Source organism: Neovison vison, chromosome 7, assembly GCF_020171115.1.
Source record: "Neovison vison isolate M4711 chromosome 7, ASM_NN_V1, whole genome shotgun sequence".
Taxonomy (NCBI): domain Eukaryota; kingdom Metazoa; phylum Chordata; class Mammalia; order Carnivora; family Mustelidae; genus Neogale; species Neogale vison.
The window spans coordinates 59,711,359-59,838,749 of record NC_058097.1 but is presented as its reverse complement, the minus strand read 5'-3'; the positions used below and the strand labels follow the sequence as shown (position 1 = coordinate 59,838,749).

Sequence of the window (127,391 nt, the reverse complement as noted above, 5' to 3'; positions counted from 1 at the left end):
CGCGGTATCTTTGCTTTTGTGTGACTGTCTATCTCCCAGTCTCTCTCCACCAGCCTTCCTGCCACTGTCTTGCCCCTATCCCAGCTCTCGATTCTCTGGGTGGGTCTCCCTATTCTGTGTCTCGTCTCCCACACTCTCCCCACTGTTGTCACCACTGTTTGTTGTTCAGGATATCCCACACTTTCACTCTTTCTCTGTTCTCCCACTCTGCTGCGCTCTGGCCTGCTTTCCCCAGTGTCTCTCTGTCTCCCTCCTCCCGTCTTTGTTCCTGACTCTCTCTCAAAGCCTTTGTCCCTCCCTTTCTCTGGGCCTGAGACAGGGGTGTGTGTGACAGCTCAGAGACATCCTGTCCCCCCCACACCCCTCCCTCACCCCCTCTGACCCGCTGCCCCCCTCCCTCCCCCTTCCAAACTTAGACCAGCTTGGACTCTGGGCTCTGGTCCCAGGACAGAGGGGACAAAATGTATTGTGAACCCCCAAGGGCCAGGCCTGATGGCAGTGAGAAAAGGGGAGCCAGGGCCCCTTCACATACCTTACTTGGGATGGGAGACCCAGAGCACCATGCTTTGTACCTTCCTCCATGGGATGGGAGTCTGGCCTCCAGGAATAAGGGAGACTGTTCTCAAAGCCCTGTTCTTTAATACCAGGTCCCCACCCCAGCTGCCTTCTCCCTCAGAACCAGGAGTCCAGGCCCCCAGCCCCTCCTCCCTTAGACCCAAGATACCAGACCGTCAGCCTCTCCTCCCTCAGATCAGGAATCCAGACCCCATCTCCTCCTCCCTCAGACCCAGGAGTCCAGCCCCCCAGTCCCTCCTCTTTCAGACCCAGGACCTCTAATAACCAGGTGATGCACTGGGGAAAAGAATTTTTTATGTTCTCAGCACCTGCCCTGAGCCTGGTTCTGGGTGGGGCTGGGTTGGGGCTTTACCCTGGATCCTCCCAGCCATCCAACAAGGGTGAGGATTTATCCCCAGTTTACAGAGCAAGAGACTGAGGTTGGGAGCTGAGACCGCCTTGCATAAGGTCAGAGTGGGAGGAGGCATCTGGCGGCCCCTGAGCCAGGTCTGAGTGACTCACAGCCCTGAGTTTTGCCCGACTTGGTTTCACTACTACTACAATCCTGCTATTAATAAAGACACAGCAACGACGATGCTACCCAGACTCTGGAAGGATCCCGGGGGAAGCTGGCGAGCACGTTGCCCCTGGGAACCCAGGCAGGGGGTGGGGTGGGTAGCAGAGAGAGAACTTCCTTTGCTCTTTGATTTTTGGGGGGTTTGCTGGTGAAAACCTCTGCAAATGTGCAGAGAAGCCCGAAGAGCCCCACAGTGCCCACCCTCCAGCATCCTGACCAGACTTCTCCTGTTGGCATTTTCCAGTGCTCGCTGTATCTGTTTCCTGGCGGGCGGAATGAAGTATTGCAAAGTCAGTTGCAGCCTACCGAAATCTTCTTGGGTGAAATGGTGTCCCAGCTGGTGCCTGCTTTCAAATACTCCAGCAAGAGAACATCCACCAATGGCCGGGGGTGGGGTTGCCGGGGGGGAAGGCAGCGACGGGAGCCATGCTCACTTGGCAAAGTGCGGACACCAGGTTCCTTTTACTCTTTATTTTTGGTTATGCTGGACGTTTTTCCTCATGAAAAGCTGACTGTTGTCAGACACACGACAGGCAGCTTGAAAGCGCATTGCCACACTGCGGTCTCCTGCTCTGTGACGGAAGGGATCTTTCCCAGCTCAGTTGCAAAGCTTTGATTGATTGCATTTTGTGGCATCGAACAGTCATTCCAGAAGTCCAGCTGGCACCCAGTCCTATTCTGTGCGCCCCAGTTTGCCCAAATAAATCCTCTGTTGATGCCGCGGTTGGGTCAGTGATGGGTGAAGACACCCAGCTTCTGGGGAGCTTTCCGTTGCTGTGCCTTTTGTACTATTTGAAAAATTTTTTTTTGTTTTTTTAATTTAAGACTTTGTGGAATCCTCCCTAAGCCGTGGACCGGTAGAACGATGGTTTCCAATTCACTGATGGGGAAACTGAGGCGGTGGTCCGCAGTCACTGAGAGGAAGAGATAGGCCTCCAGGAGGGTCTGCGGCCTCCAGGCCACTCCCTGTCCCCTGGCTGGGCAGCTGGAGGAAGGCAGACCCCCGATGTCCGACCGGAGCCGAATTCTTCCACTGGGGACTTGGGGCCGGATGTGTGTACCCAGGGGGCCTGCGGGGACCGCAGAGCAGCTGTTCAGCTAGAGCCAGAAGGTCAGGCTGTGGAGCCACCTGGGTCTGCTGGGAGGGGCGAGGGGGGACGCTGCAGGCCTCACTGCCCCACCCCAGGCCCCCTGGGAGGCTCACTGATGATCCAGGGAGCTTTGCACCTCCCCATTTAGCAGCGATGCCCCACAGGGTCACCTGGAGTGACCTGGAGAAGGCGGGTGCAGGCCGGGGACGCTCCAGTCCGGGCCCCCAAGGTGCACACACCCTCATTAAAGTTGGCCTCTAGGCCTCCAGCCCGTCCCCTCCGCCCATCCCCAAGGGCTCTTCCAGGGACTGTCCTAGTTCAGTCCCTCCTGGCCCAGCAAGTGCTCTCCCACAAGTGTCCAACTGCCCCCGTGCCTCAGTGTCCTCCTTATGAGATGGGAGCAATTGCAGGTTCTACCCAGAGCGTTCTCTGAGTGGGAGACATTTCACATTACAGTATGTGTTACATTTATAATATGTTACATATTGTATATAATAGAATAATAGATGTAACCTGCATTACCTTGTAAAATAATTATATTACATATAGTATATACCATCGTATGCATAGTAGTGTATATATCTTATATATTTTTAAATTGTTATTTTTAAAAGATTTTTAATTTTATTTATTTATGAGAGAGAGCAAGAGAGCACAAGCAGGGGGAGCAGCAGGGATAGGGAGAAGCAGGCTCCCCGCTGAGCAGGGATCCTGATGGGGGCTCGATCCCAGGGCCCCAGGATCATGACCTGAGCCGAAGGCAGATGCTTAACCCACTAAGCTACCCAGGTGTCTTGGTTATATACGTATTTTAAAGATTAGATTTTTAAAGTAATCTCTACACCCTATGTGGGGCTCAAACTCATGACCCAAAATCAGGAGCCACACACTCCACCAACTGAGCCAGCTGAGCACCCTATTATTTATATATTTTATATATTTTTCCAAATAGGTTTACTGAATAAAATATGTATGGAAAGATCACATAAAAAATTGAGTTACACTTCAAAGACCGTGAACTTGACAACTTAACCCACTTGCCCTCCCACCCCAGTGCCAGGCAAAAAAAAAAAAAAAAAAGATAATTGAAGAAGAAAAAAAAGTGATAAGATTAAATTGATTTGTTTTGTCTGGAAAGAATAAGATGACAAACTGATAAATCAAAATCTTGGCTTTTAATCGTTATTGTGGTACAGTTGACAGTCTGGTGATGAAGGCTGGGCTGTCTTCACTCCTGGTTCTGAGAGCATAATTCTGTTTTCTCTCTGGTGCCCCGTGGTACCCCTTGGCTCATACGTTCGTTGAATAAATATTACCAAATAAAATAATAGATGAGGGGCGCCTGGGTGGCTCAGTCATTAAGTGTCTGCCTTCGGCTCAGCTCATGTTCTCAAGGTCCCGGGACCGAGCCCCACATCGGGCTCCCCCCTCAGCAGGGAGCCTGCTTCTTCATAGACACAGAAAACCTTGCTGTGGAATATTTTAGCCAATGCACCCAAAGTATCCCAAATAACCTAATGAGTACCTGTCTGTCCACCACTGTCCAGCTGAAGAAAGAGAACGTTTCTACTGTAATTGGAACCTGTGTTGTCCTTACCCCAGTCCAAATCTTCCCCCTCCCTCCTTGAAGTAACCACTATCACTAAAGAGGTATTTGTTATTCATGAGAAAAATGCATTTGCTACGTACTGATAAACACATAGCTGCAATGGGGGGCTCACCATGCCTGTGGTTAAATGTTATATAAATAGTATCACATCGGTGACCTTCCGCAGCTGGCTTTTGTCCTCACCAGCTCAACCCGGTGTTTGCAAACTTCATCTGTGTGGTTAAACGGAGCTCGGGCTCTTTGCTTGGCAGGGATGTTGCATACTCTAGCCTGTGAAGCTGCCCTCTTCCAGGGATCCGGTTCTGTGGATGACGGATCCTTTATGTCTCTCCCATCCTGCGCTCTTACAAGCCGGGATGCAAAGAATATTCTCCCTCCCGTGTGCTCCCCCATGCTAAGGGGCTCACTTTGGTAGTGTCGCGCACTCTCTGAGGGGGTTCTATCCGGCATCGCCCTATTATAGTCATTCTTTTAAGTTCATAGGCCCCTCTGAGAATCTGAAGAAAGCCATAGGGACTGGCACCACCAGCCACATGTGGCTCTTAAGCCCTTGAAACGTTGCTGGTCCAAATTGAGAACTCCTGGGAGTGCAAAACAGACCGTGGCTTTCAAAGACTTAGCTCCAGAGAGAAGAAAGCTCTCTCCCTGACAACTTTTCTATTAATTCCATGACACCGTGGCTATGTTTTGCGTATATGGTCCCCTGCATTATTTGTGGATTTCATATTTGCAAACTCGTCTACCCACTAAGTTTCCTGCGGTCCTCAGATCTGAGTGGGCAGGTGTAGGGCAGTGAGAATTTGAGCCTGCTGTGTTGCGTGCGGGGACCCTCGGCCTCCTTGCTCCCCTGTCACCCTGCAAACACCTGTCACCCTCCCTCTGGTATTCTGGCTAATGCCACATTTTTCGCAGTATTGTGCCTTTTTGTTGTTGACTTCATGGTTGTAAGAGGCCCCCAAGCACAGCGGTCCCAGAATGCTGGGATGTGTCTTACACAGAAAGATCTGTGTTCTGTGAGCTTCCTTCCAGCCCGAGTTAATGGTGCTGTTGGCCTTGAGCTCAGCATGAGCGAGTCAACAGTATCTATCAGGCGAGGTGTCCTCAAACAGAACACACGCAAAACAAGGTTACGTACTGACCCATTAATGAGGATAGTGTGACAAACGCTTATAGGAACCCAACCCCGTCCTTACCCAGGGTCAATGTTTCCATTTTCACTGATTCCGCGGTCACTACAACTTCAGAGACCACAACCACCACAAAGAAGGAGACTCAAGTGTACTGAGAGACAGGAATAAGGAGGTTCCCTATGCTGAACCCAAGAAAGCATCAAAATTATTTTCACCTTTTTTCTTTTTTACTTTTGTAAAAATGGAAACGTGATTTGGCAGACAGTGTCCAGGGTGAAAGACCCTACTGGATTTCTCTAGAAGTCTAGAGACCACAGGTTAAGAACCACTGCCTCACCCATGTCCACTGGGCTGTTGGCCACGGTCCCTCACATAAGTGGCCCATAATCCCACCTTCCTCCTGGCCTCTGGTGTCTCCCTGTAGAATGTCCCACCCATCACCCCGAGAGCATCTAACACTCAGAGCCAACATGTGTCCCTTTCCTCAAGAGCCTCCCATGGCTCCCTATTACCCTTGGGAGAGAGTCCAGGCTCCCCAGCCTGGCCCCTGAGCCCTTCTGGACTGGGCGCTTGCCTCATCTTATCTGCTGCCCCGCCCTATCTCAACCGACACCCCAGTCACAGGGAAGGACTCACAGTTCCCTGGAGCACACTGGATTCTCTCTCCCTCTCCTCAGGAAATGTGTGTGGGACGCGACTGACGGATGGCCGGAGAGCGTTTGTAATGGCTCCGTAAATCCCGCGTGATTAACGATAATTATAGCTAGCATTCACTGAACTGTGTATTACCAGCTCCTGTGCTAATCCTCACAGCAGCCGGGAAAGGTAGGTCCTATTATTAGCTCCGTTTTATAGTTGAGGGAAGGGAGACGTGCAGAGATTAAATCCCTTGCTCTGTGTCCCACTAGGGGTCAAAGCTCAGCTGGACTCCGCATTTCACATGCCCACCCCCCAACCCCCGCCCCGGCCTCTCTGGTGTGGGCAGAGGAGTGCAGGCCAGGAGCTAGGGACAGACGTGTGTCAAGGTTGCCGACTTCTCTTGTTTCCATTCCAATTTAGCACACAATTCCTGGGGCCAGGACGAGAGCAAAGACAAGCAGAGGCCTGTCCTGTCTGGGATTCAAGTTAAGACAGATTGGGGGCACCCGGGTGGCTCAGTGGATTAAAGCCTCTGCCTTCGTCTCAGGTCATGATCCCGGGGTCCTGGGTTGAGCCCCGCATCGGGCCCTCTGCTCAGCAGGGAACCTGCTTCTCCCTCTCTCTCTGCCTGCTGCTCCCTCTGCTTGTGATCTCTCTCTCTCTCTCTTTCTCTCTCTCAAATAAATAAATGAAATCCTTAAAAAAAAAAAAGGTTAAAACAGATTGGTTGAATAATCCTGGAGTTTTGGAGCAGAATCGCTGGTTCTGAGGGCAGAGAGCAGGTGACGAGAGCTCCAGTCCCTGTCTTGCAAGGCCAACCTGCAGACCCTGGGATGGGATGGGTCCTTGCCCAAGGAATGGAGGAGGTGGGAAGCTATGGGGTGAAGCATCAGGGGGCTCTTTCTGGGGTGATAGAAACAGTCTGAGGTTGATCATGGTGACAGTCCCATGGCTCTGTGCCCACACCAAAGGTCATCGACTGTGCGTTTTAGTAGACGGATAGTGTGCTAGAAGACGCCCATCTCAATAAAGCTACAAAAAGAAAGTCCTGCCATCAAGTGAGGGTGCAGAGAGCGGGTCCACCCATGGATAACTGAGCCATTTTCAGCAACAATCCCGGAGTAACCTTTGGCATCACATGGTTTGGGGGAGGTGGTGGTTCTTTCTTTCTTTCTTAATACACTTCAGTTTTTAGAGCAGTTTTAGGTTCACAGCAAAACTGAGAGGCAGACACAGAAATTTCCCCTAGACCTCTGCCTCCACTCGTGCACGTCCTCCCTCCCCCAGCATCCGCGTCCCCCACCAGAGGGTACGTTTGTACCAGTCGACGACCCACACTGAAGCCATCGTCACGGAAAGTCTACAGCTTTCATTACGGGTCGCTCCTGGCGTTGCCCGTCGCGTGGGCTTGGACAGACATATAACGGTGCGTGTCTGCATTGTGGTATCACACAAAGCAGATTCACTGTCCTGAAAGTCCTCCGGGCTCCCCCATTCGTCCGCCCTCCCCTGACCCCTGCAACCACTCCCCGGTTACTGTCTCCATAGCTCTACCTTCTCCAGAATGTCCTAAAGTTGGAGACTTTTCCAGCGGCTGCTTTCACTTAGTGATGTGCGTTGAAGGCTTTTCCTTGCCTTTTCATGACCTGATGGACAGCTCATTTCTCTTTAGCACCAAATAGCATCCCACTGTCTGGATGGACCCTACTGGTCCATCCGCCTCCTGAAGCCTGAAGCACTTCTCAGTTGCTTCCCAGTATCAACACCGAATGCTGTAGACATCCATGTGCGCGCGAGATTTTTGCTTATTTGCATGAACACTAAGGGGCTCGATTGCTGGATGTCTCTCAGAGAACAAAACGATTTTTAAGAGCCATCACTTGTCATTTTTTTTCTTGATTTTTTTTTCTTTTTTAGTTTGCAAACAATCAGAAATTTGAGAGAACACCTTCTAATGTCAGAGACACCAGTTCTGATCTGGCAAAGATTTCAGGTGGGAGCTCAAACTTGTGTTTCAGTAAAAACCGTTTCATCGCATGGCAGGTGCTCTGTATCTCCGTTTCGGACTTGATCCACGAACACAAACTCCAAGGGCGACAGAAGGTCAGCACCCCAGTCTCTCATGTTCTGTCTTTAGAATCACTATGCCACCTATGTGTCCATCGAAACTACCATTTTAAACGCAGCGGAGACGTGGAGGTCCATAGAGGCTGAAGGCGCGGGTTGCATCCAAGTGAGCTTGGACAGTCTGGTGCTCGGGACCTTAGTGGGTGGCAGGGTCCGCGCAGCGAGGTGAGGCGTAAATGGGTTCTCTGCATTGCCCTCGAGTGCCGGAGAGTGCTTTGGGAAAGGATGGGGGAGCGGAGTGATAACATGTGCTAATTACATATGCGAATCTACACACACTGTTATATGTATGGGTCCGTATGTATTCTGTATGTATATACACATACGTACATGTTTAATATTCATGTATATATATATAACATATTTAAAACTCCGCGGTAATATCTGCAGCAAATGTTCAGAAGTTAGACCAATAAGCTGTTTCGCAGGGAGGGATTTCTTTTTTTAATGTATTTTTTATTTAAATTCAATTAATTAATGTATAGTGCATTACTGGCTTTAGAGGTAGGGGTCAGTGACTCAGCAGCCACATGTAACACCCAGTGCTTGTTCCCTCACGTGCCCCGCTTTATGCCCGTCCTGGTTACCCCATCCCCCCGCTCCACCCCCCAGCAACTCTGTTTGTTTCCTAGAGTTAAGAGCCTCTCATGGTTTGTCTCCGTCTCCGATTTCGTCTTGTTTCATTTTCCAGGGAGGGGTGTGTATCACTGACACTGGCTCGGATCGCTGGGGCATGACATCAGTGAAAAGTGGACCAAGCGGTTTTGTTTGGTTTTCTTGTTTTTGTTTCCCCTGCTGCTGTCCAGTCCGCCCCTCCTTGCCTGCCTCCAGGGCAAGCTGGTCCCACTGTTGCCCCTGCTGAGGGCGGTTGCCCCGGATGGAAGTTAGGAAGTGGTCGGGCACGTGGGAAAGAGGGCCCTGGGGCTCCGCTGGCAGGCGTGCAGGCTGGCGCGGCCTCCTGGGTGTGAAAGGGGGAACCTCCACACACAGCCCCCACCCCCGCCCTTGCCATCTGAAGATCCCTTTCCTGGGTGAATTTGGCCCTGGAGATTGTCCACAGAAGCAGTCCGAATGTGCTGGCTGCATTCCGTTTGTCCATCTGTCTCCTCTCTGTCCAGGTGACCCCGTCCGATAGCATCAGCTGGGTTGCATCTGGCTGCTGTTTGGGTTCAGCCGATGGGAGCCATCAGCAGGTGATCAGAAGGTGGGGGGCAGTGACAGTGACCCTGAGCAACTCATCTCACCCTTCTAAGTAAGCATCAGTTTCCCCCTCTGTCCAGTAGGGGTGGGGGCACATTACAACTTCATTTATTTGTTGGACAGTTATTTGCTGTGAATGTACTGTGTGTCGGTCACTGCACCGGGCGCTGGGGACACAGTGACGAGGCATCCAGGCACCTTTCTGTTCTAGTGTGGGGTGGTCGGCGGCCAATGTGTAAACCAAACGGATTAGCAAATGAGAAGAAAACAGTGAGGACAGTGGCCTTATCCTCACCCGAAAGATACAGAAAGAGGCTCTCAGAAGTAATTCACCAGGTGATTTAGCAAAAACAAAGTCTGTTTAAGTGCCTATGTTGTGTCAAGCAGTACTCGAAGCTCTAGGGACCCAGTGACACCCCGCCAAGATTTGCACCCCAGCGGACTGCTCGTGTGGATAGGGATGGCACTATGGGTTACATCGTGCCCCATACCAAAAAGAATCTACCGAGACCCCGGTTCCTCTGGATGTGACCTTATTCGGAAAGAGTGTCACTACAGATGGAATTAGTTAAGAGGAGGTCCTACTGGAGGAAAGTGAGTTCCCACGTGATTCTCCCACAGGAAAGGGTGGAAAGATAGCCCGCTGAGGCCACCGCTGCGTGAAGATGAAGGGGAGAGGGAAATGATGCCTATACAAGCAAACGATGGAGGGCAAACTCCCAGAAGCTAGGCAGAGGCCAGGAAGGCTTCCCCTGGTGGCTTCAGGGGGTGCGTGGCCCAGAGATCTTCCACTTCTAAGCTCCAGAACTGCGAGACGACACATCTCTGTTGCTTGAAGACCCCTGGCTCGTGATCCTTTGTTACAGAAGCCTCAGCCACTAATACAGGTGGATGAGCATATTGGAAACAGTGAAAGAAACCAACTGACTTTTGACAGCGAGCACCATGAAGGAAACAAAACAGATTACGGATTGCCCATTTTTCTGCATGACATAACAGACAAAATGTAAGCAGCTTAGAAGAGCACCCCCTGATTAGCTCACAGTTTCTGTGAGTCAGAAGCCTGGGCACGAACGACAGAATGATGGGCTTCTCTACTTCAGGGAAGACTCAGGAATTCCCATTTCCTTGCCGTTTTTGGGCGGAACACACTCAGTTTTCAGAGGCTGCCTGCATCCACTGGGGAGGGGTCCCCTCCTCCTTCAAAGCTGGGAACAGAGAATCTCCCTCTTGTTGAATCCCCCTCAAGCTCCAGAAAGCACCCTGTCCCTTTTAGGGAGTCACCTGATTATACCAGGCCCACCAAAGATAACTTCCCTAGCTTAAAATCAACCGATTTGGAATCTTTTGGAAAAAAATTGTATTGAAGTATAATTGATGTGAAGTATTATATTTGTCTCAGGTGCACAGCATAGTGACCTGACAATTCTATACATTTCACATTTCATAATGCTCATCACGAGAAATGTCACCACCTGCTGCTGCACAACACTATTACGATGTTATTGAATATAATTCCCCATGCTGTACTTTTTCCTCTCTGTGAATTTCTCTTCTAAAGATGTATTTATTTGAGAGACAGGAGGGAGTGCCTGTGCACATAAGCAGGGGGAGGAGCAAGAGGGGGAAGGAGAGAGAACCTGAACCTGACTCTGTGCTGAGCACTCCATCCCACGACCCTGAGATCATGACCTGAGCTGAAAACAGGAGTCAGCCACCTAACAGACTGAGCCACACAGATGCTCCTCATCTCTGGGACTTTTTTCTCATAACTGGGAGTTTGTACCTCTTAATCCCTTTTATCTATTTTCCCTATCCATGTAGCACCCCCTCCTCTCTGGTAACCACCAGTTTGTTCTCCGTATTTGTGAGTCTGTTTCTGTTTTGTTTGTTTTGTCTTTTACATTCTCCATATGAGTGAAATCGTATGGTCTTTATCCTTCTCTGACTTACTTCACTCAGCAGGATGTCCTCTCTCTCCATCCGAGTCATCTGACTTGGAATCCTAGTGCCGTGTGCAAAGTCCTTTCCCAGGGGCTCCTAGATAGGCTGGGGGAGGAGGTGCACGGGCACCAGCAGAGCAGGAATCTTTGGATGAGAATTCAGCCTACCACAGGGGACTGAGAGAGGTGGGGGGAGGTAGGGAGGGCCTCGCAGAGGAGGTTTGAAGGGGCAGACAGGAGAGTCACTCCAGCAGAGGAACTGCCATCCCAGGCTGTGAGAGGAGGAAGCCTGACGGGTGCTGGGGCCCCGCAGCTGACGGTGTGGCCCGTGGGCCCCAGAGCGTGGGCGCGATGGCAAAGAGCAGCTCCAGGCATTATCCTGATATTAAAAGCCTGGAGGTGGCTAGTCTGCAAAGACTCTCTTTCTCTCTCTGGCCCCCTCTCCCAGTGACCTTGGGTGGGTCACTTCCCTCTTCTGGGCGCCACACCTGGTGCCAGCAATGCCCCCTCCATCCCGGAGAGGAAAGAGCTGATGCTGGGGGAGGGGGTTGCAGAACGTGGGCAAAGCCCCCTCGATGGGAGAGGAGGGTGGCTGGGGCTCAAGCAGCTGGATGAGAGGCGGCAAATATTTACGCAGCCCGGGTCTGTGCCAGGCACAGTGCTGGGCGTGGCAAGATAAGGGGCCCGGGAGGCGCTGGGGCTTGGCCTCTGAGGCTGGATTCCAAGCCGCCCCCCAAGAGGCCAGGTGCAGGCAGTGGAAACCTCCCACTGTGGGCCTGGTGCCCAGAGGGAGCATAGCTCCAGGTGGCTGGATGCCTGGGGGCGGGTGGCTGTACCCTGGGAGCCTCAGAGCCCCCTGGAAAGGGAGGGGATCCAGCTCCCGATTCCCACTCTCAGCTCCCTGGCCCATCTGGATCAAGTCTCAGATTACCCCTTCCCAGAAACCCTCCAGGACCACCCGACTGAAGCGGCAGCACCCACCAGCAGCCCCAGCTTCTCCATGAGCAGTGTCCTCTGGCTGGCACACAGCTTTAGAACTGGTGGACTTCCGTGAGAGAAATAATGTCCTAGGGGACTGTCCCCCAAAGGACAAAGGAAACATCTTGAGTCCAAATTGATACAAATATACGATTGTATGAGTGACTAAACAAGGGAAAGGAGAGGGGACCCGGAATCTTCAAACTTGGGTCTGGATGCTTCCCCCTCCCCTCCAAGTGGGCCTTGCTCAGTGACGTGGGCACCGATTGGAAAGGGGGAGGGGTCGTCGTGGACTGGGTGATGGAGGGCGGCATCAGCGGTCAGTCACGTGGATACTTGAGCACCCCACCCCCGCCCCCACCAATGATTCTCCAAACGGAAGCCAGAGGGAGTCTGTTAAAGCAGGAGACTGGTCTCCTGTACTCAGGAGTGTGTATTTCTAAAACCATCTCAACTGATATGATGTGGGGTGTATGCCTTTCACTGTAGTAAAATTTTACCAGGGACAAGAAGCCTAAATAAATATTTGGTATCTTGTAACGATATGCGTGCTGAAGTGTTTGGGGGTGATGTGACCTAATATTTGCAAATTGCGTTGAAATGAATTTTTTTCAAAGATAGATACATGGGAACCGTCTGCAATTTCCACCCGATCTTTCTGTGAAAGTAAAACTGCTCAAAAAAGGAAAGTTTATTAAATTTTTGAAAGATGAGGATAGGATGGATAGGCCAATGGGCGGGTAAATTTCAGGATAGATGGTAGCCAGGTCCATCCGGAACAAACAGAGTAAAATGCTCGCTGCAGACTCTGGGGGCTGAGGACATGCGTTTAGTCTCCAATTCTTTCCTTTCGCACGTGTTGTGAGATTCCCAAACCTGGCTGGCTCAGTTGTGGAGCGTGGCACTCTCGATCTCGGGTCCTCAGTTTGAGCCTCATGTACAGTTTATTTAAAAAAATTTTTTTCGGGGTGCCTGGGTGGCTCAGTGGGTTAAGCCTCTGCCTTTGGCTCAGGTCATGATCCCAGGGTCCTGGGATTGAGCCCACATCGGGCTCTCTGCTCAGTGGGGAGCCTGCTTCCTCCTCTCTCTCTGCCTGCCTCTCTGCCTGCTTGTGATCTCTCTCTCTCTCTCTCTCTCTGTCAAATAAATAAATAAAATTAAAAAAAATTTTTTTCGGGGTGTGGGCAGGGATTTGTGTTTGTTTCTTTGGCCAGCGGGAGATCGGCGCCTGCGGCACTGCCCAACACGCCGTGAGGCTTAATAAATAGCTGTGGAATCAGTGTCCTCAGTCTGTTTGTCTCTGTGTCTCCAGCCAAAATGAAACCTTGTCTCTTTGTCCTCTGACGTTCTCCCGTCTAGCGTAGCGCCTTGCACAAAGCCAAGGGCTCACCAGTTTTAGGACGAATGACTGAATGAGTAACATGGGAAGAAAGAATCTCTGTTTAGGGTTAAGAGCACAGGCGCGGGAGTCACAATGCCTGGACACACAGCCACATGTGCTCCTTACCAGCCAGGAGACCTTGGGCATGTCAGCTCACGGCATCATCTTCCTCCTCCCGAAAACAGAGCCCCCACGGGGAACCTGCAGCCTCACCTGTTCCTGATGGGGCTGGAGATGGTGCAGCCACTTTGGGAAAGAGTCTGGCAGTTTCTTTAAAAGTGTATCATGAGCTTCTCACACAGCCTACCCGAGCGTCGGCCCAAGAGGGTCAAATCCATGTCCCCATGCGTGTTCACAGCAGCACCGCCGACAGCAGCCGAGAGTGGACCCCGCCCAGACGTGCACCCACAGATGAGTGGGTAAACACAGTGCAGTCTCTCTGTACAATGAAACGTTACTCAGGCCATGAAAAGGGACAAAGTGCTCCTAAAACTCAACACGGATGAGCCTTAACAGCACGTGGAGCGAAAGAAGCCAGACATGGAGGGCGACATATTGGATGATGCATTTTTAGGAACTGTCCAGTAGAGGCAAATCTGTAGAGACAGAAAGTACCTCGGTGGTTGCCGGGAGAGCCTGGGGAGCATGGATGGGAAGCGATGATTAACAGGCACAGGAGATCTTGGGAGCGGACATGTCCTAACATTTCCTTTGGTGGGGGGTAGTTGCACAGTCCTATAAAGTCACTGAAAAGCACTAAGTGCCCTTGAAATGAGTGGGTTCCATGGTATGCAAATTATATCTGACGCTGTTTGCGATGGACAAACGGAATCGGTGACAGTGTCTCTGTATTGACCTTGTTGTGAAGAGGGGGGAAGCGAATCCACGCGATCCCTGTGCAAGGCGCGGCAGGCTCAGGACTCCCGAAATGTGTGTGATGTGATTATGAGCACATGGTTGAGGTCACATAAACTAAATGCTCGGCAGAGGGCAAGCCAAGTCACAGGGTTTGATTCATAGATACCAGCTTTTTGCTTCACAATAGTAGCAACCGTTGGGGTGTTTTATCATGTCCTGGGTCTGTCCTCGCATCTAAGGCTCAGTCTTCTCGTCTGCAAGATGGGAGAACTGGGCTCTGTCCGTAGGGACCTTTTCTCACTCTAAGTCCTGTGTTTTCTCCTAGGAACGTTTTTCTCTGGATGCAGGAGATCCTCGAGGCGGAGTAAGATGGTGGGGAGGGGGGAGGTCGGGGGAAAAGCCGAGGAGGGGTGGGCCGTGGTGCCTTGGAGCTTGCCAACAGGGATACAAGTTAGGAGGGGCCTCACCCTAAGCCTTAGATGGGCCTGGCTAAGGGTGTGCGGGCTATGCTGTTGGTCCAGCCTGGGTTCAAATCCCACGTCGCCAGTTCCCAGCTATGAGATTTTGGTCAAGGGACTCCCTCTCCGAGTGTTGTCTTGCCCTTAGGAAGTGGTGAGGATATTTCCTAATCCCCAGTGGGGTGGCAAGGATTCCCTGAGGATTTCCCAGCCTGGGAAAATGATCATAACAAAGCAGCAACAGCAATGGCTCCCTCGCAGGGGCAGTTGCTATTTTCAGCCCTCTCCACGAAGGACCCCGTTGAAGACAAAGAGCTCAGTTCATGGTAGTAGGACAAATGACTTAACTTTAGCCCTGTTGTCCCTTCTGTAAATCGGGCCATGTAATCACCTCCCTCAATGAGTTTAATCAGTGAGGTTGTGCTGAAAAGGTGTCTGGCCACGGTAGGTGCTCACTAAATGGGGGCCCATATTTGGATATGGTAATAGGGAGCCATGGAAGGTTCCTGGGGAGGGAGGTAGCTCTGACATCAAGGAAGCACACCCCAGCTCCCCAGCTCCCCACGCCTGGGGCTGTTACAGGCTCTAGTTTGTGGGGGAACTGGTCTCTTTTGGAAACTTCATTTGTGCCAATATTTGATCATTGTCCATGTCCCGTGCTGGTCTGTAAGCTCCATGAGGGCTCATCCCCAGGTGGTCTCCCTCGTCACTCCGTCCCTCACTTCAAGCCCTGATGTGGGGCTAATGAAACAGACTAATGTGGATTGAGTGCTTACTACATGCCAGGCACCGGGTCAAGGCTTTGGCCAAGGTGTGTTGAATCCCTGACAGGGAACTCTGCAAACTCTGGACAGTCCGCCATCTCCCTTCCTACACCTTCAACCTCCACGTCTGGCTTCCTTCCCCGGGGCCCAGCCCCTGCCTGGTGTTTTCATCACATCAGGGAACCACCTTCCCTTCCAAAGCCTCTGTGTGCTGCCCTGGAAAACTGGGATGACCTCACCCCTCTACAGGCCTGACAGGCATGAAGACACCCAAGTGGTTGGCATCAACCTTTGCACAGGAAAAAGGGAGCCACTGAAGGCTCTGGGGGAAGGACGGATAACAACAGGAGAGGGGGGCAGTTTAAGGAAGATGGCTTGAACACATCTCTCCCTCTCCACTAAGACCTAAATAGATGAACGAGGGAAAAAAACTGTTAGAAGGTTTGCAGAAAATGAACCTTTCCACCCACCCCTGATTTCTTGTGGTTTCTCCAACATGCAGCACCAACCCACCTCATGGCCTTTGACCCTGCTCTGCCCTTCACCCCTCTTGGTTCAGGTCAAAGGTCACCCAAAGGCCCTCCCTCCCAGTCAGGCAGTGTTCTCAGTAGCCCTAATTAATACCTGGTGGTCTGTTGCAGATGGTTCATTATCTAGGGCAACCCTGTCCAAGAGAACTTCTTGCAGTGATAGGAAGTTCTCGATCTGTGCTGTCTGGGGTAGCCACCAGCCTCATGGGGCTGTTGGCCCCTGGAAACTGTGTGACTGAGAAACTGAACGTTTTTCATTATTTTTTTTTTAATGGATTTACTCATTCTAAGTCTAAATGGAAGCAGCCACGCATGGCTAAACTCGTGTGGATCTAGAATTCTGGCTCCTGGGGGGGCCATGGCTGTCTCCTCTCCAGCATCCCCAGGACCCCGCGCGGTGCCTGGTAAATGTCTGCTTAAAGCATGCACGTGGGGATCCCACAGGGGGCCACAGAGCTCCCCAAAGATGCCGGGACGGGTGGTAACCAGTGCTGTCACACTCCCGATTCTTGAGTTTCTTGCGGGCTGAGCACCTGCCTCCCGTTCCCTGATGTGGAAATCTGGACCCTTCCTGCCTGGAACACAAGCTCAGAGCCTGTTGGGACAGATCCCGGCTCACCCTAGACCCCCCTCTGGCAGCCCCCACAGACAGCCTCACTCTCTCCTGTTTCACGAACTCACATTTATTCACAGACAGACAAAAGGACAGGGATGGACCTTTGCTCACTGGGGACCCCCAGGGTCTGGCAGTTCCAAAGAGGTGATGGTGTCCAGTGTGTGTAATGGGAGACAGCCAGGCAGGGGGTCCCCCCCAGTCTGCATCTCTCTGGCCAATATTCTTTGCCTCCTTTTCCAACTCGTCCTGCCTTCTGAGGCCTGTTGGGACAAGCAATTCCTAGCCAGCGTCGGGGGTACCCGGGGGGGTGGGCAATGGGAGGGAGGGGCGGTCCAGCCCCCCCCCCCCTTAGTGTTGAGAGCTAGAAGGGGAAGGGTGGGTAGACAGGAGGCGCCTCTACTTCGACTTCCTTCCTCCATATTGCAAACCGGGAGCCAAATGGAGGGGCCAGGAGTGGTGGTGAAGGTCAGGAGGCCAGGCCTCCCAACCCCCGAAGGTGGGCCTTGCTGTCAATTTCTTCTTCCTCCATCTCGAAGGCTGAGTGGTCTTGGCTGTCGAAACAGGAGGCGCTGAGGAAGACAGGGGGAGCCGGCGGCGGCGGCGGCGACTGGGGTGGGGTCCCCGGGGAGGGTGGCTCTTCCTTGATGTGTGCAATGGGCAGCGGGAGCCCTTCCTCCTCCTGCCCAGCTGGTGGGGGTGGCGGGGGCGGCGGGGGCGACGGCGGGGCCTGGGCCTGGAGCGCCTGCAACGCGGCCGCCCTCTCCAGCTCGGCCCGGTGGCAGCGCTGGTGGCGCAGGAGACTGTAGGCGCGCGAGAAGCGGCGCGGGCAGCGCGGGCACGGGTGCGGGGCCGGGCCTCCCGCGTGCACCTGCGCGTGGCGGGCCAGGTCGGCCAGCCGCTTGAACTCCCTCTGGCAGCGCACGCACTGAAAGGGGCGCGCCCCTGAGTGGGTCACCCCGTGCTGCCGCAGGTGCGCGCGGCGCCGGAAGCCTTTGCCGCACTCGGGACACCAGAAGCGGGGCTCCCCCGCAGGGGGCCGGGCGGGGGCGGCGTCCCCTCCGTTCTGCCCGCCTTCTCCCCCCTCCGAGGCACTCCCGCACTCTGCCCCTTCGCCCCCCTCGGGCCCCTTCCCTGAGTTCCGTCCACCCGGTGCCTTGTCGTCCTTCTTGCCCGCCGGGGGCAGCGGGGCCAGGAGGCTGAGCGCGCCGTGCACACGACGGTGCTGGCGGAGGTAGGAGGCGAGGCGGAAGGCCAGGCCGCAGTCTGGGCACACGAAAGGGCGGTCGGTGGAGTGGACCAGCCGGTGGCGGGACAGCGACCAGGGCCTGGCGAAGGCCTTGAGGCAGATGGAGCACTGGTGGCGCTTGGGCCGGGGAGGGGGGCCCCCTTCACCCTCCTGTTCACCCTCGGGGCGCAGACACGGGTGTGCTTTGAGCTCGCCCTTGGTGGCGAAGGCTTCGCGACAGCGGAGGCACAGCAGCGTCCAGTCGGCTTGGAGCAGGACCTGCTTCTCCTCCTGCCGCCCGGCTGCCAGTGCCAATTCAGCCCTCAGCTCCGCCGCCCCGGCCTCGGCCTCCTCCTCCTCCGACTCCCGGGGTTCGGCGCTTGTGGGGGCAGCCAGCGTGGCCGGCTCCCCTGCCGGCCACGTCTCGGGCCACGCGGCCTCCTCCTCCGCGGCCCCCGCTGCAGCGGTGGTGGGCTGCTCTGCCCCGGCGTCCTGGGAGCCCCAGCTCGACTCCGCGGCCTCCTTGGCCGCCCTCTCGATGGCCAGCTCGACCTCGCCGCCTGCGTGCTCCTGGGCCAGGTGGCGCCGGAGCTGGGCTGGCTCCGGGAAGGTGCGGGGGCAGGCAGCGCAGCGCAGCGGCGGTTGGGGCCCGTGGCCACGCAGGTGGCGAGAGAGGTGGGCGGGCCGCCGGAAGGCCTTGGGGCACAGGGGGCAGGCGTGGGGTCGGAGGCCTGAGTGGCTCAGCCGGTGCCGGGAGAGGTAGTAGGGGAAGCGGAAGAGGCGGCCACATGTCGGGCAGGGCAGGGGCGCCCGAGGGGCTCCAGCGCCCCCCCTGCCACGGCCCCGGCCTCTACCACGGCCTCGGCCACGGCCCCGGCCCCGGCCACGGTGAGGTGGACTGCCCTGGGCAGGTGGAGGGGGCTGCGGATCCATGCCTGTAAGGAGAAAGGGGAGACAAGGAGACATTGGGGTGGATGGGGGCGTGGAGTGGGTTAGATAAAGGGAGATGTGTGGAGTGAGGCCGAGAGGCAGAGACAGAGAGAGATGGAGAGTCCATGATGGTCAGATGATTAACCAGGCAACGGAGAGAGCCAGCAAGACAGAGCAAAGGCAGAGACCCCAGGGGCAGACAGACAGACAGACAGCAGGAGAAGCCGTAAAGGCAGGATGGTGGGAGACAGCAGGAGAGAGAGATGGGGACTCCCAGCAGAGACAGAGATGGAGAGAAAACAAAGAGATTTCGGGAGAGATGGTGCAAACACCAGAGATCAGAAGAACCACAGCAGGACAGAGGTAGTGACAGACAGACAGAGAGAGGCGACAAGCCAGAGATACAGACAGAAGAGGAGACAGGGAGACAGTCAGCCAACTGCTTTTTCTCCAGGGGCCCGGCGGGAGAATTTTGGGAGGGGCTGGGAACCGGCCAGTGGTGCCCGAGTGGAGGGGGTGGAATTCAACATTGGGAAGCCCCAGAAATGCGTGTGGGTGCCCAGACCAGGGTCCAGGAGAGGCTGGGGGTAGGAGGGCTCAGACTCCTGGGCAGGGGGGAGGCTGGGGCCCCGGACTCCAGGGACTGAGAGAGATGGGAGCTGGGGTTTGGGACCCCAGGTTTGGGAGGGGACTGAGATCCACTCCTGTAGGTGTGGGGTAAGGATTCCTGGGTCCCAGGGGCAGAGAGGGTTGGGGGAGGGGGCTGGGCTCCTAAGACAAGGGGGAGGAGGGGGCTGGGGGCTCAGCTGCCCGAAGTCTCCACAGAGGAGGGGGCTGAGGGCCTGGCCGCTGGACGCCTGCCCCCCAACCCAGGCTGCTGGAGTATGGAGCCCTAGGTCCCCACGGGGGGCCGAGCTCCCCACTGGGCCCAGCTTGCGGTTCCCCGCAGGCGTGATCAGCAGAATTAGGGCCACGGGTCGAGGCCTCGCGGATTTCCGAGCCCAGACCCTGGGGCTCGGCCCTGATCGGATCGCTGGGCGCCTGTGTCTTACCTCCGCCTCCTTCGCTTCTTTCTTCCTTCCCCGCGGCCGGCCAAACGCGGACGGTGGTGGCGGGGAGGGAGGGAGGGCCCGAGCGTGGTGGGGGGTGGAGGAGGCTGGGCTCGGTGTCACTGCCTAAGCCTTCCCCCCGGAAACCCGGCCTCTCGACCGAGCCCAAAAGAGGAAAGACCGGCTGGAAGGCCGGAAGCGGGAGGACGAGGGGACCCAGGGGGCGGGGAGGGCAGTCAGCTTGGATTCCTGGGTTCTGCATGGGGAGGGGGCTGCGGGCCTGGGAGGCTGGACGCAGCTCCCCTCCCCACCCCAGCAGACACACATATTCATTCATTCCTTCAACAAATACACATTTATCAGGTCCTGTCTGTGCCAGGCACTGTGTTGGGCAAGGCGGGTGCCAGGGGAAGGAGTCGTAAATGAGGCAGTGGCAGAGGCCTCAGGCAAAGTAGGGGAGCTCTGGACTGGAACCCCTGTCCAGCCTTCACTGTCGCTTCTAGCCTCAGTGGCCCCCTCTACAACAAGCCCGGCAGATCCTAAGAGACCCACATGTATTGAGCACCCACTGTGCTCCTGAGTCCTTCTGCATGTGTTTCCCGGCATAGTTCCCTGGATCCCAAGCCGCTGGTATTTCCTGAGCACCTACTGTGGGCTAGCTCTGTCCTTGGTGCTGGAGCCTCGGCGGCAGGCTGACGGGCTGTCCGACCCTGTTTGCAGGAAGCTCACCGTCAGAGGGAGGAGGCAGTCACAGATCCGACCGCCTTCCTGGAAAACGTGCTCTAAGGCAGGAAAGACGATTGGGGGCGGGGGGAGACAGAGGACAGAGAAGGTACTGAGCTGACCTCCCTCTGGGGTAAGAGCAATCCTCAAGGTCTTCCAGGAGGCAATAGTGTTTCAGCTGAAACCTGCAGGATGAAAGCCAAGGGTTGGGGATGAGAAGGATGAGCCAAGGGAAAGGAGAGAGACGTGCTCGACACATCTCAAATGCCCGAAACCGAGCAGCCGAGGGCTTGTTGCAGAGATAGGCCTGCAGACTTAAGGTAAAGTACATGCTGAGCACTGTCAGCCAGAGCGTGGGAAACAGGACCTCTCTGAACAGGGCTGGGCTAGTGAAATTTGGAACAGCCTTAACAGCTGAACAATTCCAGGAACGGGACTGCCAGATAGATCTGCTCAGAAACATGCAAATGACATCGGTACCAGGTGAATCAGCACCAGATGATTGCACACCACTGCAAAAGACTGGAGATGAGCTAAATTCGCATCCAGAGGGAATTCGAGTGGCATCATGATTGATCTGCCCAGTGGAATGCTATGTGTCCAAAAAAAAAAAAAAAAAAAAAAAAGATGAAGTAACTTGCTGTGTAAAAAAATATGGAAGCGCTCCAAGTGATAACATGAAGGGAAGGGGGGGGATGGAAAGGAAGGTAGAAAACAGCCTGGAACCTGTTCTAACTGTCTGTGCTTATCAGTGGGTTGTGTCTGGAAGAAGAGAGAGGGAACTAGCAACATTGTCTAACTCCCAGAACTGAAACTTACGGCACTCTATCCTTTTGTACTTCTTAAATTTGAAGCCACGTGAATGCGTTCCATACTCCAGAAAGTAAAGGGACAAGAAATCAAATGGGGGGAAAGGGTAATAAAAATAAATAAAATGAAAATAAGCAGTAACTTAGTCTTGTAAGCGCTTTACAAATACTAATGCGTTTGTCTCTCCTTACCTTATGGAGTGGGTCACGCTATTCTCAGTTTAAACAGCAGCAAAGTGGGGAACGAAAACATGTCGAAGCTAGTGCATCTCAGCGAGCCTTTGCATTTCACAAAGAGATGGGAGAAACGACAGGCAAAGAGCATGACTTTTTTTTTTATTATTATTCATTTGACAGAGAGCGATCACAAGTAGGCAGAGAGGCAGGCAGAGAGAGAGAGAAGGGGGAAAGCAGGCTCCCCACTGAGCAGAAAGCCCAATGTGGGGCTCGATCCCAGGACCCTGAGATCATGACCTGAGCTGAAGGCAGAGACTTAACCCACTGAGCCACCCAGGCATCCCAAGAGCATGACTTTTAAAAGTGCCTGGGCAATAGTACTAATTTTAAAAGGATATTTATATAGGAGTGAAAGTCTAAAAATATCCATGGAAACAATAAGCACCAAATTCATGGTAGGAGTTAACTTGTAGCAGGGAAAAGCGATCAGATCCTAAAGGGGCCTACGAAGAGTGAGATACTAAACCTCTAATTTTTTTTTAAGATTTTATTTATTTATTTGACAGACAGAGATCACAGGTAGGCAGAGAGGCAGGCAGAGAGAGAGGAGGAAGCAGGCTCCCTGCTGAGCAGAGAGCCCGATGCGGGACTCAATCCTAGGACCCTAAGATCATGACCTGAGCGGAAGGCAGAGCCTTAACCCTCTGAGACACCCAGGCGCCCCTAAACCTCTAATGTTTTAAAGCTGATAGGCAGGGGCACCTGGGTGGCTCAGTGGGTTAAGCCTCTGCCTTCGGTTTGGGTCATGATCTCGGGGTGCTGGGATCGAGCCCCGCGTCGGGCTCCCTGCTCGGCGGGGAGCCTGCTTCCCTTCCTCTCTCTCTCTGCCTGACTCTCTGCCTACTTGTGATCTCTGTCTGTCAAAAAAAAAAAATCTTTAAAGCTGATAGGCAGTATATGGACATGGGGGGGCAATAATAGTGCCATTCTCAATGTCATGTGACCATCCCACTGTCTAGTTTCAGAACTTTGTCATCTTCCCCAACAGAAATCTAGGTCTGTTAAGCTGTCACTCCCCATGTCCTTCTTCTTCCAGCTCCTGACAACCAATAATCAGCTTTGCCTATGACAAACATTTCATGTCAGTTGAATCATATAATAGGTAACCTCTTATGACCAGTTTTTTTTTTAATTTATTTGTTTATTCTTTTGACACAGAGAGAGAGATCACAAGTAGGCAGAGAGGCAGGCAGAGAGAGAGGGAGAAGCAGGCGCCCTGCTGAGCAGAGAGCCTGATGTGGGGCTCGATCCCAGGACCCTGGGATCATGACCCGAGCTGAAGGCAGAGGCCTTAACCCACTGAGCCACCCAGGTGCCCCGACCAGTTTCTTTCACTTAGTGTGTTTTCCAGAATCATCTGTGTTGTGGCATGGATCCTGACATCATTCCTTTTGCTGGTTGAGTAATATTCCACTGTGCGGGTACACTACATTGTGCCCATTCATTTGTTCGTGGATATGTGGCTTCTTGATACCTCTCAGCTATTGTGAATAGCGCTGTTAGGAACATTTGTGTGTAAGTGTTTGTTTCAACAATTATTTTCAGTTCTTCTGATTATATACCTGGTGGGGTTGGGGGGTTGTTATTTCATTATCTGTATTTTAAAAGCTTAACATTTTTTTTTTCCAAAAAAGGGAAGGAAAGGAGGAAGGAAGGAAGGCAGGCAGGAAGGAAATAAGGAAAATTCAGGAATGGAATGGTGGGAAATAAAATTTCAAGCAGAGGGAAGAGCATATTGGGGGATAGGGAGGGAGATTTTGTCTTGAGGGAGACTCGAGGCCTTGGATTGGGCCATCAAAGGCGGGAGTGTCATGGAGAGAGGCCGGGAGCTGCACAAGCCGCTGTGCCGGCCTCTTAGTCCAGGCGGAATGCTGGACGCGTTCCTGGTGCACTGAGAAGCCACTGAAAAGGTTTTAAGCTGGAGAGTCACAAGATCCGATTAGTGTTTTAGAGAAATTCCTGTGGGACCCGCGTGGAGGCTGGGCCGGATGCAGGGGAGACCTAAGCTGAGAGCAGGGAGGAGGCGGGGAGCGGGCCCAGGTGAGACAGGGTGCCTGGGCAGTGCGGGACTCCGCGGGGCCGTGGGCCCGAGCAGGGGGCGGGACCTAGCGCTGATTGGCTCCGGACTGCACTCCTGGGTGCCAGTCCCCCTGCTACTGCCTCCTCATTGGCTCTCCTGCCCCCAGCGCCCCTACGGCGGCCAGCCTCTCGCACGCAGAAATCGCAGCCTGTGAACCTCCGGTGTTCCTCTCCCCCTGCCTGTAAGGCTCGATGGGTCTGGCCCCTGAAGCCTCCCTCCACTGGTGACTACCTCTCTCCTGCTTCACTCCGTTCCAGCCGCACCATCCCCCCTCTGCCCTTGGTGGACTCAGGGCCTTTGAACGTGCTCTTCCCCCTAGATTTCCATCAACTGTCCCTTCTACTCTGCTCCCCTCACTTCTTCCAGACGTCCTCAGAGACAGCTCTCCTGCCCCCCACCCCCAGCTAAAACAGCCCTCCCTTCGTCCTATAGTCCTCACTCTGCCTTAATTTTCCAACTGTACTTATCGCGAACAAGCCGGAGGCTCCTCGTGGATTACCCATTGATTGCCTACCTTCCCTCCCCTGGAATATAAGTTCCTGAGCGTGCTTAAAGGCTCAGCTGTCCGCACCCAGCCGCGCCCAGAAAAGTGGATGAGGAGTGAGTGAGGAGGGGTGAGGCTGGGGCTTCAGGAGAAGGTGACTGTCCTGAAGGGAGAAGGCTGAGGAGGTAGGGCCATGCGGAGCTCAGCTGAGCGTGCGGGTGGCTGGCTGGACAGGTCAGCGGCGAGAGTCAACTCCAGCAGACACGCGAGAGTCGTCAGTTTCAGCCCAGTAATTGGCGCCCTGGAGAGGCTGAGATCTCCCCCAGAGTGAAATCCTTCCCACCCCTTCGGAGCCTCCATGAGCACATCTATAAAATGGGGCCAGTGAGATGAGTCAGGTCTGAGATCCAGCCCTGCGCCAGGCCCTTGGGAGGCCGGCGGGAGATGGGTGAGTTCCTGTCGTTTTTGTCCCAGAAGAGAAAAGATTGGGTTGGAGGTGAGGTGGGCGGATCCTCAGCCTCGAGAGGTCCCTATTCATTAATCCCTAGCCTGCGGCCATCTCCATGACAACCCTGGCTCGCTTCCAGACCGTCTGTGCTCGGGCAGAGCAGGTCTCAAAGTGAGCGGTTCAAGCCCTGGGGCGGTGCCTGAATCGAAGGGGGCGGGTCTTGTTGCTCCAAGACAGTTTTTTTGGTTTTTGCCCCAGGGGATGAGTCTGTTTCCTGGTTCCTGGGTGGGAGAGCGGAGAGGAAGTTATCTCTAAGGTTGAGCGTCCCCAGGAGCTGACCTGGAGCCTTCAGATCAGAAACCGTGCATCTCCAGGCAAACATGTCTTCTTGTTTTCTTTCCCCCCAAATATACTTCTCCCTCCTCTAAATTCTTTTCTTGTGAAATAGAAGGCACATAGGCTAGAAGGGCACGACACAGATACACAGCTAATAAATAATTATCAAGAGATCACCAGATTAAGAAACGGGATGTTAGGGACTCCTGGGTGGCTCAGTGGGTTAAGCCTCTGCTTTCAGCTCAAGTCATGATCTCAGGGTCGTGAGATCGAGTCCCGCATCGGGCTCTCTGCTCGGCCGGGAGCCTGCTTCCCTTCTCTCTCTGCCTGCTTGTGATCTCTCTTTCTCTATGTCAAATAAATAAATAAAATATTAAAAAAAAAGAAAGAAAGAAAGAAAGAAAGAAAGAAAGAAAAGAAAGAAATGGGATGTTAGCTGCCCCAGAATCACAGAAGGCTTGGCAAACCCCATTCCAAGCTTAACCTATCCAACCTCGAGGTTTTCTTGCTTTTCTAGGTAGCACACTAGCCACAATACATCCTAAACAGTATTATAGTTTAGTTTTGCTTTTAAGCGAATCAATGTGTTGGGCTTCTTTGTAACTTTCATTCACGCGACTGGGTGTATCTACACCCCTTTATTTCACGCTGTATAGTAACCCATAGCATAATATGCCACCGTTTATATATCTGCTTTTTGTTGACAGATGTCTTAGTCTGTTCCGGCTGCTCTAACAAAACACCACAGACTGGAGGCTTATGAACAACAGAAATTTATCGCTCACGGTTCTCTGGAGGCCTGAAGTCCAAGATCAAGGCACCTGCATGCTTGTCTTCTGGGGGAGGCCCTCTTCTAGGTTTATGGCCAGTGCTTCTTGTGGTGTCCTCTCAGGGTGAGAAGGGCCAGGGGTCTCCCTGGAGCCTTTCAGAGGAGGCGCTGGTCCCAGGCACTAAGACTTAAGCACCTCCCCAAAGCTCCATCTCCAAACACTGTCACACTGGGGGTTAGGTTTTCAATATAGAAATTTCGATGGGAACACAAACATTCAGACTACAGCAATGACACATCAATTGTTCAGAGTTTGAGGCCATACAGATTGCTGCTGGGAGATCTTTAAGTGTGTCTCCTAGTGCAGGTGAAGGAGTTTCTCTAGGGTTCGTGCCCAGCAGTGGGATTATGGTATCACAGGACACACATACCTTCAGCCGTATTAGTACGTGCCAATCTCCCAGGCATCTTAAATTTAAGAAGCTCAAAATGGAATTCTTTATCCCCCTAAGCTCCTACCGAAACGTGTTCTTCCCCTTTTAATGTTTTAACACAAACTGCTACCACCTAACCAGTCCCTCCTGAGCTCTTTCAATTACACACACACACAAATACACTCACATTCCACCTTCGGAATTCATCTCGAATCCACCTGTATCTCCCCACCACTCTGTTCCAGGCTCCTAAGCATCTCTTCTGCTGCCTCCAGTTCCTTCTCGACTCAGCAGCCAGAGGAAACTCTGTAAAGTGCAGGAGTGGTCAAATCCTCCAACATTAAAATCTTGGTGTTCAATTGCCTGGAGAGCACAGTCAAATGCCTCTCTAGCCCCACCAGGCTCTGGGACCTGACCCCTCCCCCTCCCTTCACCTCTCCCTCCTTGGGGCCCATCCGCTCTCTGGTCTCTCAGCACCCTTCGGGTTTCAGATCAGATGCCGCCTGTGGAGAGATGTCCACCGGACACCTGAACTAAATGGCATGCTCACGGGGTCACTCACTTTCTTAACACCTTTCCTCCCCTCCTTCAGCATGCTCAGAAACACCTGAAATTACTTCCGTTTCTTTACTTTTCTCCACCCCACCACCCAAACACTAAAACACAAACCTAGGAGTCATTTTCTCCACTGCTGGATCCTCAGAGAGGATTACAATGCCTGACACAGAACGGCACTCGGGACAGGAATGTAATCTAGTGCCTAGAAGAAGAGGAATGGTTGACTCCGCCCAGACAGGTGACTCCTACCCTCTGGGGTGCTTACAGTGTTTAACATAGACATTTGGTCACCTAGAGGCAGGGTCTAAGATTTAGGGTCTCTCCTTAGGGGTAGAACTTTTCTTTAAGGGGACAGTTTGGCTTTTAGGGGGCCTGATGGGATTGACAGTGTCTAAAGGGCATGTCTGGTTCTAAAGGGCACATTCAGTCCACTGGAGGTGGATCTCGTGTTTAAGGGACAGAATTCCACTGAGATGAAACTTAAGCCATTTCTGATTTTAATGGTTGTGCAGTATCTAAGGGACTCAACATTTGTCAGGAGGGAGGAAAGATCTGCTTTTCTTTAGGGAGCTCATCCTAAATCAGGGAGAAATCCCCCACCTCTCTGGAGCCAAGGATCAGAAAACAGGACGGCAGTGACTGACAGGACGAGGTTTATTGGGGCCCTGTGGAGACATTAGGGAGTGGGATGAGGGGCAAGGTCGAGGCTCACAGGGGTTATCCCCTAGCCAAGCCCCCTTCCCCTTGGGGTTGAGAGGAACACAGAGACAGACAAACCAACAGAGATGGAAAGACAGGTGCTAAAGCAGAGCGGGAGAAAAGCCCCAGAGTCCACCACTTCCCACTCAAGATGAGTTCACAGGATGTGGAATGATGGGGACTGGCCGGCACTCTAGAGGGAGGGAGGAGTGTCTGCCATATTGGCCTAAGGAGGGTGGGGTACAGGCCACAGTCTAGACCAGCCCATTCCAGTGGACAGGGGTGTGTATCTGATTCAGTTCATTCTACTGGGCAGGAGGGATTTCAAACCAGCCTATTCTAGTGTTTGGGATAGGGAAGATCATTAGGGTGGATCCATTCTGCCCTGGGGGAGGGAGACCTAATTGGGGGGAGGGGTTTTCAGGGCAGGGGCATCTACCCTGGTCCTCTTTCAGCATGAGGAATGAAATGGGGTGAGTGGGGGGAAGGCAGGTTTCGGCTCTATCCATTTTTGGAGGGCACCAGTGACTGGTGGGTAGCATTTGGGGGATCCAGGGAAATTCAGGGACATGGTCCCCCCACATTCTCCAGATCAAGGTCATTGGGAATGATGGCTCTTGGGGAGAGGGGCAGTCTTCCTTGGGGGAAGGATGCCCATTTCTTATCACTAGGGTCCTCAAGATGAGAAGTACTTGCTGACACCCACATCTCATTGCTACGTCCCCACCACTCGGGAGGCCTTTCGATTTGGGGTTGCTCAGGAGTCTCTTCCTAGGTCCCGGACCTCGCAGCTGAGGAGTCTCCCCGGTTTGTTTGCTGCCTCCAGCTCATGGGACCGTGCGAGTGTCTGGTGGACCCCTATCTCCAGCCGGGGTCCCCTGACGGCAGGGCCCAGGGATCTGGACCCAGGCCCTGAGTGCGGCCCCCGAGGCGGGGCGGCAGGGTGGCTGCGGCGTCAGTCCATGCCGCGGTGCAGCTTCAGGTGCCGCGAGAGGTTGCTGAGCGTGATGAAGCCCTTGCCACAGATGTGGCAGGGGAAGGGCCTCTCGGTGCCATGCAGCAGCCGGTGGCGCTTGAGGTAGCACTCGTGGCGGAAGAACTTGCCGCACTCCAGGCACGGGAATGGCTTCTCGCCCGTGTGCACCAGCACGTGGCGCTCCAGGTCGCGCGGCGAGCGGAACAGCTTCTCGCACTCGGAGCAGCCGAAGATCTTCTTGCCCCGGCCAGAGCCAGACGCGGCCTCGCCGGACGCTGGCTCCCCTTCTGGGGCCGCGGATGCTGCCTCCGCTCCGCCGCCCTCGCCGTGGCTCGCCTGCCGGTGCTCCTCCAGGGCCGCCAGAGCCGCGTACAGGGCCCCGCAGTGGCCGCAGCCGTACGTGGCGGGGCCCGAGTGGGCCTCCAGGTGGCTGGCCAGCGCCGCGGCTGACGCGAAGAAGGTCCCGCAGTCGCACTGGTACAGGGTGTCTTCGGACGCCTCGGCCGCCGCCGCTGGGGCAGGAGCCTCCCCGCCGCCTTCCGGGAGCAGCCCCGCGAGCTCAGGCACGCCGCCCCCAGCGCGGCCCAGGAGCAGCCCGCCGTCCCAGGCCACCTGGGCATCACCCGCCTCCACCGCGCCACCGACGTCGCCGGCTGAGTCGGGCCCCGCGCTGGCCCCCGGGGCCCAGGCCTGCACGGGGGGCGCGCCTGGGCCCTGCAGGTCGTGGGTCAGCTTGTGCCGCTCCAGCAGCGCGGGGGCGTTGAAGTCGCGCTCACAGCGCGGGCACTTGAAGGGCTTCACGTCGGTGTGCGCCGCCCAGTGGGCCGCCAGCTCGCGGCCATGGTCAAAGCGCCGCGCGCAGGCTCCACACGCAAAGGGGGGCAGCGAGGCAGCGGCGGCTGCGGCGGCGGCCTCTGCCAGCCCCCAGCTGCCCGGGCCCGAACCTACCCCCTCTGGGCCCTCGCCACCACCGGCCCCCGCGCCCCCGCACACTGAGCAGGGCCCCACATTGCAGCAGACGGAGCAGGGTGCGCTCAGGGCCGGCAGGCCTGGGCCGGGTTGCAGCGGGGACGGGAGCACCCCGCGGTGCTGGCGCTTGAGGTGGCGGCCCAGGCTGGAGCGCGAGGAGAAGCGGAGCTCACAGACCAGGCAGCAGTAGGGCTTCTCACCAGTGTGGACGACCTGGGAGGGCGGGAGGGAGAGCACAGCATCAGGGCTGAGGGTCTAGCCTGCCATCCCTGCATTCCCAGAAGGACGCGGCCCAAGCTCCCTGCTGTGTCTACAAAGGCCCATCTGCTCCAACCCTCTCACTTGTCTTCTCTAATTTGGGTCATGTTGGCATTCTTTCGGTCCTTTCATTCTTCAGGACCTTTGCACATGCTGTTCCTTAAGGTGGAAGACTCTTCCTCCTGGTGTTCCGGACTAACACTCATTTTCAAGAAGCCCACCTAGGAGATTGGGACTCCCTGGGAGAGTGACCAAATACTAGGGCTCTTAGCACTAACAAACCTGGGTTCGAATCCCAGCTCTGCCTTTCACTCTCAGTGACAAGTGGACAAGTAAACATAATCTCTGGGACTCTGCTTTGCTCCTCTGTAACATGGGCACAATAAGACTACCACCTCACAGGGTTCTTGTGACGATAGGGTAAAATCATCACTAAAGAACGACCCAATTCCTAGAAATTAGAATTATGACTGACAAACTTTCTGATGTCCTCTCTGGCAGTGGATGTTGTGAAAAGGTGGAGAGGAGCTTTTATAATCCCCTAGGGTGAGAGGTGGCTTTTCAAGGTTTGCTCTTCAAACCTCTAGAGCAAACACTGTCCAAAAGAACTTTCTGCAATGATGGGAATGTTTTATATCTGCCACTGCCCAATGTTGCAGCCATCAGCGACTTATGGCTCTTGGGCACTTGAAATCTGGCCCGTGTACGGTGCAAGACTGTGCCTTTACCGACATTGGCCTTTGGGAGTCAGTCGCAGAGATAGTTTGAGCAACGAGTCCTTTCAACTGGCAGTGCCTTCCTGGAGAACTGTGAGGCTAAATCAGAGATCCCAGTGCTCTTTGCTGCCCAGCCCTGTGGCTCCAAGGGTGTGTCCAGCCTGGGGAGGCCAGCCCAGGTCCAGCCTGCGGGACTCACCTGGTGGTGCAGCAGGCCGGTGGAGTCTCGGAACCCTTTAGGGCAGGCAGAGCAGCGGTAGGGCCGCTCGCCGGTGTGCGAACGCAGGTGGTTGGCCAGGTTGAAGCTGTGTTTGAAGCCCTTGCCACAGCGTGGACACGCGTGGGGTTTGAGGGCAGTGTGCCGGGCGAAGTGACGCCGAAGGTCCGAGCGGTAGCGGAAGCTCTTGCCACACTCACTGCAGTGAAACGGAACCCGGGGAGCAGCAGCGGGAGGCGCTGGGGCTGGGGCCGGGGCAGGGACCGGGGGCACTGGCAGCGGGGTATCAGCCATGATGGCGTGGTGGGAAGGCAGTGGCGAATGGAGGCTCTCTCTGGAGCAGGGAGGAGACATGGAGGGCAGGTGGAGTCAGCGTCCCAGGAGCCCTCTCCATCAGGCTCCCAGGCCTCACACCCACCCTCTGTCCCCTGGAAACCCTTTCCACTTCCCTCCAAGCCACACCCACCATCCTGTAAGCCCCTCCCACTCTCATACAAACCCTTCTCCAGATCCTCTGGCAATCTTCCTAATCAGCACCAGGTGGCTTCTACCCTACTGGGCCGTTTTTAAGCCTCTCCCCTTCTTTTCCGATGGACTCCCCACTCCTCTCTAAACCCCGCCCACTGTTCGCCCCACCTACTCCTCCCAAAGTCCCCACACTGTTCCCAAAGCCTCTAGTATTCCTTGACAAGACCCTTCCCCTTTGAAAGGCCCTCCCACTCTTCTTCAAGAGCGAAAATCATCTTCAGATAAAGATTCACATTCCTAGGGTAGGAGAGGACAGAGATTTGGGGCCAAGTGCACTTGAGTCAACCTTTCAGGGCGACCATAACCGGTCCTGAAACCTCCTGCATTTGTCCATGTGCAAGTGCGGGAGAACGGGAGTACCCACCTCAGGGAGCGGAGGTGAGGACTACGCAAAACTGGGGCAGTGCACACCGCGCGCTCACTTAGGCTGGGCACACAGCAAGGGCTCTACAGGCAAGCTGCTCTGATTACTACTAACCACTATCTGAGCTTCCTACTTCCCACCGTCTCTTTCTTCTCCGCTAAGGTCTGCCTCCAAAATGCCACTCACTCGTTTTTCCTTGAAACCTAGCCTGGAAGGAAGCCCGGTCCTTTGCAAGACCCTCCCCTCAACCCCTTGTTCTCAGCCTTCCCCTGGGAGCCCCTCCCCCGCAAGTCACCGCACTTATATTATGAAGACTTATTATTTCCACTAAGACTCGCCAAACTGCACACCTCAATCCCATCACCTCACCATGCCTACTCCTTGACCAGCTACTCCCCTTCTACCCTAAGCTGCGCCCACCTTCGCCTAGAGATCCATTTCCCCACTCAGCCCCAAGTAGGTCCCTTCCATCCTTCAAGCCCAGCCCATTTCCATTCTAAGCCACGCCCACGCAGAAGCTCCTCCCCGTTATTGCTCCGCCCCCGCCACCACGAAGCCCCGCCTCCTTCCCACCAAGTTGCCTGCAGGGCTTCCCGCCCCCCCCCAAGTCGGCTCTGGGACTGAGGCCCCGAGTACCGGCCTTTTGTGCCCCTCCCCCTTGTCCCTAAAAGGTGCGGCCTGGGGCACCCGGGGCGGGAGCAGGTCAGGCGGGACCCACAGCCGGGCAAGTCCACCTCGCTCGTTCGCAGCCGGGGTCCTAGAGCCCTGGGGCGGCCCCAGGAGACCAGGAAAGTCAGTCGGCTTTTCTCTCTAATTACTTACACCTCCCTCTGGGCGCCGACATTTTGGGCAGCGGGGGCAGCGTCACTTCCACCCGGGGGCCCCTCGACTTCCGCCTCGGCTCGCTTCTCCCCCACACTCCTCCTTTCTCCCGCCCCCTTGGCTTTCCCCCACCCCCACCGCCCGCCCTTCCCCGTTTCCCGTCCCATTCCCTAGCACTGGAGGCCGGAGAAGCTAGGATGGCGCCATGTTGGGTGAGGGCAGGGTGGGGGTGGGGCCTAGGGTGACGCCGGCGCCATACAGACTAAGGGCAACAAGCTCCCGCTCGGCCTCTTTCCCCTCTGTGCCTGCCCTGACAGGTGTTAACGTAAATCACGGCAGACTTGATTCCCCTTTCGCAGCCTCCAAATCTTCCTGGTAGAGTTGCGTCAGGATAAAAGGAAAATCGAAGTTCGGCCACTGTGGTAGAGCTCGGAGGAAAGGGCAGGTTCCATCTTGTCCTCCCACTGGGGGGCTTTGAAGCCTATCGGGCGCCATGTTAAATACGGGAACAAGCAGCCATTTTCCCGCTCCTCATCCTTGCGGTTCCTGTCTTTGATTGGGTCACCCTGCTGGGTGCTGTGTGGGAGAAAAGACATTTCTGTGTGGTTGGGAATGTGTTGGTGGGGTTATATCCAGCTCGGGGCCAGTGAGGGCGACGGGCGCGCAGGCGCGTGTTCTCTGCGAATACGTGACCGGTCCTTAGGACCCAGCGCGTCCTCTTTGTCTCCCGCGGGCGCGGGCCCGACGGAGAGGGGTGAGGGAGGGAGGGGGCGGGGCCGTCCCCGCGCGCGCCGCCGAGGGGCAGGGCCCCCTGGCCCCCGCCCCTTCCCACGCGCCGGCCCTGTCGCCCCCGCGCGCGCACACTCGCGAGCCCAGGCGACATGCAAATGAGGTACCCGAGAGGCGGGGGTCCGGGCGGGAAGAGGGGAGCGGAGGGAGGGGAGGCCCGGGGCCGCGCGCTCCTGGAGCGCGCCCCCACACCTGCTTCCGCGCCCGCCGCAGTGCGCGCGCCGACCTCGCGCCCCGCGGAGTCGGCCCGGGCGCGCGCGCGCAGACCCCCTTCCTGGCGGCCCTCGCGGTCCTGCGGCCCGCGCGCAGCTCATTGGCCGCCGCCCCCGCAGGGCCCGCCCCGCGCGCTCGGGCCGGCGGGCGCGCGCCTGCACAAGGGTAGCGGAGGGGCAAGGGGCGAGGGCACTGTTCCAGAGACCCGGGTTCTAGTCCAGGCCCTCCCAGCGGAGCGAACCTTGTGATCGTAGAAAAGTGGTGGCCCCTCTCTGGCCTTCAGTCTGTGTGCCCGGCCCAAGGGGGTGCACTGGCACCTGCAGCCCCAGCTGTTAGCGGCGCGTCTGCCTTCCTCCTGCTCCCCTTCATGACACCCTAGCTGGGTCTCGTGGTCCCAGGCTCCGATGACATGACGGAGGTGGTGGGTCTGATGGTGGTGGTGGTGGCGATGACGGTAGTTTATTGAGTGCTTACTATTACTAACCAACACACTGCTGTATCTGTTTGACCCAGGTTGAAACTGGCCCAGAGAAGCAAAGTCACTTGTTCATTAGCGGCAGAGCTGGAGTCTGCCCCAGGTGTAAGGGACTCCATGAGGTCCCCTTATCTCCTTGGGTCCATGTCATTTCACTCCCTGGACCATTGGGGTCCTTGAGATCTGGTTTGGGTCTTGGTCCTGCTGCTTACTGGCAGAGAGGGCTTGGACAACTGACTTGGCTTTCCTGTGCCTCCGTTTCCCCCGTTGCAAAGTGGGGGTGATGTGCCATTATTCAGAGGGTTGGTGTGAAGCTTAGCCACTCACCAGGATATCTCAAGGCATTGGTGTGCACTGAGCACTCTGTGTGTTATCCTCTTGACATGTCTGTGTGAATAGGTGCAAGCACTCGTCCTGTTTTGCAAAAGGCTTAACTGAGGCTCAGAGAGATGAGCACTTTGCCCCAGAGCACACAGAGACTGAGCGGCAGACCTCGGCACTGAACTCAGAACTCTGACTTGGGAGCCCACACTTAACAGTGCTGGCACATTTCTTCATCCATGACTCGGAGCCAAACATCAGCGACCAGTCCCTTTCTTCTTCTAGTCCTGAACTCCCACTCCTCTCACTCTGCCAATCAGAAGCGGCACAAAACATCTCTGGGCCTCCATGGCTCACGTTTAGTGGGCTCTTTGCTTTGAGGATTGAAATACTGGCCCCTACCCTTAGTTGGACTCTATTCTATTCTCCCATGAAGATTTTTTTTTTCTTTTGGCTCAAGCTGACCCTGAACTTCTAGGACAAGAGTTAGGGAGGCTTAGGGCACACCTGTGTGACCTCTGTACCAACCGGTACAGAACTGCCTTGCTGTTTTACCCACCAGTGTGGCTCTAATTGTCCAGGTGAATGTCCACCATGCCCAGGTGAAGAGACACAGACCAAGGGATGGGCGAGGTGTTGGGGGACAAGGGATGCTCCAGACCCTCCCTGCATTGACGGCTGCCCCTCTCTCCTCTTAGCCCGGCTCCAGTGCCCAGACCCAAGCCCCCCACTGCTCAATGGACACCCCCAGCCCAGACCCGTTGCCTTCGCCTTTGCCGGGGGAGGAAGAGAAACCTCTGGCTTTACCTCCTCCTGTTCCCCGGGGACGCCGAGGCCGGCGTCCCGGGGGGGCCACCTCCTCGAACCGGACACTCAAGGCCACCCTCCCTCGCAAGCGGGGCCGCCCCACCAAGTCAGGGCAGGAGCCCCCGCTGGCACAGGGGGTGACAGCCCCTGTGGGCGGCGGCAGTGGCAGCGACCTCCTGTTGATTGATGATCAGGGTGTGCCCTATACGGTCTCTGAGGGGTCAGCAGCAGGTTTGCCTGGGGGCTCTGGCCCTAAGAAGGCCCCGCACTTCTGCCCTGTGTGCCTGCGGGCCTTCCCTTACCTCTCTGACCTGGAGCGCCACAGCATCTCGCACTCAGAGCTGAAGCCGCATGAGTGCAAGGATTGCGGCAAGACCTTCAAGCGGTCCAGCCACCTGCGGCGGCACTGCAACATCCATGCCGGCCTCCGGCCCTTCCGCTGCCCACTCTGCCCTCGCCGCTTCCGCGAGGCAGGCGAGCTGGCCCACCACCACCGTGTCCACTCTGGGGAACGCCCTTACCAGTGCCCTGTCTGCCGGCTGCGCTTCACGGAGGCCAACACGCTCCGGCGCCATGCCAAACGCAAGCACCCTGAAGCCATGGGGGTGCCCCTGTGTTCCCCGGACGCAGGGTCTGAACCGCCGTGGGACGACGAGGGCATTCCAGCAACGGCGGGGGCCGAGGAGGAGGTGGAGGAGCCGGAGGGGAAAGAGCTGGCTTGACCCACAGCCTGGGCCACCGCTGCCCGGGTCAGACGTAGAGCTGGGGTTTCAGCTGGTGCTGAGCCTGGGCAGGAAAGCTGGGACACCCTCATACCTGGTGGTCTTCCCGTTGTGGGAGGGGGTCGAGGGTGAGGACCTAAACTCCTGGGTCCTACTGCCTTCTGCCACCCTCCCCGGGACAGACAGGCCCCTGGGGGCAGGAACCTCGGAAATAAATCTCTGCCTACTGGCTTCTGTGTGTAATCAGTGTCGGTACCAAGGCTGGCCCTTCCTTCAGATGCCTTCCCTTCCCTTCCCTATGCCACCCTGATGGGAGTGTATGGAATTTGGGAGAACCCATGTCATGTGCCTTGTTATAATGCTTGGCGCTGAGAGCGGTCTTGGAGGAAGTCTTTGTCCCTTCTCTCGTCTCCAGCTGACCTCAAAGGGCTCCCTGTAAATATCGGCTGAGTAAAACACTGCCCCTCTGTGCAAACGTGACTTTAGGTCCTCATCCCCCATTCCAGCCAGATTCTTGGAAAGCCTGCACCCACCACCTTGCCCTATCTCTTTGTCCTGACACTTTAAGGAAATAAGGAGTTGAGGGCTGTGAGCAGACCCTACGACTTAGGTAAGGCTAGAGACGGGGCCAGGAGGGGGCGGGGCTAAGGAAGCAGGAGGCAGGGCTGGGACCGAGGGAAAGGCAGTATGTGAGGGTTGTAGGCGGAGCCTAGGGGAAGGTGCGGAGAACTAGGGTGGGGCTCGGATTGCTTTAGGGGTTGGCAGGCAGAAGGTGGGAGCGATTTAGAAGTAATGAGTCAGATTTATTAGGAGGAGAGGAGAGGTTTCAAGGGGAAACTTCAGGAGAGCAAGGTGTTACGAGAGGCGGGAGCTGAGAGATGGACATGACTTAATCAGGCCTAGGGGAGCGAAAGGGCGTACCTAAGAAGGGAGTAAGGAAGGGAAACCCCGGAGTCTGAGGGGCTTAGGGGGAAGGGGCGGGGCTGACGCGGGGGGCTTGGTGCAGCCTAAAGACCTCTGAAAGGGTGGTTTAGAAGAAAGAGCTGAGGCTGAGGAGGGAGAAGGGCAGCCCTTGAGGACCCATAGGTCTGGAAGAGCAGGAGAAGCAATCGGCGCCTGGGCGAGGAGGTTAGATATTTGAGGCAGTGGGTGGGGCTTAAGTAATTAAGCCAGAAAATGGGCGTGGTTCGGCGCATGCCGAGAGGCGTGTCTTCACCAGACGTCTGGAGCGTGTGGGCGGTGCCCTAGGAGGCGGACACTCTGGGCGCACGCGCACGTTGCTAAGCTCGGCTACCGGAAGCGGCTTAGGCTATCCCCGTCCGCGTCCCCGAGCCAGTGCGCAGGCGCAGTTCCCCTTCCCGGTCGCCGCCACCGCCCCCTCTTTCCGCTCCTCCACGCCGGCGCCTCGGAGACGGGCGCGACTTCCGCTTCCGGGCGGGCGGGCGGGCGGGCGGTGCGGGGCTGCCGGGGAGGGGGAGGGGGCGGCACTTCCGGTCGGGCCCTCGGGTCTCCCCGGAGCGGCGGCGCCTCCTCCGCCTCCTCGGCCTCCTCCCGGCGGAGACCCCTGCGCCGGTGAGTGACGGGGCGCGTGGCCCGGGGGCCGGGGGGCAACGGGGGCGGGGGGTCCCGCCCTGGCCGGCTCTGGTCCGCAGAACGTCCCCGTCCATGCCTCTCCCGCCGGGCCCTCGCCAGGGGTCCCCAGTCACTGGTCGCCCGTGAGACCTCTCCAGACATCTGCCCCATTAACGCCCCCACGCACGACAGCTGCCACAGCGCCCTCGTTTGCGGCGAGCCCCGAAACTGCTGCCAGGGCCCCCACTAATGCTTTCTCAGAGGCTCGCCTGTGCATAACCCCCGTCGTTGCCTCCTGTAGGACAGCCCCCGAACGCCCCAACACTGCCCTCCCACCCTCCGTTAGTAGCCCCCACCGGCTGCCTCCAGAGGGTTGCGCTAGTGCTGTGCTGCGGGACTGCCCGATCTCTGTGCACACACCACAGCCCCCGCGTCCTGCACCCCCCGCCCGCCCCCTCCTCGTGTAAAAATACTTTCTGTTCTGGTCTGCAGCCCAGAATGCCTTTTTGTCCTTGTGCAGCACCCCCGCCACCCGCTGTAGGTCTTGAGAATACCCCTTGCCAGCGCCCCGCGCCCCGCGCCCCCCCCTGCCCCCCAGAGAACAGCTCCCTCTAGAGTTTTGCTCTCACACCCACATCCTCTCCCCCTTCAGGTAGAAATCGCTGCCGGTTGGGCCCCAGGCTCCGTTGAAATGCTTGTGCCCCGCCTCCCTCCCCTCCCCCACCTGGGGCAGCCCCTGTCTTCAGCCCTTGATCCCACAGAACAGTGCCCCACACTGAGGCTGTCCCTCAGGCTGCACCTCTTTCGCTGGCCCTAAGGACTCTCTGCCTGCCACTTCTTGCCCAGCTCCATTTCATCTTCCTGGACACGTAGAGGAGACCCCCAGCCTCCCTGTGGCCTGACCTGTTCTACCTAGGCATTGATTGGCTGATTAATTCATACATGAATTCAGAGTTGTAGGTACAGGGCATACACAGGTGAAGGCGAGAGATACACACAGTCATTCATTTTGTGGGTTTACAGTTTGAGGAGAGGGTTAAAAAATGAGTGAATCAGAGAAATGCTGTTTTCTGGGTTCTCCCAGAGCCCAGTGGGCTGCTTCAGAGGTGAAACCTGAATTAGCAGAGGTGACTTAGCCATGTAAAGATCTGGGTGGACTGTTTCAGGGAGCCAGAATAGCAAGTGCAAAGGCCCTGAGGTGGCTGGGATCATGGTGAGTGGAAGAGCACCAGGTGAGGCCTGTGAGGTTGGAGCAGAGAAACTGAAGAGAAGGACGAGGAGAGAAAGGGTTTGATCCCACAGGGCCTTGGGGGTAAGGGCGTTGTGATCAATTATCTGGCCTTTGTCATCTCTACCAAGCCCAAATTGGTCTTCATTTGTTCATTCATTCATTTGTTCCACAAGTGTTTGATGAGGACCTCTTATACTCTGGTGCAACAGAATGGCTAGGGATGCAGTAGAGAACAAAATAGACAAAAATTCCTGCCCTTCTGGAGTGCCTATGCTAGTTCATGGGACAATTAAAAAACAAAATACCTATGTGAAGAAAATGTAGCAGACAGGGTATAGTTGCAGGGGAGAGGGCAAGAAGGCCTCCTTCAAAAGATTCCCATGGTCATCCTGTTGCTTCAAAATGCCACACACCAAAAAGTTACAGCTGTGTGTGAACCTCGTTCCTCCTGGACAACTGTGGCGAAGTGGCCAAGCAGCCAAGGGGCTGCTCTTTCCAGCTCCCCACTAAGAGTGAAGTGGTTGGGGGGGGGGGTGAGTCCTGCATTCCTCCAGTGCTCACATATCTGGACAAACCACGTTCTCTTTTCCGAGCCCTATTCATTCACTTAGTTCATGTATATTTTCAGAGATTGACATTTTTCTCGATCTTGGGAGCCCACCTTCTCCAGGGGGAGGCTGACAACAAGTCAAGCAGAATATCTGGTTTATTAGGTGATGCTGACAGGGAAAGACAGAAATGCAGCAGGCTGGGAAGAGCAGGAATGTTGGTCTGAATGATAGGATACAGGGGTCATGGAGAGCATCACCAAGGAGACAGCATTTGAACAGAGACATGGAGGAGGTGAGGGGGAGAGAGAGAGGTGTATAAATAACAATCAGAGTATTCCAGGCAGAAGGAACAGCCTGTGCAAGGGCCCTGGGGCAGGAATGTTGGCACATTGGAGGAGCAGCCAGGTGGCCGTGGAGTCTATGCAGGTCATCATAAAGACTTTGACTTTGAGTGAGATGGATGTCACTGCAGGGTCTGAGCAGGAGAGGGACAAGTTTGGCTTTAGTCCTCCTGTTTATTAAATGAGTAATAGCGGTGCTTATCTTATGAACCTGTTATGAAGTCTCAGACAAGAGCCATAAGGCACCTAGTAACAGTGCCTGTTGGTGTTCAGTAAATGCTGGTGGCTAGTTCTGGGGCCAGGTGGCATGGCAGTGGGGTGGAGTCTATTTCTAGTATAAGATGGAGTGGGGGCCTTCCCTTGTTTCGGAGAGCGAATAGTGAAGGACGGCATGCTGTCGTGGGTAACACTCTCAAACCCCATTCCTTCAGTTCCTGGCTCTGCTACAGCCTGTTACTGGGGTGACCTTAGGGGATTTGTTGACCTCTGTAGCCCTCAGTCTCTTCTTCTGTGAAACAGAGTTAATAACGGTAATCATGCTCTTGAGTTATCAGGAAGACTCACTGAGTCAACATATGTAAAGGGTTTAGAACAGCTTGGCCCACGGAAAGCACTTCACGGTCCGTGTCATTCTGTGTCACTGTTACTGTTATTAACAGGCTAGACTTTTCACAAGTCAACTCTGGTGCAACAGAATGGCCCACAGGTCCTGGTATCAGAAAGACCTGGAATCCAATATGTGCTTTCCCCTTTACTGATTGCGTGACCTTGGGGAAATGACCCCCTGCACCCCCCTGCCAGTTTCCCCACTTAGAAAGTGGCCCCAGCAGTAGTGCAGGACCACTGTGAGGCCTCGGGGTGATGCTACAGCTCAGACTAGTTGAACAGTAAACATAGCCGTTCTGATTAGGACTGCGGGGGCTCCCCCCCAACCCCCAGTCATGCCGCTCTCCACACAAAACCCTCCCATGACTCGCCGCTCCTTAGACACTAATTGAGGGCTTGGAGAGGAAACGCCTCCTGTTGCCCAGTGGAAATACGGTGAGCCTGAGTGGTTCTGCCCTCCAGTACTACTACCTGCTCCTCACAGCCGCCACTCTTGGGCATTTTTCCACTGGCCCTTGGGTCGGATGCTCCTTAGAACATCCCTGCCCTTCGAATTCCCTCTTCTGGGGACCACCCCACCATGTCACCTCCATCTCTGCTAACTGCCCCCCTCCCTTCCTCAGGGAGTTCTAGGCAGCTCAGTCTCCTCCCTTCGCTTATTCAACAGGCGTTTACGAATAGAGGCTAGCAGTTTACCTCTGGGCCCTGCTTTAGCTGCATCTTCACGAAGTTTTGGTAGGTTGTGTTTTCATTTTTACTCCCCTGGGGTTCCCTGAGATTTCTCTGTGGAACCACTGGTGACTTCGGAGGGTGTGCTTAGTTCCTACATATCGGCAAATACTTACCAAGCAACCACGCCGTGCTGGGTGATGTGCTTGGTGCTGGGGGGCCACAGCGGTGAACAAGACAGGCCAAATCCGCATCGTCTTTGGTAAACATGAGGTGAAGGAAATATACTCAGCAGGTCACGGCAGGGACAGTGCAGGAATGTGCTACAAGATGCAGTGTTAGGGAGGACAGGGTAGGCGTGACATCTGAGCAGAGGCCCAAAGCAGACAGGCACAGGTCGGAACCTTGAGATCTGGGGAACAGTCTCATCACATCGCTGCTCCATCTGTTTGAGACAGTGACCCCCTTCCCCTCCCTCCCAGCCCCTGGCATAACCTCTCATAACCTAGAGAACACCCCCAAATACGGCTCCTGCCCCCACAGCTGCACCCCACCTTTGTCCACCTTAGCAACCTAGAAAAACAACCCTGTGAGGGGAGGGGGTGGGTCGAGCCACAGGCTTGCTCTGTGACCTTGGGCAAGTCTCTTGACTTGTCTGTGCTTTTGTGTAATATCCCTATTATTGAATGGGGATAACAGTAGTTCCTATGTCATAGTCTCACAGGTTTGTGGGGATTGAGTTAGCATGTGTAGTGGGCTTGGAACACATTGGACCTATAGGAAATGCCCAGGCAACATTGCCTCTTAATAATATGTACTCTGGGGGGAGGTGAGCTGAGGCGGTGGCTTCTTTCCTAAGACACTTGGCTCCCCACCCCCTCCATTCTACCGCGTGCTGCTCTGTGCCCACCTGGACTGCCTAGCCTGGTCTCCTGGATTTAGGTGTCACCCACAGGCCTCCACGACCATTCCAGCCTTGCCTTTGTTCCTTCTGGAGATCAGATGAACTAGAGGGGGTGTGAAGGGCATGGGCAGTTGAGTCTCGTCCAAGGACACCCAGAGCTAGATGCTAAAAATATCGACCTCTTGGCGAGGGGAGTGGAGGAGACACTCACCTTTCACCTGTTGGGGGAGAGAGCCAGCTGGATGGATGGGGGCTGATGGGCCCTGGCCGTGGTAGTCGCCAAGGACCCCTTCTGTGGGCTGGGCACAGAGCCAGGCCCCCGGGGGCCAGGGATTATGGCCACGAAGCATACCACATTGGGGGCCCTTCTCTCCACTGGGTCTGCACTGATTTGGTGGAGGCGTTCCCCAGGCCCTGCGTGGCTCAGGTTCAAAATTAATCGTGGGAGCGGAGGTTCAGGTGTGAGTAGGGGATGCAGACATGGACAGCTGCCATCTGGAATGAAAAGTACGGTAGAGGAGGTGCCCAGAGAGTGACTGCCATTGCAGGAGGGTCCCTGCCCCCGCGGGGGTTGAGGACAGGAACTGCGCTCCTCGGGCGTCTGCTGTCCGGCTCTTCCCAGGTGTGTGATGGCCTGAAGGTACAGATAGTTCTGGGGACTGAAAGCTAAGTGTTTCCTTACATCCTAGGTGAGCTCCCTTGAGTCCCTGGCAGCCTCAGGGATTGCTGCCCCTTTTGGAAATGGAGAAAGTGTGGATGGGGAAGGAGTGGGCCTTGAACGCGGGTCTGCCCAGGTGCAGGGTGCATGTATTTTCCGCTGTGTCAGGCTGCCTTCCCTCTCACCGCCTGTCCTCCTGCTGTAACTTGTTTCCTCCAGGCAAACACACTCTGCGTCCCACCTTGTAGTAAAAGAACAGGCCCCCAATACTGATTTCATTCCCGTTGTCTTGGTTTGTTGGGACTTTCTGTCACCACTAGCGGCAGCGAGAGTGGTCTCTGTAGAATGCCCTCCACTTTCCCAGGGCCCGTGTGGTGCCTGGAGCTTCCGTCCGAAGGCCATGCCTGGGTGTGCTGGTTGGATGCCCCCATTAGCCTTGGGATGGAGGGATGTGCTTTGTCACCTCTCATTTGTAGATGAGGAAAGCCAGGCACAGAGGGGTTCAGACACTTGCCTGTGGTCACCCAGCTGCGGTGTGGTGGGGCTCAGAGTCGGCCTTGCATTCTGGCTCCAGAGTCCACCCTCTTTTATTATTTTATAGAATTAAAAGTTGAGGGGATTGAGGGCAGGGCTCATGTGTGTGTTTTGGAGAAGAGGATAGGGCACAGTGCTGAGGCCAGAGAGTTTGCCCGCGGTCTGTGACCAGAGGCCAGGGATGCCAGGAGAATGAGATTGGGGGTGGGGAGCTGAGGGTCTGCAGGGAGCCCTAGGGATGGGGCTGGGGAGGGGTAGAAAGAATGTGTGAAGACCTCAGAAACAAGGGGAAAATGGAAGGGATGGGAGAGGAGGAGCAAAGAGGAAACAGAAAGGAGGCGGCTGTGCAGCTGCAGAGGAGCCCACCCTGTTGGGGTGTAGGGACAGGGCAGGAGAAAGACAAGGCTGGAAGATGGAGTGTGCCCCGGCGCTTGGCCACGTTCCTCCAGCGCCAACGGCTGGGGCGCTCAGACCTGTTTGCTCAATCCCATCCTCTTCTCTGCAGGGTCTCCCGTCGCCCACCCTGCCCAAGATGGAGGCAAACTCAGCAGGCAGTGCCGCTGGGGGTGGTGGGGGCAGCGGCATAGGGGGCGAGGACGGGGTTCACTTCCAGAGCTACCCCTTCGACTTTCTGGAGTTCCTTAACCACCAGCGCTTTGAGCCCATGGAGCTCTACGGGGAGCACGCCAAGGCGGTGGCTGCGCTGCCCTGCGCCCCCGGGCCGCCGCCCCAGCCCCCGCCCCAGCCCCCTCCGCCCCAGTACGACTACCCGCCCCAGTCCACCTTCAAACCCAAGGCAGAGGCGCCGTCTTCGTCGTCATCCTCGTCGTCTTCGTCGTCCTCTTCCTCCTCTTCCTCCCAGGCCAAGAAGCCCGACCCGCCCCTGCCACCCACCTTCGGGCCCCCCCCGCCCCCCCTATTTGATGCTGCCTTCCCCGCCCCGCAGTGGGGCATCGTCGACCTCTCTGGACACCAGCACCTTTTTGGGAACCTGAAACGAGGAGGGCCCGCCTCTGGGCCGGGGGTGACACCGGGGCTCGCGTCCCCCACCGGCACGCCAGGGCCTCTTCCAGCCCCCTCCCAGACCCCACCGGGACCTGCCACGGGGGCAGCCTGCGACCCGAGCAAGGACGACAAGGGCTACTTCCGCAGGCTCAAGTACCTGATGGAGCGACGCTTCCCGTGTGGTGTGTGCCAGAAGTCCTTCAAGCAGTCCTCGCACCTGGTCCAGCACATGCTGGTGCACTCGGGGGAGCGGCCGTACGAGTGCGGCGTGTGCGGCCGCACCTACAACCACGTCTCCAGCCTCATCCGCCACCGCCGCTGCCACAAGGACGTGCCGCCCGCCGCCGGGGGCCCACCGCAGCCGGGGGCGCCGCTCCCACCGCTGGGCCTGCCCGCGCCAGTAGCCGGCGCGCCCCCCACCACCGCCCCCACCCCAGTGTCCTCCGGCCCGCCCGCGCCGCCCCCAGCCGCTGCTGCCTCTGCCGCCGGAGCTGCAACCGGGGCCGCCACCGCCGCGGAAGGGACTGGTGCCCCTGCCGGGGTGGGCGTGCCCCCTCCCGCGTCTGGGGGCGGCGAGGGCCCGTTTGCCTGCCCGCTCTGCTGGAAGGTCTTCAAGAAGCCCAGCCACCTGCACCAGCACCAGATCATCCACACCGGCGAGAAGCCCTTCTCCTGCTCCGTGTGCAGTAAGAGCTTCAACCGCAGGGAGAGCCTCAAGCGGCACGTGAAGACGCACTCGGCTGACCTCCTGCGCCTGCCGTGCGGCGTCTGCGGGAAGGCCTTCCGCGACGCCGCCTACCTGCTCAAGCACCAGGCGGCGCACGCGGGTGCGGGCGCGGCGGGGCCTCGGCCCGTGTACCCCTGCGACCTGTGCGGCAAATCCTACTCTGCGCCCCAGAGCCTGCTCCGGCACAAGGCGGCGCACGCCCCGCCTGCCGCCCCTGACGCGCCCAAGGACGCCGCGGCCTCGGTCCCGCAGCCCCCGCCGGCCTTCCCTGCGGGCCCCTACCTCCTGCCCCCTGACCCTCAGGCCACGGACAGTGAGAAGGCCGCGGCGGCCGCGGCGGCAGTGGTCTACGGCGCCGTGCCAGTCCCGCTGCTGGGGGCGCACCCGCTGCTGCTCGGCGGGGCTGGGACCAGCGGGGCGGGGGGCTCTGGCGCCAGCGTGCCTGGAAAGACCTTTTGCTGTGGCATCTGTGGGCGGGGCTTCGGGCGGCGCGAGACTCTGAAGCGCCACGAGCGCATCCACACGGGCGAGAAGCCCCACCAGTGCCCCGTGTGCGGGAAGCGCTTCCGGGAGTCCTTCCACCTGAGCAAGCACCACGTGGTGCACACCCGTGAGCGGCCCTACAAGTGTGAGCTCTGCGGCAAAGTCTTTGGCTACCCACAGAGCCTCACCCGCCACCGCCAGGTGCACCGGCTCCAGCTGCCCTGCGCCCTGGCTGGGGCTGCTGGCCTCCCGGCCACCCAGGGCACGCCAGGGGCCTGTGGGCCGGGCGCCTCGGCCACCTCTGCGGGGGCCGCCGATGCACTGAGCTACGCCTGCTCGGACTGTGGCGAGCATTTCCCCGACCTCTTCCACGTGATGAGCCACAAGGAGGCTCACATGGCAGAGAAGCCCTATGGCTGTGACGCGTGCGGCAAGACCTTCGGCTTCATTGAGAATCTCATGTGGCACAAGCTGGTCCACCAGGCAGCCCCCGAGCGCCTGCTCCCGCCAGCACCCGGCGGCCCCCAGCCCCAGGATGGCTCCGGCAGCGCCGATGCAGCCAGTGTGCTGGACAACGGCCTGGCGGGAGAGGTCGGGGCAGCTGTGGCTGCTCTGGCCGGGGTGTCCGGGGCTGACGACACCAGCGGGACAGCGGTGGCTGGGGGCAGTGGGGGGGCCAGTTCAGGCCCTGAGCGCTTCAGCTGTGCCACGTGTGGCCAGAGCTTCAAGCATTTCCTGGGCCTGGTGACTCACAAGTACGTGCACCTGGTGCGGCGGACCCTAGGCTGTGGCCTCTGCGGCCAGAGCTTCGCGGGGGCCTACGACCTGCTCCTGCACCGCCGCAGCCACCGGCAGAAGCGGGGCTTTCGTTGCCCGGTGTGTGGCAAGCGCTTCTGGGAGGCGGCCCTGCTGATGCGCCACCAGCGCTGCCACACTGAGCAGCGGCCCTACCGGTGCGGGGTGTGTGGCCGAGGCTTCCTGCGCTCCTGGTACCTGCGGCAGCATCGTGTGGTGCACACCGGCGAGCGAGCCTTCAAGTGCGGCGTCTGCGCCAAGCGCTTCGCGCAGTCCTCCAGCCTGGCGGAGCATCGGCGGCTGCATGCTGTGGCCCGGCCCCAGCGCTGCGGCGCCTGCGGCAAGACCTTCCGCTACCGCTCTAACCTGCTGGAGCACCAGCGGCTGCACCTGGGGGAGCGAGCCTACCGCTGCGAGCACTGCGGGAAGGGCTTCTTCTACTTGAGCTCGGTGCTGCGCCACCAGCGCGCCCACGAGCCCCCGCGGCCTGAGCTCCGCTGCCCGGCCTGCCTCAAGGCCTTCAAAGACCCTGGCTACTTCCGTAAGCACCTGGCGGCCCACCAGGGCGGCCGGCCCTTCCGCTGCTCCTCCTGTGGCGAGGGCTTTGCCAACACCTACGGCCTCAAGAAACACCGGCTGGCCCACAAAGCTGAGGGCCTGGGGGGTCCTGGGGCAGGGGCGGGCACCTTGGCGGGAAAGGATGCCTGACCAGGAGGGAGGGGTTCCCTTCGCGGCTCCAATCAGATGTCCCCTCCCACACTCACCCCTCCCCAGCTGCTGATCAGATTCTTACCCCTCCTCGCTGTGGCCCCGGCCATCCTTCAGGACTTCAGACAGACTAGCCTCCCTTATGGCCCATGCCCTACAGACTCAAGACTGGATCGCTCCCATCCTGAACCTGTCTGGCCCTCCTCTCACCCTGCCAGCCACTGAACTTGATTCTCCACCCAACCCCCGTTTTGTAACCTTCCTCATTCTGTCCCCCAATAAGCTTTGGTGGAGGATGTGGGTCTGAGCTGCCCCTCCCCATTCCTTTGGGATCTGGCTGGAAGGTGGAGTATGAGTGGAGCCGAGAGGGCACAAGGGGACTGGGTGCTCTTTTGGATTGTGGGGGTGGGGGCGGGGGGCAGACGCGGCTTGTACAGAGCGGAGAAAAATAAATCTTACCAACAGGGCTGCTGCAGTCCTTTCTTGCATCCCAGGGAGGGGATTAAGCACTGACAAACGGAAAGTTGAGAAATTTTGTCTCCCAGGGTTTTTGATTCCCCAAACACCCTCTCCGCCTCGTGCTCACGCTACCTGCTTTGCCTCGTTCAGCTGGGAATTGCTGAGGATTTATCATACCCAAGCTGTAGTCTGCACCTTGAGCAGAGGGAGATGAACAAGACCGGTAAGTTTTGTTCTCAGAAACCGACAGCGTACCCAGACTCCTCCCCTTCGAGATGTTTTCGGCAGTTGTTTGCTTGGCCAGCATTTCCCGAGGCCCCTGTTGTCTGGGTCCTTCATTGGACACTGGGGACACACAAACCGGACATGCTTCTTGCCCTCGAGTAAGGTGGAAGAGAAGAACCCCCGCCGCACCCGTCCCTCCAGGATAATTTGGAGGCGCTTCAAAAGCCCTTCCACAGCCCTCATTGCCATTGTTGGAGCAGCCAGCCATGTGCCCTTCGATGTGCGTTTAGTTCTCCCATCTGTCAGAAGAGGGGGCTGAGGTCCTGGAAAAGAAAGCGGCTCTGAGGACACCTGGCAGATCCGTGGGAGAACTGGGAATGTGTGGGCCCACGGTGCTGTCGGTACTGAAACTTGAAGACAGAGCTGGTTCAGGGGCACTGCCTGGGCGGGTCCGGTTTGGCCCCCACGAGGGCAGCAGCCTAGTGTGACCAACGCAGGCTAGTGCTGAAGACCCAGCATGAGACACACCTGGTGCCAGCGTCCCCAGGGGCAGCACCATAAAAAGCACATGGAATGATCACTGGGCACTGGGAGCATGGAGGAGTCACTTTCTTAGAGCTGGGGGCTTCCTGGAGGAGGAAGTGATACTCAAACAATAACAAAAGCCACAGAAGCCTGCCAGGTGACATGGGCAAAGAACTCTAGGTGGAGGATTTAGTGTATCTAACTAAACCCGATTGAGAACCTCAAAGCTGAGTGTGGCCCGAGAGGCTGAGGCATGGGATGCTGGATCCTGAAGGGCTTTGGATTCCAAATAGTGAAGCTTGGATGATGCTGGGGGCCGGAGGCCGGCAGCTGCTGGATACAGGCCACTGACAGCCTTCGTTTAGCCCATGCATTTAAAAAATAATAATAAAGTTTGACTTAGTTGCCAACATTGGGAAATCAAAAGATTTTGCATAATTAACTAATGGAACTTCTGAAAAATTTGCAAGATCTAGCAACCCAGCCTCTACTCTCCCAAAGCTGGGTAACCATTGTTGTCTTCAGACTGAGCACACACTCTACAATCTCCCACCAACTCCTGCCCCACCTCGAAGCTCAGCTCTGAGCCAAAGTGCCCGTTGGCCTGTGTCCCCTCACCGGCGCTGGGCTTTTCCCCTTGCATCAAGCCACCCAGCTCCTGTAGGCATTTATGCCTGAATCCTTTCTTAAAGCCACAAGGAGCCATGGGTCTATGAGGCTGTCATATGGAGACTGGAGATGGTGCTGCTGGGTAGTCACCCAAACGGGAGGCCGGTGTTGGCTTGGCCTACAAGAGTACTGATGATGGAAAACGTTCAGATTCCAAAGATACTGGATTGGCCCAACAGTGGGAAAGGACTGATGATAGGGATTAGATGAGTGCATGAGGGAGGCTTCAGGAACTTGCTCAGGTCTCTAGCTTGGGTGGTGTCAATGATAGGAAATGCAGGTGTTTCTTTGGAGGAAACTGACATCTGCTGGTGTTCTGACCTGCCTAAGGGATATCCTGTGGGAGGTGTTGGGTGAGCAGGAAGGTGTGCCGATCTGGAGCTCTCCCTTCCTGATAGGTGTACTGGTCACACGAGTCCCTTCATTTTGCCAAGCTTCCCTAAACCTGCTGCCACAGCTGAACCACATAACATCTCTGAGTAGAGAGCTAAAGATGAGAAAGCAGTTTTGGAGAGAGAGAGGCTGCAGTTCCCTCTTCGTGGCAAGACCACAGTGTAGACCCTGTACCTTCACCCTCCAAACACAAGACTGACAGAGAGAGACCCTTCAGAAAGTCCTTTAATAGTAGAACTGGAGGCTCCCCACCTCCAGCTCCCAGGTCCTCCTCTCGCGCCCACCACAGTGACTCAGTTCATCCCACACCCGCCATACACAGGCCAGCCCACCATGCTGCCATCTCTCAGCCCACCCTTGGGGGTAGCCTTGGGTCAGGCATTAAGCTGTTTGCTTCCGATCGGGAGTGGAGGAAATCAGAGAAATCTGAGACTACTTTGTAGCTCTGGGGGCCATGGGTTCTGAACCTAAAGACTTATGAGGGGGAGATTAGGTGGTTGTTTGCTGTCCGGAATTTTTTTGTGGCTTCAGAGTCGGTGAGTTAAGGAGGAACCACCATGGGAGCCGGGAGCAGCTTTTGGAGTCAAGATCCTTACGGTCAGGCTTACATCCTTGAGGCTTGAGTGCTCTTGGCTAGGACATGGGAACCCTCTAGCTTTGAGGTGATGGGATCCCAGAGTCTCTTTACGGAGGACCTGGTGGGCGTCTTCTGCCTGAGGGTGGGTAGGTATTCCAGGTTCAGTGCAATCCAGTGAGGTAGGCAAAAGATTCCATCCTGGCCCACCCTAGGCCCCAAGACAGTCCAGGGTTCTGTAGATGATGGGCTAGCCCAGAGACACCAGGGCAGACCCTGGTTTTGCCCCTTCCATTTAACCCTGGCTCCCTCCATAGTGCCCAGGCTCTGTGGGGACAAGCTGTGTCTTGCACGAGCGCACCCAATGAGCAGGCCGATTGGGCAGTGACATCCAGCCCACGGTCCTCATACTTAGCTGGGCATCCACAGGGTGGTGTCTCTGCCTTTCTGAGTCTCATGGAGGTGCTGTCTGGGTTTGTGGGGGTCCCAAAACTGGGTCTCCCTGTGTTCTCCCGCACTAGCTGCTCATGGCCATCTCCATTAGCTCTTGTCACTTCTCCCCCAATCTCCCCTCTCCTGCCTCCTTGTCCACCCTCCCCCTCCCCTGCAATCTGCATCCTACTCCCCGTGTCAATGCCCCCGCAGCCCTGGTCTCCCAGCCTACTGGTCGACCTCCACCTTCACCTTGGCCCCTTCCCCTTGCCCTTCTTCCAGAGTGTTTCCTGGCCCACACCCACTCCCTGGCCCCTCGGCCCCTGTGGCCTGCTGGCTGCCAGAGTCCCCCACCCCCACCCCTGGGCCCGGCCCGTGGAAGTGGGTGCGCTGGTGCTTGCGGAAGTTAGAGGAGTTGTTGAAAGTGCGATCGCACAGGGCGCAGCGGAAGGGGCGCTCCCCGGTGTGGATGCGCGCGTGGCCGCTCAGCACCGAGGACTGCGTGAAGCCCTTGCCGCAGATGCCGCAGTGGTAGGGCCGCTCGCCCGTGTGCACCCGCTCGTGGTCGCGCATGTCAGAAGAGCGGCGGAAAGGCTTGGCGCAGAACCTGCAGGCGAAAGGCTTCCCCACTGCAGCGCCCGCAGCCGCCGCCGCCATCACCACCTCCGACCTCTCCTGGGGCACCCCGGGCCTCTGTTCTCGAGCCGCAGCCACCTCCAGAGGCCTCTGAGAGGTCCTTGGCTCCACCCCGTGTCGGTGCTGGTGCCGCAGCAGAGGCGCCAGGGCCTTGAAGGCCCGGGGGCAGAGGGGGCAGCGGTAGGGCCGCTCCCCTGTGTGCAAGCTGTAGTGGGCGCGGAGGCTGGCGGGGCCCGGACAGCTGTGGCCACACACATGACACCGGCTGGGGTCCCCACCCTGCCCGCCGCCCTCCGCCCCTGTCAGGTGGCCATGTTCGTGGAACAGAAGCTCAGAGACCAGCCGGAAGGCAGCTGGGCACAAGGCACAGTGGAGGGAACCTGGCTCCGGGGGCTCAGGCACCAGCGTGGTGTCTGTCACCTTCACCACCTGGATCTCGATGAGGTCACTCGGGGGTGTGGTGGGGTGGCCATCATCAGGCACCAGGACCTGGGGGGGTGGGATGGAGAAAAAACCAGGAGCCTGTGGACTCTCCCACAGGGCCTCCCCAACATGCCCCACTTATTAAACACCCATCTCCTTTGTAGCATACGGGGCCCCTCAACTTCCAGATCCTGCCCTCCATCCTCTGGGATTCTGCAGTATCTCTCTCAAGACTTCCACTCCTATCCCAAAGCACATCACAAATGCAGCCATTTCCCTCTTCTACCCCAGTTAGAAGCCAGTTATTTCTTGGCTCGACAACTGAAAAAGCCTCCTGAACAGAACCCCTGTTTCTATGCCTGCTCTCTCCCCAAAGCAGCCTGAATGACCTTTTGAAAATGGAAATTGGATCGTCATTTTCCCACTCAAAACCCTCCCATTGGATTCAACTGCACTTAAGATCCAAAACTGTCATCATAATACCCATCATGATTTGGCTGCCGCTTTTCTCTGACCCCTGTGTAAATATAAGCCAGCACATAGCTGACTTCTCTCATCTAAATTTAGCCCCTCTTACCCCCCTGACTCCATCAGCTCACTATTTCCTTTATAGCATGTAACACAATAAATATCTTATTGACTCTCCTCTAGACTGTGAGCTCCAAGAGAATACAGTCCTTATCTGCTTGGTTCACCTCCCTACCTACTGAGTTGAAGTAGGAGCTCAGGAAATGTTTGTTGTTACTCTCCAGTCCTGAGTGGGGAAAGTTCCACTTTCATCCCTCCCCCCTAAAATCTTCCCTTAGGCATTCGGGACACGTCACTCAGACTCTTGCAGAATCACTCCAACGTGGGTCTTCCGACCGTAACTACCCACCCTTGCCGTTCAGGGTCACCTTCCCAATCTTCCACCCAAGTCCACTAGCCCCAGAATTTGAGGCCCCGCCCCTCGGGAGGTCCCGCCCCCTCATTACACAAACGCAATCTCAGATCTCTCCCTGGACTCATCTCCCGCCCAGACGTTCCACCCAACCCCCTCCTCTGGCCCCGCCCCCACCAGGCCCCGCCCTCCAGTCTCATAGGCTCCTCCTTATGCCACGCCCCTCACCCACCCCGAGAAGCACCGCCCCCAGACCCTGAGCCCTAAATACCTCTCCCGCCCAGCCCTTGTAGGCCCCGCCCCGGCCCCGCCCCCTGCCCTGAGACCTCCTCCCGCCTCGAGTTCCCGGCCGAGGCCCTTTCCCCGCCCGCACCACGTCCGGCGTCTCCGGGGATCGCGGCTCCGGGGCCGCTGAGCTCGGACTCGGGGGCTCCGGGCGCGCGGCAGCCATCTTGTACTCAGGCCCCGCCCCCATGCCCGTGGTAGCTGCAGGAGGGGGCGGGGCTCGGGCCGCCGTCAGCGGCGCTGCGCAGGCGCACACGGGCGGGCAGGGGCGTGGCTCTGCGGCGGCCGCGCCCCGCCAGCGGGAGTGGGTGGCCGGTCCCTTCCCACCTGTCCGCTGACGACGGCGGAGCTGGTATGGGGCGTGGAGGTGGCCCCGGCCAGGCCGGATTCTTCCCACCCCCCCCACCCCTCCCCCGCTCACCAGCATCCACAGGCCGTTGCCGTCTGCCGACTCCCGCCGGAGCCTCGCTCGCGTTACCCCCACACGGTCTTGTCACCGCCCCCGGGGGGCCGTGCGAAGGTGGCCGGCGTGGGGGCTTCCACCGCACAGCTCAGAGCGGTGCGCCATGGAGAGCCCACCTACGCTCGGGCCACGTGCCCGCGGTGTCGGGTGTAAAACCAGGCGGCCGTGAGAAGAGGGGTACGGGGCGCCCCTGCGGCCGCGTCGGGGGCGCTGGAGACGGCCGGGCAGCGCCGCTGGAACCTGCCGCTGTTCCTTCCCCGGGGCGCGGTAGCGCGGCCGTCCCTGGCAGCTGGCCCGGCCTGTGCTTCACCTTGGCCCCGGGACCGTCTGGGGCAGCAAGCCGCGTCCCCTTCAGCTCGCGGGGGAGCCTGCGGGCCCTTCGCCAGCTCCCCGCGCCCGTCCCCGCGTGGGATCCGCTGGCCGCAGCGGTTTGCGGCCGCCCGACCTCCAGAGCGGCCGCGGGGAGCCGGCCTGGTGCGGGCCTCCGGGGACGCGTAGCGGTTGTGTAGCGTCAGGGAAGGCTTGATTCTCCCGAGCCGCGAGCCACCGTGCTGGTACTACTGGGGGCGTCGCTATTTTTTTTAAATTAATTAATTAATTAATTAATTAGACAGAAGGGCAGGCGGAGGGAGAGCGAGAAGTAGGCGCTTCGCTGAGCAGGAGGTGTGACTCGATACCGGCACCCCGAGCTGAAGGCCGCCGCTTCGTGGGCTGAGCCACCGGCGTCCCGGGTGCACCGGGTTCCGTCTCGACTACGCAGACGGGACCTGTCCTCACCCGCCCCTACTGACACTTGCACCTATCTCCTCAGAAACGGTTTCTGTATGAAAAGGGTCCAGTAATACGAACAGCTGCCGCTAATGAGCTTAAAAGACACGACATTGCAGATACGATCCAGCCTGCGCCCCGGCACCCCTTTCCCCGCCCTCCCCTGAGGTTAGACTTTGTATCTTCTGTTCGTCGTTCCTAGGCATGTCTTCCTTATTCCCTGCGTAAATCAAGGTGATGTTGTTCTGTATGCTGTAAACTTTTTGTAATAAGGGCGCCTGGGGGCTCAGGTCATGATCCAGGGTCCTGGGACCCAGCCCTGTGCTCAACAGGGAGTCAGCTTCTCCCTCTCCCTCTGCCCTTTTCCTCTGCTCATGCTCTCTCTCTCTCTCTAGTAAATAAACAAAACCTTTAAGGAAATAATTGTTTTTCTAATCAATTAGGAGTGCCTGGCTGACTCAGAAGAGCACGTTAACTCCTGATCTTGGGCTCCTAAGTTCAAGTCCCACATTGGGTGTGGAGATAACTAAAAAAAAAAAGAAAAAAAAAAAAGAAAAAAAAAAAACCACCCAAAAAACTGAACCTTAAATTTTTCTAGTGGCACCTGGGTGGCTCAGTGGGCTAAGCCTCTGCCTTCGGCTCAGGTCATGATCTCAGGGTCCTGGGATTGAGCCCCACGTAGGGTTCTCTACTCAGCAGGGAGCCTGCTTCCCCCCCACCTCGCCTACTTGTGATCTCTTTGCCAAATAAATAAAATCTTTTAACAAAAACTTTAAAATTTTTCTAATGATATAATTTCAGTCTAACATTCTCTGTTTCCTCCTCCCCTTTTTATTTTTGTGTACATCGATACTTCTAGTCTAGTAACTGCTGATGTCAATGCCGGCATAATACCCCACTGATGATTATGTCCCATTACATGTTTTCATTCTCCTCTTGGTGAGCATTGGGTTGGCTCCAGTTTTTTATTATTGCAAACAGTACTGCCAGGAGTATTCTTGCTCATGTCTCCTCGAACCCTAAAGAGAGCTTTCTCTGTATTGTATCACTGGAAGTTGAATTGCTTGGTCAAAAACTATTTGACATCTTCAACTCCCACCTGTATTATTTAATTGCTTTTTATTTTTTTTGAAGATTTTATTTATTTATTTATTTGACAGAGAGACACAGCAAGAGAAGGACTACACATAGAGGGAGAGGGAGAAGCAGGCTTCCGACCGAGCAAGGAGCCCAATGCGGGGCTCAATTCCAGGACCCTGGGATCATGACCTGAGCTGAAATTCAGAGTTGGACGCTCAACAGCCTGAGCGCCCCTGCCACGCCCCTCTTGAGTAAATTATTTCACCACTCACCGTCTCTAGTGCTTTCACCGGCCCCGGGATTTCTACCCTTTGTGGCTCTTTCATTTCAAAAAGTGCATTTTGGGCGCCTGGGTGGCTTAGTGGGTTAAGCCGCTGCCTTCGGCTCAGGTCATGATCTCAGGGTCCTGGGATCGAGTCCCGCATCAGGCTCTCTGCTCAGCAGGGAGCCTGCTTCCTTCCCTCTCTCTGCCTGCCTCTCTGCCTACTTGTGATCTCTCTCTGTCAAATAAATAAATAAAATCTTTTTAAAAAGTGCATTTAAAATTAAATTTTATGATTGTGTTGGTGTAAAGAGGAACATAAACTAAGCTGGGTTGCATTCTTTTTTCTTGATTTCAAAATTAAAATATTTCTCATGGGCCCCCAAAAGTGTCATGAGATCTAGGCACTGTAGATACCTGCCGTGGCTAATGAGAAAGGTAGCCCTTTCTGTTTTCTCATTTGTAAAGCAAAAGTAATAGTACTTAACACCGTTAAGTGCTAGGTGCTAGGGTGATTAAGGAGCCGCTCTATGCGAAGTGTGACGTAGGCACTAGGATCAGCTGTAATGATTACTAACTTCCACTTCCACCAGCAGTGAGTGAGAGCTCCTGTTGCTTGAAGTCGTTATTAATCTTCGATAGTCCAATTTCATTTTTTGCCGATCTGGTGGGTGTGACATGGTTTTTTCATTGAGATTCCTTCTATTAAGTGAGATAATTCAGGATCTCGTATCTAGCATAGAGCTCATCCTCTGTTCTCTTTTCTTGTCGGCCGGGTCCATGTCAGCTCTGCGTCCTCAGAAGTCTTCAGCGAACGTCAGGTCAATGAACAAAGGAGTGAATGAATGAGTAGCTTAGATAACACAGGTAGAAGAATTTGGGTATGAGAGGTAGAGACAACTATTTGCAGAGGAGACCTAGTTCAGCGGAGTGACCACAAACTTTCAAGTCAGACAACCGTGGATTCGGATTCATTGATTCACTTGCTATGCAACTTTGGGCAAGATGTGTCTTCTCAGTCCTCAGCTGCTATCCACAAAGTGGCCAGCATGATGCTACTTGGTGGGACTGTACTGAGAACAGCACACGGAGAATGCTGTGGGTCCAGCATAATTCCTGGAACCAGCTGGCGCTGAACAGATGTGGACTCCTTGCCTTTTCCCCTGTCTGCCTGGGTCCCTCGTGGGCTGGCACTACATTAGCAGCCGATATTTCAGAATCTGATGCTAGAGTCTGGCTACATGACCCGCTATAAAATGGCAGAAAGAGCCCTGGATTTGGAGTCGGAAGACGTGGGATCTAGTCTTCCTTCTTTCTGTCCCTGCTGTGAGCACATCACTTAACCTTGGTGGGCTGGATCTCCTGCTTCTTAAATGAATTGGCTGTTAGGGTTACCATAGGACCCAGCAATTCCACTCCCAGGGAGGTTTCCAAGGGAAAGGAGAACATTTGTCCACACAGAAATTTGTAAACAAATGCTTACCATTTGTTTACACCATTATTCATAGTAGCCAAAGCTGGAAACAATGCAAATGTCCATCAACTCATGAACGGGTAAAAAAACATGTAATATACTTATTATGTGGAAATTAATATATGGATATTATCCATATATTATTATCCATCAGATAGATTTTTAATTTTTATTCCACAAAAAGGAATGAAGTACTGATACATACTAAAACATGAATGAACCTTGAAAACATTATGCTCGGTGAGAAAAACCAGACACAAAACCCTATACATTTTATTATTCCATTCAGGCAAGCTATCCAGAACAGGGAAATTTACAGAGACAGAAAGTAGAGGGATGCCTGGAGTGGTTCGGTTGGTTGGGCTTCATCCTTCGGTTCAGGGCATGAGCCCAGGGTCCTGGGATCGAGTCCTGCAAAGGAGTCCTTGCTCAATGTGGAGTCTGCTTCTCCCTCTGCCTGCCGCTCCCCCTGCTTGTGCGCACTGACAGATAAATGAATACAATCTTTAAAAAACTGCAGATCCGTGGTCCCTTAAGGGCCAGCGGATGGGTGGAGTGCGGTTGAGGGAAGAGAGGAGTGACAGCTAGAGGGTACAATGTTATTTTTGACGTGATGAAATGTTCTAAAATTGTGCTGATGGCCGCACGTATCTGTAAATATACTGAAAACCATCAAGTCATCAGTGAAATGGGTACATTCTATGGTATGTGAGTTATAGCTCAATGAAGCTGTTACAAAAAAGAATGTGCCGAACATGATCTTTTAGGATCAAACTGTAGCTGACATTTCAAACTGACACGCCTGTAAGGTAGGCACATGATGTTCACTGTGCAGTTCTTCCACCTTTTCTCTTTGGTTGTAAATTTCCATAATAAAGCGCGGGGTTGGGGGAGCCTGCAGATGGTGTCCATTTGTTTGTTTCTTATTGAAGTAATCTCCGCAGCAGTGTGGACCTGGAACTCCTGACCCTGAGATCGGGAGCCGCACGCTCTTCCCACCAAGCCAGCCAGGGGACCCTTGAGCCTGTGGATGATTTTTAAAATCTGATTTTTAAGAATCTCACATCAATTCCATGGAAAATTCCCATCCGACTTTAAGCTCTCTAAAGGCAGAGACGAGGGGCGCCTGGGTGGCTCCCTGGGTTAAGCCTCTGCCTTCGGCTCCAGTCATGATCTCAAGGTCTTGGGATCGAGCCTCGCATCGCTTCCTCCTCCGCCTCTGCCCCTCCCCCTGCACGTGTCCCTCTCAAATAAGTAAATAAAATCTTAAAAAAAAAAAAAAAAAAGTAAAGGTGGCGACCAGGGCGGCCTCACTTCCCGCTGCCCCTGCGGCACCCACACCGGCGTCTGGGGCGCTGCCGGTTCCCAGGAACACTCGATAAAGGAAGCCTGCGAACGAGCGAGCGAAGCCTGGTTGCGGGGGTCCGGCCGGGCGGCCGCGCTCCGGGAGCCGACGACCCTCCCTCCCTGCCGGGTCTGCGCACGAGCCCGCTGCCGGCAGTGACCAGCGTCCGCTGAGTGGGGCTGCAGCGGCGACCCCGGGTTGCGGGCCGCGCCTCACACAGCGGCGAGTGCGGCGTTTCACGGATGGAACGAGGTGCGCGCGCGCACGTGACGAGATCGAGTCCCACCAGTTGCAAGACCTGAAAGGTGACAGCGGCCGCGCCACCCCACGCTTGCAAGTGGACGTAGTATTTTCAGGAGTTTCGGGCCTGACCCGGCTCCATCCTCTCCCCGCTCTTAAGTGACTGGCAGGAGCCGACTGGGAGGGCCCCGCAGGCCTCCCCGAGGATCTGCCTCCTCCTCCCCCTGTGACCTGCCATCCTTCTGGGATCCCAGCTCCTCGCGGCGCGGGGAGGCCGGAGCGGGAAGCGGACCCTTCTTCTCGGGGCCGCGTGTTTCCGGCCGGAGCGTTTTCCCCCGAGGGCCCGGACGGCGCACCTCTTCCCCAGGGTCTCTCCCTGGAGGTCGCGGTCCCTCCTTGCCCGGGACTTCCTTACGGGCGCTCTCCCAGTGGCCGCCGCTTCCGCCCGGCGGGACCAGAGAGGCCGCCCCAGCTCGGCTCGGTTGGGCGCGAGAGGCCGACGGCCGGGACGGAGTTACTTCGAGAAAGAGCCGGCACGGTGTGAGCGGCCGAGAGGGGAGAACCATAGAGACGGTGGCGGCGGATAGAGCAGCCGGGCCGGGAGGGAAACGAGGAACAGAGAGGAGATGTTCGTGTGTAGAAGGGTGGGAGGAGAAAAAAACAAAAACAAAAACAAAAACAAACCCCAAAACAAACCCAAAACAAAAAACCAATCATAGAGAGGCCAGCGGAGGCAGGAAGGGCCGCGGTGGGCGGGGCGGAAGAAAGGGGGTGTGGGAAAGGGACCGGGCCTCCGAAGGCTGCACGGAAGCTGCGGCGGGACTGACTCCTGGCTGGAGGGTTGCGGCGTATTTTTTCGGTTTGAGCTCCCTCTCGGAGCCTCAGTTTTCCCCCTGCAAACGAGCATGGTTGCGATGCCCACCTTCCCGGGCTCGGACCTCATTCTTTCTCAGGCCCGCGTTGCAGCGCCGGTTCCCTCCCTCGGCTCCCGGCCCCCACCAGCCCGCCTGCACAGCGGATCTTTCTGAAACGCAGGCCTGACCCTGTCCTTCCGTGGCTCCCTCTCGACCCAGGACTGAAGCCCTTCGTAGAGCGGTGCCCACCAAGCCCCCGGCCCCCCTGTGACCACTTTGTACCCTGGCCCATGAGCATTTCATACCTCTGGCTGCTAGGACGGGCTCAGAGTAACCTTTTGCAGGGAATGCGGCTGGTTTTTTCCCCACTAAATTCCTCCAGAAAGCATCCTGTGACTCCTGCCTGCCTCCAGCTCCTCTTGCTGACCCCAAGCCACTAGTTTCAGAGGAATCCCAAAGCCCTCACACAGTGGTGTCCCTGCTAAGCTCAGAACCCTCCCGCGAGGTGCAGCGTATAGTCCAAGTCCCTCCAGCTAGGACCTGTTGATGTCCCCCGCCAGCACTGTCCTCGGCTGCGTGAAGGACGGTGGTTTTCTAGGCTGGGTGCGTCTTGGCTCCGTGTGTCCCATACAATGGATCCACCGCCTAGGATTCATCCACTTCTCAAGCCCTGGTGGGCATTTGGTTTCTTTCCATGTTTTCGCTCTTAGGAATAATGCTGCTCTGAACACTCAGGCTTAAGGTTTTGTATAAACCCGTGTTTTCAGTTTTGTTGAGTATCCCTCGGGAAATGGAACTGCTGGGCCACCTGGTAAATTGTCATCTTTAACTTAGGGAGGAAATACACCATTCTTTATTCCCACCAGTGATGTCTGGCGGTTCCGGTTTCCCTAAGTCCTTGTGGAGCTCTGGTGTCTTCAGGTTCACCCAACGGCCTTTCCCTTCAGGTCCCGCAGCACCTTCCACTGGGACTTGAACTCCACTTGGCCCCTGGAAGCACCCGCTTCATCCATCAGCTTTGTTTTCTTGCCTTTTGTATCACAGCTGCTTTCCAGATTCTTGGTAAGTGCGTTAAGTTGGGGGATGTAGACGGAGCAGTGTCTGACCATATTCACTGTCAGAGCCCCAGGTGCTGGGGTGAAGACTGCGCGTGTGCCTGCTTTGCCGCTTCCACAGACGGAATGTGTCTCCCCCACCCCCTCCCATCTCTGATTCATATGTTGAAACCTAATCCCCAATGTGACAGTATTAGGAGATGGGGCCTTTGGGAATTGATTAGACCATGAGGGGGGAGGCTCCATGAATGGGTTTAGTGCTCTTATAAAACGGACCCCAGAGACCTCCCTTGCCCCTTCCGTGTGGGGACAACAGAGAGAAGGTGCGGTCTGTGAATCTGGACACTGAATCCGCTGGCATCTTGACCATAGCCTTCCCAGCCTCCACAACTGTGAGAAACACATTTTTCCCCCGCTCGGGGTCTGGTGTTCTATGATGGGAGTGCAGTGGACTGGGGATGTTGTGCCAAGAGAGCGCATTGTTGAGCTTTTCCTGACCTAGGTTTCTTCAGCCCGCCAAGCCTCCTCCCTGCCATCGAGAGAGATCCTTCCACTTAAAAATGGGCCAGATGTTTCAGGAGAGAAGCTCTCTCTCTGACAAATAAAATCTTAAAAAAAAAAAAAATATATATATATATATATAAATCATATTAATTATAACTGTGTGTGTGTGTGTATAATTTATGTGAGGTTTAAAAACAAGCCAGCGGGGGCGCCTGGGTGGCTCAGTGGATTGAGCCGCTGCCTTCGGCCCAGGTCATGATCTCAGTGTCCTGGGATCGAGCCCCGCATCGGGCTCTCTGCTCAGCGGAGAGCCTGCTTCCCCTTCTCTCTCTGCCTAACTCTCTGCCTACTTGTGATCTCTCTGTCAAATAAATAAATAAAATCTTAAAAAAAAAAAATGCCAACGTCATGTTTGGGAGTTGAAGTCAATGTGGTTAGGCTTGCCCTGGGTTAATGATCAGTAGGAAGCACTTGGGGGAGCTCTTCAGGATGCTGGTTATATTACTGTGTATATAAGTAAAAATTCACTGATCTGTTACTTTGGGTAATTTACATCTGATATTTAAAAAAAAAAAACCCACCAGAGGGGCGCCTGGGTGGCTCAGTGGGTTGAGCTGCTGCCTTCGGCTCAGGTTATGATCTCAGGGTCCAGGGATCCAGTCCCGCATCAGGCTCTCTGCTCAGCAGGGAGCCTGCTTCCTCCTCTCTCTCTGCCTGCCTCTCTGCCTACTTGTGACCTCTCTCTGTCAAATAAATAAATAAAATCTTAAACAAACAAACAAAAAACCACCAGAATGATGGCGTCTATATGATAAGTGGGGAAACAGAGTCACCAAATGAGCACGGTGTCCCAGGACACTTCTCAGATTCACCTGGACAGACTTGGGGTCTGACTGTTGGGAGATTAGACTGGGACCCTGTCCTTTCTAAACGGCTTCATTAAAATCTGCAGTTTGCCATAAGCTCCTGATGGAGGCCCAGCCCGTCCGGACGGTTAGCGGGGAGTGTGGCTCCCGCCGCCTGGTTTCTCCCGGCAGCACGATCATCAGCGCGGAGCCGGCTGGCCCCAGAATGAACGCCATGTGGAGCCGCCCGGCTGCGGGGAGCTCGGGAGCTCTTTCCCCGAGGTCGCGCCCTCGTTTTAAGCATGAACTTTCCAGTTTTACGCCTTGTAACTCTCAGGGGCCCCAGCACGGTTTCCCTAAAGTGAACATAACGGGAGAAACAGCCGAGACCCAGCTCTGCGTCGCCGTCCTGGCTCAGGGATCCTGGAGACCTTGTCCTTTGAAGTTCCCGCGTCCCCTGCATAGGAGACTTTGGTGATGCTTTTGTTCTGGTTGTCATCCCTCCCGAGGTCTCCCTGGGGTGAGAGTTCAATATTTTGGTCTTTGTCGCCCCCATGAGGCCCAGGAGAGCTCCTTGCTGCAGCAGGTGTCCCTTAAAAATACAATTTGTCACCTGTGAAGGGAAGGCAGGCACAGCTGCTTCGCTCTGGTTTGCTCACTCTTTTTTCCCTGGCGGATGCCCTAAAGGAGACCCTCACGTCCGCCCAGTGGAACACAGGTTCCTGGAACCGTTCTTATGAGGGTGTGTGTTCCCCCCCGGAAGGGCTTCACGTGAACGCCCCCCTCCCTTTCCGGTCGGGGTCTTGGCCCCTTTAGGGTTCCCAGAAGACCGGGTCCCGCCGCCTCCTGAGGCCCTGGGGGCAGCGACCGGGCGGCCGCACGGACAGAAAGAGCCGTGTCCGGAGTCACGGGCCGGAAGCTGAAGGACCCCGCGCCGAGGGGGAGTGCTCTGCGGAGAGTCTGAGGCGAGGCTCCCGCGGGCTGAGCGCCCGAGGACTGGGCGCGGGCCGGACGACCGTCGGGGGCATGGGCGGGGCGGACAGCAGCGCGGCTATGCGGAGGGGGTACGCGGGGCGGGAGGGGTGCAGACGCCCGGTGTTGCTGGACAGGCTTGCGGTCTGCGGGCCGGCGGCTGCTCTGTGGCGGGGCGCGCGGAGGGGGCAGGGGGCCGGGGGTAGCCGCATCCTCCGCGCCCCGCGGCGTCGTGAAGAAAAGCACGGGGTCGTGCGGGGTCCGGGGGACGGCGGAGGGTCTCAGTGCGCACCGCTGAGCGAGTGGTGGACGCCGGAGGCAGTGCGAGCCGGGGAGCGCGGGGCGGCGGCGAAGTCGGCCAGTCCAACTTCCGGCTCGTGGGACGCCGCGTCGGCCGGCGGATTAGGGGGTAGCGGGTGGAGGGGGACGTGGGGGCGCAGGGGGGGTCCTTCGGTCACCACCCACGCAGGTCTTCTTCCTGTAGCTGCCCGCCTGGATTCAGGGATGCCCCTGGCTTACCTTTCATCAACGGAGGCTGCTCCCGCCCTCCGCGAATACCCTCCCCCGGGTTTGCTCTCCTCCTTTCCTTGGGCCTCAGGCTCCTTTCCTGCGCTGGATCCGGGGATCATTGACTTCAGGACCCTGGCCCACAGAGGGCCTGGCAGCAGGGTACCCGGCCCTGGGATACCGACCGCCGGGGCATGTATTAACTGTTAAGACCGGGTTTGCTTCGCTGTCGCAGGGCGGTGGTCGTTCCGGCCTGTCTTTCCTGTGTGGGCACCGAGAAACGGCCAGCCCCTTCTGATTTTGCTGTCGGCCCCCCTGTGGCGCCGGAACTGCTGTTTGGCAGTGGCGGCCGGGCTGCAAGGGGCGGTCCCTGGAGCTCACCGCGGGGACTGGGGCTGGGCGCCCGGAGGTAGGCCTGCCTGGGCTCTTCCCGCCTGGGTCCAGGCCCCTTGGTGGCCCCGCCTGCCCCAGCGCCCCACTGGTGGTCTCGGACCCCTCCCAGTGGCCGGGGTGCTCATGTGCAGGGAGGAGGTCCACGGGTCAGAGCGCCCGCCCTCACTGCCCCCAATGATCCCTGCATGCACCGGGAGCCACAGCATCACCCGCTCGGAGCTCTGGCCCGTGGCCCGAGCTTGCAAGCGCTGCAGCAAGGCCTTGCTTCTTTGGGGGCCCTGGCGCAGCACCTGCAGGCTGGAAGGAACTTGCTGGACGGCGGAGAGACCGCGGGAACTCTGTAGACTCTCTTGTTTTTGGTACAGATTGCAGAGGCCCTGGTCTTTTTTTTTTTTTTTTAAGATTTTATTTATTTATTTGTAAGAGAGAGAGGAGCGAGAGTGAGCACAGGCAGAGGCAGAGGGAGAAGCAGGCTCCCTGCCAAGCAGGCTCCCTGCCAAGCAAGGAGCCCGATGTGGGACTCGATCCCAGGACGCTGGGATCATGACCTGAGCTGAAGGCAGCTGCTTAACCAACTGAGCCACCCAGGCGTCCCGGAGGCTCTCGTCTTAAATGCTCTGTGACCTGAGCCCCTGTTTCCTCGGTCCTGGAAGAGGAAATGACGTAGGGTTTCCCAGCCCACTCTGGTCAGGAGTGAGAGGCCGGAGCCTCCTATTGGATTCCTGACCTGCCACAGCCCCTCTCTGTAGCCTGGGGTGCATGGCCGTGCCATGCTGTAGCTCAGTTTCCCATCTGTAGGTGGGACGGAATGAGACGTCGGAATGATAAGGGAGCTACAGGTGTGTGGTGCCACTCAAAGGCAGCACCTGCCGCTCCCCTACCTATTTTCCCAACTCATGGGGTCTGCTCAGACAGGCTCAAATCAATGTGAGGTGGGCTTTTAAGATTTTATTTGACAACAGGGATGGAGTGAGAGGATATGGTCTCTGCCACTCAGGCTGGGGGAGCGGACCAGATGCAAGCCTCTTGCCCTTTCTGAGGCTCAGGAGAGCGCCAGCCCCACTGGATTACTGAGAGGGAGAGTGAACTGAAGGCTGGGGACACTGGTAATGGGTCCTAGAGGAGGCTGGAGAGATTGCTGAGCTGGTGGGTGGGAATGCCAGCCAGCACGAGCAGTGTCCCTGCCAGCCAGGGCACAGGATTTGGGATGACTGAGGAGGAGGCCGCGGTCAGAGGAAGGGGAAGAGTGGCAAGTCGAGGAAAATACAGGAGCCTTTGCACCTAGAGCTGTGTAAGTTCAAGGTCCGGTCGGGGGCTGTGAGGTGCTGTCTGGCTCTGGGGAGCTGAGGAGGCGGGGGCAGGGAAGAATGAGACCATCCAAGGTTCTGGACTCGAGTGCATGTGGGGAGTCATGGTGACCACGTTCCAGGAGAGAAGCGGGGTTTTATGGCTGTGGGTAGGGAATGCTTCACTTTTGGATGGGGGGATTGAAATCATTCATTCATTCATTTATTCAACCAAAACTGAATTGAGCCGCTACCCTCTCCCAAGACCTTGGCTGGGTTCCGAGGATACAGCATCATCCCAGACGGACTTCTCTGCCTTTGTGGAGTGAGAAAGGCAGACAGAAGAGCGAATTGGTAAGTGAGCCAGACCACCATGGACGGCCCTACAGGATGCTGGAAGGAAACAATGAAGATGCAGAGCCAAGTGTCACCCGCTTGACCTCAGACTCAGTCAGCAAAGCTTCAGTGATGAACTACCATCTGAGTGGAGACCTGAGGGATCAGAAAGGGTCCATCCCGGTGAGGGGCTAGGGGCGATACTCCAGAGAGAGGGAACAGCAGATGGAGGCCCTGGAGGCTGGGAGAGGGGGGAGGGGCAGCACTGTGCTTGGTGGGTTTCTGGGCTTCATTCTGAGTCAGTGCGGAGGGTTTTTTTTTTTTTTTTTTAAAGATTTTATTTATTTGACAGAGATCACAAGTAGGCAGAGAGGCAGGCAGGGGGCGGGGTGGTGCAGGGAAGCAGGCTCCCTGCTGAGCAGAGAGCCGGATGTGGGGCTCGATCCCAGGACCCTGAGATCATGACCTGAGCTGAAGGCAGAGGCTTTAACCCACTGAGCCACCCAGGTGCCCCTCTGGAGGGTTTTAAGTCCACAGAGGAGACATGATTCCCTGGGTTTAAACAAATATAGGGGCTGCAGTATTTACGTAAAGAGAAAGTACCAGAGGGTGGGTGGGAGGCTGTCCCAGTAATCAGGGGGCAAAACGCAGTGTGCATAGTGGACACCAGCTGTGGCTGGGGTCCGGCAGAAGCTGGTGCTGTCCTGAGGACCCCAGGCCAATCTCATGATCTTTTCCAGCTTCTGCCACTTCACCCGTAAAACGGATCTTTTACACCAATACACTCAGCACTGCTGGGCCGCATAGTGAGGGCGCAGAGTGCTGGTCACCGTCGTCGTTTCTGGATGGGGATGGGGGTGCACTGGCTGTCGTGGATGCAGGTAGTTACAGAGTTCTGAAACTCAAGGAAGGGATCCGGGCAGCAGACTCATTGGGTTAGCTGTGTAGACCAGAGCCCCTGTTGCCCAGGGCGACACTTGGGAAGCCTGCTCTCATCTGAGGGAGGTGGGGACGAGAGAGGTGCTACAGGCATCTGGACAATACAGTGTGGAAGACAGGCCCCCACACTGAAGAATGATCCAGTTCCAAAGTACTGGTAGTGTCAGAGCTGGGAAACCCCAGTGTAGATAGATGGTGCAGTTGCCCTGCACACAAGGTGTGCCCTCTGCTCACCAGTCCCCGTCCTCCTTACTGCCCGCTGAGGACAATGCTGTCCCCTAACATCAGAATGAGCCACACTTGGGAAATGTGAAACGAAATGGGTGACATCAGTTTTAACATGATGCCTTACTTAACCCAGTATATCCAAAGTATGACCACTTGCGAACCATAATCCATCTAAAAGTCATTCACTAAAGGTCCTGCCTCTTTTCTTTCCAGAATAAGTCTTCAGAATCTGGGGGGCGTCTTACATTTACAGCATGGCTTACCTCAGGCCAGACCCTCATCAAACCTCCCTGAGCCACAGCACCATACAATGGGGGCTTTAGTTTTAGCCAAATCCCACATGTCCGGAGGTTTCTGGAAGGTTTTCGGAAGAATACTTTCTCAGCTCCAGCTTACTGCCACATCCGGAAATTGTTTTCCAAGTGTGTCTGGGATTTTGAGTTTGCGTATTTTCTGGCTTTTTGGATACTGCCTAGTAAAACACTGAAAAATAGCATATGGTCCAGACCAAACACTGAATCCTTTTCTGGCCTGCAGGCCTCCTGTTTGCAAGTGGTTGAGGGTGGGGGGAGCTGTCCCAGACCACAGGCAGCCACTAGCCACGTGTGGCCATTGAGATTTACCTGAAGAGAAAGAGCATTTAAAGCTCCGGTCCTCGGTCGCGGGGACCACACTTGGCCAGTCACCACAGACCAGTTCTTTCTGGTAGCTCATTGCGAAGCAGTTCTGATTGCCCCTACTTCTCCCGGGTCCCCAGGCTGCCAGCTCCAGTAACGCACTTTCTCTCCCTCCGCTGTGCGCTGCCCGCCACGCCACTCCCTGCTGTGGGACTGTTCCCGCGGTGGCTGCGGGACAGGCTGCCGGCGCCCCAGGCGCGGCTCCCCGCTCTGCCCCGCCTCCGCTGCAGCCACCTGCCCCCACCCCCCCCCCGCCTCCCGGAACGAAGCTGCAGGCGCGGCCGGTGGGTGGGCACGCTACAAGCCTGAACCGGAGCACTGCCTCGGTATCCCCGTGCGCACCGCGGTCTGTGCCGGGCACCTCCAAGACACGGCCGCGCGCCGCCTCGGGCCTCAGTTTCCCCATCAGCGGGACACGAGGAGGCGCACGTCCCCACCTCCACAACAACCAGCACTGTCTGGCCTTCCGCGGGCTCGGGTCCGCGTCCACCCCCCGGGGCGCGCCACGCCCGACCGACAGAACCCGCCCTTTGCACGGCTGCGCTGGGGAGCACGCGGGACGGCCCGGCCAAAAGTGGACAAACCTGGGTACACCCCTTCCTAGGGTAGCGTCGAGAGAACACAGGCAGCCTAGCCTGTGTATTAACTCACGTGTGTCGCGGCACCCGAACAGTCCCCTTCGGGGGCGGGGGCAGGGCTGGCGCTGTGCAGCCGACGCCGGTGCTCTCCTCCCGCACCCCAGGCCTGCAGGGACTCGGACCTTGCGAGCCCCCCAGCTCCGGGACCGCGGAACCCTCGTCGCGGCGTGCGTGTTTCCGCACGGTGCCCTTTTCCAGAGACGCCGCCGCCCCTCGCGCCCCCGCGCCCGCGCCCCCCGCGCCCGCGTTCCCGGCGCCGCGGGCCCGGAGCTCCCGGAAGTCTCGGTCCCGCCGCCGCCGGCACTCGCGAGGGGAAGACCGGGCCGCCCGGGACCTCGGCCCGCTCCTCCGGTCCCGAGAGGCCGCCGCATCGGGTACGGGGGCTGGGACGGAGGGAGGAGCCTGGCTCCGGGACTGCGCGAGGCCGGGCCGGGCTGGGGGAGGGGCGGGCGCCGCGGGGGTGGGAACGGAGGGAGTGCGGGGGCCCTGAGGGTGCAGCGGGAAGGGAGCGGGAGGGGGGCCCGGGCGCTGGGGTTGCCGAGGGAGGCGGAGCAGCGGAGCGGGCTGGAGGGATGGAGAAACAGAGGTGCCAGATGCTCGCAGAGGGGAGGGACGGGGCTCCCGGGGCCCCGGTGCGGGCAGCGGCGAGGGGGCCGAAGCCCCGCAGGGCACGGACGGAAGAAATGGACGATGTCGGTGGCTTGCGTCTAGGGGCAGGGGGAGGGAGGGCGCCCCTGGGAGGCGCAGGGTGTGTGGGTGCACAGAAGCGGGCAGTTGAGGCGTCCCAGGGGATGTGTGCGTGAGACCCGGACGGCGGGTCCGCTCGGCGCGGGGGAGGCTGAGACCTGGCGGTGCTAAGCGTAGGGTCGGAATAGACGAGCCCAGGCCGAAAACTAGCCCGGGGGCGTACCCAGGGAGCGGTGTCAGCGAGGCCGAGCTGTGCACTAAGACCGGGAGGCCTTCCAGGGTCGAGGCTGCTAGGCCGGCCAGGGGCCTGGGAAGACCCGTTAGGAACGAGTTAGGAAACAGACTTGGAATCTGACAGGCTGCGGCGGAGTTGGGCGAAGGAAAATGGCAGGAAAGCACCGTCTGGCCTGGTCTGGGGGCTGAGATGGAGCCGCAGGGGCCAGGCGGGCGGGGGCGGCCGGCGGGGGCCAGGCGGGCAGGGGTATGCCCGGCTCTCATGGGGCTGTCCTGGGACCCGCTTGCTGGAACCAGAGCCTGGAGTCGGTTCCTTTTTTGCAGGAGAGGTAGGTCAGCGGTACAGAGGGCCTGCCAAGCCGTGGTAATGGGGACACTTGCCCCCAGCAAGTAGCGATTTTAACTTCTCTCCCCTCCACTGCTCCCAGCTGATACCCCAGATGCTGCTGCTGCCGCCTCGGCCACCCCACCCTCGGTCCTCCTCCCCAGAGGCCATGGACCCGCCGCCCCCCAAGACTCCCCCTTTCCCCAAGACGGAAGGCCCTTCCTCCACTCCATCCTCCGCGGCAGGGCCTCGACCCCCGCGGCTGGGCCGCCACCTGCTCATCGACGCCAACGGGGTCCCCTACACGTACACGGTGCAGTTGGAGGAGGAGCCTCGGGGCCCGCCCCAGCGCGAGGCCGCGCCGGGAGAAGCGGGGCCGCGCAAGGGCTACAGCTGCCCGGAGTGCGCTCGTGTCTTTGCCAGCCCCCTGCGGCTGCAGAGCCACCGCGTGTCGCACTCGGACCTCAAGCCCTTCACGTGCGGCGCCTGCGGCAAGGCCTTCAAGCGCTCCAGCCACCTGTCGCGGCACCGCGCCACGCACCGCGCCCGTGCGGGCCCGCCGCACACCTGCCCGCTCTGCCCACGCCGCTTCCAGGACGCCGCGGAGCTGGCGCAGCACGTCCGCCTCCACTGAGTTCCCGACCGGCGGGGCCTCGCGAGCCACACACCCGCGCTGCCACACGCGCGCCCTGCCTTACCCAGGGCCCGTCTACTCGTCCGCTCAGAGGGAGAGACCCCCTTCCTTCCTTACCTTCCTGTCTCGCTGTGTGATGCCGGCCCCGTCGCTGCCCCTCCCTGGGCCGGGGAACCAGTCTCGGAACTGGGTCCCGGTCGGGCCCGGCCGCGCGAGCCCTCGCTGGCGCACAGCGTCTCGGAGCCCGGCTTTTCTGCTCCCGAGGGCTCAGCCGTCGTGTGCGCGGAAGAGCTGACCCAAGAGCACGGCACGATTTTACGAGCACTGGCTCGTTCCTGTATCTCCCCCGTTCCACCCGCAACCCTCGCCCCTTACTCAATAAACATTCCATACTCCGCCAAGGGGCTCTGATGTGCGTGTGTGTGTCGGGGGGTGCGCAGCGGCTGGGAGCGGGCAGCCGGGGCCGTCAGCCCGTGGGAACTTTCCTCTCGGCGTGTGTTTCTGGCCGGATCCGTTTCCCGAAGGCCCGGGCGCCCCGCCCCCACCTTCCTCCCCTCGCCCCTCTTCTCCGCGCCCGGGTCCGCTCTCCTGTTACCGGTGCCACCAGCTCCCGGGGGACACCCCGAGGCGCCCGTCCCGCTCCCACCTGCGACCACGGGGGTAGCCCGGGGCCGTTCCGGAATCGCCCGGACCCGAGAGGCTGCTGCACCGAGTACGGGGGCCGGGAGGCGGGCGGGAGCGGGGCGCGGGCCGCGAGAGGGGCGGGGCCGGGAGCGAGTACCTGTGCGCGGTGCGGGGAGGGGCCCGCCGCGGGGCTCGGGAGGGCACCGCCCAGAACTCGCCGAGCGGGTCTCGGAGGCCGGGCCACGAACGGGGGGGGCGGCGCCCTGGAGAGCGCTAGGACCCAGGAAGAACTTGGGGTGGAGAAGCTGGATGGGCGTGGACCAGAGAGAATCTGGAGGTAGCCGGGCTAGGAGCGGGGGGGCGGGGCGCTGGGGTGCTCAGGGAGCCTGCTGCAGGGCGGGCCAGGACCTGCGGGTCTTAGCGTGGCAGCCCGTCGGACACGGCTTGGCGAACATGGAAGGGGTAGACCAGGCTTCTGGGTGGAGTAACAGGATGGGGCGACACCCGGACCCGAGTCTGGGGCATGGGGAGTCGAGAGCGAGACCTGCAGGTCTAGGGGGTGGGGCCTGGGGAAGCCCTGAGGGTGGCCGGAGTGCAGGGGCGCCCAGGGACCTGAGGAGGGTACAGAGGAGGAGAACAGAGCGAGGTCCTGGGTGTGCCCGTGCTTGCAGTGGGTGATGGGACCAGGACCCTGGAAGCTTTACAGAAGGTCACAGAGTCCAGGGACGCACAGATTCTGAGCAGACTCCACAGAGGGTGAAGAACGGAGCTCGCGCAGCCAGCTTCCCTCCTGTGTGTAACTTCATCCTCTCTCCTGCCCAGCAGGCCTTAGCCACCCCTCCGGATGCTGGTGCTGCCGTCGTCCCCCTGCCCGCAGCCCCTGGCGCTTCCCTCCGCAGAGGCCATGGAGGCCCCGCCCTCTCGGACAGGCAGGTCTCCAGAACCCGGACCTTCCTCCTCCACAGGACTTCCGCAGACTTCCTCCTCTTCAAGGCCCAACCACTACCTGCTTATTGACACCCAGGGTGTGCCGTACACCGTGCTGGTGGACCAGGAGTCCCAGAGAGAGCCCGGCGCAGATGGGACATCCACTCAGAAAAAGTGCTACAGCTGCCCGGTGTGCTCCCGGGTCTTCGAGTACATGTCCTATCTGCAGCGGCACAGCATCACCCACTCAGAGGTGAAGCCCTTCGAGTGTGACACCTGTGGGAAGGCATTCAAGCGGGCCAGCCACCTGGCTCGGCACCACTCTATTCACCGGGCCGGCGGTGGGCGACCCCATGGCTGTCCGCTCTGCCCTCGCCGCTTCCGAGAGGCGGGGGAGCTGGCCCAGCACAGCCGGGTGCACTCAGGGGAGCGCCCATTTCAGTGCCCCCACTGCCCGCGCCGGTTTATGGAGCAGAACACGCTGCAAAAGCACACTCGGTGGAAGCATCCATGAGCCAGGCTGCGGGGCACCCCAGGTGCCACGGGGATCTGTGGGGAGCCTGGACTCCCGTTGCCCTCAGACACCTGGCCAGTGCGGAAGGCTGGGTTGCAGCCCTGGACACAGACCCACCACCTGCAAAGGCCAAGTCCTGCCTGAAGGAGGAGCCCATGAGTAGCCTTCGTGTATTGGAGACCAGCTGAAAACAAGACCTTAACATTCACAGAGTGGAGCCCCCCAGCCTCAGGCTGAGCCCTGAGCGGAGGTGTGGGGGGAAGAGTGCTCTGTGTGGAAATTCTCCAGCGTGAAAAATGTGGTTGGGAGCCGTCAAGAATCTGCACCAGCTTCCTGAGGCCCTCCATGTTGATGCTGGGGGAAGGGGCCCCAGACCTGCCTCCCAAACCCCAGCCAGACACTGGACACCCAATAAACACCTTTCCCATTTTGAGCTTGACATTTGTTTCTGGGGACAGTGGCTTGGCCCGCCTGCTGCCTGACAGGGAGACTCAGCAAGTGCCTGGCTCGGCTTTTTGGGCAGAAGAACAAATGAGCCATTTGTTCTCCCCAGAGAGGGAAGGAGCTTCCCACTGACCTCGGATAGCAGGAACAGAGCCGTGATGTCGAGCTTAGATTATGGCCAGCTGCTGGGCTGAGCATCTTGCCTGGGTCTTACCGGTGCGAAATGCTTGGCCTGCCTGGCAGGCCATCGGAAGTCTGGTCTCCTGCACTGGGGTCCGCCCTAGCATGGCTACTCACAAGGGGCATCAGCGAGGCAGAGTGTTCTTCAACCTTTTTCTTTTCCCTTAAAGCTAGGATCTATTGTATGAAACATTTTATTTGGCCACCCAGTATACATCACACAAACTATATGTTCAAAACTTGAACAATACTGAATCTCTGCTACGTGCAGTCCACTTTCCCTTCCTCCTGCCCATTCTGTTCTAGCCTACTGAATTCCCTGCCTATGAACCTGTAGTTTGCAAAACTCGGATCTAGGGCAGGTCCCTCCCCCTGGACGTTTTGACCCAGCCAGCAGTTTATCTGTATTGTGAAGCAGGTAGGAGAGGCGGGTGGTGCAGACATTTACGTTCTCTTCCTGCAAGGTTAAAGCCCTACTCTCCTAGGGCTGGCGAAAATTCCAGTAGCAACTGGAGACTGGGAGGAGAGGCAGGGAACCCAGCCAGAAGCGAATAAACACCAGCCTTCTTAATGAATTGTCCTCGCGCGTCTACTTTGTGCCAGGCACTGTGCTGGGCCTCATTCCTTCTTCCGACCTCTTTTTGGGTGGAAGAACAAATTAGCCATATTCACTCCCCAGAGAGGGAAAGAGCCTCCCGCTGTCTGACCTCAAATACCACTGCCAGCGCCCTGATCTTGAGCCTAGACTATGGCCAGGCGCTGGCCTGAGCGTTTTGCCTGCACATATCCGTCCACCCTCACAAGGAACCTAAAAAGGACCGTGACCTCCCCCACTTTACAGGTGAGTAAACTGAGGCGGGGGGGGCGGGGAGGGTAGGGAGGAGGAGCGGCCAAGACTGGGTCTAAATGTTCCCAAGCAGCTCATTATCGCTGCCACAGGGGTGGCGCTGGGGGTGTTCCAGGCCCCTGTTTTCAGGAAGGGTAACTGTAACCCCCTACTCTCCCATGGTCCTAGGAACCGTGCGTGAGGTCCGGTTGTGCTGGCAATGCACGGACGGCGGGAGATGAAAGGGCGGGTTACGGGGGTCCTTGGGGCCAGTTCCCAGGGTACCGCTGAAAAGGATTCTCTCTGTGCTTCAACTTTCCTGGTTGTCTCCTTCCCTCTCCTGGGCCCGACTCAGTGCATCTCCCCCCACTCCGGGGACCCCGGAGCCGCCAGCTCTCCAGGAATTGGGAGTTTCTTGACGTTCCCTACCCGGGCTTCGCGAAGGGCGGGGGTAGTGTGGCAAGGGGCCGTCGCGCAAGTGCAGCTCGCGCCTCGGCCGCAAACGGCGGGCCTCACCTGGGGCCGGAGGCTCCTGGAGAAACGCACCGACCGGCGGGCAGGGAAGTGCTGACGTCCCTGCCCGCTCCCACCCGCCCGCTCCCCCGCCCCAGGCTCGCCGCCTCGGCCTCCCCGCCCGCCCGCGGCGGGTGGGCGCTTCCCTGCACTCCCCGCGACACTTTGCAGACGCTCCCCGGCGCCGGGCATGGGCGCCGCCGCTGTCGGTCCCCTGGCCGGATTCCGCGCGCGGGTGGGTGAGCGCGGGGCTCTGGCCCCTCCGACCCCTGGCACCTGTGGGCGGGGGGTGGTGGCCGCATCTGCACCCGCGGCCTAGTGCATCTGCCGAAGGGACTCCTGGCCAACATCTCTCCCCCTCCCACCCGGGGGACAAAGGGCGGGGGCGGGGGCGCATCCCCACGCGTGACCTTCCCCCGCACTGCGCACGCGCCCCCTTCACCACGGGGAGGGGCCCTGCTCGCCCACACGAGTGCGGGGGAGGGGCGTGGGGAGGCGCAGCGCGTGGGCCGGACCCCCATTCTATGCCTGGAAGTTGGGGAACGGTCCCCTCCCCCCTGCGCCTCTCGTTTCTTTTGGCCGGGAGGTGATCCGTGATGAGGGTCGGCCCCATCCGGGCCAGGATGTCTTGGCTCTGTCGACCCCGCGGGGAACACACGCCTCCTTCCCTCAGTGGATTGGGGTCTGGGCCCCCAGCCTCCCCATTTCCTAGGATCCCAGGAGTTTGAAACCCCAGGTGTCCTCCCAAGGACCCAGGAATCCTGGCCCTTAGCACCACCCCCGAGTCTTAAAGAGTTGGGCCCCACCGTCCCTGGGATGTCACTCCATCTGTGGCTGCCCTTTCTGTCCAGTGCCCCTGAGGCGCCAAGCTGCCTGGGTCCACCGGAGGCCGCGCCATGAATGACCGAAACAGCCGGAGGAGGACACGTGAGGAAGCTGGGACCCTGACTCACCCTTGGACCCCCCCACCCCCCATCCCCCGGCCCTGCCCATCCCTGCCCTTTCTTCCCACGGGCTGCTGTGGTTGGGGGCTGGTCTGAGGTGGCTGGGGCCTTCCCTGGGGTGACCCCTGGCCTCTCCCCTCCAGTGAAGAAAGACGATGAGGCCTTCGAGATCTCCATCCCCTTCGATGAGACGCCCCACCTAGACCCACAGATCTTTTACAGTCTGAGCCCCTCTCGGGGAAACTTCGAGGGTGAGCTGGGGGGGAGGCTCAGAGGGACCCCAGTCAGCTGGGGTGCAGGGTCCTTAAGGCCTGGGGTGTGACCAAGGTTCCCCCGTGTCCCTAGAGTCTCCGGATGCCGCATCCCCAACCGTGGCCCTGATGAATGGTGTCAGGGCCCAGCTGCACATGGCCCTGGAGAGAAACTCATGGTTGCAGAAGCGCATTGAGGACCTGGAGGAGGAGAGGGACTTCCTGCGGTGTCAGCTGGACAAGTTTATCTCCTCAGCCCGCATGGATGCAGGTGGGGCACATGAGCAGAGTCCCTCGCCTCACTCCGGAGCCCTGACACTAGGCTGTGGCCCTTCTCCGGGATACATAACCCTTTTCTGCTTTCATTCTTTGGTGGTCCAGTGGGGATCTCTCCCTACTCCCAAAGCTGTTTCTAGGACCCCAGGATCAGCTTCCTTCCTGCTCAACTCCTGCCACTGCTGATGGGCAGAATCTTGTGGCCAGTCCCAGCCAGGGATGCTCAGGGCTTTCCTTTTTCAAATCTTAACAGCCTGTTTTGGAGAGTCCAGCTTCTGCTCCCCTCCACACAATGTTCAGCCCCTGGCTGGCTCTCCCCCGCCCAGGCCCCCATAGTCCCCTGTGATTCACCTGATAGCCTGGGCAAGGGGTCTGTTTTTTCAACATGTGTGTTACTGGGGACCCCTCTGCTCTGAACCACCTGTGGCCTGGGTTGCTGGGACCTCCCATTGTCTCGCCATGCCGATGGGAACCTACCTAGGAAGCCTCGGCTCAGGGCCTTCTGGACTTTCTCATTGAAAACCCCCACACTGGACATCCCTCCAGCCCACTGGACCCAGAGCCCGGGATTTCTCTCAGGGTCTGAATCCCCCACCTCAACCAAGGCCTTGCTTGCATCCCAGATTTTTAGAGTCTACTCTTCTGGAGGTCCCACTGAGTCCCCGCAAAACTGCTCCTCCACCATGGGAACCTAGAGTCACAGACTCTCTGAGGTGTCTGGTCCTGTCTTGGTTCTCTCAGCCCTTCCTGAAGATCTCTTGCCATAGAGCTTAGGAGTCTGAGGGGCATGAACCCACGCTCCACCTGTGATCTCCGCTCCCAAATGCTCTCAGCCTTCTTGCTAAGGACTGCAACGTCTATGCTGTATTGTCTGTTCGTCTCCTTGGGGGCTCCAGCCCCGTTGAGCCCCCCCCCCCCACTTCCTGGGGACCTGTATATGATGTGACATCTGTCCCAATCTTGCAGACAGCCTCTTGCCTCCTTCTCCCTCCTGTTCTGGAAGTTCATGTGTACGGGTCTCTCTCTCTACCTCTTTCCAGAGGACCACTGCCGGGTGAAGCCTGGGCCCAGGCGGGTTGAGGGGGACAGCCGGGGTGGGGCTGGGGGCGAGGCCTCAGATCCGGAGTCAGCGGCCTCCTCACTCAGCGGAGCATCTGAAGAAGGCAGTACCGTGGAGAGGAAGAGACAGAAGCAGAAGGGAGGTGCTGGCCGAAGGCGCTTTGGGAAGCCCAAGGCACGCGAGAGGCAGCGGGGTGAGCAAGGCGCACTCGGGATGGGAGGTCAAAGGGTCTGGGCTGGGGGCTTGCTGCGACCTTGGAGGAGGCTCTCCCTTCTCCCCTAGCCTGGTTGTCTGTCCCAGACAGACTGTCCATGTAGTCTTACTTCGCAGTCCACCCTCACCAGCCTTGCCATCTGGGTCTGAGCTTCAGGTTTCTCATCAGTAACAAGGGGAGGGGGTGAGGCTCAGGGGGGGCTGGGAACAACTCCTCTCTGGGCCTGCCTTCTCTGATTTTTGCACTTGTCTCGCTCTGTCTCCATGTATCCCACCACCTCTTGACTCCTCACCCACGTGTCCTCTGGATTTCCATGTTGTTGGTCTCTTGGCTCTTCCTGTATGGGGCTCGCTGTCCGGGCCCCAGCTCTGCCTCCCATGTCCATCTCTGTTCCTCATGTCTCCCTCTCTGCCTGCCCTGGCCTTACAGTGAAGGATGCAGATGGAGTCCTCTGCCGCTACAAGAAGATCCTGGGCACCTTCCAGAAGCTGAAGAGCATGTCTCGGGCCTTTGAGCACCACCGAGTAGATCGCAACACGGTGGCGCTGACCACGCCCATTGCGGAGCTGCTCATCGTGGCCCCAGAGAAGCTGGCGGAGGTGGGCGAGTTCGACCCCTCTAAGGAGCGTCTGCTGGAGTACTCGCGCCGCTGCTTCCTGGCCCTGGACGACGAGACCCTCAAGAAGGTGCAGGCGCTCAAGAAGAGCAAGCTGCTGCTCCCCATCACCTACCGCTTCAAGCGGTGATCCTGCCCCACCTGGCCTGGGATGCGCCCTTGGCCCCCACTTCCCTCCCTCCTGTGTCCCTCCTGGCACCGGGCAAGCGTGTGCATGAGCGGCGTGCTCCTCCAGAGGCCCTGGGGTGTTTCTGCACGTGCCTCTCCTGCTCCTGCAGATCCCCACTCCCACCCCAGGTCCCTCGTATATAGATCCGGTCCCCTCCTTGCCTCTCACGTTCCTAGCAGCCTCCCCTTTCTCTGCATCCCTTGGGGAGGGGCGTCCACTTAGCCTGGCTCCCAAGCGCCCAGGGTTAGGTTTCTGCCCTTTCCCAAACACTGGCACCCCTCCCACGCGAGCTGCACCGTCCTTCCCTCAACGGGCGCTTCCTCTGGGGGACACTGCGAGACTCTCTGCGGGGCCAGGCACTGTACATACCCCGTCTTTACCCCCAGCCCCGAGGGGAGGCTGGCCCACTCTGCCAGGAGCTCTCCACCCGCATTCCGGGCAAGAAAGAATTATTCAGAGAATTTAAATTAAAGAGAGACGATAAAATTTGGAATAAACTAGGCCCGGCTCCTTTTTGGAGGGGGTGTCCGTTGCCGCGGAGACAGTGACGGGGATCCCGGCGAGTTCCACGGAGCGGGCGGTCAGGCAGGGAGCAGGAGCTCAGGGAGACAGGGTGTAATTAGCACTCCCGGCGGCAGGGGCGGGAGGAGGGAAAGCATCTGTGCCCCAGGCAACTCGGAGAGGTAGAGCTCCGGGAAAGAGGCTAGCTCGACTTGAGGCGCGGTGGCAGGGGCCGGGACTCAGTGACCGCCGGCGGGAGCGACCGCGGCGGGGACCGGGAAAAGACACCTTCGGGCGGAGGCTTCCACGCCCGCCCGCCAGGAGGCGGTACTGCCAAATTACCGCTCTTCCGGAAGTGCCCTCTACGTCGCCTGCTCCGCCTGCGCTCGGGAGGGGAGCGAGCGCGCTTACGCTGTTGCTACAGCAACCAGGAGACGGCGGCTGTGCCTAACGGTCTGGAATCCAGTACCTTTCCCGGAGTGAGGGAAAGTCTCGCGCATGCGTGCTGGGGCCTCTGGCACCCGTTCGCCTCCCGAGCGGTGAGAAACCTCGCCTCAGACCGACCTCTACGCAGGCGCAGAAGCCCAACTCGCTCTCCTCCTTTTCCACTCTGCGCAGGCGCACAAAGCCGCGCTGGCAACCTCCGCAGCGGCCGCGCGCACCCTTCACCCCGCTGCCTGCTTTTGTCTCGCGCAACCTTCTTAGGCCCTCTGCGAAATCGGCCCTTCTTTTCCTCTGCTCTCCTCACCCGGAGGGGCAGGGGCAGAGAGCCGGGACCCCGCCCTTTTTCCGTATCCCTTCTCCTGACCAACCTCGTCTCTGTCCTCCCTCCCTTTTCGGTTCCCGAAGCCGGAAGGAGCCGAAGCGCCGACGGAAAAAACCGAAGCTGTCTCCCGTGAGTGAGGCCTTCCCGAAGCGGTGGCGGAAGGAGCCGAAGTTCACCGGCTGGGGAGGAGTGAGTGCAGTGTCCGGAGAGAGCCGAAGCTTGGCATCGGGTTTAATCCTCGCGTCCGAGAGCCAGCGCTGGAAACCTTCAGAAAGCGCAGAAGTGCGGGACGTTTAGGATTGTCGGAAGTAGCCGATTGCTTGGATAGGGCCGGCAGCGAAGAGCGGGTCGAATCTGCGGGAGCAGCGAGAGACGGGGACGGTTTGAATTGTCGGAAGAAGCCGAACCCTTGGGGGGGGGGCGCTGGGCGCAGAGGAACGCGCGGACCTACGGAAACACCCGAACGTTGAAGAGCTAGTTTCCGAAAAGTTACGATAGCCTGGGAAGCCGGTGAAATCCTCGCTTCGGGTGTTTTCGGAAGCTGCCGAAGCCGCCGCTAGCGATTCCTTCTACGGCCCGGAAATAGCCGACGCTATTTGGAGCCAGGCTCTGGGGGGGAGGGGCGGTTCGCGGGCGGGAGGGCGGGGAGAGGGGCGGAGCCGGGGCGGGGCGGGGCGGGCGTCCCGGGCTTGATTAGGTAGGAGGCGGCGGAGCGCCGGCGGCGGCCGGAAGTAGCCGAAGCGAGCGGCGGAAGTAGCCGAAGCGGCCGGAGCGGGCGGGCGGCAAGGCGAGGCCAGAGCTGCACAGGCCCTTACGCGGCCGCCTCAGCATGTCGGACTTCGACGAGTTCGAGCGGCAGCTCAACGAGAATAAGCAAGGTAAGGGCGCCGGGGGCGGCGGGCGGCGGGCGGCGTGGCTTCTGGCCTCTCCGTGTCCCGCGCCATTTTACTCCTCTCTTTCCCCCTCCTTTCAGGGCCGCGCGGCGCCCCCCCCCCACCGCTCCGCGGCGCGCGCCTCGTTCACGTGACTACCCGGCGTACCGCCGCGCGCGAGAGGGGAAGGGAGGGGAGGGGGCGGCGGGCGCGGGTCCCGGACGCATGCGCGGCGCGCTCCGTTCTGCGCCCCACGTGGTCCGCGGCGGAGGCGGCGCGGACCCGCGGGCTGGCTGGGTGTTTCCTCGCGTATTCGCCACTCTCTTTTCTTTCTTTCCTTTTTAAAATACTCTGAAAAGAGGGTTTCTGTGTATCCATTCCGTGGTGCTTCCTTTCTTTCCCGCTGCCCCGGCACTTCCGCTTCCGGCCGGGCCCGCGGCCCGGGTCTCCACGCCCCCTTTGTCCCAAAATGGCGGTTGAGAGCCCCCTTCACGTGGGCGCGGCGGAGCCCCTGCCCCCCCCGCTCCGAGGCAGCGGGCTGCGGCGGTGTCCCTCAGGGGGGAGGACACGCGTGCGTCCTCGGGGCGCGGCGCCCGCGGCGTGGATTGTTGGCTGCTCGTTTGGTCCCCGTGGTGGGGCGCGTGGACGCGGTCTTTGCCGTGTTGTGCCGCGCCGTGTGGGACGAGGGGCGTGGGGATTGCGGGGTGTCAGCACCAGGGCAGGCGGTGCACGCTGCTGCGGTCCGTGTGCGGGGCCGGGCGGCCGGGAAGAGGCCTTGCTCTGGAGCGTCCGTGCGCTGGCCGCCGTGCTTCCCGAGACCCCTGTGTGGGTGTCGCGGCCCTGCGTTTGCGGCATCGAGGAGGGCCATAGTGCTAGGTGATCTGGGCGCGCGCCCTGCGCTGGGCTGTTTGCTGAGCCCGTGGGTGTCTTCGGAGTGCGCCTCCGAGAGAGCGCGCGAGGCGGAGCCGATGTGTTTGCTCTGCGCGGGGAGGCAGGCTCGGGGTTCAGCACTTCCGCGGACCTCAGCTGGTCCGGGGCAGAGCCCGGGTCACGCGGGGAACACGGAGAGGCGCGCGTGCCGTGGGGTTCGGTATACGCTAAGGGCTTGATAAGCGGCGTGGTTTTTGTGAAACTGTCCTTTGTGCGCTGTCGCATTCCAAAGCGGAGAGGCCCGTCTTCGTGGAGTTGGCGCCGGCGCCGAGAGGTGCTTTGCAAGTGTCGTCGGGCCGCATCCTCACCGCGGGGGCCCACGGGACCTTTGTTTCAAGGAGGTTTGGCTGTGTTTGCGTGATTTCCCATCGTCAGGAGGCAGAAAGGCTGCAGTCCTCTCTGCGTTTGCCAGTGGGAGGCCGGGCTGCCGGCCGGGACTGCTGGAGCCCCTTCTGGCTTCACTGCGGCACTGGGGGGCCAGCCCTGAGCCCCAACCTGAGTGCGGTTGGTGGAACTGGTTGTGTGGGGAGGCGGGAAGCTCTGTGCACGTGTCGCTCTGCCTGCAGATCCTCCCCTCTGGGGGCCAGCCTCTAGCTTCAGCCCATGCTTGGGGCACGTGTGTCTCCGGAGAGTGAATTTCCTCGTCTGGTGGCACGGGCATCTCTGCTTCCTCTGCCGTCCCTCTGGCTGTGTGTTCATCTCAGAGCCTCGCCTTAGGGAGAGTTCTTGGGGCTCAGAGCCTGCTCATCTTACCAGTGTGGAGCCAGAGGCCCGCAGCTCCAGGCCGCAGCTGCTGCATGTCTGGTGCCTGCCGGTCTGTCTGTTCCTGCTTCACCCCAACCGTGGTTAGGGCCAGTTCAGCTTTCGTTTTCCTAACTTGATAGGGATACTAGCGTCATTACTGGCAGCTTCAGGCAGACCCTTGAGGGTTTTGCGTATCCTGAGTTAAGAAGTGTGTCCAGGTGCCTAACCATACTTGATAACGTTACAGGGTGCACTTTCCGGGCACACGTTGTCTTGGTTTTGCCATGGGCGAGTCATGGGCTTTTCTGTGCCTTGGTCTCTTTATGTTATTTGGGTTTAAATGTTTTTTCTGCACAGGAAGGGCTGAGGGCAAGTGGGGCTACTCAGTATAGATGGGTTTTAGGAGCATTCTTTTGTCTGCTGCTCCGGTTTTTCCTTTTCTGAGATGCTTGTTTATCTTGAGTTTTAGTCGTTCTGGAATTGAGTTTTATTTATAGAAAGTTCACACATGAAGTCTCAGAAAACATAGAAGATGAGGTAGTAACAAGGGGGCTAAAGTCCACCACCTTGTCCTTACTGCATCTCACTGCTTTTGTCCATGGATGTGTGGTAGTGGAGGAGTTGGGGGGGTCTTCGAACCAAAGAATAAGGAAACGCACTGGGACTCCGTGCTGGTGGGTTGGTCCGCACCTCCTTCCTGGGGTGAGAGGTCTTTGAGCGGAGGCTTCTTTGTTTTTATGGGCCTGGCTGTGCTCCATTCTGAGTTGTCACCCCAAGGCCATTGAGGGGGTTGAGGGAGCCAACTGGGGGCTGGACCCCAGTCCCTGGCTTTGGGGGAGTGTGGGCAGGATGGGGTGGTTTGGGATACCAGCCTGTGAGGACGGGGGCTAGGGCACGCTCCTCCCCCAGCTCCTGAGGTGGGACCAGGTACCTCCTCTGTAGCCCAGGATCAGAAAGGGGCACATCCCTACAGGAGGGCATCCTGCATTCTTCACCTGGTTGGGAAGGGACCGTCAGGTGTCCTGGCTTCCTGGGGATGTCAGATCCTGCCTGGCAGCTGACCCCGGGGCCTGATGGTGGGGCTGTGGGTGCCAGCTGGTTGAGGAGGTCTTTCCTGAGGGGTCGCCAGTTTCCTTCATTCAGGAAAACATCATTGGGTCTCTTGATTCCCCAGCCTCTAGCCCTGCCCCTCTCAGGGACGACCCTGGGGTCAGGCCCCTCAGCCCTCGAGGGGGACCAGGAGCCAGCCTCCTCTGTCTTCTCTGGCTCCCCAGCTCCTCCTGAGCAGCCTCAGGTATCTTACACCCCGGGGGCGTTTCCAGGCCCTGTCCCCTCAGGTAACCAGCTCCCGTGCCCTTGGTCCCCCAGGGTCCCTGGACTGGCTTGTGGACCCAGGAAGCCTGTTATCTGCCCTCTTCCACTGAGTCCCTTCCCCTTGGGGGTGGCCTCCCTGGGGCTCGGGGCTTAGCCACCAGTGAGTGGGTGGGCTGGGCGGTGTCCTCCCTCAGCTCATTCTCCTCCCCCTCCCCCTGGCCCAGAGCGGGACAAGGAGAACCGGCACCGGAAGCGTAGCCACAGCCGCTCTCGGAGCCGGGACCGCAAGCGCCGGAGCCGGAGTCGGGACCGGCGCAACCGGGACCAGCGGAGCGCCTCCCGGGACAGGCGGCGACGAAGGTACCAGGGCTTGGGGACCCCTGGCTCGGCACAGGTGGGGTGGGCTGGCCTGGGAATGGGGTGTCGGTGCGCTCAAACCTTGTGTTCCTGGGATTCTGGCTTTTCTCTGTACCTGAGGGAGGGGTCTGTTCCTTGCCTGAGTTCTAGGTTTTTTTTTTCCTGTTTCTGGAGTTTTTTCAGTTTCTGGTGTGTTGGCGGGGACAGTAGGTTCTTGATCTTGGAGTTGAGTGTGGAGTCAGGGCACTTGATTCTTTCTTCCTTTGTGACCCTGTCCCAGTCTCTGTCACTCAGGGCTGGTTTCTTTTTCTCACTGTCTGTCTGGTTCTGTGTGGGATCGTCTGCTGGGTCCTGAGCTTTGCCTCCTGGGAAGAGGTGGTTCTTGAAGTGCGGCAGCATCTCTGACCCATGCCTGTTCTCTGTTCTTCTAACGCTTCTTCTTCGTAGACTGCTCTCTCTGTTTTCTGTCCCTTTAGGTGAGGAAGGGTGGGGTAGGTGGAAGTTTTCCTGCCTCCTTCCACCTCAGTTTCTCCAAGTAGAAAGTGGTCCATGTGGCCTTTTTGCCCTTCCTCAGTCCCTCTTTCCTGGGGTGGGGGAGTTTGGGGGGTATGGCAGGGCCAAGGGGGCCTGGTGGCCCCAGCCCTGGGGCTCTGAGCCCTTGGGGAGGTGTGGCGTGTGGGGAAGACGAGGGTCCCCAGTCACCCTTCCCCATACCTTTCCCTCCCACCCCCAGCAAACCTTTGACCAGAGGCGCTAAAGAGGAGCACGGTGGATTGATGTGAGCTTCTCTTCCTGCCCCTTCCACCCCGATGTCCACTCCCTTTGCCCCCTCCCCTGCCCCTGTGCACCCTTCCCTGTCCTCAGTCAGCCCCAGCCCAAGTACTGGGGACGAGATTCCACTGCCCTTGAAACCGGCACCCTCCCCCAGGCCTGGGTGCGGCCCTGACCCAGATCCTCTCCCTCCTGGAGAGCGCTGCACTCCTGGTGGGGAGCTGAGGGGAGCCTGGGGTGCTCACAGTCCCACCTTTGGTCAGACTGAGGTTGTCCTGCCCCGCTCTCCCCTCCCCCCTTCCCAGTCGCTCCCCCCGCCACGAGAAGAAGAAGAAGGTCCGTAAATACTGGGATGTCCCGCCACCTGGCTTTGAGCACATCACCCCCATGCAGTACAAGGCCATGCAAGGTACCACATCTCAGTAGGTGATGGGCTGAGTGTGCTGGGTGCCTGAGGGGCAGACTCTGATCTGGTGGTAGGGGCCGGGCGGGGGGCCAGGGTAAGTTTTGTGTCCTGGGCCTCCTGGTTTCTGCCTTTCAGACCACCACAGAGGAGATACTGGGAGACTCCCTTGGCGGAGTGGGGTTGAGCCTCCCATCGGGCTGGTCCTTGGGGAGCTGCCCTCCTGTGGCTCTCGGGGTGTACAGTGGGTGGTTCCTGAACCGAGTCAGGGGTGTAGAGGATAATCCTGTTCTACCTTTCTTGAAGCTGCGGGTCAGATTCCAGCCACTGCCCTTCTCCCCACCATGACACCTGATGGCCTGGCTGTGACCCCGACGCCCGTGCCCGTGGTCGGGAGCCAGATGACCAGACAGGCCCGGCGCCTCTACGTGGGCAACATCCCTTTTGGCATCACTGAGGTACTGCCCGTCCCCTGCCTTTTCCCTGCCCCTACCCTCTCCCCAATCCTCCCTCCCATTCCTCCCCTTCCCTCCCTTCCCTCCCTTCCCTCCCTCAACCTGCACGGGTCAGACTCTGCTCCTGCAAGGCCCCCCGGCCCCCTCCCAGACGGACCGATGGAGTTGAGCCAGCCAGGGGCCGGGCTGGGGGTGGCCCTCTCCCTCCCTCCCTCTTCCCCTCTCCCGTCTCCCCTTTCCCAACCTCCTCCAACAACCCAGGGATCAAGCACACACATAACGAACCTACGAAAATCCATGAATCCGTATCGAGAGAGACAGAGAGGGAGACTCGCACGCGCGCGCAGGCTGACACACAGACACACACACACAGACGCACGCTCCCCTCAGATTTCTCTGACACACTTCTGGTTTTCTGCCGCCTGTTCCCCGTCCTTTCCCTACGTCCCTCCCGTGGTCGCTGCTCTTTTGTTTTTGATGGCCCTGACCTCCCCAACCTTCCCCACCTCACCTCTCCCCTCCCCTCTCCCCAACCCCTTCCCGTGGCACCCCGAGAATCCCGAGATCAAAGAGTTGTTTCCATTTCTCTTTAAAGTGAAATATTGTGGGGCTGAGATCCCTCGTAGCAACAAAAAGTTTGCTACCGTCGTCGAAGGCAAGTAAGGTCCATTCTGACTTTCTCAACCTGCACTTTGCTACGTTTGATAAAGCAGCCCCCGGACTCCAGGGCCAGATCCCGCCACATCACTCTTTTCTCCTCCCCTCCCACCCACCCCGCCTCACCCCACCTTCCTTCCCTCCACCCTCCCTGTCCCTTTGCTCCTCTTTCTCTCTGACTTGGTGTTCCGTGTTTCTGCCTGCTCTTTCTTTGCTGCTTTCTTACCACTTTCCTCTTATTGCCATTCAATCTACTCATTTTGTATTTGATCCTTTTTTCTTTTTTTCCTGTTGTCCCTGTTTCCATGTGTTTTTCTTGAACGACGTCTCTTCTCTGGGGCCCCCGTGGCCCTCCCCACAATTCTGGCCCTTGGCTGTCTTTCGCTACTGCCTCCTTCCTTCCCTATTTTCTCTCATTTTTCCTGCCTTTGTTCCTACTATTGATCTCTTTGCCCCCATCCCTATTCCACTGTTCCCTCCCTTCTTCCACCCTTCCCTGGCCCCTCCCTTCCCCTCACCCCCAAACCCCTCTGTGTCTCCCTCTCTCACCCTCCCCTCCTCTCTCCACCTCCCTCCCCCCGCCCCCCCCTGTCTCCTATTCCCTCTGCAGGAGGCCATGATGGACTTCTTCAATGCCCAGATGCGCCTTGGGGGGCTGACCCAGGCCCCTGGCAACCCTGTCTTGGCTGTGCAGATTAACCAAGACAAGAACTTTGCCTTCTTGGAGGTGAGCCGGGTGCATGGTGGGGTCAGGAAAGTGTGTGTTCCTCCCGGGAGCGCCACCTCTCAAGCAGCCCCTGTCTCCTCGGGCTGTTGTCCACTGGGCTCCCTGACCCTCACCACCTGCTACTCTTTCAGTTCCGCTCAGTGGATGAGACCACCCAGGCTATGGCGTTTGATGGCATCATCTTCCAGGGCCAGTCGCTGAAGATCCGCAGGCCTCACGACTACCAGCCCCTGCCTGGCATGTCAGAGAATCCCTCTGTCTATGTGCCTGGTGAGTTGGGGCTTTGTCCCTCCCTTCTGTCTCTGGCCCAGCTGGAGATACTTGGGAAATGGTGTGAGTGCTTCTCACCCATTTCCCCAAACCTCTGGAGCTGGGCGTTCTCGCTTGGGTTTGCACAGTGGCTGTGGGACGTGTTGAGGGAGGTGAAGGGTTTGAAGCCTGACTGTCATTCTCGTTCTGGGACTTTGGCAGTCAGCGTGAGTATAAGCTGTCAGGCTCCCAGTTTGGGGACGGCAGGTGGATAGTTGTTTATTTTTCTGGTCTTGGGGTTTCTCTTAACTTGAGCTTTGGGCCATTTCTCATAGCTGTGTCGAGTAATATTCTGGGTCAGCGGAGAGCATAGCAGACCTGGGCTCGGAGAGTTTTTCTTGCAAAGGGTCAGACAGTAGATACCTTTGGTTTTGTGGGCCGTGCCATCTGGGTCCCAGTTGTCCTGTTTTGATGTGGCAGCCCACACGCAGCCTTCTGATGCCTGAGTGAATGGGGACAGCCTTGTCCTTTATGGGTACTGGCTTTCCCAATTCCTGTATTATCCCATGTCGTATAGTAGCCCTTAGAAAACCTTGCAGGTTGTGCAAAAATGGCCTGCCTGCCTGGCTAAACCTGCAGGCTAGTCACCGACCCTTGTGGTGAGGTGGGTGTGGCCCTGCTGGGGTGCAGGGACCAAAGTGGGCTTGGAGGAGCCAGTGCTGTAGTGGAGCTGGGGGGGTCCTGGGGTTCAGGCCCTTGGAATTCTTCCGGGAGAGGTGAGTGAGCACCAGTGCTCTGGGCTTGGCGGGGAGGAAGTAGTGGTACATGGGATTCCGCGGGCTGAGGCTTTGGCCTGAAGGACACCTTTTAGAAACCAAGCCCACTTCTGGCAAAGCAGGGGATGTGGAGGCGCAGAGAGGTTGGCACATCAGGACTGGGTGCTGGTTTGCTGGCTCATTGCTGGTGTCTTCTGCCGTAATCACTTGGTAGGTTCCGTGGAATTCCAGGGTTCCGCATGACTGCAGTGTCCTACGCACTGACGTGCTTTAAGCACACGGCGCGGTGACATTCTGTGTGGGTTGGCATCTGTGGGACCATGTCCTAGATGAAGCCATGGAACCTTCTTTTGTGCAGAGTAAACTTTTTAGAGATTTTCTTTTAGAGTGTGTGGGGGGGAGCAGAAAACCTGAAGCAAACTGTGCTCTGAGTGCAGAGCCTGTTGCCGGCTCAGTCCCACGACGGCTAGCTCGTGACCTGAGCTGAAAGCAAGAGTCAAGCAGCCAACTGACGAGGTTCCCCAGGCGCCCCTTTGCTAAGGGGAATTTAGTGCGTTCCAGTTACGGTGGATGGTGTAAGGAGCCTGTTCATTTGCTGAAGCTTACTGTCAGGTGCTTTCCCAAGTGGGCTCTGTGCCTCACTTTATTTTTGTGACAGCCTGTAGTACAAGGTTAGTGAGCGACAGCTGGGGGGCCAGATGCAGCTTACTGCCTTTTTTTTCTAAATAGGCTCCACGTCCAGCGCGGGGCTCGAACTGCGAACCCGAGCACGAGGCACATGGTCCAGCGACTAAGCCAGGCACCCCCTACCTTGTTCTGAAGTAAAGATTAGTTAGTAGAGCCCAGCCCGTTGCCTGTCTCTTGCCTGTTTCGGGGGCAGTGGTGGCCAGTTTGAAGGACAGAGACCCTGTGAGCCCCAAACAAAAAGTTCACTGCTCAGCGCTTTAGTGATCAGCCTGCTGGCACGTGTGGACACCGGGTTCCCATTTCACTCGGAAGAAAAGCATGGCAAGGCCACCATTAGACCCGGGGACAGCCGCTTGGGATGGTCTTCACAGAGTCATGGGCCCCTTTCTAGAGGGGCTGTTGGTGTGATGAAGCTGCTGAAAGATTGCTTACTGTTCTCGCTTTGGGATTTGTCCGCCCAGAGAGCCTGAGGGTCTACAGTCCCAGTGCCCAGGCGGGCATGCTCAGTTCTGGGAGCGTGGCCGGAAGTGGCAGTAGGTGGGATCTGGTCTCTAGGTTAATAAGCGTTTTCTGGTTGGTGTTTCTCTGTAGTAAAGCTTGTGTTCTGATCTCTAATTTTCACTTAAAAAAACAGTTTTGTTATATAAAGAGCTTAACGGGGAAAAATCACGTGATGAAATTCAGCTGACATTCTTGGTGGGGAGAGGAACAAATCAGGAACCCAGAAAGCAACTTCTTGACCTTGATGGAAGCATGTTGAACTAAGACTAAGCTCATATCCACTGGAGTCGTGAAACCTTAAACATTCGTTCCCACTGAAGCCAGGCCTAGTTATTCGGGAGTGACAGTGGGATCCTGGTCCTCCTCTTAAGACCAGAGGGAAACCTCGATGGGGAGAACGGGGAGTGCGGGAGGTGCTTTGGAGGCAGGAAAGCCGAATAGCCATTCAGGGTGTGAATTCAGCTCAGCCCTGACTACCCGCCCCTGCCAAGCCAGGCTCCCTGCTCAGTGCAGGGCCAAGTCCTACTCTCTCAGCGGAGGTCTCAGCCAGGTCCAGTGGTGTGTGCACGGTAGGAGGAAGTGACATTCCAGGTACAAGAGATTGCTCAGCTGGTCTGCGCTGGGTGGCCCTCCAGAGAGAGGATGATAGGCGTGCGCCGGGTGGCTCTCCGGGGACCATAGGTTTGAGGTCAGCGAGGAGCCTGCCCGTTGTATTGGGAGAGGAGGTTGCCCAGGGGCTTGATGTTTGGGCACCGGGGCTGGTTTGTATCCCCCTTTTCTGTTTGTATGACCTTGTGTGGGTTGTTGTCCTGGCTTCAAAACTGTCTCGCCCTCAGCGTCACTGTGGTCCTCCCCTCTCTCTGGTGCCAGCCTGGCCTCAGGCTCCCGTTTCGGGTGCACACTCCCCGTGGGTGGTTTGTGTTCTCTGTCGCAGGCAGGACTGTTCTTGTTCCATAGATGAGAACGGTGAGGCCCAGGGGAGCCTCACTTGGGGCTGCGCCCCAGGTTGGAACCCAGGGAGCCCAACCCTGGTGCCCTCAGCACCATATCCTTCCCTGGGGTGCATGACCAGCGGGTATGAGCCTGCCGAGGTGCATGTGGCGCTGCTCCTCCCCTTCTGGCACGACTGGACGTGCGCCCCAGCCTCGTCTGCTGGTGCTCAGAGTGATGGTGCCTCAGCGCGGCAAGAACTGCCTGTGGAGTCATAGGTCACAGGGGCTCTAGGGATGGCTTTTCCTGCGTGTGTGGATCCTGGGTAGAGCTTCCTTTCTCAGCCTTAGTTTGTGCTGTCTTACCATGGGTGAGGCCCTGGGGGGCACTGAGGCAGTGGATCCAGGGAGTCTGTCTGTAGTGTCTGGCCTGGGGCCTCTGCTCATCCTGCCTTGGACACATGGGGCCTCCATGGTCTGCATCCCCACGGCCCCACCCTGACATGGCTCGGCTTTGGTTTTGGAAGTGGCTGGGGTGGTGGTAGGAGAGGAGGGGGCACCCTTCTTCGAGTCCAGTGACTCAGTGTCTGGTGCTTTCTCCCATCCTCTATCTCACCTGTTCCTCCCTACAACAGGAGGAGATGGGGAGGGCGGGCGGTGTGGACTGCTGAGGTGGGCGAGGCCATGCTGCCATTGGAAAGTCTGGGGCTGGTTGGGCTGGGTGGCTGAGGTTTTTCTCTAACACAGAGCCCAGACAGCCAGCTGGGGCTTGGGTCGCTCACAGCTCATAGGAAGCCTCCAGGAATTGAAGCTGGTGGGACCAAAGGGTTGAGGCACCTGGGAGGCACTTGTGTCTGAATCCAAAGTTGAGTGGAGATGGCATGATGGGGGTGGACACATAGTGGTCATTAAAAGTGCTTTGTGGACACAAGCCCCCTGTGATATCCTCGCTGGTCTCTGTGGTCACGGTGCTGTGTGAATCAGGCATGTCTTTGCCCTCCCGGACCTGAAGCCTCAGGCCTTTCTGATTTCACACACAACAGGACAGAGAATGACTTATTTGTAGTTGCAAAAGGTACAGGACCATAGAGGAAAGGGCCACGAGTCCCAACTGGAGAGCTGATGTAAACATCATGTGGGAGGAAAGGGCTTGGAGTTGGGGTCTGGCTGATTGGGGAGGGGCGGGAAGTTGTCATCCTGATTCCTCAAAGGGAGGAGGGTGCGAGCCCACACGAGCTGCTATAGTTGGCAGGTTTGGGTGTGAGTTTGTGTCTTTGTGGCTGCTGAGTGGGGACTTTTGCTGCTGTGTACGCTGGTCTGTCACAGTGTGTCGTGCGGAAAGCTGCTAGTGTGAGTCTTGATCTGGGGGGTTTGCGAGACAATATTTGCTGGGCCTCTGTGGCTGGGGCAGGAGAGTGGATGGTGGAACGCTGGCCTGTTGCTGCACAGCAGGCATAACGGGCCTATCCCTGTGCGCTCGCCCCGGGGCTCTTGGGGAGAGACCTCGTACTGGAAACCAAAGCCTGTCTACTCCCCTTTTTCCCCAGGAGTTGTGTCCACGGTGGTCCCAGACTCTGCCCACAAGCTGTTCATCGGGGGCTTACCCAATTACCTGAACGATGACCAGGTAGACCCCTTGCCTCTTCCTGGCTTCTCCCCTCCCAGTCTTTGCCCAAACCAGCCCTCATGGAGTTGCGGCCCCGCCGCAGGTGAAAGAGCTGCTGACCTCGTTCGGGCCTCTCAAGGCCTTCAACCTGGTTAAGGACAGTGCTACGGGGCTCTCCAAGGGCTATGCCTTCTGTGAGTACGTGGACATCAACGTTACAGATCAGGTGAGCCCCGGGTCCCTGGCCCTGCTGCCTCCACCTTTGTCTCACCCTGCTCTGCGTCCACACTGAGGGCTTTCCTCGGGGTGGGAGGGAGGAGGCCAGCCTGCAGCAGGGCCCTGCCGGGGGACTCGGCCCCTTTCCCTCGGTTCCAGCTCTTTCCAGGCTCTCCCCACCAATGCCCAGCTCTGGGCTATTGGGGCTTGGAGGGAGGTGTCAGGCGCCTGGCCCCTGACCCACACCTCTTCACTGCACCCCCTCGCCCCATCCTCCGTACACAGGCCATCGCGGGGCTGAATGGGATGCAGCTGGGGGATAAGAAACTGCTCGTCCAGAGGGCAAGTGTGGGAGCCAAGAATGCCACGCTGGTGAGCCCCCCGGCACGTCATCTTCCATTGGCTAGAGGGACACCTGGGGGTGGGGAGGAATGGGAGGGGCTGGGAGCAGGTCCCTGTAAGTTGTGGCTCTGGCTTTCTTGGGCCGCACTGACAGTGGACACATGGGCCTTCAGGGGCAGGGTGTGGGGTTTTCTCTGGGTAGGCCTCTGGGGGTGCTGTGTGGCCCTGGCCATGACGGTCCTTCCCTGCCCCGCCTGTTTCCCCACAGAGCACTATCAACCAGACCCCTGTGACCCTGCAAGTGCCGGGCCTCATGAGCTCCCAGGTGCAGATGGGCGGCCACCCAACTGAGGTGCTGTGCCTCATGAACATGGTGCTGCCCGAGGAGCTGCTGGACGACGAGGAGTATGAGGAGATTGTGGAGGACGTGCGGGACGAGTGCAGCAAGTACGGGCTCGTCAAGTCCATTGAGATCCCCCGGCCTGTGGATGGTGTCGAAGTGCCCGGCTGTGGAAAGGTGTGCATGGGTGCCTGCGCCCCACCCCCTGCCCCTTGTCCACAAGTGTACAATACTGCTGCACCCCAGATGGGTGTGGGGCCCCCCAGAGCGTGGCCCTGCAACTGCTGGACTTGGCTGTGCCCCTTACGCAGGTGGTTTGGTTTTGTCTGTGCAATGGGGAGAAAAGTGCTAAAAATAGTCACGATAGCAGCAGATCCACTTATATCTCCTGCTGGCCAGGTGCTCACTAAGCTTATCTTTGTGGCCCCTCTGGATCCTTACAGCATTCAGGCCACAGGGTCAGAGTTCGAATTCTTGCAGTCTGGTTTCCCAGGCCATTGAGTCATGTCGCTTCTGGCACTGTGCCAGGTTGTAAGCACTTCAAACCCTTCTGGGGCAGAGGGTGGGGGTGGGACTTAGGTCATCTAACCATTCAGCTAGTGATTCAGGCCTTTAAGCAGGGAAGTCCTGGGGCCTGCCTTGTCAGAGACCACATGTGTGCTACCTCAGGTAGCATCTGGGAAGGGAGAATTACTCTGATGCTCTTAGACAAGAAGGTAAGGTCAGAAGGTGGTGTTAGTAGGCCCACATGACACCAGATCATCCCAGCAGGCAGGTAGGGTCCTGAGCAGGGAGTCCAGTGAATGTAGATGCTCTGGGGTAGGAGCCCGGTGTATGTGGGGACAGCGGCAAGGCACTGTCTAAGCAGAGAGTGGTGGGAGGGGAGGTCTGAGGTTGGGAGCTTGGGCCCAGTACAGCAGGTCTTGTCAGCCTCTGTGGGTCCTAGAAAAATGTTGGGTGTTCCCTGGAGTGAGAGGGAAGCCTTTGGGAGGTGTGGAGTGTGGTCGTTGCCTGACATGAAGAGAGGTCCCGTAACCAGGTAAATGCGGTCAGGGATGCTAGGCAGGTGCTTACGCTCCAGCCCCGAGCGGTGGGTTCTGCAGGCGGGAACGCGGAGGGGGCAGAGGTGCTAGAGGTGTGCTTTCTTGAGCTTCATGAGCTGACAGCTTGTGGTCAGCCAGTTGGAAGATGGTGACCCTGAGAGAAAGTCGCAGCCAGAGGGTAGAGTGAAGTCTGTGGATTTGAGGCCCGGTACCTGTAAACACCCCGATCCTGGTGGTTGACTGGGGTGTGCTGGAGTCAGGGGAATAGGAGTCGAGTAAGCTGCTCTGACTCCTGGCTTCGGTGACTGGGTGGAAATGGCAGGTGAGAAGCAAGGGAGATGAGCAGGTTTGGGGGTGGGGGTCAGTGTTGGGGAACAGTGTTGGCGGGCAGTCTGAGGTCCTGAGACACCTCGGCAGAGATGTATGAAGCAGTGAGCTGGACAGAACTGTGTTGCGGGCATGAGGTCTGATAGAAACGGAGGCGTCTTCAACGCACTGTTCCCTGTTCTGGTGTCTGCTGCATGAGCTTGCCCAGGGAGCAGTGGAGTGAGTGTCAGGGGCCAAGGGACAGGATTGGGAGCAGTGTTGGGGGAATGATGGGCAGCATTTCCCCCCCCCCTTCTCCTGCCCAGTCCTCACTGGTATGGTGTGGTGGAAGCCCCCATTCCTGGCATGTTAGTTACACTCTGTGCTGTCATGGGTGTTGGGATGGAGCCTGGCTCCTGAGGGACTGAGTCAGTATTTGTGGGAAGGATGAACGGGAAGACCTGCCTGGTGTCTGGGATTATCTTTTGTTTTTAGACTTGTCATTCTTTTCAAGTGTACAAGTAAGTACAAGTAATGTAGTGACCTAGTACTGTGGGTCACTTCCGTTCTGTTATAGTATTTATATATCCTAGTGCCTCATCACCCAGCTTCAATTTAACCGTAGCTTGTCATTCTTTATTTCTGTATTTAGCTTCCCAACTTTTTTTCCTGAAATAGTTTAAAGCATATTTCCTATATTTTACCTGCAGTAGTCAAGTATATTTCTCTAATATCTGACCTACAGATAACTTGGTGCCTGCTAAGTCTTGCTTTGAGGCCTGTGCCATGTTTGTTTGGATGTGTAGCCCCATTCCTGGCCTCCTCCTGGTAGATGGGGGCTCCTCCTGCATGGCAGCACTAATACCCCCTCCTGTGGACAGCTGAAAACATCTCCAGATGTTGCAAAATATTGCTTGGGGGACACATTTGTGCTGGTTGAGAACTATTGCTTTAAACTTTCAACAGTTAACTTCTAAATAATCATAATGAAACTACAGTATCATTATTACAGTAACAAAATTATTCTTGGGATTTACTTAAATTTGTGTTCAGATTTCCCTGTCTCATGTGTCTTTATAAAAACTCGGTTTAAGCATCCAAACAAGGGTCCATGCAATTTTATTCAGAATGTTCTTAAAACTTAACAGTTGCACATAATGCTCTGTTATTTGGCAAGGCATTTTGTTGACGCATGGGGGCATTTGTCTTAAAGAAGTCCCGTGTTGTGAATTAGGTCGGTATTATCTTCCCCCTAGCTCACTCCCTTGTAAACTGGTGGTTACAACAAATGAGAAACTTCACAAGGTCATTTTTTTTTAAATTAAGATTTTATTTATTTGAGAGAGAGAGAGCATGAGAGGTGAGAAATTCAAAGGGAGAAGTGGACTCCCCATGGAGCTGGTAGCCTGATGAGGGACTCGATCCTGGGACTCCAGGATCATGACCTGAGTCAAAGGGAGTGGCCCAACCAATGGAGCCACCCAGGAGCATCACCCCTCTGTCCCCTGGGTTTTTTTTTTTTAAACAACTTTATCTGTCTTCTGGGGAGAACACGGCCCTTGGGGAAAGCCCAGCAAGGTGTGTGGCACAGGGGAGACACTGAACACAGGTGCCCCTCTTTCCTTGGGGAGCTTGCTGCTGTTCCATGTGGCTCTTGTTCCAGTCACTTTCACATGCCTCCACATGGCTCTGCTCTGTACACTGTTGTTCTTTGACCCTGCGGTTCTAGGGGACATTTGGGTCAATTCTCCCAGACCTGCAGCAAGGCTCTCTCCCTCCCTCCCTCCCCTGCAGATTTCTGGGGAGATGGTGGCTGGTTGCTGTGGCTGAGCTGGTTTATCCTTGGGGGCTGAGACCACCTTGCCTTCACAACCTGTCTTTTATTCTCGCAGATCTTCGTGGAGTTCACCTCTGTGTTTGACTGCCAGAAAGCCATGCAGGGCCTGACGGGGCGCAAGTTCGCCAACAGAGTGGTTGTCACAAAATACTGTGACCCCGACTCTTATCACCGCCGGGACTTCTGGTAGAGGTGGAGGGGGAGGGTGGGGGCAGGGCTGGTTGGGGGCTTCTCCCCCTCCCACCCCCCCTCTTTTCCCCCTCTGAAGAAGATGGGCAGAGGAGTGACAGCCGAACGACAGCCGGCAGCAACTGGAATGGCAGCAGTTGGGGGTGGGGTGGGGTGGGGTGGGGGTAGGGGTGGGGAGGGCAATGGGGGAAGTGCGCGCAAAGGCCCATACAGACACATGCACCCACAGACAGAGGGAAGGGGTCGGGGTGGGGAGGGGGTGCACAGCAGGGCGGGGTAGGTCCCCCACAGCCCCTCCCTAGAACAGCCTCTCTTCTCCTTTCTCCCCTCTTCCTCCCTTTCCCCACTGTAGAAACATAGTGTGTTTATATTTTATGGCCAAACTATTTTGAATTTCGTTGTCCGCCCGGTGCCCTGCCTTCTCCCTTTCCAGGACCACAGCTCCCGTCCTCCTGGCCTCTGGTCCCCGAGCCCTCCCTGGTTTCTTACGTAGTTGACTCTCCTCTTTAGTCTCCCTGACCTGCGCCCCAGCCCCGTGGCCCCGTCCCTCTTCTCTCTGTGGCAGTTTCATATTTGCTAAGACGAATTTGCTCATTAAACATTTTGTTGTATTTTACTTTACGGAGCTGCTCTGTGTCCGGTGTGTGTAACCCCCACCGCCCCCCCCCCACTCCCGTTCCGCGCGCCCCGACGGCTCTGACCTCCGGCCCGGGCGTCCTTGGCGCGCCCCACCGGGCACACCCCGCCAGCGTGGCCGCCAGCTCGGCTCGCGGGGGGGGGGGGGCGGGCGTGGCTGCGCGGAGGCCGTGGTGGTGGTGGTGGTGGGGCTGCCGGCCGCTTCCTCCTGCCCTAGGAGAGAGGGGGAATTCTCTCGAACGTCGCGGGGTGCTGGGGGCGGAGTGGCCGCGCGGGCTGGCGACGACGCGATCCCTTCCCCGCCTGCCTCAGCCGCGCTTGCCGGCCCGCCCCGCTGAGGCCTGCATTTGTACTTGTCCGCGCCTGTCCCTCGGGACCTCACGGCGGCGCCCGCGCGCCGGAAGTGACGCTGCAGGGCGAGTGGGGCTGCGGAAGCGGCGGCTGCGCAGGCTCGCTACGGGCGGGGCCCCGGGTACGGTGCGGAGGGCGGGGCGCACAGCCACTTCCGCTTCCGGTCCGTCGCTGCCTTCGGTTGCTTCCCGTCCGCTCCGCGGCTCCCCTCCCCCCCGCCCGGCTCTCTGCGCCCCTCCCGGGCGCCGGGGCGGCGGGGCCGTCGGCGTGCGGCCTTTCCGTGCGTCCGCGCGTGCGCCCGAGTGTGCCTCCGCGTCCGCCGCCCGCAGCCAGGCGCGCGCCCCGCGACACCGAGGCCGAGCGGGGGCAGGGGGCTGCCCGCCATGACCCCCCGGAGCCCGGCGTGAGGGGCCGAGGTGAGCGCGGGCCGGGGGCGCGGCGGGCCGGGCTGCTCGGGCGTCCGTCGCGTGTGATCCCCCCGGCTCAGCCCCGCGGCCTTTGTGTGTGTGAGGCCGGCCGGCCGGCCGGCCGGCATCGGGCGCCCGCTGGCCTGCGCCCGGGCCTCGGTGCTGCGGGGGTCCGTGCGCCTGTCTGTGTCCGGTGTCGGCGCGCGGTGGTCGGGGTGGCGGCTGTGCGCCTCTTGCTTTCTGCCTCTCTCTCCCCCGGGCTTCCGCGTCTGCAGTTGCCGGGGACTCCGGGCATCCTCTTCCCCCGTTTCTCATTCATTGCCGTCCCTGCGCACGTCCCCGCGAGCCCGGGGTCCTCTGCGCGCGCGCGCGCCTCGGTCTGGGACGTGCCCCCTCGCGCAGGTTTTCGGGTCTCCGGTGCGGTGGTCCCGAGCCCGGCTCTGCAGTCAGGCCCACTGCGTGCCGGCCGGTAGTGTTCCTCGGGTGGCTTCTCACGGCAGGGCCGTGCGTGTTCACGGAGGTGGTACGGGGAACGCCCGGCGCCGGCTGGCGCTGCTGTCAGCTGCTGGCCGCTCCAGATTCCGTTATTGCCCCCAGATTTCCCCTTCCACGCTGTGTGCCGTCAGGCCTCTGAACACCCCTCGCGGAGTTTTGCCCTGTCGTTGTCCTCGGTTTAACCAGATCCTTGTGTTTGAGGCCGTTTATTTTGAAAAGCTTGGTCCCATTTTAAGCGATATTGGGAGTTTTAGCTTTGGTGCCCCATCCACTATTCTGTAGGGCACTTTGGTACAATTTCACAGCGTTCGAGCGGGGCGTCTTCTGGGACCACCCTTTGGGAAATGCTCTTCGGGTCTGATAATAATGGGCGGCAGCCTCAAGGAGCTCCTCCTCTCTGTGGGGCAGGGCCCCACGCACTGTAGCACTGTATGTACCCATCTTATTTGATCCCGAACCTGCCGGGTAGGAATTCTTTCCTTCCTGTCAGAGTCTTGCAAACTCAGAAGGAGGTTGCCTTGTTGGTAGCTCTTGGCCAGGATTTGGGCCCCAGTTTCACATGTTCTCTGTTCTGTCTTGGTTTTTCCTCTGTAAGTCTGTAGCGTCAGGTTGTTGTCTCTTCGTTCAGGGTCTCAGTCTTTCCTCTTTGTCGTATGCCTCACTGTCTGCCCTGTTTCTGTCTGTCTCCTGTGACTTCTGCTCACCATGTCTCTGGGTAGCTCCTCTGCCCGGGTTTCTCTGTGCCTCTTTCTCCCCTCATTTGTCTTGTTCCCGTCCCTCTGTGTCCATCCCACCAGCTCTTCCTCTCAGTGTGTCTGGCTGGCCTGCTTGGCCCCCTGATTGGGTCTTTCCTGCTGTTCATGTGTGTCTCCAAGTGCCCTGCTTTCCAGCCTGAGTTCAGAGCTGGGGCCCGCTGCCAGTCGCAGTACTTAGGTATGTTGTGGAGGGCTCATTGGTGTGGCTGTGGACTGTGGCGGTCCGAGTTTCCTCTGGAGCCAGGGCAGGGGAGTGGCTCTTGCTGTGCCTCAGTGTCCTCGCCTGTGAGGTGCTGTGAATCATGGAGTTGGGAGCATTTAATGAGTCACTGTGTGTGAACCACGGGGAAGAGTGCCTGGCACAGGGTAAGGGCTGTGTGGCTGCTTGCTGTGATCATCCCCGTCTGCCTGGTTCCTGTCCTCTTTTTTCTTCCAGTCACCTTACTCTCAGCACAGGTTGGTTTAAAAGTGTAGGTTTGGGCGTCCTAGCCAGAGGTGCAGTCTGTGCTGCTGTGCGTGGTGTGCGACCTTGGTGGAAGTGCTTAGCCTCCACGAGCGCCCGTCTTCTCATCAGTTAGAATGTTCTTGGTGGCGTTGGGTGGGATAATGAGCATCTCTTGGTCAGCGAGCCCCTGGCACACGGCTGGGACCCAGGCAGCCGCTACTCGTCCTTATCTCTTCTTCCCTGAGCCTCCAGCTCCCTCACCCTTGGGACACCTTGTCCCCCTAGCATTGCCTGCCTCTTGCCTGTCTGTTCCCTTTAGGTCTCCCTGTGTATCCTTGTTTCTGTCTCAGATTCTGCCCTCTCCACTCCTGCTCCAGAGGTCTCTCCTATTCTCCCTCCTTCCCTTCCTTCCGGTGGTTTATTGAATGGCTCTTCTGGGGGCAGCTGCTCTGATAGGAAAATTCATGTCCATACAGATGTGGTTTTTGTCCCCATGGGGCTCATGGGCCGGCCTTAGCTACAAGGGCAGACAGACAAGTATAAAATCACGAGGGTGCCTCAGTCGGGAAACAGTGACCACGGTGTTTGGGTGTGTAAAATCTGGGAAGCTTCAACAGAGTTCTCAGGGTGAGTGGGCGTGATCTGGGTGGTGGGGGAGAGGAAGAGCAAGGTGACCATCTCGTGACCGCCCATGTTCATAGCGCACTTCCCATGCAGCGAGTTTTCTCAGCTCCCAGGGTTACAGAACGAACCCCACTTCTTCAAGGAGAAAACTGAGGTGCAGGAGTCCCTGGCTCCCCGAGCAAGGCAGCCGGCTGGGACACGCTGCACTGTGTTGCCCCCCAGCCTGTGGTTCCCCCACTTCACACTCTGCCTCCCTGCCTCACTGAGCTGGGCCCCCAAGCAGGAAGGAGCTGGGCATGTTTGAGGAACTGAAAGATGGACCGGGTGACTAAGATGGGGTTTAACGAGGGCCAGAGCCGTCTAGGCCCCAGGGGCAGTGAGGAGCCCCACAAGGGTGTGGGTGCAGGCCGTGCAGCCCCAGGTTCCGCTTGTGTTTCCAAAGGGCCTTTCCTTCTCAGATGTGGTGACCCACCAGCTCCTGCCGCTGTCTTCTTTCTTGAGTCCTCCATCTCGCCATACCCCAGGGGGCTTGCCGCCCTCGCCACTGCCTGCCACCATGTCGACCTCGTCACTGCGGCGGCAGATGAAGAACATAGTCCACAACTACTCAGAGGCCGAGATCAAGGTTCGAGAAGCCACGAGCAACGACCCCTGGGGCCCATCCAGCTCCCTGATGTCTGAGATCGCTGACCTCACCTACAATGTCGTTGCCTTCTCCGAGATCATGAGCATGATTTGGAAGCGGCTCAATGACCACGGCAAGAACTGGAGGCATGTCTACAAGGTCAGTTCCTGGGCCTGCAGTGGGCCCTCCTGGGCATGCAACTGCGTGGGCGGGCGTTGGGCTCAGGCAGGGGCGCCACCCGGCCCACCTCCCCCGTGCTATGGAGGAGCTGGCATTTTTGGTCTTTATGTGCAATCTCTCTCCCTTCGTCCCTCCTTTCTTTTAACTAAGGTAACAAGCATGTGGTTTGGAGAATGGTAAGTCTTAGGACTCCAACTTCTTTTTGAAACCGTGGTACGTTTGTGAGATCTCTCCATGGAGAAGGCCGAAGCGGGTACCTCGTGTTTGTCCCTCTGTGTGTCTGGAGCCCAGTTCCCTCTCTGAGGCAGCTGGTATCCCCAGGCGTGTGTGTGGATGTCTTTGGGCCCGGGGGAACTCGGGGGCCGTGGAGCTCTCCTGTGTCTGCAGTGGTGACGTGGCCACATGAGAACGCAGAGCTGCCTGTGAGAACTGGTGAATCTTATCACGGGTGAACTGCGGCGCGGTTTTGAAAAGGAAGGTGAGGCTGTGTTTTAGAGATCATTCCCCGTCAAAGTGTAGACCTGTCAGTTTTTTTTCCTTCTTTCCTTTGTTTCTTTTGTCCTTTCTCCCATCCTTCTTTCCTTGCCTTTTTTAACAACTGCCCGCTGCCTGGTGCTGAATTTTGAGCGGTCTGTGATGTTTTGCTTTTGTTAACAAGACTGCCGCGAGCAGCCTCGCGCGTTCGCCGTTGTCTAGAACGGGGATTTCTGGGACGAGGGGCACACGCACGTGTCATTTTGATAAACGTGGACAGAGTGCTCTCCACAGGAACCCTTTTGCTGGTCCCTAGTGAGGCGTACACGTGTCCTCATCCGGTGAGCAGACAAGACCGCAAGCTGTGGTCGAAGGGAATGTGACTTTGGGCAATGCTCAGTGAGCAGTTTTTCCGTTTTCTTGCCTGCGGCCTGGCGTCCTCCCCTTGGGTCAAGAAGTCACAGTGGGGGGGTGGCGCCTGGGTGGCTCATTTGGTTAAGCAGCTGCCTTCGGCTCAGGTCATGGTCCCAGCATCCTGGGATCGAGTCCCATATCAGGCTCCTTGCTCCACTGGGAGCCTGCTTCTCCCGCTGACTCTGCCTGCCACTCTGTCTGCCTGTGCTCGCTCTCGCTCTCTCTCTCTGACAAATAAATTAATAAAATCTTTAAAAAAAAAAAAAAAGAAGTCGTCACAGTGGGCACAGGTTGGGGCCAGTGGCCAGGTCCCACTCCTGGCTGTGTGGCTCAGAGCAGCCTGTGAACTAACTGGCGTGTGAGGGTCCGACTGCTGGCGAGGAGCTGGAGGGAGGGTCAGCAGTGGTGGCCAGTCCTCCTGCTGCTGTTTCTTCAGTGAGGGTCAAGCTGAGGGTCTGCTCGGTGTGTGGCCGTGGACGAGGCAGATGAAGCCGCTTGCTCCATGGACTCCAGCTGGGGCCTGGGCTGGCCTGGCTCTCGGTGGCTCCCACATTTCTGAGACCTGGAAATGTTTTGGCTTTTTTTCACGCCCATCCCGACAGCCCTGGTTCGGGTCCTCATTCTTGTGGATTCTCTGCTGGGTCTGTTCTGTGGCTGTTCGTTGTGAAGGACTGGGTGGCGGTGGTCTAGGGAAAAGGTGAGGGGCCTGGGTGAGCCTTCGTGTGGTGGTGAAGGGAGGGGATGGGACCTGGAGGGCCTCCTGAAACTTTGAGAGAAGCTTGGTGGGGCTCGTGGACTGTGTTGGGGGAGGTGAGTCCTCATGGGCCTGGACACACTCACAGCTGGAGATATACTGCTGTGGGCACAGAACCCCCGTGAAATGTCCCCACTTTTTTTGTCCCCACTTTGTAGGTGGGGACACGGAGGCATGAGGAGGCTCGGGGCCACCGAGGGGCAAGGGGTGGGAGAGGAGCCCCAGAGCCCGCTCTTCTACTTGGCCATGTTTCCTCCTTGCTCTGAGGAATCAGGATCTCACGGTCTTTTTCTTAAACCAGAGGTGAACACATGACGGCCCCAGGGCTTCCCCCAGTAGGTGAAGCTCTGCGGCAGGGCCAGGCCTGTGCCTGTGCGCCGGCCCCCCTCTGCTGCCCAGGCCGTGTGGCCCAAAAAGCGGGTTATTGATCACGTGAGCCCTTCAAAAGAAGTTCGCTGTCCCCTGTTTTTAGACTAGCTCTCGTGTGCTGGCGTCCGCCATCTGGGAGCAGGTAGTTTTGGAAATTAACAGGGACTGTCGGGTTGTCCTGTTGTTTGCTTTTGAGAAAATGTACATGTTTGCCACTGTGGCCCCCACTATGAGTGTGTGACTTGGTCGGCTCTCACTCATGCACACACCAGTGGAGCCGGCACCCACATGAGATGGAGGGTGTCCCCCCCTGCCCGACATCCCTTCCCCAGAAGAGCTCAGGCCCCTGGGCCTGCTCAGACACCCCTTCCCCAGAAGCATCCTGAGGTATCTTAGGTCCGCCAGGCTTGTTCTAGAGCTTTCCGTGGGCTCCTACTCCTAGTCCTTTGTGTCTGCTGCATCTGGGGGTCTCTTGAGCTACCTTGCTGTGTTTGGGCCGCTCCTGCCCCACGAGCACAGTGTGTGTTGTGCGTGAATGTTTGGCCCTCAGTGGGTGTTTGGGTTGTTTCCGGGTTCGCGGTCTGTTTAACTGCGCTGCCAAAGTCTCCAGGGCCCTGGAAACGAGGTCTCTGAGTCGCTGGGTGCGAGTCCCATTCCAGACTGAGGTGGTTTGTGTGGATCCGTTGCTCTCATGTAGCTTAACTGGCCTGCGGGGAGGCCGGTGTGGGGTGTAGGTGCAGCCGCTGTGGTCCGAGCACAACTGGCCCAGGACTCGGGGAGCCTGCCTGCCCCCCAATGCCCACCGGGTGCCGCTTTCCCTCTTGCCATGATGCATGGACGTCTCCCGGCTGGTTAAAGACTAACGTCTGGTTGCTGTTTGCACACCTTCGGGAAGCTGGCCAGATCCAGGTCGGGCGCTGGTGGACGGTGGGGTGTCACTAATGACCCATGGCACGGTCTGCAGCTCATCCCCCAGCTGCCCACCCAGCTCCATGCCCCTGGCCGGGGCCTCCTGGTGTTGTTTCGCTGTGCTCTGGGGGGTGTCTGGGGCCCCATGTGGCCCCAGGGGCCCCCTGCACACTTGGAGGTGTTCTGTTGTCCGAGGACTGGTGGTTTTCTCTGCCATTTAATTTTCACTTGTTGGAATGAGAATTTGTCCTCCCGACCTATAACGCAGCCGCTTTCGCCAGGTGTCCTGCTGCTCCCGGCACATGTGTGTCCCTGCAGAGAGCTGAGGTCTGACCAGACCCAGCAGTTCAGTGCCTCCCTCCAGACGGCTGATTTGGGGGGAGGGAGTCTCCCCCTTGTTGCCCTCAGACTTGTAAAGTCTCACACTGGAAGTGGCGACACTTTCCGGACTTTCAGGACAATAGAGAAGGCGGCCCGTGCCCGTGTCCTGGGCTGCTCTGGAGCGTGATGGTATGAGCGGGTCTTTGTGGCCACATTCCTTAGGGTCCTCCTCCTAGAGAACGAGAGTGGGCTCTGAACGCCAAGTGAAGTGCGGGTGGGGCCGCACTTCCCTGTTTCCATGTGCCTGTCGAGACACGTGTGGACGCCACGCGGCACAGGTCATCCTCATAGAGCGTGCGTGCGGTCCCGGGGCAGCAGGTGCGTTCCCAGGCGCCGCACCCGTCCCCGCATCCTGGGTCCACAGGATGTTCATTCTGGACACAAAGCCTGTGTCTGTTAAGAAATCCCCAGCTCCTGGCTGCCGCGAGCCTCCTAATCGAGGCCACTTGTTGTGAGTGCAGTCATATGTCCCACATCTTTGGGGTCAGCCCTGCAGGTGGCCGCTGTGCAGTGCTCTGTTCTTTCTCACGACTGGGTAGTGTCCGCGGTGCTCGTGGGCCACGCTTGTTGGCCTGCCAGCCGGTGACCCCCGGGCTGGTGCTGGGACGGGGTTCCCGGCCACCACATGAGTGACTGGTGTGCCCCCGCCCTGAAGGCCATGACCCTGATGGAGTACCTCATCAAGACGGGCTCGGAGCGTGTGTCGCAGCAGTGCAAGGAGAACATGTACGCCGTGCAGACGCTGAAGGACTTCCAGTACGTGGACCGCGACGGCAAGGACCAGGGCGTGAACGTGCGCGAGAAGGCCAAACAGCTGGTGGCCTTGCTGCGGGACGAGGACCGGCTGCGGGAGGAGCGCGCTCATGCGCTCAAGACCAAGGAGAAGCTGGCGCAGACCGCCACGGGTGAGGGCTGCAGGGCCCCCAACCCAGGTCCCTCCCGGCAGGCCCCGCCCCTCTTCTTGAAGCCCTGGCAGCCCAGCCTCCGAGCCCTCCTGCTTCCCCTCCTTCCTGGCCAGGTGGGCCGGAGTTCGGATGCAGGCTCTCCCCTTCCACGACTGTCCTTGCCTGTCCCGTCCCCCTCGTTGTGGGATCCGAGAGCTGAAAACTGTTCTGTTCACCCTCAGATGTTAACCGAGAGCCTCCTAAGGGCCCGGTGTGCCTCAGCCCCCAGGCTGGGCCCTGTAGCTACAGATGGGTTCGCCCGCAGTCCTGCCAAAGGGTACTCAGTGCCTGAGACAAAGAGAACAGGACTTGGAGGGGGCTGCCCAGGGTTGGAGGTTGGGGACGGCTCTCTGAAGGGGGACCGTTCACGCCAGAACCAGGGCAGGCCAGCTGGGAGGGGCAGGTGGGCGCTTCCCCCTAGCTTAGCTGGTCCTCTGCCTGTTAGTTCCCTGTGCTCTGCCCGTCCCTCCTTCCAGATGGTCACCCCCTTCCCATTCTCTCCTCCGCCTTCCTTCACTCCACGTCACCCCTGGTGTCGGCTGCGCCCAGCATGAGGTGGGGGGCTCTGGATGCGGTGCTGTTCTTCCTCTGATGCCCAGCCGGTCCTGCCATAAAGATCTCCAGCAGCCCTGGAAATGCAGGCCCTGGACACGCGGGAGCTCTGTGGGACCCCCAGGCTCTGTGCAGGCCCCAAGCGTGCCCCGTGTAGGCAGCAGGGGCATGGGCTCTGAGGCTCCCGGACTTCCTCCGTCCCTCCTGGCGGGATTCCGGGGACACTGGACAAACCCGGCTCACGGTCCGCCCCTCACCCCCAGTGGAAGCTCGCCGTCTGGGCTGCAGGGGCTCCCTTCTCTGTCTCCAGCTGGGTCTCAGCTGATTCTCCCCTTGGCAGCCTCCTCAGCAGCGGTGGGCTCTGGGCCCCCACCCGAGGCAGAGCAGGCGTGGCCGCAGAGCAGCGGGGAGGAGGAGCTGCAGCTGCAGCTGGCCTTGGCCATGAGCAAGGAGGAGGCTGACCAGGTAGCGGGCTGGGTGGGTGTGGGGCACAGCGGGGGTTTGACTTTGGTTCTGCCATCCCGTCTCCATCCTTCACTGCTCAGCTCCTGAGGGCCAGTGTTCTCTGTGTCGCCCCCGCACCCCCTCTCTGATCTGTTCGGCCTTTCCCCCTGCCCCCTGCCCACCGTCTGTTCTCGTCCTGGGAGTTCTTATCTCTTCTGTGTGGGTGCTCTACTCTGTGACCGTGTCTGTGGCTCTGTCCATCTCTGGCTCTCCTCCGATGCTCTGTGTGTGTCTTTCCTCTTCTCCCTCCTCTCCCCTCCCCTGTCTGGCCTCCCGCCTGGCCCCTCACACGCTCTCTCCCCAGCCCCCGCCCTGCGGCCCCGAGGACGACGTCCAGCTCCAGCTGGCCATTAGTTTGAGCCGAGAGGAGCACGACAAGGTCAGAGCAGCCTCCCTACCCTCCGCAGGGCTCCCCTCAGACCCTCCCCAGGTCCCCGCTTCCTTGCCCCTCCTCGCCCCCCACCAGTCCCATCCCCGGTTTACACACACTCTGCCTCACATTTCCAGCAGCAGGACCTGTGTCACATGGCTTCTCAGATGGGTGCAGTCCCAGCATGGGAAGCAGATGCCTTGTAGCTGTTCCGGGTGGTGAGGGAGCCCTTCTCTCACCCTCCAGCACAGCCCAGGGCTTGGTCCCCTCCACCCAGTGCAGCCGACACCGCAGAGTCAGGCATTCGGCATGAGGGCCCATCCACCCCGGGGCCCCATGTTTCCCAAGCCGTTGGAGCCGCACCGGGCCAGGCCTGTCTCCCGCACACCACCCCTGTGTCCCCATCCCGTGGACTGCACGTTCTTCCCCGTCCCCCCTTCCCACACATTGTCCACATCCCATTTTAATTTTGTTACTTTTGTTTGGGTGGGACCGTGTGGTTGTTGTTGGGGGGTGGCCAGCCCGGTGGCTTCCATTCTCACCCTCCCTCGCTGCCTGTTTCCGTGACCCCAACAGGAAGAGCGGATCCGCCGTGGGGATGATCTGAGGCTGCAGATGGCCATAGAGGAGAGCAGGAGGGAGACCGGCGGCCAGGAGGAGGTGAGCATGGGCAGGCCATCCCGCCTACGTGTGCTCTGGGGTCGTGGGTGGGGCGCCGTCTTCTCATGGACGAGCGTGCAGACTGGAGGGCGCTCCGTCAGTGCCTGGAGCACTCCTTGTGTGAGGCGCGACTGCTGTCTGCCCCTGCTGTCAGAGATGCTGCTGGTGCACGAGGCACGACCGTTGTCTGCCCCTGCTGTCGGAGACGCTGCTGGTGCTGCTCGGTCCTTGTTGCTGAGCGGCCTGGTTGGGCGGGAAGGGGATGGCATTGAGCTTGTGCGCACCCACGTGTTCTGGGTACCTTCTCGGTGTCCGCGCGCACCCCGGATTCCAAGGCTCGGTGCACGAGCGAGACCAGTCTGGTCTCCAACCTGCTGGGTCTCCGGTCCCCCCAGGGGAGACAGATGACGTCAGCTGATGTTTCTGTCTGCGCAGTTTCAACCCTTCTCTTGGCTCTGAGGGTGGACAGGTGTCCTCCGCACATCAGGGCCAAGGTCAGTCACCGGCAAGGGCTTCCAAGCTGGCGTGTTCTGTGGCCTCACACCGGGTGCTGTGGGAGACCTGAGCGTCTTCGTGGCACAGTCGGCCTCACAGTGGGGTGGGCCACGGGGCTAGCTCCAATGGGAGGAACACAAGACACCCTCCCGGCCTCGGCCAAGGGTCTCCCTGGTGCCTCACAGCTCAGGAGGGTCGGTCCCAGCGCTCTGTTCCTTGCGTGCTGTGGGGACGGGTGGCGCAGCTGCACCGTGTTCAGAGACACTAGCCACTCTGGTTGGTTGGGCTCACCCCCAGGACACGGGGACACGTATGCTGCTCCCGTGAAGCACGGGAAGCCTGGTGTGTGCAGAGACGTGGGACGCATACTGGGCCTCAGCCGGTGGCCCGAGACAGGGTGGGCGATCCCGGACACACCTCCTAGAGTGCATGGGGACCGTGCGGGCCAGGCTGGTAGGGGTGGTTTTGGGTTTGGCCTCTGTCCTCAATCCCAGTGGGAACTGGGGAGTGGATGAAGGGATGGGGGCAGGACCAGGTGAGACTCTCAGCATTTGGGGCTGGGCTGGTGGGGGAGGCGGACAGAGTGGGGTGGAGTGGGAATGGGGGGCGGGGAGACCGCCTCCTTCTGTCTCACGGACCCTGGCTCTCTCTCTCTCTGGTGGTGGGTCTTCACCTCAAGGTGCCCGGCTCCCTCTTTCATTCTGGGGCCATTTCTCTTCCAGGTTCTCTTCCCAGTGTTCTGGCCTGGCGTGCTCGCGCCTCATGTGCAGTCTCCCTTTTGTGTCTTGCAGTCATCCCTCATGGATCTTGCCGATGTCTTCACGGCCCCCGCTCCACCACCAGCCTCGGACCCCTGGGGGGGCCCAGCGCCCATGGGCGCCCCCACCTCGGACCCTTGGGGCGGAGGCCCTGTCCCTCCAGCTGCTGATCCTTGGGGGGGTCCGGCCCCTACAGCAGCCTCTGGGGATCCTTGGAGGCCTGCTGCTCCTACAGGGCCCCCGGTTGACCCTTGGGGTGGGACCCAGGCCCCTGCAGCTGGAGAGGGGCCCACGCCTGACCCGTGGGGGAGCTCTGACGGTGAGTGCTGGCTGCCTGCCTGCTGCAGCCTCGACATCCAGTGTACAGTCTGGGGCACACCCTGGGGACAGGGGCAGATAAGGTCAAGGGGGTGACAGGCTGCTGCAGGGCTCAGATAAGACAGCCCAGAGAAGGGTGGGTGAGGGAGCCTTGAGGGATGACGGGCAGGGCACCAGGGGGTGTCAGGCTACGGAGAGGTTGCTCGGGTGGAGTCAGGATGGTGTGGCTGGTGAGGCTGGGTCCAGGCAGGCTGGGTGGGGGTTTTGGGGTGGGGGTTGGGCTCGCCTAGGTGAGGCACACACCCAAGGTCCCTTCACCAGCTGGGGAGCTTCTTGGGGGCTTTCCAGAGGCCTTACAGCTGAGGAGGGCTTTGCCAGGAAGGGACACGTGGGCAAAGGCCTAGCAGTATACATATACCTGTGCTAGACGGTAGGGATCAGGGGGTAATGGCTGGCTGGGGCTGGGCTGGGAGCCCCTCTGATGTCCAGCTGTGTCCCAGGATGGGGGCAAGGCAGGACTTCTGGGAGGGGTGGGCTGAGAAGGAAGGCTGGGGGTGGCGGGCACAGATCCATAGGTGACAAGTGCTCCAACCACCAGCCTCTCACACCCTCCTTCCTCACCCAGGTGGGGCTCCAGTTGGAGGACCCCCTGCCTCAGATCCCTGGGCTCCAGCCCCAGCCTTCTCAGACCCCTGGGGAGGGTCACCTGCCAAGCCCAGCACCAATGGCACCGCAGGTACTGGGTGGGCTCTGGGGTTCAACTGAGGGGGTCAGAGTGTGTGTGTGTGGGTTGGTGCAGGGGAGCGTGAGGTGTCTGGTCTCCTGGGTGCTGGGGGTGCAGGGGGAGCGGGAGGCTGGTTCCCTCAGTGAGCTGAGCTGACATACTGGGCCCCTACAGCAGTGGGGTTTGACACGGAGCCTGATGAGTTCTCTGATTTTGACCGACTGCGCACGGCCCTGCCGGCCTCTGGGAGCAGCACGGGTGAGCCCCCCCTTGCCCCACTGAGCCCTGCTGCACCCCCCACCCACACCCCTGCCCTCGCAGTGCCCCACCCCAGGTCATGCCTCCGCTGCACCCATGGGCACCCCCCCTCCCCCTCCCCCTCCCCATCAGGCCTCACTGACCAGGCCACATCCTGCCCTGCCCACCCTGTATGGTCTCCCTCCCCCACTGCAGGGGGCCCTCCAGGTCAGGTTGGTGTGCTTCTGAGTGCAGGGTTAAGCGGGGCGGACTCCAGCCCTCACGGGATCCAGAGCCCAGGCTGTGTTTTCAGAGCTGGATGGTTTATGCTGGGAAAGAAGCTTTAACTTTGTTTCCAGCGGTTTTATACTTGAGGAAAGTTGCAAGAATAGTGCAAAGAGTCCCGTTTCTGGAGCCTCCCCACGCGCTGACCTGATTTCTCTGTCCCCTGGAACATTTCTCTGGGTGTCTCTGAGGGCCTGGCCGGTTGCACCCTGTGTCACCAGTGGTGCAGTGATCACAGGGGGCCTCTGGTGAGTGTCGCCTTCTTGGCTGCCCTTTGGGGCCTCAGGGCTCAGCACATCTTTCCTGCCAGGCCCTCCCATCCACGGGGTACCTGGCCTGTGGACGCCCTGGCTTTTGCGTATCCTCCTTCTGGCAGAGTCCAGGCTGGCGCTGTCCTTGCTAGAAGACCCCTCCCTGCGAGGTGTCAGGAGGAGCCTCTCACCAGGAGGGGCCCACTGTCTCCTGGTCCCTTTGTTTCTTTTCCATGTTAGTCTTTGAGTGACGTGGGCCCGCAGGAGGACGTGGGACTGATGGGGCACCAGCGGTCTCCTCCTGGCCCCCAGGCCCATCTTGGTCACTGTGCGGTCTGCAGTTGGCGTTCCTCTGGGCTTTTTCTTCTCTCTCTGCACCAGTTCGTGCGTCTCCCAACATCAGATGGGTTTCCGAAACCTCTCTTTAAGAAAATCAGATCTCGTGCTAACGAATGTCATCCAGGCTGCTGGGCTTCTTGGTGCCTGCTGCCGTCTGTTCACCGTGAACTTGCTGCTTGGGACCGTGGGACTGGTGGGGTTCTTGTGGGGCCATGTGAGCACCCCTTGGGTACACTTATCCCTTGGTGGTTCTCCCTGGCACTCTGCCCTGGGGGTCATCCACTGCTGTTCTTTGGGCTAGTGTCCCTGAGCTCTGTCTGTCAGCGCCAGGGCCTCCTTGTTTAAGGCCCTCACTCCCGTCTTCCCCTGACTCCCTCTCTGGCTCCTTCTAGGGGAGCTGGAGCTGCTCGCTGGAGAGGTGCCCGCCCGCAGCCCTGGGGCGTTTGACATGAGTGGCGTCGGGGGCTCTCTGGCTGAGGCTGTGGGCAGCCCCCCACCTGCAGCTGTTCCAACGCCGCCACCACCCACACGGAAGACTCCGGAGTCCTTCCTGGGCCCTAATGCAGCCCTGGTTGACCTGGACTCGCTGGTGAGCCGGCCGGGCCCCGTGCCCCCAGGAGCCAAGGCCTCCAACCCCTTCCTGCCAAGCGGTAAGTGGGGGCCTCCCAGGCCAGTCCTGCTCGCACTCCTCCTCCCCGGGCCAAGCCCTGACTCTGCTCTGCATGTCTCCTCTTCTTTCTCTCCTCTAGGAGCCCCGACCTCCGGCCCCTCCATCACAAACCCCTTCCAGCCCACACCCCCTGCGACGCTCACCCTGAACCAGCTCCGGCTCAGCCCTGTGCCCCCGGTCCCTGGAGCACCACCAACATACATCTCTCCCCTTGGTGGGGGCCCTGGCCTGCCCCCCATGATGCCCCCAGGCCCTCCGGCCCCCAACACTAACCCCTTCCTCCTATAATCCAGGAGGAGGGGGGAATTTGGCCTGGCCTGGCTTCCCCCATTTCTGCTCCCTGGGAGACCAGTGTTGTGAGTGCATGTGAAGCGGGGGACCCCCGCCCTAACCCCAGCACCCTCCCCCTCCTGGGGCCCACTCACACTACACCCTCTTCCATGTCCCCCCGCCCCACCTCCCCGGAGAGAAACTGGACATGGGAGATGGGGAGGGGTGCTGGCCAGAGGAGGACCCCTTTCCTGTGGCATTAGAGGGGGGAGGGACAGCCGGGGGTCCCCCCACCATCCCTCTCCCTCCCAACTGGCCCCTCAATCAGTGTTTGAGCCTTCTCATCCCCATGCACACCCCCTGGTGAATCCTTGGTGATAATTTTGGCGACTTCGGGAATAAATGGCAGTTCTCATGGGTGTGGCTCCCCCAAGTTCCCATCCGTGATTCACAGGACCCACAGCTGTGGGACCCCAGGCTCCAGTCTTCTCAGAGGTCTACGTTTCCCTGGCCTTTCTCTCCTGGGGGTGGGCCGTGTGGGGCTCCACGGAGCACCCCGGCTCTGGCGGCATCATGGCCCACTCAGGGCTGGGGAGCTGATGGCATTGTTGGGTGGGGGCTGGCAGGCGGCACATGGGGGTCGGGGGTCGTCCCAGGCTTTGTGAACTGAGGGTGAGCCTGCAGTAAGGCTTCCTCCTGAGGCGAGGACTGCGTGTCTTTGACACACAATGGCACTGCCATGCTATGTCCCAGTGGATGCGACCCCTGGCCCACATAAGACCCCCCGCCCCCAGCTCCCTACATGTCCCTCGTCCAGCCAGTGGTCCTCAGAAACTGGTGGCCACTTCTGCTGGAGCCCAGGGCCACCTATTGGCCGGGGCTGTGGTCTTCCTCCTCTGATCCATACCCAATGTTTCCCTGTCCCAGGGTGGTGAGGGCTGAGCGTGTCTCCCCAAGGAGGTGGCCCACTTGAGAGTGTGGCTTGTGAGCCCCAGCACAGTCTTGGGGAGGGGGAGCTGAGACAGATGGCAGAGCAGGAGCTCGGGCAAAGGGCAGTGGGACTGTGTCCAGTGGAGGGGACGGCGGTCAGTGTGGGCTCCTTCCTGCAGATGGGGGAGACTAGGATTTTGGGGGTGGGTGGAGGGGAGAACGGCAGTCCCCCCCCACCCAGAGAAGGAAGTGCCTGGGGGCACTGGGGACTTGCAGGAAGTGTTTCCCAGGCTGACTTGGGAGGGTGCGGGGCTGTGGCTGGGGTCAGGGGGCGGCAAAGGGTGGCCAGGTCAGCACCGCACCCCCGTGGTGCTCTTCTTCCGGGAGCCCTGTGGGCCTTTCTTCCACTTCCTTTGGAAAGACACCGAAGCAGCCCCTAACTCAGACCTTGGTTCGCTCTCCGGGAAGGCCGTGACAGTCTGCCTTTCTTTCCTTGTCACACGTGTCAGCATTCGCTCTGGGGTCAGTTCCTTTCCTTTCCTTCGGCATGAGTCCCCTGGGCTCCAAACACCTTTTGTCCCTACGCTCCTTCGTCTGTCCAGAAGCTGCAGGCCATCATGTCTCAGTAGCTCCTGCGTTTGCAGTGACCCCTCGTGATCCATGCTGAAGGAGTGCAGCCATCCAGATGTCCCTGCCCTGGGCTCGCTGGGCTCCGTGGAGCTGCTCTGACTGCCCCGTCATGGGTGTGTCTGCAGGGCCCCAGGGCTACAGGGGCAGGATGGCCGGGGTCTTGTCAGGGGAGCGCCTGGGCCTGCGACTGGCCCGTGGTACTGGAGACGGAGGCCCCCCTGCGCTGTGCTTGCAGGGGGGGACCCCAGCCCACAAGCCTGCAGGCCTGCACCCCGCTGGCGCTCGCCACTTCTAGGCACCTCAGTGCGCTTGTGCGCGCGCGGCCCACTGCTTCAGCCTAGCCTGTCTCGCGTGCCTTCTGTGTGCCCTCCGCTCACCTGTCTTAGCCAGCCTCTGTCTCTGCCTCACCTTCCCTTGAGAACTCGGTCTGCCCTCTGTGCAGAATGTCCTCTGGCGTGGCCCCCATGCGGCCCAGCCCTGCACCTCGGATCCCTCGCTCCTTCTGCGCTTTCTGTGTGCACACAGCCAGCGCTGGGCTATGAACCCTCTGGCATTCTGCACCTGATGCCCAGGTTGAGGTGGGCCAGCCAGGGTCAAGCTGCCTGCTGATTTTTGTAAATAAAGTTTTACTGGAACACAGCCCCATGTTTCCATATTCTCTAGGGCAGCTTCCACCTACAAAGGCAGCCTGAAGTAGTGGTGGCAGACACCACGGGGCTTTCTAGCCCAATGTAGTCACCACGGGACTAAGAAGGGGTGGCTCCCCCGCTGGCTCCCTGCGGCCCCTTGTCCTGGCGACGGCAGGCCTGTTGCTCCCGCCCCTGGGACAGCCCCCCTCTGTGCCCCCCTGCACAAGGGGGTATCTCTTGCTTTAAGGGGGCACACCTATGGTGCCAGGCTGTACCCCCATTCAGTGGAAGCCTTACCCCCGACTGCCCTGCCACCTTCTTCCCGTGTTCCACATGGTGTGCACACAAATGTGCATTTCAGCCCTTGGGGGAACTTCATACGTGCTCACCTGTATTTACTGTCTCTAGGTTTTGCTCACATATCACCTAGAAAGTTCATTAATCCGTTAGGCAACATCCACGTTTTTATTCAGTTTCTAACCTCCATTAACACTAAGTTAATACTGCATAAAATAGATACATTTGGAAATTGATTTGAAAAACCAGAACCCATTCATTGGAACAGAAACATGGAAAGTCCCAATGAGAACGACTGTGCGATACTTCATGCTTTAAAGGCACTTCTCCCTTGTCTGTTTAGTGCTCACGATTTGCCAACTCTACCATGTTTCTCGTCTGCTCTCTGTACTATCCACAGTAACAAGCAGGAAGGGTCTCAGCTCTGGCTGTGAGCACACAGGAATTCTCTAGAAACTGTGTTCTGTATCCAAACCCACTGGAGAGCAACTGGCAACAGCTGGATTCCTCACAGGACAGATTCTCAGGAAGCCTTGACCATCCGTGGTGGGACTCCCGGGAGCAAAAAACGGACGCAGCGGCCCCACAGCAGGGATTCCAGTGAAGGTGAAAATGTGGGCTCCATCACTCACGTGATAAAAAGAAACGGTGCCAAGATTCATGTCCAGGAAAATCCCTAGTCGGTGTAAGCGGGGGCTCACTGAGAGCATGGTCACAGGCCTGGTGCTGGCTTGGAAGAGATCTTTTCTCAAGCCCACCGTCCAGAAGCCAAGCTCTGCGGACAGTAGAATGGGCCCTTGTCGGTCAGCGGAGTCTCTGCAAACACCCACATCCCAGGCCTTGCTCATCCCCACGTCCACCTCCCAGTAGTGGCGGCCAGAGGGGAACCCAGGGGATCCCAGGACGCAGAGGGCATAGTCGAACCTCTGGGCCCCGGCGCTCTGAGTCTGTTTGGAATACCCACAGCAGACACTCCTCAAGTCCTCAGAAATGATGAGGTAGTGGTTGGCGGTGTCAACATCCAGGGTGACCTCGACTGGGGAGGGAAAACAAGCCAATAAGCAAACATGCACTCCACTACGAAGCCCCAAGGTCTCACCTGTCTTCTCTCCACCCCGTGCTTCCACCCTGATCAGAATTTACCTGGGGAGATGTCTCTGGCCCCTGATGAGGTCAGATGTAGAGAGAGAACGATCCTAATCAGAATGAGTCCCTCTGACTCCTACTAGGTGTTCTCTCCACATTAAATGCTCTGTTAAATTACAGGTGCCCCTTCCTTTGGCACAGATTACACATGAAGAGACCGTGCCCGTGTTTGTTCTCAACATGCAAACCAGTTCACATTCCATTGACAAACGGGCACCCGGCGAGTATGTGAATGGTGGCCACTATTATACTTGGCACAGAATGTTGAATCCGGAAGTTGCTCCCATCTTCGTTCTTGTCAATTACCTTCCTCGCTTCCTACTGTTAACAGGCAAATGCACCCCCGCCCTTGGCTTCCTGGGGTTGCAAACACACAAGGCTGGGGGTCCTGAGAGGAGCCGGGTGAACTCTGGGCAGCCCAGGCTGAGGAAGGGCCCCCAGGGACATGAGTGGGGGTGTGCTGGGGTCTGGCAGTGACTTAGTCGCAGGGCATGGCTCTGAGGGCAGGGAGGATGGGAGCACAGGGACTTTCTGGGTTGCCTACACACCAGGAGGCTAGGAGGCTATCCTAAGGGGACCACGTGGATGGAGACAACACAACAGAAATAAACCCTCTGGGGGCATCTGGGCGGCTGGGTCGTTAAGCGGCTCCCTTCAGTTCAGGTTATGATCCCAAGGTTCTGGGATCGAGTCCTGTATCTGGCTCCCTGCTTAGCGGGATGCCTGCTTCTCCCTTTCCCACTGCTTGTGTTCCCTCTCGCTCTTTCTGTCAAATAAATAAAATCTTAAACAAACAACAACAAAAAACCAAGAAAGAAGCCCTCTGGACCAGAGCCCAAGTCTTTCACTTGGCGCCCTGACACCCAGCTCTGTGGAAGATGCTCCCTTTTTGACCATCCCAGGGACTTGACAAGACTTGTCACGTTTCAGGGACAGGGTTCACCATCACAAATTCGAGTTGCACGGGGCTAGAGTGCACTCAGAACTCAAGGCGACGCCTGTCCTTCACAAGGACACTGGACTGCTCACACGCCCTTCAGACCAAGGGACCCACCACTCTTCAGGATCCATCATAGGAGAGCAGGGACAGAGCCAGAAGGAGCAGGGACTCAGCCAGCTCCAGGGAGGCTGGGAGGTCCTGCCTGGCCTCCTTGAGCCAGTGAGCTGTGCAGCTGAGCTGGGAGAACGCACCCTAACTCAGGGATGTGAGAGAGTCAGGTGTGATTTCTCTTAGGTGCAGGTCAGGGTCAAGCTTCCCTTCTTATAGGTGGTTCTAATCTATACTTCTGGGTAAGTAAAGCAAAGATCAGCGTTGCCACCCATGCCCTTGTGTGATGGAGAGCTATAGGCAAGTTGCGTTTTCCGGGACTCTTGGCGGAGGGGGGGGGGCAGGCCATACCTTGGAACTTGTGCACGTTTGGGTTCATGTGCAGAACGGCTTTCAGCTGGGGCTCCAACTCCCTGATCCTGGAGACCAGCCTCCCAAGATGCGTGCCTGGCCTGAGGTCCTTCCTCCGAGAAACAGCGGAGCAGGAGGGACACCGGAAACCCTCCCCGCTGGGCTCCCTCTGTAGGGAGTCGAAGCAGTGGAGGCAGCAGGTGAAGCCACACTTCAGGTACACGGGCACCTCCAGGTAAGTCAGGCACACAGGACACCTGCTTGAGTCTTGCAAGTGTGCGGCCATGACCACTGTGTGAGGAAAGGCAGCAGGTGAGATCTTCCAGGAGGCAGAGGGACATCAGGCCTTGGGCCCCTGACACCTCGACGTGTGTGGTCATTTGCTGTCCCTACAACCAGTTTGCATCCGGGCAAACAGGACTCATGGCCTGGGGCTTCTGATGCTGGTTGGAGCGAAGGACGGGACCCACTGTCTGGCTCCAGGCGAGGTGCTGAGAGGGTCTGTGCCGTACCACTGACCGTGTTCCCCCGGCTGTATCTTTCCTCATTGAGCCTTACTCGACCTCAGGATGCCTGTGCCTCCACTCCCCTTACCCCAGTCTGACCACACCCCTCCCCCTCCCCTCTGGCAGCCACCTGTTTGTCCTCTGTATTTGCGGTTGGTTGCGGACATTTGAGAAATGCGAAAGAAATTCTGTGGGGTTGCGCTCACCTCAGTCCTGCTCTCCCCCGTTCTCCCTTTGATGGCAGTTCTGAAGTGAGCGCCCCAGGAGTGTTTTTTATTAGGGAGGCTTCCCTGCCCACACCCTCCCTAATCCTATCATCCTATCAGAGTTCACACTGCCTTTAGTGGGACTTTTCTCATACGTCAGAGAGGCCGCCACAAACAAAGAAGGTAATTGTATCATAAAAGTGTTACTTTTTCAAGATTTTATTTATGTATTTGACAGAGAGAGACACAGCGAGAGAGGAAACACAAGCAGGGGCAGTGGGAGAGGGAGAACCAGGCTTCCTGCTGAGCAGGGAGCCTGATGCGGGGCTCAATCCCAGGACCCGGGGATCATGACCTGAGCCAAAGGCAGAGCTTAACGAAGGAGCCACCCAGGCGCCCCAATAAATAAAATCTTTAAAAAATATTTTGAAATTCAGCTCAGAAATATAAGTATAAAATACATATATCTTCCCAGTGCAAGTTGAGGTTTGCTTTTTGTTAGCTATTTTCCTACTTATTTTGTCCTGGATCCTCCACGTGTAAAGAGCCTGCTCTTTAGAAAACAGGATCTGCTTTGTGAGTGACAGCGCTGGCACGTCTAACAACGTCTGGTACATGAAGTGACTCTAACACCTGAGTTGGGTCCACTCCCAAATCAGCCGTCCCCCAGGTGGCCCCCTTGTGCTTCCCTGCTCTGATGCGGAATTCCTGCCTCCATCCTGCTCTCTCAAACCCCCTCCAGAGGTCCAGGACTCCTCAGATAGCAGGACTGCTCCGTTTTTGCAAACCTTTATGTCGGCTGGGGCCTGGGGCCATCCTGATGATCCAGTCTTCACAAGGCTATTTCAAATCACTGCGGTTTAAACTCTCAGGTACATAATGTCCCACTCTTCCTTCTGCCTGGAGATACTTTAATTATGTTTGATCTGGCGAAACTCCAAGGAAGGCACGGCCCCCTGACTGTTCCTTCCTATCAGAGCCTTCCTGTGGTCCCGTGACGATCATTCCTCCGCCTGGGGCTGTCAGCACACCCTCCCAGAATCCGGCTCTACAGAGCTGTGCTGTTCTTTGCTGGCCGTGTTGAGACAACTGCTTGGGAAAGCTGGGCCAGTGGCTTCATTGCCGACCTGAAATCATAAGAGTGTCAGGCACATCGCCGCAGCGGAATGGAGTACAAGCCAACTTAATGGCTTGCGCCTTGACCTAATCATTGACACTTGATTTACTCACTTAATCTTTCAATGATTAAGTTTAAATTTTAAAGTCAATCTGGTCTCTTTTTCATGTTTCTTCCCCCCCACCTGCCCCGGATTTTTATCCTCCAAACAAAAATCCCTCATTACCTGGATGTCACCTAAAACAAAAATTACATCATAATGAGCAGATATCTGTCCGAAAAAGACATCCAAATGGCCAACAGGATTTTGAAGTTATGACCTGAATTCTACACATCAATTTTTTTTCTGGGCAAGAAACAAAACTGTTTAATATGCAGATGGCATGACCATCTATGTAGAAATTTCTGAGGCATGTGAGGCACACGACACACAAAAAAGTGTTCAGCGTCACTTGGCATCAGGGAAATACAAATCACCACAGTGAGATCCCACCTCATCTAGTCAGAATGGCTAAAATTAACAAGTCAGGAAATGACAGATGCTGGTGAAGATGCAGAGAAAGGGGAACCCTCCTACACTGTTGGTGGGAATGCAGGCTGGTGCAGCCACTCTGGAAAACAGCATGGAGGTTCCTCAAAAAGTTGAAAATAGAGTTACCCTATGACCCAACAATTGCACTACTGGGTATTTACCCTAAAGATACAAATGTAGTGATCCGAAGGGGGCACATACACCCCAATGTTCATAGCAGCAATGTCCAGAATAGCCAAACTATGGAAAGAGCTGAGATGTCCTTCAAGAGACGAATGGATAAACAAGATGTGGTCCATATGTACAAAGGAATGTTCCTCAGCCATCAGGAAGGATGCATACCCATCATCTGCATCGACGTGGACGGGACTGGAGGGAATTTTGTTAAGTGAGGTAAGGCAGGCAGAGAAAGACAATGATCATATGGCATCATTCATATGTGAAACATAAGCAATAGCATGGAGGGGTCATAGGGAAAGAGAGGGAAATCAGAGGGGGAAGAGGGGGAAGTCAGAGAAGCTCTGGACTCAGGGAAACAAATGGGGCTTCAGAAGGGTGGGGGGAGGGGGTAACCGGGTGATGGGCATTGGGGAGGGCACGCGCTGTGATGAGCACAGGGTGTTATACTGAACTAATGAATCGTGGAACATTGCTTCAAGGACTCATTTTGTACTACAGGTGGTTAGCTGAACATAAAATGTAATTGGTTTTTATATATTGACCTATATCCTGACTTCACCAAACTCACTTACTAGTTCTAGCTGTTTTTTTTTCCATATGCCTCAAAATTTTCTACATAGATGGTTATGCCATCTGCATATTAAACAGTTTTGTTTCTTGCCCAGAAAAAAAACTGATGTGTAGAATTCAGGTCATAACTTCAAAATCCTGACATAAATAAGGTCCACTGACACACACAAACACATACCGAGATGCTCACAGAGAAAAATGGTCAATGGTGTAATGATATTATGATTTAATGACCCTATTTTTTTTTTCCTTTCTGAAATCCTACTGCAGTAGGACACAATTGCCTCTGTATTCCTCTGGAGATTTTGGGGTCATTTTTCTTTGTTTTGTAGCGTGTGTGTGTATGTGAGGCATCAAGGAAAGAGAAAAAATGTTAGTGAGATGAATTATATTTAATCTTCCAGTCTCAAAAGTAGTTTGGTGGAACATACGTGATCCATTTTTCCCATTTGACACTGTAATACCTTTTTTTCATATCCCTGGTAGTGATAGATAATCAGAACAGGGAAACAAATATTGTGTGCCATAATCATTGTTTCTACTGTTACTGTTACTACTACTGACAGGATATGGGAATTAACTTTGTTTTGGCCACTGTGATCAATAGTTGACGTGAAATTCACATCGTGGTCACTCCGAGGTCATTTTAGTGTCCTGCTGTATAATCAGAAGGCTGCTGACTTTTCGGAAGGTGTATCACCAGATGCTCTGATAAATACTATTAAGCATTCTCAAAAGCTCACTGGTGATTTCCTTGCAATTTTAATGAGTTAGATGATCTTATACATTTGAACATGAGTTTGCATTTTCTCCTTTCTTCTTTTAGGTTAATGAATTATGGTGACAGAAAAATCCTAAATTCTAAGAGAGGTACAGTATGCCCACCTCCTTTCACTTACTTGTTTACTAAGTGCATGTTAACACTTTTTGTGGGTCAATCATATTTTCTCACAAGACAAGCATGGTTCTTTTTTTTAAAATATTTTATTTACTTATTTAACAGAGAGAGATCACAAGTAGGCAGAGAGGCAGGCAGAGAGAGAGAGAGGAGAAAGCAGGCTTCCCAAGGAGTGGAGAGCCCCCTCACAGAGACCCAGGTGAGTGGGTGGCCAGGCTGAGCGCCAGGCCTGTCGGACCCAGCACACTTCCTGTGGTGGTTGTAGCAGGGACAAGGGGGTCAGCAGCCCTGAGGGGCAGAACGAGGCTGCCACGGGGAGGGTGATGGGGTTGTGCAGGACCAAATCCTGGGCTTGGGTTCTGGACTGAGCGTCCAGAGAGCGGGACATGCCACCACCAGGTCTTCGTCTGGCCGTGGGCTGCCGGGGGACCTGGCAGGCAAGCCAGCTGCCAGACAGGGGGCTGAAGGCCCCTTGTGAAGGCGAGAAAAATCTGCAGACGCTGGGGCCAGTGGCCATGGCTACAATCGCCCTGAGGAGGCCGTTCCCTTTGCTGGTGGGGAGGCGGGCTGGTAGGGGTCCCCACCTGCCCCTTTGCTGCTGCCGCCCTGCAGGGAGGGAGTCCTGAGTTGCAGGTCCCGCCCAGGTGCCCTGCAGGCCCCGTACCATGCATGGCGTGGGTCTCCAATCTCATCAGCTGGGCCAGGGCCCAGAAGGCGTCTTCCTCACCCAGGAACATCAGGAGGAGTCCCACAATGTCACTCATCCCCTGACAGTAACCCACCTCCTGCAAGAGCCCGACCCTATGGAATGGGGCCACCTCACAGTGGGGAGGTCAGGACAAGGGAACTGCCCTCCCTACCCAGGTCCCGATCCTCCCACGGGCTCTTCAGGACCCAGCCAAGAGGTTTAGCACCACAGCGGTGCAGGCCAGAGCCCCTGGCACCCAGCGGTCAGGGACTCAGGGGACGTCCCTCCCCTGCACTGAGGTCTGCACCCCAGCCCGGCTTCAGTCCTAGGGTGCAGGGCCCCTCCATTGCAGTCTCTGGGGCCATGGGAATTGGAGTCCCAACTAGGAGTCCCGCCTGCTCAGGCATCCTGGAGACAAAGGGCACCTGCGGGGCAGGAGGGCTGGCGGCAGGGACACTCACGGGGTTGTAGACCGAATAGGCCAGGAGGACGTGAAACATGGTTCGCTGCCTGGGGACAGGAGAGCAGGGTGGGTGGCCCTTGTCTGACCGAGCCACATGGGAGCAACCCCCGCCCCCTGGAGCAGAGTGCAGCCCCAGGGAACCCGCGGTCTTTAGCCAGGCTTGCGGGGGGGGGGCACTTGCGGAGGGGGATGCGGGTGGTGAGCACGGGACCTGGGGTGGGGCCTGGTGGTATTTGGGGGTTCACGGTCCCGGCTATCTTTACAGTGTCCACTGTTGAAAATACAATGCCAGTCCACGCAGAAACACACCCAGTGTGCTGTCCCCTTGATCGTGTGCCCCTAGTCCGTCCATGTGTTCCTCACCCAGCTGAGTCTGTGCTGCCAGTCCCCCAGCTCCCCGTAGTGCCCCCTGCCACGACCCCACACTCTGGCTCGGCTCCCCTCCTATGTGTTCCACGCCAACCTTTGGGTTCCGCTCACATGGCTTCCCCACCAGGCCTTGGCCCGATGCCCACCCCATCGCAGCAGCCCTGGGGGGTGGGTAGGGACCCCTGGGTCCTCCCTCCCACGTTCACCATGTGGCCGAGACCACGTTTGCTGCCATTCCTCCCCCTCTCCTCAGAAACCTCGCGTTCCCCACTCAGAAGCCCCCTGGGTCACGCCTGACCCCCCGAGGAGCTCCCGTTCCCCCAGAGCCTTGCTTGTCCCCCAGCCTCACCTGACGCCATAGCGGTCTCGGAACTTGATGTGGTTCCGGAAGGTCTGGTTCACTCCAGGTCAATTTGTCTGATGTCCTTTGCAGGATAGTTGGGCCCGCTCCTTCATTTTCTGGGGGCAGAACCAGGGAGGAGGAGCCAGCAGCAGCACACAGAACCCCAAGCGCCACCAACGGCCCCCGAAGCAGAGAGTGTCCCGAGCCGCCCTCGGCTGTGTCCTGCAGACACCTCCTTCCAAGGTCTCTGAGGCGTGCCCCCCCCCCCCAGCAGCCCACCGTGCCCTGGCTGCCCACATCAGGGATCGTGTTGGCAGACCTGGGGGCTGAGGAAACTCCTGAGGGTCAGCCCTCGGGTCTTCTCCTCCCCCGCACAGAGCCCTGTCCTCCAGGACGGAGCGCCAGCCAGGGCCCTGACTAGCCTCTCCTCACGGGGTGTCCTAGGCTCTTGCACAGGCCTCCTCCATAGGCCACCCCTCTGCTGAGGGCGCAAGGGCTTACCTCGTACAGCCCCTGGTGGGTATACTTGACCTTTGGAATATTGAGCCGCAGGGCCCACACCTGACCCCTCACCTGGGGAGGGAACCCTTTATAGAGGCGCCGACGCATCTGCAGGAGAGAAAGCAGTGCTGGGACCCAGATAAAGGCCCGCCCCGCCAGGCCTGGGAGCAAGAGGCATCAGGAACCTTTTGGCTTTGGCTCCGTGGCGTTCCCCGAGAGGCTGGGTCTCCTCGGAGCTGGGCCCTGTCTCCCACGAGGAGGGCACTGGGCCCTGAACCGTCGCTTCCTCTGGTGCCAGCTTGGAACTGGGGAGGCTGGGGCTCTGCCAGCAGACTCACCCCAGACAGGGGCACTCCCGTGGGGTCGGGATCCAGGGGAGGCTGAGGGCTTTAGCCCCACCCCTATGGGACAGATACCGTCTGCGGTTTCAGGGCACTGACCTTCTCGCTGGGCCTGTAGTGGTCCCAGTTGCGTAGCATTTTCACCCACTTGTCGGCCCTGCGGGTCTCCTGGCGATGTTGCTGGAACAGGAGAAGGGGGGCAGCGGATAAGCCGCGTGGAGCGGGATACCGGCCCATGGGCAGCGTCCAGAAGCCCTGGGGGCCGGGATTGTGTTGGGAACAGACTGAGAGGGGCCTGAGAGGCAAAGGGCTGCTCCCGCTCTCAAGTGTCCGGGGCTCAGGCGCATTCCTGGCCACATGCGGATTCCTGGGACAGGGGCTTTGGGACCGAGCCCTGTGGACAGCTTTGGGGACTGGGTCTACCGTCACCGGCCCCACACCTACAGACAGTGTCCTGCCCATGCCCCTGGATAGGCTGGTACCTTGGGTTCTCTGGGGCTGAGGCCGGGCAGCTCCTTCTCCCTGGAAGGCAAGAGAAACAGAGTCCTGAGCACCAGGCACCCAGCCCTGGAGCTCCCAAGACCCAGGAGTGGAGGCCTGACCCCGGGGAGGGCTGGGGCTGCCAGCTGCCTGTAGCTCTGGCGGGGGCAGCAGCATCCCGCCTGGGGCGTGAGAAGGTGGTTGCTGCCAGGTGGGCTGGGCAGGTGTCCCTCAGCTGTCCCCTAGGAGGGACCTGCTCCTAAAGTGGGATGGGTCACTCCTAGTCCTGTCACTGCTGCCTGGGTGTCCCCTGTGACCATCCGTCTGAGGACACCACAGGCTCACGGGGCCTGCGGGCCCAGTGTCTAACCTGCCACTCCCTCACTGTGTCCAACACCCTGCTGTCCCGACTCCACCCGTCTTGCTGGTCACTTCTGCCTCTCTGGCCCCTTGTCTTGTCAGAGCCATGGGCACGACCCCAACCTCCCACCGATCTCCACAGCCACTGGGCACTGGGTGGCGATCAGGGTCTGAGGACCTGTGAGTAGCGTGGCATCCGAACATGGAGTCCCCGGCCACGGTGAGGTCTCGTGGGGCCCCTCGGCCTAACAGCCTCCATCCCTCATAGCAAGGCCACTGTGCCCTCCCCTGCCCTGGTTCTCCCCTCTAGGACAGCCTCCTGTCCCTCTCTGTGCCCCTCGCCCAGGTGGGTCGACCCCTCCCTCTGCTGCCCATCACCCCTCGCTGACCTGGCCTTGTCCCTGGCATCATCCTGTTATCCCCCAGAAGCCTTCGGGAGCTGTGGCGGGCCTGGCCTGGGGGTGTCACCGAAGGTACCCCTCAGCCCTCGCCCCAGACCACACTACCCTCCTCTGGAAAGGACGCCACCGTCCCAGAGCCCCTCACCCTCTGTAGTCCCAGCTGTACTGACTGGACACACAGACAGAATGCAGGAGGCAGGCCCTGGGCCTTCCCGAAACAGGTGTGGATGCCTCCCGTTGCGGTGCCCAGGGGTCCAGCCCAAGTCCCAGCTCCATTCCTGCCCCAATCTCGGTCTGCCTCCCGGGTCACCCATCTCCAGCCAGAGCAGAGTCGGGCCCTCAGAGGGAGCAGGGTCGAGGCCCTGAGCTAGAGACATGGGTCCTGCCTCCACAGAGAGAAGTTTCTGTCAATGCATTCTGCCCCTGACCTGGTCGGAGGAGGGCCCCTGGACTCACTGCAGGAAGCCGTGTTGGTCCGTGAGCCTGCACAGCGAGACTGCATAGCGAGAGGTCAGCACCTTCCTGGGCGTCCCCTGAAGACACGACTGGGCGTGCCTGAAACACAGAGGGTCTGTGGTGGGGGTCCCATCCAAGCCAGAGGCAGGGGAAAGGAGGGAGCAGAATGGCTCCTCTCACCCCTGCATCCTCAGGGAGCCCAGCACCTTCGGAAAAGGGCCTAGCATGAGAGGCAGGCCTTGTTGTCTCTGGGAGCAGCCTGACAGCGGTGCCTCAGTCTACCAGAGATGAGCCCAGGACCCTAGGAAAAGGGGCAGCATGAGAGTCAGGCCCTGTCGGCTCTGGAGGAGGCTGACAGCGTGCCTGCCTCTATCAGTGATGCACCACTTTGGTCTTTTCTACGGGACTGCGGCTCTGGTCCCTGCCTGGGGCATACGTGCTCTCACTACTGAAGTCTCCCTTTGGGCCAGACCTGTTCCTACACGCCTAGGACCCCACCTGGATCTCCTGAGCACCCGCTGTCCGCGATCCCAGCTTGGGCTTCCCGAGCTCCTGCCACCTATGATCCACGTCTGGAACTCAACGACGATGGACACCTAGGATCCCCAATGGACCCTCAGCTGCTTCCCAATGCCCGGGACCCTCCCCCACGTCGCACTTGTTCCCGAAGACTCTGGTCCTTGTCTGGGCTGAAAGGGCCCTTCCTTGGCTCGGGCCCCACGCCTGCAATGAAAGTCTGGCGAGTCGATGGGTCCCCTCTGGGCCTCACCTGGGTGTAATTGGCTAGGATATGGGCCTGTTCCAAGGCCATCAGCGTCTCCAGGTCCTGGTTCATGGTGCTGCCAAACAAAAACATCCCGAGGGGACCCTGCATGAGAACCTCCAGGGAACCAAGGTGTGTGCTCCCATCAGGCAGAACCCCAGTCTCTCTGAGCCCACAGTGGAGAGAACCCTGGGGCTCCAAGGGCCGTACTGGGTCGACGGATCCCACGTGGGCACTGCCTCCCCGGGGCACTCCCGCCTCCAGACTCCCTTCCCAGCCACCGTCCCCAGCACGTGGTCACACTGAGAGTATGTCCCTTCACCCTGTACAGGAGCACATGGGGGTTGGGGTTTCTCCGGGAATTGCTGACCTGATGCTTGGGGTGGCGTCCCTGACCCCGGGGCAGACAGCGCGAGGCTGGATGGAATGGCCGGCCAGCGAGTTTCCTTGCAGGCGTGGGGGGATCGAATGTGACTCTGAGATGTGACAAGCTCATGGGACAACAGGGAAAAGCCCATGTTTAAAACGTCTGGGACACAGCAAAGGCAGTCCTGAGAGGACAGTATAGTGCAATACAAGCCTTTCTCAAGAAACAGGTAAGGTCCCCAATACACAACCTAATCCTACACCTCAAGGAGCTGGAGAAAGAACAGAAAAGATAACCTCGACCCAGCAGGAGAAGATAAATAATCAAGATCAGAGCGAAAACAAGGAAATAGAGACCAAAAACAAAACAAAACAATAGAAGAAGTCAACAAAACTAGGAGCTGGTTCTTTGAAAGAATTAGTAAGATTGATAAACCCCTGCCAGACTTACCCAGAAGAAGTGAGAAAGGACCCAAATTAATAAAATCATGAATGAATGTGGAGAGATCACAACCAACACCAAAGAAATACAAACGATTCTAAGAACATATTGTGAGCAACTCTACGCCACCAATGAGACAAGCTGGAAGAAATGGATGCATTCTTAGAGACATAGAAACCACCACAACTTAGCCAGGAGGAAACAGAAAACCTGAACAGACCCATAATCAGTAAGGAGATGGAAATCACCAAACAAACAGGAGCCCAGGGCCAGACGACTCCCCGGGGAATTCTACCAAACACTGAAAGAAGAATTAATTCCTGCTCTCCTGAAAGTGTTCCAAAAATAGAAACAGAAGGAAATCTACGAAACTCATTTTATGAAGCCAGCATTACCTTGATCCCCAAACTGTACAAAGACCCCATCAAAAAAAAACAAAAATTACAGGCAGGACAAGACCTCACCTACAGCTGTGGCATCCCCTCCATGGAGATCTTGACCAAGATGGGCCAGGTGAGCCAGCTCCAAAGCACACCTCAAGCCAGGGACGTGCCCAGCCCCGCCCCGCCCCGCCCCACCCCTGCCAGCAAGCAGGGCTCCCTGCGCCATCTCCTCTCACACAGTGCAGCCACAGTGGCTCTGACTCCATCTCCAGGACCCTCTCTGACACCACTCCGGGACCCCCGGGACCCAGCGGCCCCTAGTGCTGTAAGTGTCCCCGGACGGCGGAATGGTAGAGAAGGGCGGAGCTCAGGGTCTGGGCTGACCCAGCTCCAGGGAGAGGGGAATGTCCCTGCACAGAGCTGCCCTGAGACAGACCCGAGCAGCGACCTTGGGGCCCTGGTCCCTAGGTCCCCAGAGAGCCCTGTGGGCCCTTGTTGGCCCTGTCCCTTTCGTGGGCTTGTGGGGACAAGGTCGGTAGGTCGGACGGAGTGGGACACGGGTGTTCAAGCCGGGAGCCAGACCCCGGGCCCGCCCTGTGTGTGTGTGTGTGTGTGTGTGTGTGGCACCTCCTGAGGAGCGAGCTGCCTGGAGGGTGCAGGCCTGAGGCTGCGGAGTGAGCAGGGCCCAGCGCCTCTTGTGTGGGAGCCTGGGTGGGCAGAGGGAAGAAGGACGAGCTTTGCACAGACTGTGGTGACCTGAGGCCAGCGGCACCTTGCAGTCACTCTGCTGCCAGCCCCGTCCTGGCCCTTTGGGCACAGGCTGGGTCGCACTCCATTATTGCAGGGTCTGGACGCTGGCGTCAGGCCCAGATGGGAAGGGCCCTGGGTCCCTCAGCGTTGTCTGCTTGGAGGCCCCTCTGCAGGGAGCCCTGCGGGGACTGGGGATGCGGCCTGGGCCGAGCCACTCTCTTCTGTCTGGGTGTCTGTCTGGCATGGTGTCGTAGAGAGTCTGGGCTCCACAAGTCAGGCCGGCTTTGCGTTCAACCACGATAACAGTTTATTGAATGTCAACAGTCAAGAGGGGCTCAGAACCAAGGGTGCCAGGCTTCCCCTGGGGACGGAGACCTGCTTCTCCTTCAGGGCCAGGGGGAAATCGCACAGAAGCCTGGGCGCTAGTGTCCCCCACTTGTCGCCTCCACTGTGCTGACTGCGGGTGTCGGCACGTTTCCCGAGCTTGGGGTCTTGAGAGGCAGGTGCTAGGATGCTGACCTGAGCTGGGGTGCAGCGTCGGGGTTCCCAGACGGGGTCCCGACACGTCTGCCTGGCCTCGGCCAGTGCCCCGTGGCTGCCAGGTGATCGCAAGGGTCCGGGACTCTGGTGACCCTTGCCTCCTCCTGTGGGGGAAGGGAGGGCGGAGCCCACCGCTCTTCCTTGCTGCGCCCAGGCTGGGGTGAGCTGTGGTCCCCAGTGCTGCCCTGGGTGGGAGTCGTGCACCCGTGGGGCAGCCCAGCCCCCTGGCGGACACAGAGAGTACTTCGTGGACTTCACCAGCTTTGGGTCAGAACTCAGGACTGCCCAAAGCCATGAGGCCTCGGACCCCTGAGTTCTCCTTCAGGTCATTGTGGGGTTGGGGAGCTTGTGTCGTCTCTCCTCCCCCAGACCTGGGGTCAGGCCAGTGGAGGTCCCTCTATGTCAGTGACTTGTACCTTCTGGCAGGAGTGCCATTTTCTAAAAAGTGCAGAGTGAGGAGGCAGGGCACCGTTCTGGCTGCCCAGAGCCTCTCAGCCCCCAAGTTCTTCTCCAGAGGCCTTGGGGAATCGACATAGGGCATCGAGGAGGCGGTCAGCGGGGCCAAGGCATGTGCAGGGCCCTGGGGCTGCGGGCTCTGCACTGGCCCGCAGGTGTCTCGGCTGGGCTGGTCCAAGCACACACAGGGGCTGGGACTGCAGTGGCCCCAGGGCAGGAAGGGTGTTCTGGGCCCTATAGCGTCCTCCTTCCTGGGCTGGGGCGACCTCATCCCAGGAGACCCAGAAACATTTTGGGGCCCGGTCTGGGGTGTGGCCAGAGGTGTGGCCCTGACAGGGGCTGAAGGAAAAGGGGCCCATGGTTGTGGCCTCAAGGCCATGTCCACAGGCCCCCTGCACACACCCCCTTGGTGTCCTGGGAGGTTGGGGAGGGAATTACATCGCTGTGGGGGCAGCCGCGACAGAACCGGGGTGCCAGGGGCTCCTGGCCACAGGGTTGCAGCCAAGGGCTGCGTCGACCTTTCCTCCCGCAGCGGCTGCTCGACCTTGATCACAGCCTGGCGTGGAAGGGGTCCCGGCTGCTCAGCATGTGTTGCTGGGCCTGGGGAGGCCAGCCTGTCCCCTCCGGAGAGCGTCTCCAGGGTAGGAGAAAACAAGAGGGCCGTTGGGTCTGGGGACCCCTGCTCCTGGCCCAGGGGCATCTTGGGGAGCTCCTCCGGGCCGGCTGCAAAGAGGCAGACAGGGTCAGCGTCTCCTGTAGGCTGCTTGTGCCCAGCAGGCTGTGCCCCCAGGCTGTGCTCCGGCTCCCTGGTTGTCCACCCCGGCCTGCCCCTCACCACTAATCCAGGCCCCGCATGGCCCGCCCCCACAGGGAGTACCCCGATGCACGGGCCAGGCCTGGGTTCCCCTAGGTTGGAGCAGAAGAGCAGAGGGACAGAGACACAGAGGAGGGCCCCCGGGGACTGGATCCACTGTGAACTGCCCCAGGAGGGTGAGGCGGTAGGGGCCGGGGAAAGGAGCCCACCTGGCGGGGGCAGGTCGCACTTCCTCCGTCGGAGATGGGCCATGGAGGCCCGAAGATGTCTGAGGACGGCCTCATCCTCCAGGGCCCAGGGCTGGGCCAGGGTGTCTAGAAGGAAGGCCTGCAGCCCTTCCAGGGGCAGCTTCAGGAGGCGTTCTGGGCAATGGGTGTGAGTCAGAGCAGAGGGGCGCCTCCCCACTGCCCCAGGATCCTGCCCGGTGACAGAGGTTGGGCGTCCCGCTGTTCCCAGGAGCACCACGGGCAGAGTTACACAGGAGAGGCCCCGTGTCCGCTGCTCCTCTGCAGGGGAGCCCTCAAGCCACCGGCCAGCCAGTGTCCCTCCACCAAGGCCAGCCTGCTCCTCGCTCCTGGGAGCAGTGGGCCATCTCCCCGGCCCCCCACACCTGCATCAGTCACCCCTGGGCTCCCGCGGGGTCCCTTACTGCGGTTCAGCCTGAGGACAGTGTAGGCCATAGCTGTGAGGACGCGCTCTCCGTCCAGGATGTAGGCGT

The 127,391-nt window shown here is 58.2% G+C and overlaps 11 protein-coding genes and 1 long non-coding RNA gene across 32 annotated transcripts; 8 read left to right on the top strand and 4 right to left on the bottom strand.

Moving 5' to 3' along the window:
• Positions 1-16,507: 16,507 nt before the first annotated feature.
• On the bottom strand, positions 16,508-19,745 carry ZNF579 (zinc finger protein 579). The gene is made up of 2 exons (XM_044257595.1): positions 19,664-19,745; positions 16,508-18,616 (listed from the first exon to the last, which is right to left on the bottom strand). The coding sequence occupies exon 2, from the start codon at positions 18,612-18,614 to the stop codon at positions 16,923-16,925; it is 1,692 nt and encodes a 563-aa protein (XP_044113530.1). The 5' UTR covers positions 18,615-18,616; positions 19,664-19,745; the 3' UTR covers positions 16,508-16,922.
• Positions 19,746-27,012: 7,267 nt separating this feature from the next.
• Positions 27,013-32,254, bottom strand: FIZ1 (FLT3 interacting zinc finger 1). 3 transcript variants are annotated; one of them, XM_044257592.1, is made up of 3 exons: positions 32,088-32,254; positions 30,356-30,707; positions 27,013-29,395 (listed from the first exon to the last, which is right to left on the bottom strand). In XM_044257592.1, the coding sequence occupies exons 1-3, from the start codon at positions 32,252-32,254 to the stop codon at positions 28,193-28,195; spliced, it is 1,722 nt and encodes a 573-aa protein (XP_044113527.1). In that variant the 3' UTR covers positions 27,013-28,192. The 3 variants fall into 3 exon arrangements, with proteins under 3 accessions (XP_044113527.1, XP_044113528.1, XP_044113529.1); XM_044257593.1 differs by lacking the exon at positions 32,088-32,254 and adding an exon at positions 32,000-32,079; XM_044257594.1 differs by lacking the exon at positions 32,088-32,254 and adding an exon at positions 30,873-31,991.
• A 660-nt stretch (positions 32,255-32,914) lies between these two features.
• On the top strand, positions 32,915-35,630 carry ZNF524 (zinc finger protein 524). The gene is made up of 2 exons (XM_044260573.1): positions 32,915-32,979; positions 34,584-35,630. The coding sequence occupies exon 2, from the start codon at positions 34,623-34,625 to the stop codon at positions 35,412-35,414; it is 792 nt and encodes a 263-aa protein (XP_044116508.1). The 5' UTR covers positions 32,915-32,979; positions 34,584-34,622; the 3' UTR covers positions 35,415-35,630.
• Positions 35,631-36,902: 1,272 nt separating this feature from the next.
• On the top strand, positions 36,903-46,664 carry ZNF865 (zinc finger protein 865). Of its 3 annotated transcripts, none has more exons than XM_044257590.1 (2): positions 36,903-36,986; positions 42,986-46,664. In XM_044257590.1, exon 2 carries the CDS (start codon positions 43,013-43,015, stop codon positions 46,196-46,198), a length of 3,186 nt encoding a protein of 1,061 aa, XP_044113525.1. In that variant the 5' UTR covers positions 36,903-36,986; positions 42,986-43,012; the 3' UTR covers positions 46,199-46,664. The 3 variants fall into 3 exon arrangements, with proteins under 3 accessions (XP_044113525.1, XP_044113524.1, XP_044113526.1); XM_044257589.1 differs by having other exon boundaries at positions 40,383-46,664; XM_044257591.1 differs by lacking the exon at positions 36,903-36,986 and adding an exon at positions 37,037-40,450.
• A 2,012-nt stretch (positions 46,665-48,676) lies between these two features.
• On the bottom strand, positions 48,677-51,889 carry ZNF784 (zinc finger protein 784). Its single transcript, XM_044257588.1, has 2 exons — positions 51,788-51,889; positions 48,677-50,600 (listed from the first exon to the last, which is right to left on the bottom strand). Exons 1-2 carry the CDS (start codon positions 51,887-51,889, stop codon positions 49,704-49,706), a joined length of 999 nt encoding a protein of 332 aa, XP_044113523.1. The 3' UTR covers positions 48,677-49,703.
• Positions 51,890-64,696: 12,807 nt separating this feature from the next.
• On the top strand, positions 64,697-65,743 carry LOC122912165. Its single transcript, XR_006385559.1, has 2 exons — positions 64,697-64,964; positions 65,464-65,743. It is a non-coding gene; the product is annotated as an uncharacterized LOC122912165 (long non-coding RNA).
• Positions 65,744-66,843: 1,100 nt separating this feature from the next.
• ZNF580 (zinc finger protein 580) lies at positions 66,844-68,846 on the top strand. 3 transcript variants are annotated; one of them, XM_044257584.1, is made up of 3 exons: positions 67,166-67,257; positions 67,811-67,815; positions 67,915-68,846. In XM_044257584.1, the coding sequence occupies exon 3, from the start codon at positions 67,927-67,929 to the stop codon at positions 68,443-68,445; it is 519 nt and encodes a 172-aa protein (XP_044113519.1). In that variant the 5' UTR covers positions 67,166-67,257; positions 67,811-67,815; positions 67,915-67,926; the 3' UTR covers positions 68,446-68,846. The 3 variants fall into 3 exon arrangements, with proteins under 3 accessions (XP_044113522.1, XP_044113520.1, XP_044113519.1); XM_044257587.1 differs by lacking the exons at positions 67,166-67,257; positions 67,811-67,815 and adding an exon at positions 66,844-66,939; XM_044257585.1 differs by lacking the exons at positions 67,166-67,257; positions 67,811-67,815 and adding an exon at positions 67,090-67,151.
• A 180-nt stretch (positions 68,847-69,026) lies between these two features.
• ZNF581 (zinc finger protein 581) lies at positions 69,027-70,949 on the top strand. 5 transcript variants are annotated; one of them, XM_044257579.1, is made up of 2 exons: positions 69,027-69,157; positions 69,895-70,949. In XM_044257579.1, the coding sequence occupies exon 2, from the start codon at positions 69,914-69,916 to the stop codon at positions 70,508-70,510; it is 597 nt and encodes a 198-aa protein (XP_044113514.1). In that variant the 5' UTR covers positions 69,027-69,157; positions 69,895-69,913; the 3' UTR covers positions 70,511-70,949. The 5 variants fall into 5 exon arrangements, with proteins under 5 accessions (XP_044113514.1, XP_044113515.1, XP_044113517.1 ...); XM_044257580.1 differs by having other exon boundaries at positions 69,892-70,949; XM_044257582.1 differs by lacking the exon at positions 69,027-69,157 and adding an exon at positions 69,297-69,406 and having other exon boundaries at positions 69,892-70,949.
• A 64-nt stretch (positions 70,950-71,013) lies between these two features.
• On the top strand, positions 71,014-76,496 carry CCDC106 (coiled-coil domain containing 106). 5 transcript variants are annotated; one of them, XM_044257574.1, is made up of 6 exons: positions 71,014-71,975; positions 73,325-73,400; positions 73,561-73,668; positions 73,763-73,939; positions 74,985-75,197; positions 75,648-76,496. In XM_044257574.1, exons 2-6 carry the CDS (start codon positions 73,370-73,372, stop codon positions 75,962-75,964), a joined length of 846 nt encoding a protein of 281 aa, XP_044113509.1. In that variant the 5' UTR covers positions 71,014-71,975; positions 73,325-73,369; the 3' UTR covers positions 75,965-76,496. The 5 variants fall into 5 exon arrangements, with proteins under 5 accessions (XP_044113509.1, XP_044113508.1, XP_044113510.1 ...); XM_044257573.1 differs by lacking the exon at positions 71,014-71,975 and adding an exon at positions 72,499-72,708; XM_044257575.1 differs by lacking the exon at positions 71,014-71,975 and adding an exon at positions 72,499-72,712.
• Positions 76,497-77,953: 1,457 nt separating this feature from the next.
• On the top strand, positions 77,954-94,142 carry U2AF2 (U2 small nuclear RNA auxiliary factor 2). Of its 2 annotated transcripts, none has more exons than XM_044257571.1 (12): positions 77,954-78,148; positions 81,355-81,490; positions 82,221-82,265; positions 82,564-82,667; positions 82,968-83,119; positions 84,384-84,500; positions 84,632-84,770; positions 89,190-89,269; positions 89,352-89,474; positions 89,750-89,848; positions 90,075-90,323; positions 93,388-94,142. In XM_044257571.1, the coding sequence occupies exons 1-12, from the start codon at positions 78,100-78,102 to the stop codon at positions 93,520-93,522; spliced, it is 1,428 nt and encodes a 475-aa protein (XP_044113506.1). In that variant the 5' UTR covers positions 77,954-78,099; the 3' UTR covers positions 93,523-94,142. The 2 variants fall into 2 exon arrangements, with proteins under 2 accessions (XP_044113506.1, XP_044113507.1); XM_044257572.1 differs by having other exon boundaries at positions 77,956-78,148; positions 89,750-89,836.
• A 578-nt stretch (positions 94,143-94,720) lies between these two features.
• Positions 94,721-109,136, top strand: EPN1 (epsin 1). 6 transcript variants are annotated; one of them, XM_044257569.1, is made up of 11 exons: positions 94,721-94,924; positions 97,677-98,018; positions 101,996-102,245; positions 103,177-103,301; positions 103,645-103,719; positions 104,287-104,370; positions 105,657-105,942; positions 106,567-106,677; positions 106,843-106,923; positions 108,170-108,427; positions 108,527-109,136. In XM_044257569.1, the coding sequence occupies exons 2-11, from the start codon at positions 97,791-97,793 to the stop codon at positions 108,733-108,735; spliced, it is 1,707 nt and encodes a 568-aa protein (XP_044113504.1). In that variant the 5' UTR covers positions 94,721-94,924; positions 97,677-97,790; the 3' UTR covers positions 108,736-109,136. The 6 variants fall into 6 exon arrangements, with proteins under 6 accessions (XP_044113504.1, XP_044113502.1, XP_044113500.1 ...); XM_044257567.1 differs by having other exon boundaries at positions 94,722-94,924; positions 97,693-98,018; positions 106,840-106,923; XM_044257565.1 differs by having other exon boundaries at positions 94,722-94,924; positions 106,840-106,923.
• Positions 109,137-110,412: 1,276 nt separating this feature from the next.
• Positions 110,413-114,149, bottom strand: LOC122913409 (ret finger protein-like 4A). Its single transcript, XM_044260152.1, has 4 exons — positions 113,749-114,149; positions 111,716-112,239; positions 110,686-110,788; positions 110,413-110,477 (listed from the first exon to the last, which is right to left on the bottom strand). The coding sequence occupies exons 1-4, from the start codon at positions 114,032-114,034 to the stop codon at positions 110,413-110,415; spliced, it is 978 nt and encodes a 325-aa protein (XP_044116087.1). The 5' UTR covers positions 114,035-114,149.
• Between the last annotated feature and the right edge of the window lie 13,242 nt (positions 114,150-127,391).

Excerpts from the sequence above, each read along its gene's own strand:
- ZNF784 (XM_044257588.1), bottom strand. The coding sequence starts at position 51,889 with ATGGGGGCGGGGCCTGAGTACAAGATGGCTGCCGCGCGCCCGGAGCCC. Across the intron at positions 50,601-51,787 it reads CCCCGGAGACGCCGGACGTG|GTCCTGGTGCCTGATGATGG; the intron begins GTGCGGGCGGGG and ends CCACCCCCCCAG.
- LOC122913409 (XM_044260152.1), bottom strand. The coding sequence starts at position 114,034 with ATGGCCGCACACTTGCAAGACTCAAGCAGGTGTCCTGTGTGCCTGACT. Across the intron at positions 112,240-113,748 it reads AAACGTGCACAAGTTCCAAG|TCGAGGTCACCCTGGATGTT; the intron begins GTATGGCCTGCC and ends TTCCCTCCCCAG. Across the intron at positions 110,789-111,715 it reads GCTTCCTGAGAATCTGTCCT|AAAGCGCAGAAGGAGCGAGG; the intron begins GTGAGGAATCCA and ends GTGTGCACACAG.
- ZNF579 (XM_044257595.1), bottom strand. The coding sequence starts at position 18,614 with ATGGATCCGCAGCCCCCTCCACCTGCCCAGGGCAGTCCACCTCACCGT.
- ZNF580 (XM_044257587.1), top strand. The coding sequence starts at position 67,927 with ATGCTGCTGCTGCCGCCTCGGCCACCCCACCCTCGGTCCTCCTCCCCA.
- ZNF865 (XM_044257589.1), top strand. The coding sequence starts at position 42,893 with ATGGAGTGTGCCCCGGCGCTTGGCCACGTTCCTCCAGCGCCAACGGCT.
- ZNF524 (XM_044260573.1), top strand. The coding sequence starts at position 34,623 with ATGGACACCCCCAGCCCAGACCCGTTGCCTTCGCCTTTGCCGGGGGAG.
- U2AF2 (XM_044257571.1), top strand. The coding sequence starts at position 78,100 with ATGTCGGACTTCGACGAGTTCGAGCGGCAGCTCAACGAGAATAAGCAA. Across the intron at positions 82,266-82,563 it reads GAGGAGCACGGTGGATTGAT|TCGCTCCCCCCGCCACGAGA; the intron begins GTGAGCTTCTCT and ends CCCCCTTCCCAG. Across the intron at positions 84,771-89,189 it reads TCCCTCTGTCTATGTGCCTG|GAGTTGTGTCCACGGTGGTC; the intron begins GTGAGTTGGGGC and ends CTTTTTCCCCAG.
- EPN1 (XM_044257567.1), top strand. The coding sequence starts at position 97,791 with ATGTCGACCTCGTCACTGCGGCGGCAGATGAAGAACATAGTCCACAAC. Across the intron at positions 102,246-103,176 it reads GCTGGCGCAGACCGCCACGG|CCTCCTCAGCAGCGGTGGGC; the intron begins GTGAGGGCTGCA and ends TCCCCTTGGCAG. Across the intron at positions 103,720-104,286 it reads GCCGAGAGGAGCACGACAAG|GAAGAGCGGATCCGCCGTGG; the intron begins GTCAGAGCAGCC and ends TGACCCCAACAG.
- FIZ1 (XM_044257592.1), bottom strand. The coding sequence starts at position 32,254 with ATGGGACGGGAAACGGGGAAGGGCGGGCGGTGGGGGTGGGGGAAAGCC. Across the intron at positions 30,708-32,087 it reads GTCGGCGCCCAGAGGGAGGT|AGAGAGCCTCCATTCGCCAC; the intron begins GTAAGTAATTAG and ends TCCCTGCTCCAG. Across the intron at positions 29,396-30,355 it reads CCGGCCTGCTGCACCACCAG|GTCGTCCACACTGGTGAGAA; the intron begins GTGAGTCCCGCA and ends CCGCCCTCCCAG.
- CCDC106 (XM_044257574.1), top strand. The coding sequence starts at position 73,370 with ATGAATGACCGAAACAGCCGGAGGAGGACAC. Across the intron at positions 73,669-73,762 it reads CTCTCGGGGAAACTTCGAGG|AGTCTCCGGATGCCGCATCC; the intron begins GTGAGCTGGGGG and ends CCGTGTCCCTAG. Across the intron at positions 75,198-75,647 it reads GGCACGCGAGAGGCAGCGGG|TGAAGGATGCAGATGGAGTC; the intron begins GTGAGCAAGGCG and ends CTGGCCTTACAG.
- ZNF581 (XM_044257579.1), top strand. The coding sequence starts at position 69,914 with ATGCTGGTGCTGCCGTCGTCCCCCTGCCCGCAGCCCCTGGCGCTTCCC.